Genomic DNA, 138,681 nt, shown 5'->3' on the forward strand with positions numbered 1-138,681 from the left:
ATATGTGACCTTGGGCCTCAGTTTCTTCATCAGGGAGACAGAGATAAGCACCCTACAGTCCTGTGGCTGATGGTCCTATGATGCTGCCAGAGGTTCTCAGAAGGCCACTGTGATCTGCCCAGGGCCACACAGCCAGGAAGGGCTTCTCATTGTCCTGCACTTGGTGGCCCCTTATCCCATACAAGCATCTACTCTAGAGATTGCCTTTGAGTTAAAATCCAGCAAAACCCACAAGTGGGAATGGATGGCTTGCTTGGTGGCATCTCAGAGGTCTTCCAAATTGGAAAGGCTTAAAACTCTGCCCTCTACCAGGCATGGTGGCTCAAGCCTGTAATCCTAGCACTCTGGGAGGCTGAGGCGGGAGGATCACTTGAGCTCAGGAATTCAAGACCAGCCTGAGCAAGAGAGAGACCCCGTCTGTACTAAAAAATAGAAAAAATTAGCTAGGCTACTAAAAATAGAAAAAAAAAAATAGCCAGGCATGGTGGCACAAGCCTGTAGTCTCAGCTACTCGGGAGGCTGAGGCAGGAGGATCACTTGAGCCCAGGAGTTGGAGGTTGCTGTGAGCTATGATGATGCCACTGTACTCTAGCTGGGGTGACAGAGTGAGACTCTGTCTCAAAAACAAAAACAAACCCCTAAAAGAACCCCCCAGAACTCTGCTCTCTTCCCTTGCTCTGGGACCCAGGGTGGAAAGGGAGGGCCATGGAAAGAGCATGCTTCCCTTTCTGGTCAAGAGCTAAAAGTGTCCTGCTGGACAGGGCAGGGCTGTGGCTGAAAGGATGAGGAGTTTTGGGGTGTGGGAAGGAGACTTTGGACTGGGCTTGGAGCTATGGCTGTGCCTCCTTTATCACTAGACACAGTTCCACACCTGGACAGCCTTCCACATGACACTGTCCTGCTGGCACTGCACTGTCACCCGGTTACAAGGGTCACTGCTGGAGCCCGGTTGTAGCCCTGTGGAGCTCTTAGCTCTGTCCTTGTCTGTTAATCACCTGTCATGCCAGGCCACCCGGGGGAACTTCCCCCATCTGACTTTGCAGGCCTGAGCTCAGCAAGCTGGAAAGAGCAGCAGGCAACTTTCAGAATGAAATCTGTTTTCTTAACCCTCCCGTCACAGCCATTCATACGCAGCACGCTGAAGCATATTTTTAGTCACTTCGCAGAATTTAAAATACACCTCGAAGGCGCCAAGAAACACCAGCTTGGGGATTAACTCTGCTCACAAGAGACAGTGGGGGGGGGGGTGACTCGTGCTGCGTCACCCGTTGGCTATGCCATGACTCACTGTGGCCAACAGCTTCAGGAAATGCACCTGCCTGTGGAGGTGCGGTCTGGAGCAGCCTGCAGCAGGCGGTGAGCTCCCAGCCCTGGGGGGTGTTGTCAGAGCCCCGAGGCAGCCCCAACCCTGCCACTGACTAGCTGCATGTTTGTAATGGGTCATTTCCACGCCCGGGGACCTGAACTCAGAAGCTTCCCAGCCACTCTCTATGGAAGACAGGACTTCCCCACCCCCACCAAGGGGAGGTGACCACTCGCAGACTTCCAGACTGTTTGAACCCCATCCTCCTATCTACCCCCAGATAAAGAAACTGAGACCCAGAAAGAACAGGCGTCTTGTCCAGAATCACGCCACACGCCAGAGCACAGCTGGGCTGGGACCCAGACTCCCGTCTTCCACGGAGGGTCTTCCACTGTACACACCTGAAAGTCTGAATGAAACTTGGTGACGTGGCCCCTCAGGAGAGGAGGCCCCTTCTTAATGTCCTGTTACTGGGTCCCAATCAGAGCCCTGGCTCTCCCTGTGAGGGGCTGCCACTCTGTGGGGCAGGTGCAGGGTCTGGAAGGGCACACGAGATGGGTCCAGGGGTAGGTTGGGGCTGGACGTGGGCTCCCCTGGGTAGGTGGGCGACACAGTCTCCCATGCCTAGTGGAGGTCTGGGTCCTGGGCCAAGCCCTCCCCGAACTGTTTATGTCAGAGCATGTGAGTAGCTGCTGGAGACACGGGCTCTCCAACACGCACACCTGACTTTAACTGTCTGAGACCCCTCTCCCCAGATTGTCCAAATACCGGAGGCGCCAGCCCTCAACCCTCTCCCAGAGTCTCTGCCAGAACCCACTGCCGCGGTAGGGACGGGGTGGAGGGTACTGAGTCGGTGCCGGGAGTCCGGCTTCCAGAACCCTACTCCCCGCCCCGTAGCCCCGCGCAACCCCCCTCCGGCTCCCCGCAAGCTTCCACGGCCATGCGGCTCCAGTGTGACTGCGCCCCAGTCGTGCAGGAGGGGCGCTGCGGCCCGGCCCCCCGCTACCCCAAGGGGCAGCACGTGCGGGGCGGGGCTGTGGCCCGAGCCTGGAGCTGATTGGGCGCGGGCCTGGTGGGCGGGGCCGGGCCGCAGCTGTCAGAGCCGTAGCGGCGACGGCGGCGCATCGGGCCGAACCGTGGCAGCGCCGCAGCCCGGGCCGGAGCGCAGGAGCCGACGGGGCCCGGCCGGGATGGTGCAGCGGCGGCTCCGCGGCGCACGCACGCACTGAGCGGGCCCAAGCTGGGCCCCGCGCCCCCCGCGCCCCCCGCCGCCCCGATCCCGGCCGGCATGATGTGCCTGGAATGCGCCTCGGCGGCGGCGGGCGGCGCGGAGGAGGAGGAGGCGGCGGACGCGGAGCGGCGGCGCCGGCGCCGGGGGGCGCAGCGAGGGGCTGGCGGTGGCGGTTGCTGTGGGGCGCGGGGCGCAGGCGGCGCTGGAGTCTCGGCCGCCGACGATGAGGTGCAGACGCTGTCGGGCAGCGTGAGGCGGGCCCCGTCCGGACCCTCCAGCACCCCCGGCACCCCCGGCTGCGCAGCTGCTGCCAAGGGTCCCGGCGCGCAGCAGCCCAAACCGGCCAGCTTGGGCCGCGGGCGGGGGGCAGCCGCCGCCATCCTTAGCTTGGGCAACGTGCTCAACTACCTGGACAGGTACACCGTGGCAGGTGAGCGAGTGCCCCACCCAGCCCGAGGACAAGGATTCCCCCGACTCCGATCCCCCCCTCCCCGCCCCGAGGTACCCCAGGGAGCTCTTGGTTCCAGGTCCCTTATATTAAAGCCCTACGTGGGGTCCCTAAGGGCCCTGTGCTCAGGCACAACTGGGCAAATGATGCCTCAGTGCTCCACGAGTCCAGTCCAGACATTCCCCACCCCAACACCCAGGGCCAGGGGTTGGAGGAGTGCCCACCCCTGGAGTAGCCCGCGTGTCCTCGCCAGCCCTTGACGTCCCATCCGTTGTCCTCTCCTCTGCGTCTCTGCCTTCTTGTCTCCGCGCCCCCTCCAGCCCCTGCCGCAGGTTCCCGGGCCTCTCCTCCCCTTCCCCCAGCCCAGGCTGTTTGTCCGTCTGTGGCCCGTCAGTTCCTTCCTTTCTCTGCTGCCTCCACCCCCCTGCGTGCGTGCGGCGAGTGCGCGCGCCTCTTGCGGGTGTGCGCTAGGGAGACCGAGTGTGTGCGCGCGTGGCGGCGCGGTTGTGTGTGTGAGCGCGTGGCTGACAAAGGCTCTGGGCTGCGGGGAGCGGAGGGAGGGGCGGGGCGGGTCCGCGGCGCCTGGGGACCCGGGATGCGGTTTGCAGCTGGCCTGAAGACCCCTCCCCCTGCTCTATGGCGCTTGGGGCCTGGGGTAGGGTAGGGCTCGGGCCTCTGGGGTTAGAGAGGGCTGGCCTCATACCCCGTGAGCTCTCTGGGAATCAGCCTAGGGGGTGGGATTGGAGTCGATAGAACAACTGGGTTCTAGTTCCAGATTTGCCCCTAATGTGCTTGGTGTGTGACCTTGGGCCAGTCTCAGCTTGTGTTTGGGTCTGTTTTGTGAGTTGATTGATCCCTGGGCCTTTAGGGGATGAATGTGGTTCTGGAATTCTGTTCTGCTGCCTCCCCTCCCTGGCTTCTTAGGGGTCTAGGGGTAGGGACTTGGCCTCGACTGAGGGGCTAGTGGTCGGGAATGGTGCAGCCTTGAGAGGGAAGGACTCTGGCCAGGCTGGCACAGGTGGGGGTCCCTGGGGGAGGACAGCAGCACTGTGTACCTGGCACTCCGGCCCAGAACCTGCCTAACCACAGCTTAGTAAAATCTGGAGCTACTGAACAAGAGAAAGAGAGAGAAAGAGAGCGCGAGGGAGAGCAGGAGGAATTTTGGATAGAGAACTTGGTGGTGATTGAGAGAAGAGAGCTTGGCATAAACCACATGCCACCTGGGTGCCCTTCTCCAGGCCTCAGTCTCCTCTGTTGAATGGAGGTTCGTGTCTGGTGGAGAGAAGATTCTCATGGGGCAGCAGAGGCCTCCCCTTCCCCCCTCCTGCTTTCAAACCCCTTGGCTCTCCATGCCCCCACTGGAGGGAGTTGGAAGTGGGTACTGGTGCCATCAGTTTCTGGGTCGAGATGTCCCTAAGAGACTCTTACTTTGGTCTGGGGAGAAGGAATATTGAGCACCCCCTCATGCTGCCTGGGACCTGGAAGCTTAAGTGCCACCCTATGGGGAGAAGCCAGAGAATGCCAGGGACCTGTAGTCAGTGCAAAATAGGCTTCTGTACACAGGACAGCCAAGGCCCCTGCACAGCACTTGCCCGAGATGGCCCAGAAAGGAACAGCAACGCTGGTGTTGGATCTACCAGTAAGCCCCAGTAAGCCTCCGACTGGGAAGAGGTCTCCCCACCCTCTCCCAGCTTCGGAATGAATGGTGCCGCTTCTGGCACTGTGACACTTTCCAACTTGTTTTTTCCGGCCCCAGACCACCCCCTCTGATGTTCTCAGGGGAACTGACCCTGCCAGGGGCAGAGCAGGAGAGGGTGGGATCAGGGAGGCCTGGTGTTTATCTGCCCTCATCTCTACCGGGGTCCCAGAGTTAGGCTGTCAGAATGGGGGAACGAGATCGGGAATTTCTGGTGAAGTGGTAAGGGGACGTGGGGACTGCTGGCTAGGACGGGTGTGGGACAGTTGGGGAGGAAGGCCCGGAAAGCCCTGTGCAAACACCCGCCTGGCCTGTGTGTCCCTCCCTGTCCTGGCGCAGGCCAGGAGCTCATGCGCTGCCCTGCCCCCAATGCATAACATACACAGATTTCCTCTCCGGATAAGCCTGGCTACCCCTCTCTCCACGGTAGCTTTCCCCATCCCCCCTTCCCCAACTTTAGTTTTAGGAATATTTACTGTCTCTATGGCAACTACTATGGCTTGATGTGTTTTGTGCTAGGGCCAGGGGAATGCTCGTTCCAGGCCAGAGCCCACCTGTTGCTGGCTGGCCCAGCGGGGACAGAGGCAGGGAAGTGGACTAGCAGTGGAGTGCTCGGTCACCTTTGATGTTCGTGCCCACCTGGCCCCAGCTCCCCCATTGAGGATGGGGGTAGTTCCCACTCTCCTTTAAATCTGCCCCTTAAATCTGTTTTTTTCATGGTGTAGATCAGCTCTGTCCAAAAGGGCTATAATGCAAGCCACACAGCAAGTTCAAATTTTCTGGTAGGCAGATTAAAATAGTAGAAGAAATAGGTCCAATTAATTAATAATGTATTTTATTTAACTCGACATATCTGACTTATTTCAACATGTAATCAGTATAAAAGATACTAATGGGATATTTTGCATTGATTCTCATATGAAGTCTTTGAAATCCTGTGTACGTTTTACACACGTAGCACATGGCAATGGCACAGCGGCTAGGGGCCACCTGAGTGGACAGTGCAGGTGTAGAGTCTTTGCTGCCAGAGTTCAAGTCCAGTCTCTTCAGCTTACCAGCTGTGTGACCTTGAACACATCACCTGTGCCTTCTGTGTGATCATTTCCCCCGCTCCGCCTCCACGTTGTGCGGGATAAATGAAAATGTATCTAAAGCACCTGGGACACGGCCAGACTCCTAGGAGGGCTTCACAAATGTCAGCTGCCTTCTCTTTCATGCCCTTGCTCACGCTGTGCCCCCAGCCACAATGCCCTTCCTGTTTTTTTTTTTTTTTTTCTGTTTATGACAGTCCCTTTCAGGACTCCTTCTCCACCAGGGCTGGTCTCCATCCTGGGAATTCTAGCAGCTTCTGCCCCTGCCCTAGCATTCCTAGTGCCACCCCGGTGATCCAGCTAATTATGGCCTCTCCTCCTCCCCGTGAGAACCCCCTGAGGGCAGCAGGCCTCAGAACCAGGTGAGGAGGGCCAGGCTCTTGTGCTTGCAATTGGATGAAATTGAGGTAGCCTAGAAACCCTTCCCTCACCTCCTTCTGCAGATGGGGATGCTGCTGCCCAGAACAAAGGCACTTACCCAAGGTCACACGGCAGGGCGGAGCAGGGCCACAACACCCCAGTGCAGCATTCTTTCCAGCCCCAGCAGCCTCGGGTGGTGGTGGGGACATGCCCCCCACTTCTGGCCTGGAAACTCGGACACTCTGCTGGGCAGGGCAAGAGCCCTCTGGGCAGATGAATCTCAGTTTAATTTAGCCCAGGCAGTCTGAGCTCCCCTAGGGCACGTGGCTCCTGCTCCTGTGGCCCTACCAGCCTAGTGGCCACCTACTCTGCATTCTGAGCCCACTCCTGGCTGCCAGGTCAGGAGAAGAAGGGAGCCCCTCAGGTGGAGTCTCAGGCACCCCTCCCCAGCTGTGCTTCTAGTGCCAGGGCTGGGCTGCCTCTGCCCTGGGCTCCATTCCTCCCTCTGCAACAGGGAAGCAGAGCTGAGGGTGTAGGTGGCAGCATTTTGCTCCTGGAATGGGGCCCGGCAAGAGGGAGCTGGCATGGGCCTAGTTGGGGAATGACTATTTGAGAACCGAGTCCTTCCCTAACTTCTCTGGGGCACCTGTTCCCTGCCTGAGACCCAATTTCTTTCCCTCTGCTCCGGCCTCCCGCAGACTGGGCACTGGGAGTTGGGCAGGGTGGGGGCTGGGGAGGAGAGGCAGAGCTCTGCCCTGGGGGAGTCCTTTGCTGCCAGAGAAGCTGAGACCGGTATCCATGGCAACTGCTCACTAACATAAACCCAGAAGAGATGAGCACAGGGACCCAGCCCTGGGGACTCAAGCCTGGTGGGACTTGGGGGCTTCCCGGAGCAGCTGAGCTGGGTGCAGAAGGAGGGGCTGCTGGGTCGGGGCTCACCCTCCTCTTGGCACGTCTTTTGTCTGCCCAGTTGAGTCTGCGCAGAGACAACAGGGGGGGAAACTGAGGTCCAGTTTTTTACGTCTTATACGGGGTTACCTGGGTGGGTAGGGGCCAAGCCAGGCCCTGGCCCAGTGGCTCTGTGGTTATCTCTCTGAATAAGAATAGCCACTTTAAAGGATAAACACCAGCCCTGCCCTGCCCCATTGGTGACCCTGTCCCAGCAGGTGTCTGTCCTGGCCACTGCTGTGTGTGTACTGTGGGGAAACCTCAGCTAAGGCCTGAGGGGTGGGGCATCCCCAGTGCCTGTCTGGCAGGGTCAGCACCCAGGTGAACTGCAGGGTGACCTGGAATGCCAGCGCCCTCATGACTAACTGCCAGCTGCCCATTTCCTGGCTTCTGCTTCCTCCTCAAGTCACCTTCCGGCTGGTTCTGCCAGCACCTCCACTGTGCTGTTGACCTGTCAGAGGAAGTGCTTTGAAGCTCACTACCTTAGTCTGGGACAGCCCTGGCCCGTGCCTCAGTTTCCCATTTTGTGAAGGGGGCAGGACGGCTGCAGGGCTGTAGGGTATGCAGCATGGTCTGAGAGTGAGGCTGCCCCGGTCAGAGCCGCTTAGAGAGGCTGAGCCTCTCGTCCCTTCCCCAGGCCCTTCTGCAAAAGGAAGTGGCTTTTGTGTCTGCCTGGATGTGGGTCCTGACATCTTGCAGGCGGGAGGGGGATGAGAGTGAGGGAGGTCAAGAGAACGCTGCCGGCCTGATTCCTGGGCTTCCGGGGCTGGGCTCCCTACCGGGCCTGCAATGTCTCCTGGGCTGAGCTTCTGGCTCCTGGCTTTGCCACACTTTGCTGCTTTGCTGTGTGACCCGAGGCAGATTCTGATCCCTGAATCCACGATAGATGATTTTGTCCCTCTCTGGCTGTGGTCAGGGTCTTGCTCTCAAGGGCAGCACTGGAACTTGGTCTCAGGAACTCTGGTCTTCTGGCCACTGGCTCTGCCTCACCTCCCTTCCTCAGGATGACCAGGAGCTGCAGCAGTCAACCTCAGTTTCCCCTGGTGGGTCTCAGCAGTGCTCTGCCCTCTCTCTAGGAAGTCTTGCCCGGTTCTCTGGGCTGAGCCAGTCGCCTAAATCCTGGCTTCTAACTGCACTCTGTTCTGCCTCCATCACCTCACCCATCCCTGTGTAGGGTCACCACCTCCCTCCAGACTCGAGGGGCCGAGCCTGGTCACATCTGTGGCCCCAGCATGCACGGGAGGCTGGCACAGGCTTGGGCCTTGTTGGCTGAGTGGCAGAGTCGGGTTTCCTCAGCCCTGCCTGACCCCAAAGCACATCCTTCTAGTCCGAAAGGGCGTTGGTAAGTTTGGGCAGCCCAGGTTGCTGGGGCCAGGGCTCCTCTGATGGTGGCCAGTGCTGTCCTTTTGTCCTGGCCAGGGCTCACAACGAGCCTCGGGGCCTCCAGTCTCCGGGAAGGAAATGGGAGGAAGTGGTCCCTGGCGGTCCTTGTCTGCCCAGTCCTCAGCCCTGACAATGGGGCCGCCCCACCCCCAAGCCCAGCCGAGTGGCTTCTACACACTCGGGAGGGCACAGTGGCAGCTTTGCCCTGTCTCTTCTGCAGATAGGGCACTTGAGGCAAAGGGCAGGTCCCAGGCCACACGGGGAGGCCCGTGAAGCAGAGTGCTGGCCTGCTCTGGGCCTCGTCCTCTCCTGGTGGCGGGGAGAGTGGTGAATGGCGGGGCGCGTTGGCTGAGGACAGAGCGTTTACAGCGTAGCAGGAAATAAGCAGGAAGGCTCGTGGCCTCCCACCTACCTCTCAGTCCTCGGACCCCTTGCCAGGGTTTCCCTCCCATAGCAGTTCTGTGGGGTCTTTGTGGTCCCTTCACTGTCCTGTGGATCAGCTGAATGGGGTTCTGGGAGGCAAGGAGCGCGATGAGGCTGTGTTCCTCGGTCACGTGACTGTTCCTAGCACCCCAGTGAGGACAGCTGCTGTGGATTTTTGAGAGGGGACTGGTTGCAGGCTCTTTTTGGAGAATTGTCGGGGTGACGGCGGGGGTCTGGACTTGGAGGTCGGCTCAGCCTGGCTCTTGCCTGGTCCCGCAGCCTCTGTCCCTTCACCTTCTGAATGTCAGTTTCCATCTGAGAGGGGGAGCGAGCGCCCCCGCCTTGGTTCCTGAAGCAGTGGGAGAGGCTGAGGGCTTGTGGGCCTGAGCCGGGCTCTTCTGAGGCCTCTTATCTCTCCCCCCCCACCCCTGTACCCGGTGTCTCTGCCTCATCCTTTGTCTGTGGCCATTGTGGCTGTGATAAGGCTGCGGCCACCTTGTCCCTGGCCCCTGGTGGTCTTGGGAGTCCCTGGGCCAGGGCGGGGCTGGGGAGGCTGAGCTGGGGAAGGAGGGGCTGTGCAAAGCCCCCAAATTGCTAAGGCAAGGTCTGGTTCCAGGAAAGCTGGCCCCAAATGATAGGCTAGAACCACAGGACGGAGGCCGGCCGCCTGGCCCCGCCCACGCTGGGCACGGAGACGGGGCGGGGAGGAGGGAGGGCTCGCTGGGCTCCGGGGGTGGTGCCTCGCCAAGGCTGGCGGGGTCTGCGGGCAGGGCTCTCGGGTGGGGAGGGGCATTTTTCTAAGGGGCAGCCTCATCCTCATGACCCCTGTAGAGACGATCGCTAGTGATCGCCTGACATTGGTGATTGGTAGGGTGGCGTAGGGGCTGGGGGACTGGCACGTGTCGAACGAGTTTGACTGAGATTCAGGAATGGACCCAGCAAAGATGCCTTGGGATCCTGGGTCACTTCTCGCATGGGCAGCCTGAGACTCAGAGTAGGAACCAGGTGGTCCTGAAGGTGACTTAGCTTAACCCCGGCAGACGGGGGTGGGATCTTGCCCTGTGGAAGCTCAGGGGCAACTGTGAGTGTGTTTGCTTGAGAGCCCAGGTCCTGGCTCAGGGACTGCCTTGGCCGCGTCCCTAGGCTGCTGTGGGTGCCGGCGGGGCCGGGCTGTGGTTTCCCAGCCTTGGCTGTCCGGGGCCAGGTCAGCAGAGCCGGGCTCTCAGGCCTCTGTAATTACCAGGGTGGGGGCTGCGGCCGAGCGCAGGAGCAGGGGCTGGACTCCCAGAGTGAGCCGGCTCTGTGGCCTCCACACAGTGGCCAGCGACCCTCTGAGAGGGGCTGGCCAGTGGCAGCGTGCCCAACCCCTTCCCATCCTGGGCCCCGTCTTTCCAGGCATCCGCTCCCATTTTAGAGAGAAGAAAGCTGAGGTAGCAGTTCCCTATTGTTCTTGGGTCCTGGCTGGGGCTGTGACCTGCCCCACTACTTAATGATCGATAACATTTGTGACATTATATACTATGTGCCAGGCACTGTTCTAAACGCTTTTCGTGGATGAACCTACTTAAGCCTCATAAGAACCATACGAAATGAAGCAGGTCTTAAAATTAAGCCATATTTCATGTGAGGAAACTGACACAGAGAGGTTAGGTAACTTGCCGAAGGTCACACAGCAGAGAGGGTGGAAAAGCCAGGCTTTAAAGCCAGATGGTCTGGTCCTGGAGCCCATGCTCTTGAGAATTGAGCAGCAGTTGCCTGCTGCTGCTCTGAGAGGCAGTGAACATGGGGTGATAATGACTGTGCTTGGGGGAACATTTGGGGAACAAGCTCGAGCACCAGGTGGCCTGTCCCGGCTGACTGAGGAAGAGACCTCAGGATCACACTGTTGGGGCCTGGCGTCTGAGGCTGGCCTGAGCCGAGGCTCTCGGGTCAGTGTGGGATTTCCACCTTCCACTTTGGCCTTCTGAGGACTCTGTGACGTCAGCAGGCCGTGTCTGCTGCAGGAGGGAGGAAAGGCTCAGGGGTCCCGGGCTCTGGCCCTGGCTCCTCTGGGGGCCACCGGGGAGCCAGCAGTGACAGGGCATCGCCATGAGCATCTGGGACCAACTGCTGGGGCGTGTCAGGGGCAGAGTCGTCCAGCTCTGGGGCTGCCCTGGACGTTACAGGCACCACTTCACCGGGAGCCTCAGAGGAGGGAGGGCGGGCTTCCAAGGTCGCTGTGACCTTGGGTCTGGGTGCTGGAGGGTGAGGCCGATCTTAACAGGTGGAGTGAAGGCTTGGGGGCCCGCAGCCTGGGGTGTGCGAGTCACCGGGGCTCGGATCAGCCGGGCCAGTGGTTCCCAGTCACCCGGGCAGTGTGTTCACAGATCCGTGGGGCTCACTTCCAGAGAGGGTGATGCTGCAGATCTGGGGAGGGCCCACGAGCACCCGCCCTAAAAGTGATTGGGACTCTCAGGCAGGTTTGGGGATCGCTGATCGTCCCAGTGTCTGCATTTACATAGGAAGATATGGGGGTACAGGGAGGTGAAAGGTCACTGCTAGGGCCATTGCCCTTTGCCTGGATTAGGGGCTGTGTGTGTGTGTGTGTGTGTGTGTGTGTGTGTGTGTGTGTGCGCAGGGGGCACTGTGGTTGGGAGAAGAGCTGGGCTAGGGCAATGCTAGAAGTCTGGGCTATTTCAGGTGGCAATGGGGAGCTGCCAGGTGCTACCAGGTGGGCAGCTATGCTCAATGAGCTAACACTGTCAGAACAGCGTCTGGGGTGTCATAAGCACCCCTACATGTTAATATGTGCATTATTACTGTTGTCCTTAGCTCTACTGAACCAGGGCCTGGGACAGTGGATTTTGAAGGACTCATGGGTGATTCCGAGGCCCAGCCAGAGTGGACGGCCACTGGGCCGCAGCATGAGCTCCTTGAGTCCAGAAACTGTCCTGTGGTCTCTAGAGCCCCAGTCCGGGCCCTGGAGCCCAGCGGGAGGTCGGTGAGTGCCATCGAGGCCAGGCTGCAGGGGGATGAGGAGGGCCGGCAGAGGCTGGAGGCAGGGAGCCCGGGGAGGAGGCTGGGTGGCAGAGAGGATGGAGGACCACCAGGGTGTCTGGCTGGGGTCCTGCAGTGGTGCCGCTCAGGGTTCGGGAACTGAGTGGGGAGCCATGGAGTCAGTGCCAGGAGCTGGGGCACGGAGGGAGGACAGAACCTGTGGGGTTGGTTTCAGGGCAGTGATGGAGGGGTGGACTTGGGGGAGGGGGAGAGGAGAGGACTGTTTTCAAGAACTTCAGCTATGGAGGGAAGACAGGGACGAAGTGGCCCGGAGAGGGGACAAGTCAAGGTTGTCCCCTCCGCCGGGACGAGAGACGTGCGCACGTCTGTGGGTTGGGGTGCAGGGGCCAGGAGCCAGGGAGAAGCTGAGGACACAGGCCCGAGCCAGGGGCTGACCCACACGCCCTGCGAGGTGAGAGAGACAGTTGGCCTGGAGCAGGGACCGCCCTGGACAAGGGGCGAGACGAGGGGGCCTTGGGAGGGGTGCAACTGTTGTCGATGGAGGAGAAAATTCAGGTGCTTCTGCTGTTGTAGAATATTTTCTTGGGGGCTGAGGACCCTGTGGCCAGAGGAAGACTGCGGGTGTGGATTTGGGGGGGCTGTGAGATGACTGAGGGCCCCCACCTTGCACACTGCGGGGCTGGCGGGGTGGGCTTGGCCTGAGCTGTGGGAGGCTGCCCCTGGGCGTGAGGCCCGTCCTGTGACCCACCAAACCTCAGCCTCCAGGAAGAGGCTAAAAATAAGGCTGTGGTAAAGGAGGGAGGGGCAGTGTGGGCCCGAGCCAGGCTGGAGCCCAGAGGAAAATCTGAGGCGACCGGCCGAGCTGCTGTGACAGAGGCTTCCTGTGCCAGCGGGCAGCGGGCTCTCACCCTCCCATGGCCGTGGCCGTGGCCTCCCCCAGGCCCGGAAGAGGGAAAACAAGCCCAGAAAGGCTCAGACAGGGTCTGACCTTGGGCCGCACAGCCTGCAGGAGGCTCTGCTCCCTGGGAAGGTTCTCTCTTGACTTTTTCCTAGAGCTCAGGCCTGGGACCCAAGGCCGGGGGCCAGGGAGTGGTGGGTTGGGAGTATCCAAAACTTCCTGTGTCTTGGGAACTGCCCAGGACTTCCCCGAGACCTTGGATGCCCATCTAGATGTGGAGAAATGCTCCTCCCCCTTCCAGGAGTGCTGTGTGGTAGAGGAAGTCCAGGGAGGCTTCCTGGAGGCCGAGGCAAATGCTGGTGCCTGAAGTCATGGATGGAGAAGGGTCCGGTTGGGTGGCTGGGATGTGCGGCAGGGAGGAAGCCAGAGTGTTTTGATTTGCTGTGGACATGTGACACCTTCATCATGGCCACTTTTGACATGGCCTCCCTCCCAGAAAGTGAGCCTGTGCTTCCTGCAGATCCATGTCCCTCCTCTGAGCTGTGGATGGGGACCCTCCTGCCACCTGCTGACTCCACGCATCCTTTCATCCACCCAGCACCCAAATCGCAGCAGTCCCGGTTCTGGGTCCTGGAGGTGACTCTTCACGGCCCCTGCCTTGCTAGAGGGGGACGAGGTGACACTCACCCATCCGTCTCTGCATCCACCCCACAGCCAGACCCTGTGGGCCGGCGGTGTGCCGGGCGGGGGGCTGGAGGGCCCCGAGGCACGCAGAGCTGCGCAGTGTGGCAGGAGAACACGCTTTGGTTTTCGGCAACAGACGTGGTTTCACAGCTCACCTCCGAAACCTAACGCGCTGTATGGCAGAAGAATTCACGTCTAGAGCTTCAGGTGGTGTCTGGACTAGACTTGGAGGAGTGGCAGGAATTAGCACAGCTGACAAAGTTGTACCAGGACAGAAGAGGAAGTGCAAGGGTCGGGCCGTGCGCGGTTTGGGGTGCCTGGAGCAGGGGGCTGGGGGTGGGGTGCTGAGCAGCCAGGCTGGAGGGTGGGGTTCGCAGGGCTGAACCTGCAGCCTGCCCGCCCTGATGGGGCTCTGAGGCTGGGTCGGGGCACCCCGCATGTGGCACTAGTGGCCTTGCCATCCACAGGCCTGGGACCGGCCCCAGGCTTCTGCCTTCAAGGCAAAGCCGCAGCCCTCCGTGGTTATTAAGTCATTAACTGGGCCTCACACAGCCTCTTCATTATGGGTAATTATGGTGAATCCACTCGGGCGGGCGCTAACAAGGAGGAGCCAGCTTCTCTGGGCTGTCAGGGTGCGAGGACATCAGCCAGTCTGGCCCTGCATCCCGGGACCTCGCTCGGCATCCCAGCCTGGGTCTCTGGAGGGACAGGGACGTTCCATTCTCCTCGCCCTTTTGCGCCCCCGGCCCCAGCTGTGGGACGGGACCCTCATACAGTGCTCAGAGATTCCACTTCCCCTCCACTTCCCTGTTGTGTGACTTTGAGCACATGGCTTGACCTTCTATGCCTCAGTTTCCTCATCTGTCACAGGAATAGCAGTACCAGCCGCCTAAGGCTGTATGAGGATTAAACAAGCATGTAACGCTCAATAATGCAAGCCGTCATTATTTTTAATGCTGTCGTCATCGCCATCATCATGATGAACGTCCCCCATCTGGGCGTCCCCCAAAGGCCTCTGTCACCTGTATGGAGGGCTCCCGGGGCCAAAGCCCTGTCTCCTCTTCCTTTCTACCTGTCCCTTCTCAGTGCAGATGTGCTGTGGGCATAGCGGCTCCGGCCTGTGGCCCTCGGGTCCTGCTGTCCTCAGAGATAAGTTGAGGCGGGGACCCCCGGGTCTCCCTCAGGAGTCCTGGTTGAGCCCCAAGATAGGCGGGAGAGGGCCAGGATCCTGCCGGCCCCACCATGCGGTCGTGGCTCTGTCTGTGTGTTGGCAGCCGTGGGTGGTTTCTAGGTGTTCTAGTTCTCCCCCTTCACACGCGCAGCCCTAATGGGAAAGAAAACAGGGGTAGCTGCGACTGGGAGCAGGTGCGGCCTCAAGGAACCCCCTTCCCCAAGGAGCCGCCTGCCCTCAAGGAAGCAGGCCCGGAGCCTTGCCTGCTTCCCTCTGCGTCCCAGCTCCTGTGCCTGGAAATGGGGGGTCCTGCTTATCATCCCGAGGACAGGAGGGATGAGTGTGTGTGTTTGCACGTGTATGCATGCATTTGTGCGCATGTGCAAGTGAGCCAGTGTGTGCGCTGCTGCGAGCCACCCTGCCCCCTCCCTGGCCAGAGGGCTCCCCGCAGCTTTCAGGCCTGCCCAGTGCTCTCTGGGCTGTGGGCTTGGTGGTCACCCCGAGGGCAGGGCCCAGGTCCGCTGCTCAGGTCCCGGCACCCGATCCAAGGCTGGGTCACGTGGGTGGAGTCACAGCAGGGTGGGAGTTCGGCAGACAGGGCCGGGCTGGCCCAGGGTCGCCAGGGGTGGGGTGGGGCAGTGTGGACACCCCGGCCTCAGACGTGGCCAGTGAGCACCTCTGTCTCCCTGCAGGCGTCCTTCTGGACATCCAGCAGCACTTCGGGGTCAAGGACCGAGGCGCCGGCTTGCTGCAGTCAGGTGAGCCCCCTGCCCAGGTGTTGGCATCTTGGGTCTCGCTCTCATCGACCCCATCTCTACCTGGTCTCTCCTCTCCAGCCCAGACTCCCAGACAGGGCGTGGGCTTTGCTTCCCAAACCCACTATTGCCACTGCTTCCATGAGCCTCTGTCTCTTTTCTTGTAGCAAATGAGTAACACCTGCCCCGCGGGTGGACATGGGAGATAAATGAGAGTATAGGTCAAAAGTCCAAGCCCATGAAAGGGGCCTTTCCTTTGGGTCTTGGGGCCTCACTGGGACCGGCGATCTGGGTTCCATCCCGAGGCTGGTAAAGGGGACTCCTTAAGCCAGTGGGTTGGGCAATAGCAGCAGAGCCTTGTTGACCTTGTTCCCACCCCCTACTCTCCCTGCATTCCTTCTACCACCATCAACCTGGGAATCACCTCCTAGCTGGCAAGGTGAAAGCTCCACTGCTCAGCCCCAAGTGGCACCTGAGAGGCTGGGTCCTGGCCTAGACTTGGGCCTGAGGCTCCCTGCCCCCTTCTCCTCTGGGCCCAGTGTCTGAAGGGTGGCCAGGGCCAGCGCCTGGGTCCCCCAGGCTGTTGTAAGTTGGGCCAGAGCAGTGTGGAAGGCTGTTAGGCGCTTATCCCAGCCTATCAGCACCTGCTCTGGGGACCATGTCTCCCTTGCCCCTGCCCTACCCCGCCACGGCCCCGGGGGAGCCAGGCTGAGGCCATGTGGGCTGTACCCTCAGCAGGACACAGTCCAGTGCTGCGACCCAGGGCTGGGGCAGGAGGCCTGGAACTGACTTGGCCCCAGCCTTGCTGTGTGGCCCTGGCCTGGTCCCTGCCTGTCCCTGGGCCCTTGGCCCTGGAGTCCATCTGGCTGTGAGGCCCAGTCAGACCTGTGACAGAAAGTCCCTGGTCTGCATTCTAGTGGCAAACCCCCTCCCCTGCCCGCCTTCCCAGGAGGGAGGGGTGGATGGAGCTGGCTCTGTCCAGGAACCTGCCTGACCTGTCTAGGTGGCATTCCAGTATGCACAATGCCTCCTGAGCTCACAGTATGCCACAGCCACTCAGCCTGCCAGGCCAGCTGTCCTTATACCCTGGAAGGGGGCTTTGGGGCTCAGAAAATGGGGATATAATGGCTCCAGGGCTCAGTGAAGCCTGACCCTGCTAGGGCGGGCAAAGCTGTGTGGTCCAGTGTCCTCTGGCAGACATCACCTGGCGGATATAAGCCCAAGCCCCTCCCCTGCCCCTTCCTGGGCCTCCCTGGCTGGGACAGAATAAGTCAGCCCACCCTGCGGCCTGAGAAAGGTCCTTCTGGCCTGCTGGGCTCTGCACATGTAAGCTGGGAAGATGGATTTCAAACCAGGTGGGAGTGTGGGAGGGGGATGGGCTGCCAGGCTGGCAAGGAAAGGGCAGGAGAGAGCCTGGCTGCCCAGCCCCCACCCCGTATGGTCCCTGAGTCATTGAGTCTCATCCTCTCCTGGCCTCGGCCTTGCTGACTGATCTGGAGTGAGGCTCCCTCCATTTAACCCCCACTGAGCGAGGTCAGGGCCAGCACAGCCTCCCAGGGAGTAGAGTATGGTGGGGCATTGGCCCCAAGGCAGGTGTGAGGGTCCAAGGACCCTGGTTCCTTGTGTGGTTATGTCCCAGCTGGCCTCTTGGCTCAAGAGAGAAGCCATGCAGTCCCTGCTTCTCACTGGTGACCCGGCTTGAAATGGGCAAGTCACCCACAGGCATCATGTCGCTGATTTTCCCAGTAACCCTGCAGGCTCCTTTTGTGAGCTTCACTTGTCACATGAAGAAACAGTGGTCAAGAGAGGGAAGCAGCTCGCGTAAGGGCTCACGGCAGAGAGGAGAGAGCCCCACTCCGGCCTCTGCACATGCTGCCCGCCCAGTGTCTGGCATCTCATCGTCCCCGGGGTGGGTGCCGCTGGGCCACGCTGGAAATTCCCAGCATTGTCAGAGGCCTGCGGTCCTTACCCCGTGGCCCTCACCCTGCCACCCACCTGGGCGCAGGCGGGATGGATCCCAGGACCATCCTCGCCCCTTCAGCCACCGAGCCAAGAAGCCAGTCAAGCTAGACCGGTGGGCAGCTAGGCAAGTCCCCTAATTGGCCCGTGCCCCAGGCACCTGCGCCTTCCCAAGCCCGATAAGGTCGGAGCCAGGCGGAGGGCGCCAGCCAGGTGCTGGTGCTCGCCCAGATCAAAGGGCCAGGGCTGAGAGCGGGGCTTATTTGTGGGCACCAGGGGCTGCTGGGCCTGGAGGCAGGGTGGCGGGTGACTGAGAGTTAGGCCTGGGCCTGCCCCTGCCCTTTCCTCTCGGGACCAGACGAGCCAGCTTTCAGAAGCCCCCCTGCAGACTGCCAGCTCAGGCCTGGTCCGCGTCACCTGCAGGAGGCACAGCTCAGCCTCTGCGGAAGCCCACGGCAGGGTTGCCGCTCTCGGTCTTGCTGCCGTGGGAGGTGAGGATGCCCGTGGCCTACACCTAAAGGGCCAGCTGTCACTGAGCCTGCTGCTTGGCAGGCCCTGCCCAGGTTCCGTTCCTGCCCTCAGGCTGGTTCCCTCCATCTGTAGGAGCAGAAAAGATATTATCCTGTCACCACTTGGGCACACGGGGACTGTGGGAGCAGTCGATGACCGAGCATGTGCGCCTAGCTCTGGGTGGTGGCAGGTGGAGAAGACATCCCTAGGAAGGGGACATTTGAGTGGGGCTTTGAAGGATGAGTTAGAGTTTATTCAGGGTAAAGGACTTCTGGTCAGTGTGTCAGATTGAGTAGATGCGTGAAACCCTCCTTCCTCCTCGAAGGTAGATAAAATAGCTGGCCTGTGGTCCTAGCACTCTGGGAGGCTGAGGTGGGAGGATGGCTTGAGGTCAGGAGTTCGAGACCAGCCTGAGCAAGAGCGAGAGACCCTATCTCTACTAAACATAGAAAAATTAGCCGGATGTGGTAGTGCATACCTGTAGTCCCAGCTAGTTGGGAGGCTGGGGCAGGAGGATCACTTGAGCCCAGGAGTTTGAGGTTGCAATGGGAGCTACAATGACACCATTGCACTCTACCCAGGGTGATAGAGTGAGAGTCTCAAAAAAAAAAAAAAAAAAAAGCTAGATAAAATATGCCAAGAAAACATGTTTAAATTATATAACTGAACTTGAAAGCTGAAGCTAACAGGGAAATTCCCAGGTGTCAGAAGCAAAGAGCTGAACTCCAAAAACTGGAGTGGGAGCTGGAATTGAAGCTGAGTGATGCAAAGTGTTTAGGGACCAAATACATAGAAGCTTGTTACAGTATTTTTAATATAAATATTTTATCATGAAAAATTTTAAATAGTCGTAAAAAATAGAGAATAATACAACAAACTTCCATATACTCATCAGCCAGATTCATCAAAGTGTCACCAGCCTAGCCCAGTTTCCAGACTTGGGGTTTCCTCATGCCGGGCAATGTAGGGTTGGGGTCCAGTGTCACATGGGTGATTCAGTTTCCACCTAAGCTCCCTGATCCCAAGCTGTGTCCCCAGGCTGGTGGGTGGCTTTTCTGGTGGAGCTCCTTTTCACGGATGGACATTTCCTTCCTGGCTCCGGATTTATGCAGAGAGCCTAGTTCCAGTCCCTGCTCTGTCCAGGCCTGTGGCTTCCACCCCCTCCCCCACGTAGGCCTTTTGTTTCCAGGGACCCCAGCGGCAGTAAATCCCAAATGCTCTGTAGGGAAGCCTTCGTGACCCAGAACCTACATGGAACACAAGTGACGATTCCCACTGGAGCCAAACTCAAATTGAAAATTTAATAGAACACAGAGGAATTTCACCTCTGTGAGAAGGAGTCAGTCAGCCCCCAAAATGGGAAAACAGACTGAAGAAGTGCAAAGAATAGACTCATCTTAAAGGAACTTTAAAATTAGGTATGCTTAATTTTCAAAGCTCTAAAGGAAAGGGTAGGATTTGTAAGACAGGAATAGACTGGCCTGAGCAAGAGTAAGATCCTGTCTCTACAAAAAATAGTAACATTAGCCAGGCGTGGTGGTCCATGCCTGTAGTCCCAGCTACTTGGGAGGCTGAGGCAGGAGGAGCACTGGAGCCCAAGAGTTTGAGGTTGCTGTGAGCTAGGCTGATGCCACTGCACTATAGCCAGGGTGACAGAGAGAGAGAATCTCTCAGAAAAAAAAAAAAAAGAATAGTACATTATGAAAAAAGAACAGGGGAATGTTTAAACTAATATTCAAAAATTCTAGAAGTAAAAAATGTAAGTATTGAAATAAAAAATTTAATAATTAGATGAGTTCATGAGTAGACTAGACCGAGTTGAAGAGAAAATCAGCAAATTAGAAGATGGACCAGAGGAAATCAGCATATATTCAGCACAGGGAGGAGGGAGTGAGAGTGCAGGTTGTTTGTATCACTGCCTGGTTTTAGTGACCGGTGGTTTGTTAGCCATGGGCCCCGGAGTGTGGGGAGAATGGAGGGAGAGAAGCCCGGACAGTGGGCAGGGCCTGACTGTGAAAGGCTTGAAGGCTAGGATAAGCACTGGATTTCGTCTTGGGGCAGTGGGTAGACAGAGAAGGTTTTGGAGCAGATCTGTGTAAGATATTCTTATCAGGATGTTCACTATGGGGCCCCGTGTAGGAATGAATGGGAGAGGAGGCTGGAGGCCCAAGGCTGGGGTTTGTGGGGTCATGCGGAAGTGCCAGGATGGGGGTGGGGAAGAGGAGGAGAGTGGGGTTAGAGGAAGAGCCAGCTCAGACTGAAACCAGACAGTGCCTGTGCTTTGGGGCTGAGTCTCCTTCTGGCCTTTCTTTCTCCTCTCTTGGCCAGCGTGGTGACATCCTCCAGCTTCAGCGGACTTGGTTCTGAAGGCAAAGCTGGCAGCCCCTGTGGCTGTCCCCTAGGGTCCTCCCGTTCAAAGGGAGGTCCAAGAACCTCATTCTCCCTGAGTCCTGAGCGGTAAACACAGGGTTTATATCCTGCGGAGGGGCTACAGGAGGAGGTGGTTCCCATTCTCCCAGCAGGAAGTCTGAGCACGTGGGCTTTCAGGCTCCCATGGGGCAGCTGGTCCTGAGTGCTCTGAGTTGGCTTGGCTGGCAACTCAGCTGTCCCGTGGCTGGCAGAGCCTGACCCCTGCCCCACGCATGCCTGAGCATCCTCCCTGGCCACAGGATGTGCAGGATGGTGGGTCTTCTCCAAATCACAGGTCAGCCAGAATCTGGACTTTGTAACAGTATCCCTGGTTGAGCCCAGGCTGGGGCCAGACGCAGGCTCCAAGGCCACAGAGTGGGTGCCCAGGGCTCCCCAGCTCAGACCTTGCCCTCTCCTGCCCCAACACCACTTCTGGGGTCAAATAGGCCATGTGTACGGTGAGGGTGGCTCCCCCCACTAGGGGCGGGGGTCCCGGGGCTGCCCACCAGGACATAGACTTCCCCATGGGGGCTATTCTGAGCTCTGGGCCACCATGAGAGTGGACAGCACCTTAGGCATTCTGACTTTCTGGTGGTTTCTGGCCAGCCCCGTGAGGAGGAGGGGTGAAGTGGAGGGGGTGGGGGGCCCTGACTCCTCCCACCTGGCTCTCTGGGGCCCTGCCCGCTGGGCCTGGCTCCCTGCCCTGCAGCTCCATTGTCCCAGACCTGTGGGCTCAGCACAGGAGAGCGGAGCGAGGGCTTCCCCACGCCCCGCCACAGGATGCCCTTCTGCGGGAACTGCCGGGAAAGCCGCCCCCACCAAAGGCAGGGGTGGGGCAGGGCAGCCGGTCTGCCCAGAAAGCTCTCCTCGAACAAACAAAGACCACGGGGCTGGGGGGTGGTGGGCAGGGGAAGCTTCTAGCCTGGGGGCCCCGCCTGGGCTGGTCTTTATTTGCAGCAGAGCTGCCTGCTGGCGGGCGAGCCTCTGTGCCCCTGTGCCCCATGGGACATGGCTCACGCGCCCTTTGCCCGGGCTGTTCCTTCTGCCAGGAACGTTCTCCCACATCCCCACCCTGGCTGTGTGCGGGCCCCTCCGCTGGCCTGTGACATCCCAGAGAGCCCAGGGGAGGGGGTCCTCCCTCCTGTCTGCCCCGAGTGGAGGGGAGGGCAGCAAAGAGGGATCCCACCTCCCTCCTGACCCTGGACTCCCTGGTCCCCAGGGGGAAGGCACAGAGGGGCAGGCGGTGGTCCAGACTGCCCTTGCCTGATTCACTGTGTCATCTTGGGCAAGTTCCTCCACCTCTTGGGGCCTCAATGGCCCCAGCTGTAAAATGGGGACAGACATGGGGGAGCTAAGATGGGCTAAGGGCATGTGGGTGCTTGGTTACGTGTGTCCGGCTGGGGCCAGCAGCTGGGGACCAGGTACACCTGCTTCTCCTATGGTCCTGGGTGCTTCTGCCCACCCCAACGAGCAGACAGAAAGCCAGGGGTCCAAAGGGCCTGGAGGGGCTGCCCTTCCTGCTCCACCATGGGTAGTAGGGAGGGGATGGACCAGGATGGCCGGGGTCTGGTTGAGCCCTGGGCCACATCCCTTCAGCACTTCTGCACCCACCCACTGGGGACTTCTTCCAGTGCTCCGCCTTGATGGGGGAGAACGGAACATGCTGTGGGTCTCTGTTGCCCTCTAAAAAGCAAACCCAGTCCTGGTCCCTAGGGCCCAGTTCTCCCTCCACGGCCTCATCTCCCACTGATTCCTCCACAGCCTTCTCATGCTGCAGCCTGGCCCGTCCCCTCGCTGTCCCCAACACACCGTGAACTTTCTCTGACCTTGGGAACATCAGCTGGGACCTTCCCCCTTCCCAGCCTGGCAGTCTGTGATGTGATTTAAAGCAAGGACTCTGGGGTCTGCCAAACTGGGGTTTAAATTCTGGCTCTAGCCACGCACTAGCTGTGTGATATCACTTCTTTCAGCCACTGTTGTCTCCTCTGTAAGATGAAGATAATAGTGAGATTCAAAAGAGATAATCTGTGCATACGTCAAGGGTGCGTCCTGGGCCTTGCCTGTAATAAGTGCTCCATAAATGGTAACTGTAGTTATTATTAACAATAAGCATTATGCATCGTTAACTCTTATACGATATTGCTTAAAAGATTTGGAATTTATATTTTCATATATATTGATTTTAAGTATTATCACGGTAAACTCCTATGCATGCTTCAATGCCTGGCGTTGACATCACCATCTCCAGGAAGCCTCCCTTCCGCTATCCTGGCAGGATCTGGTGCTCTTTGCTGGTTCCTCAGCACTTCAGCCTCTTAAGCTGGACAACCCATGGGCAGGATCTGTCCCCTGGCCACACAGGAGGCAGCCCCTACTGTGATTCTTTCTGTCCATTCCCTACCTAACAGACAGGCACAGAAAGAACAATTCTCTCTCCTCCCCCCAACATGCAACTGGAAATCTCCTTCCTGCCCACATCCTGATCTGATCTCAGGCAGTCCTGAGAGGCAGGCTCAGCAGGAAAAATTCTTTCTCTAGGTGTGAGGAAATAATTTCTGCCTTGGCTAATGCAAACAAAGGCCGAATGTTGACCGAGGCCAGGCCACTCTGGGCAGGGTGTGGCATTGAGCATTTTACCTACGCTATCTCGCCCCACGCTCAGGGCAACCTTAGAGGGCTATTTTTATCTTCATTTTTCAGATGAGGAAGTTGGCGTGCCTGAGCTTGTTTATACTGGCTCCTGGGAGTCGCTTGTCAAATTTTCAGGAATTGTGTGAGCTGACTGTTAAACACAACCATTGTTAAAAACTAAATTATTTAAACTTACGATTAAATAATTTATATTAAAAACAAAGGTAATAAATACTGAAAGGTCATCGCTTCCTAATTATTTTACTATGTTTAATTATTATCTATATTCTTAAGGTTAATGATGTCTATTTTATCTGTGTGGTAGAAACACTGTACAATGGTGTGTTACTACACATCTTCCCAGATCTGATCAGTGACATTATGTTGGTGGCTTGGGATCAGCCATGGTGGAAGTATTTATACTAAGAAAATTAGCAAACACTACATGCCAGGGCTCCCCAGCCGCTTGTTCAGAGAGCCGGTTGTTAAACATTGACCAGCACACCACTGAAGTCGAGACACAGAAAGGTGGTGACCTGTCTAAGGGTACCAGCCGGGAAGGAATAGAGCCGAATTCCAGCCCAAGCAGTGTGTCTCAGGTGCCCACATTTGTGCACCTCCATGCTGATTCTGCCCAAGGCCCCGAATCACACAGAATTGGGATTAACAGGTCTCCTCCCGCCCCCACCACCCACGCACCCTCACCAGCCTGCTCTTGCTGGGGTAGAAGAGGGGCAGTCGCCCCTCCAGCCCAGTCCAGGCACCTCTGCCCAGCCCTCTGACCCCTTGTTCCCCTCCCTCCATCCTTGTCCCCTCCCCTGCCTTTCTCTTCTCCCAGCCCCGCCTCACCAGGGACTCGGAGCAGCCGAGACCACGCACACATTGAGCCTGGCGGTCAGAGGCCAGCCACTGGCTGCCCTGGCTGCCCACCCCGGCCTTTGTCTGGCCATCTGCCCGTCAGCTGTGGGACTTACTCCCAGGGGGGAGGCATGGGGGCTGCCTCTCTGTGTGACCCAGGGTCTGAGCCCCTTCATCTCACCTGGGACCTCCAAGCTCCCTCCCATCACTGACAGTGCCCCCTCCTCAACCCCCCCATGGAGTCCTCTAAAACTCTGCTGCTCTCTTGTTCCAGAAGACCAAAGCCAGGGCCCATCTCTCCTTTGCTCGGCATTCTCTAGTGTTTTCCTTTCTCACCCGTGGAAGCCATGGTCATCATGGTGGGCCACAAGGCTGTACCCTACCTGGCCGGTCAACCTTATCTCCCACCCCTTCCCTCCATCCCTCTGCTCCGGCCACTCTGGCTTCTTTCCTGTTCCTTCAAAGTGCTGAGTACACTCCAGCCCCAGGGCCTTTGCACTTGCTGTTCTTGCCCCTCGATATTTGCATGATTTATTTCCTTACCTCCTCTAGGACTTTGCTGACATGCCACCTTCTCTGATCCCTCTATTGTAAATCGTGGCATCTGCTCTCTTTCTCTCTCTCACACACACTGATGCTTCCCAGCTCCTGTTTTGCCTCTCTCACCCTTTGTAGCACTTGTCACCGTCTGACATCCCGTGTTATTTATTTATTGTCGATTTCTCCTTGCCAGAATGAAGGATCCACAGGGCAGGCCTTTTTGTCTGTTTTATTCATCGCTGTCTCCCAAACACCCAAACAGTGCCATAGGCCAGGTGCATTGCAGATACTAAAAAAAAATCGTTGCACGAATGGATGGTTGGATGGAGGGATGGGTGGATGGATGAATAAATGATAGTGTTTTCTACTGTCAGAAAAGCCTCTGCAGCTCCCTGGGAGAGAGGGTGGCTGTGTGACCTGGCAGGTGTGAGACCTGGGGTTTCTGGTCCAGTTCTGCCCTGATTTGCTGTGTGACTTTGGGTAGATCCCTCTCCTTCTCTGATCCTCTTTCCCAAGTATGATGCCTGCAGTGTGATAAAGTATAAGGGATACAGATTCTGGAGCCAGAGAGATGGGGACAAATCCCCAATGGGACATTCACTGCCTGTGGGGCCTTGGGCATGTCATTTTCCCCTCTGAATCTGTCTCCTGGTCTGTGAGGTGGGAGAGGGTTCGGAAAGATACACAAGATACTATGTGGTGAGCTCCCAGAGCAGGGCCTGGCATATAGAAAGCACCCAACAAATAGATCTTTACTCTTTTAAAAGGTTGGCCGGGCACGGTGGCTCATGCCTGTTATCCCAGCACCCTGGGAGGCCAAGGCTGGAGGATCCCTTGAGCCTGGGAGTTTGAGACCAGCCTGGGCAACATAGTGAGACCCCATCTCTACAAAATAATAATAAATAAAAAGTACCCAAAGAGGGCTCACCCTAAACTGGACAAACTTTGGACTTCACGTTAGAGAGGACCCAGTAAGCCCTTTCCCGCGTCCCCTGGGCAGGAGCCCGGTGGAGGTGGCCCCTGCTGAGCTGCTTCCTGGGTCCCTGGCCCGGGCTCGGCTTTGGTTCACAGGCATGTGGCCTCAAGCCAGGCGGTGTGGGCAGGTGGGCCCAGCCAGGGGGACCCCGTGCCGTCCCTGAAACTCCCCTCTCCCTGCACAGTGTTCATCTGCAGCTTCATGGTGGCTGCCCCCATCTTCGGCTACCTGGGCGACCGCTTCAACAGAAAGGTGATCCTCAGCTGTGGCATTTTCTTCTGGTCGGCAGTGACCTTCTCCAGCTCCTTCATCCCCCAGCAGGTGAGGCCCGCCCTGGCGTCCCACCCGGCGTCCCTGCTCGTCCCATCCCTGTGTCCTGGTCCTTCCAGTGGCTGGCGAGTCTCACTGGCCTACGTTGGCCCGGCCTGGGGCTTGAACCCCAGACAGCGTCTTCCCCGTGCAGAAGGACGAGGGCGTCTTTGGGTACGTCTGTAAACCAGCCCTCCTCCTGGCCTGACCCGAGGGACTCGCAGCCCTGTGTGGTGTTCTGACTTTTTGGGCTGTCCTCTGGTCGGGGACGGATGCTGGGACACCAGGGACAGGGCGAGCAAGTCTGGCCTGGGAGCGAGGACCTTGCTCTACTGCTACCTGGCTGTGTGAACCCAGGTGAGTCACTACCCCTCTTTGGTTCTCGCTCAGTTTGCTCAGCTAATTCCTTGGGTCAAAGTGCCGGGGAGGCGGACATCAATTCAACATAAAGAAGATGTTTCTCACATGGCTCTCATCACCCTGGATTTGAATATTCCAACTCTGTTGCTCACTTAGCTTTGTGACCTGGAAAAACGTACTTAACCTCTCTGAGCCTCAGTTTCCTCATCTTTAAAATGGGGCTAGTACTTCCCAACTTGAAGGTTTCTTGTGAGAAATGACTGAGCTAATGAATGTCCAGACCCTGGAATGTGACAGGTGTTCAACAAGTCATATTTCTGTTCTTTCTTCCAAAGAGGAGCTATGTTGCCTGTGAGGTAGTGAGTTTCCCACCACTAGGGGTATTCAAGCAGAGGGTACATAATCACATGATGGCTGCTTTAGAGAGAGATGGAGGAGGAAGGGGAGAAGATCAGGATCTGTCTTCAGGGAGCCTTCAGTCTGGCCCTGTCCTGGGGAGCACCCAGGCTCAGGGGTAGGAAGATGTCATAGGAGCTCCCATGCTCAGAGCCTTCAAGATGTGCAAAGTGCTGAGAGTCCTCCCTGAAAAGAGGGCGGTCTCTTGAAATCCATGGCATCAGGGAAGGCTTCCTGGAGGAGGTGGCATTTGAGCAGGGTAGGCGGGCCTGGGAGATTAGGCCTATTGCAGAAGATAGCAGGGGCAGAGAGAGCAAACCCACAGAGGGAGAGATGGTGGCGTGTGTTGAAAGAATGAGGAGGATTGTGTTTTGGCTGTGAAGGAAGGCAGCGACAGAGGGACTGGGCTTCCTCCCAGGGCAGTTGGAGCCCTGGAAGAGTTTGAAGAGGGACAGGGGTGGGGTCAGATTGGGGTTGGTGGAGGGGAGATTGGAGGGAGGGCAGAGAGTATCTGCAGGTTTGCAGGGGGCAATTTTGCTTCCTGGGGCAGCTTCATGGAGGAGGGTCAGGCCTGGTGACCTCCAAGCCCAGAGTGGCCAGCAGAGCCTGGCGGCCACAGTCAAAAATAAGACCTGGGCTAGGTGTGTAGCTCACGTCTGTGATCCTAGTGCTTTGGGAGGTCGAGGTGGGAGGATTGCTTGAGGCCAGAAGTTCGAGATCAGCCTGGGCAACATAGTGAGACCCTGTGTCTGCAAAAAATAGAAAAATTAGTTGAGTAACAGAATTCAACTTGTACTCCCTAAATCTACTTTAAAAAAATGTAAAGAAAAAAATTAGTAGGACGTGGTGGTGCATGCCTGTAGTCCCAGCCACTTGGGAGGCTGAGGCAGGAGGATCTCTTGAGCCCAGGAGTTTGAGGCTACAGTGAGCTATGATCACACCAGTGCACTCCAGCCTGGGCGACAGAGACCCTGTCTCTTAAAATAAAAAAACAAAAATGAAAACACAGGAACTGGACCAGAAGCCTCTAGGACCCCTGTGGGCCTCATCCTGTGCCTGGCCAGGCCCCTGGTTACTGACCTCTGGGGCTGCTTCTGGGCCTGACCAGTGAGTCCAGGACCAGGATGCCAGGGCTGAGCCCCCTCTTCATGTGCAGTGGGAGAGGGCGGGTGGGGAGAGAAGATGAGCAGAGGCAGAGAGGGAAGCAGACAAACCACCCCGATTAATCTATAAATTCATAGCAGTCACAGTTTGAGTCTCATGGGGGTTTTGATGGACCTTGGCAATGTGATTCTGAGAAAATGCCTAGGAACGGCCAAGAACATTGTGAAAAATAACAATGAAAGGGGACTTGCCCTATCAGTTATCAAAATACAGCTATTCCGACTCAAACAGCAGAGGGCCAGACTAAGATCAGTGAAACAGAGCCCTGCAGTTCTACGGGGATTTAGTGTAGGATGAAAGTTGCATCTCAAACAAATGGTTTGTGGAGAACAGACTGTCCACCTGCATGGAAAAAAACAAGTTTGGTCTGCATTTCACACCATACTGCAGAATAAATTCCAGGTAAGCGAAAGTCAAGCACAAAGCTAATTCTGAAATCTACAAATCAACGAGAAAAAGACGACCTAGTAGAAAAACGGGCAAAGGACAGTTCCGGGCAATTCCAGGAGAAGATACCCAAACGACCAATAAATGTAAGAAGAGTCAGTGCTCAGACTCTCTCAGACTCTCGAGCCATCGGGGAGCTGCAAATTGAAGCAACAATGAGATCCCATTTCGCACCCATCAGATTGGCAGCAATTAAAAGGGTTGACAATACCAAGTGTTATTAAAGCTGTGGGGAACCGGGGACTCAGCCCTGCAGGCGGGAGTGTACCTTGGTGGCGCTTCTGGAGAGCAAAATGGCAGGATCTCGTAACACTGTCCCAGCCTTCTGCTTGGAGGTTTAGACCCAAGAGAGAAGCTCCCGCGTGTGCACGGACGTCCACTGCGGTCCTGTAACAGATAAAAAGAGGGAAGCCATCTAAGTGGCCGGCCCTGTGCGTGCACGGCTAAACGGGCTGTATCGTACTGTGAGACCCTTGACAGCGAAAGAATGAGCTAGATCTCTGTTAACCAGCATACGTGGGTTTCAGCAAGATAAGAATGAGAGGGAAGGGAAGTTACGGGTGAGATGCACGGAGCGGTCCTTTGATGTTCGTCTTTGCCCGCGTGTGCAAGCCACGGGCCGAGGTGGCTTTGCAACAGAGGCGCAATAAAGCGGGTCCCCGTGGGCGGCGGTGGTGGTGGGGTGGGGGGTGGTGGTGGTGGTGGGGGAGCAGGAGCCCTCCTGCCGTTAGCGCACTGAGGACGATGACTGGCGGGGTCTCTCCCATCCTCTTTCTCTAAAATCTGCCGAACAGACAGTGTAGGAGAATGTCTTTATGATTTGGGGGTGGAGCAGGCCTTCCTGTACAGGACGTGAAATCCAGAAGCCAGTAAGGAGAAATCAACAGATTTGACAGCATCCAATGAAACAAAACAACCGGAAGCCCCCCCGTGTGCGGAAACTCTCCTCGAAGTTGGAAGAAGGATGACAAAAACATAGATCACACAGGATCGATACCTGGGACGCAGAAAAGCTGATATAAATCAATGCAAACGAGGCAAACGGCCCAGCAGAGAAACAGGCCCAGGCTGGATGGTTTCCCAGGGAGGGAAACGGAGGCTTGGGGCTAAGGGAGGAGAGGGAGATGGGGACAGCGAGAGGGTGAAACAGCCCCAGGTGTCAGAGGCGGTGGGTGGCACCCAAGGGCACAGCAGGCCAGGGGCGAGGTGGGCAGACGGGGGGGGGGGTGGAATCCGAGAGACCCTGGGGAGGGCTGGACGGGAGCGCTGCTGCCGGGTGGGTGGCCAGGGCGGGGCTGGGGAAAGATGACCAGGCTGGGTTCTCAGGCCCTGGGCAGCGGGGGGACGGTGGGGGCAGGTCCACATCAAAGGGGCAGTGCCACCAGCAGCTGGCATGGCCCCACCCTTCCCCGCTCAGCTGGGTTTTGTCCTTTGATGTGTGTAGGGGGCAGCTCTGAGCCCCCTGGGCTGTCCTGCCCCTCCTTGCTCACACTGGGCCCTCCAGTGCTGCCAGGGTTGGCCCAGCCATCCTGCTTAGGCAAGGGACACGGTGCGGGGGAGGAGGGCTGACTTGTGGCTCCTGAGGCGGGGCCAGAGCCAGGGCGGAGGTCTCCCTGTTGGGGGGGTGGTGGAGACGCAGGCTTCCCTCCCCAGTGCTTACGGGGACAGAGGGGCCTGTCCAGTCCCACCCCAGCACTGTGCCAGCCACGCCCCATCAGACCCACTATACAGAGGGGCAAACTGAGGCCCAGAGTGGCCTGGGGGTGTAGTCTTGGCTGCGGCACGGGTGGGCTCCCTCCTCTCCCCAGCTCCTGGACCCCGTGGGGGAGGGGAGCAAAGTGGGAAGCAAGGACAGGCAGGTGGAAGGGAGGACGAGGAGGAGCGGTGGGTCCCCAGCATTTTCTGCCCTTCCCCCACAGTACTTCTGGCTGCTAGTCCTGTCCCGGGGGCTGGTGGGCATCGGCGAGGCCAGCTACTCCACCATCGCGCCCACCATCATCGGCGACCTCTTCACCAAGAACACGCGCACGCTCATGCTGTCCGTCTTCTACTTCGCCATCCCGCTGGGCAGGTGAGAGTGGGAGATGCCGGGGTTTGGGCGAGGGTCGGGCGGGGTCGCTCTGACTTCTGAGCGCTCCCTCCCCCTGGGGTTCCGGCCCAGGCAGGTGCCCTCGGGGAACTGAACATGTGGGCGATCAGCCTTGGGGGAGTGCCTGGACCTGCTCCGTGGCCAGCCGGTGGGGGGGGGGCTGACCTGTAGGCCAGCGAGGGTCCCCGCCCCCAGCCCCGTCCTGCCCAACCTGACATGTGTCCCTCTCTCTGCAGCGGCCTAGGCTACATCACTGGCTCCAGCGTGAAGCAGGCAGCTGGGGACTGGCACTGGGCCTTGAGGGTAAGCCCCAGGTCCCCGCGCAAGAAGGCACCCCCAGTCCAGCTCTTGTCCCTGAGTTGCCCAGAGATTCCAACCTAGTCTAGATCCCAGGCCGAACCCCCCAGTCTTCCTCCCTTGCCTGCCTGGGCTCTGAAGTCCTTGCCCTTCTAGATTAGGCCCTTCTAGATTCCAGCGGGCTGGAATCTTCCACCCTGGGAGTCCCAGGTTGAGAGGACCAAGGATTCTCCCACCACGTCAGGAAATTCCAGGGCCACCGTGGTGCTTCCTGCTCGAGCCCTGGCGCTGTGCTAGTGTAAGGCTGGGACAAGACCTCCGTGTGGGGCCCCCGGGGTCTGGAGCCACTTCCTGTCTCGCCGGAGGGTTCGGGGCAAGTGACCAAGGCCACAGGACAGTGCAATCGGAGGAAACAGAGATCCCCAGTCTCTCGGAGAAGCGGAAGCTTAAGACAAAGTGTTTTTTCCTCAAAAGCAGGAAGGAATCAGCCTCCGTGGAATTTCTTGTCGGGGGGCGAGCGCGGGTGGCTTGGAGAGGAACTCCCCAGTCCATGGCTCCCGGGCCAGGCGGGGTGGGGACAGATTTCTGTGTTCTCAGGGGCTGCTGGAGGTGCTGGTGTGGGCCCCTCCCAAAGGACAGCTGCCAGCTGCTGTTAGCTGGAAGCTTCACGCCCAGCCAGTCCCTTCCCGGTGCCCGGTGCCCGACAGGGTGACGAGCCCACCTGGGGAGCTTCCCTAATCCCAGGGGGATGAGCAGGGCTGGTATCTGGCTCCCTGCCTCCAGGAGCGAACTCTCTTCCTTCAAAGTCATCATTCCACCTGTCTGTCCATCTGTCCGTGCATTGATCCATTCATTGTCCCTTCCTTCTTCATTCGGCCTGCCAGTCTTCCTTTCACCCTCTCCTTCCTGTCCTGCCCCTGGTCTGGACATTCCATTTCGCTCCCCCAAGCCCTTGGCTGACCTCATCCCTGGTGGCCTTGCTCACCCCGCAGTCGGGAGGGCTGGGCAGATACCAGGGCAGCTGGGGCCGGAGAGGGCGTGGCTGCCTGCGCCCCTCCCAGCGCAGCAGAGACAACGCCCACTGGGCCCTGGGCCCCTAACTTCATGCCCCCTTCGCCACCAGGTGTCCCCTGTCCTGGGCATGATTACAGGAACGCTCATCCTTGTCCTGGTCCCGGCCACTAAGAGAGGCCATGCTGACCAGCTGGGGGGGCAGCTCAAGGTCCGGACCTCGTGGCTCCGTGACATGAAGGCCCTGATCCGAAAGTGAGTACCGCTGGGAGAGGTCTGGTGGGGAGAGGGAAGGGTGTCAACATGACAAGCACCCCCCCATCCCCCTGCAGGGCGGCCCACCAGGGCCCTCAGCCGGACTCCCCACCATCTCCACTGCCCATGGTACTAGGAGTGGCATTTTGGCCACTAGAGTTTATTATTCCTGCAACCTGAACCCTCACTCCCAGGCCCTGTAAGGGGAGGCATTGGAGGCCGCCTCTCCCGGCGGCCTCCAATGGTGTGAGGTGTGACAGAGGAGGCAGCCTCCCAGGCCCTGACATCTGGCGCTGCCTGCGGGTGCTGAGGGGTGTCCTGGCCTTGTCCCCAGCCGCAGCTACGTCTTCTCCTCCCTGGCCACGTCTGCTGTGTCCTTCGCCACGGGGGCCCTGGGCATGTGGATCCCGCTGTACCTGCACCGCGCTCAGGTCGTGCAGAAGACGGTGGAGACGTGCAACAGCCCACCCTGTGGGGCCAAGGACAGGTAGGGCCGGGCGGGGTGGACACAGGGTGGTGAGGGACCCCGCATGGGAGAGCTCCTCTGCCTCAGCCTTGGCCACCTCTCAACCTGTGCCGCCTGTCTTCTGTCCCCACAGTCTCATCTTTGGGGCTATCACCTGCTTTACCGGCTTTCTGGGCGTGGTCACGGGTGCAGGGGCCACGCGCTGGTGCCGCCTGCGCACGCAGCGGGCTGACCCACTGGTGTGTGCCGTGGGCATGCTGGGTTCTGCCATCTTCATCTGCCTGATCTTCGTGGCCGCCAAGACCAGCATCGTGGGAGCCTATGTGAGTGCAGGGGGGAGGCGAGGGAGCTGGGGGGAGCTGGGGCCGGGCCTCGGGAGGTCCTGGAACAGAAGTCTGGTCTGACTTGCTGGACCCTCCGTCCCCACAGGGAGGCTCCGTCCTTTGGCTGCCGGCTCCTGCTCTGTCCACGCCTGGTGTCTCAGGGCTGTGGGCACGGCTTGGACCCACTAGTTCGTTTTGAGCCTGACTGTTAGGAGATGGGGGCCGGGGGAGGGAGGCTCTGGGGGCTCCCTGCCAGCAGCCAGTGTGCAGGGGCAGCCCAGGGCTGCTGGTGGGTGGAGGGGGCCCCTGACGACTGCTCTGCTCTCTCCCGGGTAGGTCTGTATCTTTGTCGGGGAGACGCTGCTGTTTTCTAACTGGGCCATCACTGCGGACATCCTCATGGTGAGCCAGGCAGGCCAAGGTCATCTCGTGCTGGGCCAGGCCTCTGGACTTCTCAGGGAGCTGGGGAGGGCAGTGCAGGGGTGGGAGAGCTGGCAGTGCTTGGTGAGGGGAGGGTGAGCCCAGGGGCAAGGAGGGGATCCGAGATTTGGGGGTCTGCATCAGAGCAGGGCAGGAACACAGAGGATGGAGCAGGCGGATGGGGTGAGACATGGGGACTGGGTAGGGAGGCGGTGTCTTGAGGCTCAGGTTAGTGGCTGGGAGGCTGGTAGTGCCAGGCTGGCACCGAGGTGGCGCTGCCTGCCAGTGCTCCTCCCCCAGCGTGTGAGCGTCCATGGGCGCTGCCCCTCCCAGCTCAGCCCGGGTCCCAGGCGTGCCCGCCCGAGTGCCTGTGGCTGGGGCTGGGTGGACAGAGGCTGTCTTCACAGCGCCAACAATGGGCTGCAGACCAGCCGGCCAGGGACAAAGGGCTGTCTGAGCGGCTGGCAGGGGCTTGTTCCCTGGGTGGGGACAGGAGCACTCTGGGAGCAGCCAGGAGGGGCCGTGGCCCAGGAACTTGTGGCAGTCTGGGGGTGGCAGGAATGTGACACTTGGTCCCGTTCTGGGGAGTCCTCCAGGTCAGCATCGGGAGGGGACTGGGAGAAGAGTGTGCAGGGGACAGGAAGTGTGCAGAGTGTCTAGAAGGTGCCAGGGAAGGGCCTGGAGCAGGGGGAGCGAGTCCTCATGGGTAGACCCTCAGGAGGGTTGGGGTTTGGTGCCAAGGCATGGGACAGCCCAGGAGATGAGTCTCCCTGGCATCGGGGCCCCTGCTAGCTCCCTTACTTGAGGAAGCCAGCCTCACTCCACCAGAGCTTCCCAGCAGGCCCACTTGCCCCTGGGCTCTCTCTGTCCCCCACCAGTCCCCTGGCTGGGTGGAGGTGGTGGGAGGTCTGACTCAGCTCTGTGCTCAGCCTGGGGCCAGTGGGGTGGGCAGGGTCACTGCACAGGCCCAGAGTGAAGGGAGCAGCGAGTCCCTGTGACTCAAGTGCCCTGGGTGCCGGGCAGGAGCCCTCCCTGGCCTCCGCCCCCTGGGGTAGCCCCTAGCAGCTGCTGACAGGGTCTGGGTCCCAGGGAAATCATGTCCCAGTTTACTAAGCGTCACTGCCCAGTGACTGTCGCTGGAAATGGGGCCACTCAGTTTCACTAGATCCAGGTCTCTTTCCACCCCCACCTCCCCCACCACGGGGTGCCCAGTGGGCGCTGGCTGCTGGTACATGCTCCCCATGGAGGCTGGTGCTCTCAATAGGAGAGGCAGCGGGGGTGGGGGCGCAGGGGCTGCCCAGGGGCACCTGTGAGCTGGCTGCTGCCTGCCCCGCCCCAGCCCCCCCCCCAACTGTGGCCCACCCAGCTTTGGAGCTGCCACCCCCATGGGTCAGGGCCTACCTGGTCTGATGGGGGGTCTGGGCCCAGTGGTTGCTGGCATTTGGTGGCGGGGGTGCCCCCGGCTACAAGTGGAGGCTCTTCCAGGCAGGGTCCTGCTTCAACACGCCCTGTCCCAGTCACACCTGGGCCTCCCTGGGTCCTCGTGGAAGGGACAAAGGGTCTTTTGCTTGTTGGGAGGTGAGGGCAAGGGGCGGAGAAGCCAGGGTGCTAGGTCAGAGCTGCCTGACGCCACGTGTGGTCCTTCAGGAATGCCTCTCTGGGCCTCGGTGTCCTTGGCCACAGCTCTTGCCTGCCCAGCAGGGCCAAGTGCACACGCTAAGGCAGCCCTGCCAGTCCCGGTGGCTCGGGGACCCCAAGGGCCAGAGAGCTCTGGACTAAAGGCCTCTACCGCCTGGTACCAGGGTGACCCCCACATTTTCTCCCCTTGACTGGATGTAGTTGGGGAGGGAGGTGAAGATTTCTGTCTCTGAGGTGAGGGCCTAGGGGGATGGCAGGTTTGGGGGCTGACAAGGGCAGTCTGGGGCGGGTCTCAGTGGTCTGCGCTGGGGCTGGAGGTTTGAGAACTGAAGCCGTGAATGGGAGGCTCGGGAAGGGGCAGGTGGAGCTGAGGAGCGGCAGTGCTGACGGGAAGGGCCCAGGGGAGAGAGGTGCCAACTGTGGGTCAGGATTGAGCCCGAGGGTGTGGGGGCTTCGGAAGTGCTGTGGCCCGGGCGGTGGGTGGGCCTGGCTCCCCGGCCACTGACCTGCCGGCCTCTCCCGCAGTACGTGGTCATCCCCACCCGACGGGCCACCGCCGTGGCCTTGCAGAGCTTCACCTCCCACCTGCTGGGGGACGCCGGAAGCCCCTACCTCATTGGCTACGTGAGTGGCCCGGGGCGGCTGGCCCGGGGAGGTGGGGGGTCTCCTGGAGGGCGGCCCTGCCCTGACGTCTGCCCCCCCAATGCTCACAGATCTCGGACCTGATCCGCCAGAGCACCAAGGACTCCCCGCTCTGGGAGTTCCTGAGCCTGGGCTACGCCCTCATGCTCTGCCCCTTCGTCGTGGTCCTGGGGGGCATGTTCTTCCTCGCCACTGCTCTCTTCTTCCTCAGTGACCGCGACAAGGCTGAGCAACAGTGAGTGGGGGTGAGGGTGGGCCAAGGGGACGGTCACCTACTGTGCGTGCGGGTGGGCGACCTGGCTGCTGGGGTCCTGGGCCCGGTCGCAGCTGCACCCCAGCCCCTAGGCCCTCCCGGGCCCGGGCTTGAAGCCAGCGTTGGCCTGGCGCTGTGGGAGCCCACAGGGTGGGCCGGCGGGTGCCAGGCCTATGCCTAGTGGTTCTAGACGTGGGTTTTTCTCTGGAGTTAAATGGGTTTCAGAGCTGGGACCCTCGCCTTTTCCTTTTCCTCTCATTTTCTGACTTCTTTCTCCTTTCTTCTTTACTCCTGTGTCTCTCCTCTCCCGACCCCTGGGCTCTCCCACCTCCCCCTGGGGCTGACGAGGTCCCTGCCCAGCACCTCCGGTCAGCCGGCCCCCGCGACGCGATGCGCCAGAGCAGTGCCCGGGCCCGGCCCCCGCTGACGCGCCACCCTGACCCCCGCCCGTCTCTCCCCCAGGGTGAACCAGCTGGCGGTGCTGCCCGCATCCGTGAAAGTCTGAGGCGGTGAGTGCAGGCCAGGGAGACCCTGGGAGGGGCCGAGGGTGGCACTCCTGTGGCAGGGGAAAAGCCAGCGTTAGGGGACGGGGATCACTCCTCCCCCGTCACCTCCTGCCTAAGCACATCCCACGAACTCTGGGTTTGGTCTCCTTCTCTGAAGCTGTTGCGGAGGAATTTACTGCCGGAGCCATGAGTGGGAGGGCAGGCTCGCTCTTCCAGTAAATCGGCTCCCCTTCCTTCCTCAGAAGGGCCGGGGCACGGCAGGGGTCAGGGCCACGGCAGGGGTCAGGGCGTGCTGGCCAGGAACTCCCCGCCTTTTGGATCCTGTCCTCCCAAATCCTAGCCGTACCAGGGCCGACTCCTACTCTGACCTGCCTTGGGGCCCGGCCTGTGGGAGCTGCAGCATCCCAGTAGCGCAATACCTGGGGTCACAGCCCCAAGCCCACAAGGCTTGTTTCTCCATACAGCAAGGGAAACGGAGGGAAGCCTTGGAGTGGGTCCCCCAAAGCTCCACTTCTCACCTGACACCCCTCCCTGCAGGTGCCGCTGGGACAACGAAGAACTCGCACTTCTACCTAGTCTGGGAGGTGCCCTACAGCACCCTGGACCCCCTGGGCTGTCCCAAAGCTTTCTGTGCCATCCACGGCTGGGCACCCACCCTCTCTGGCCCAGGCCCACGGAGTGGCCCTGGTTCCAAGAAGAGGCTGTGTCGTCAGTTAACCTGGAAGGCTGTGTGCACTGGGGCCACGAAGTGCGGCAGATTTCCAGCCCTGAGTTTGGGCTGCAGGGCCCTTGGGGCCAAGGGAGAAGACAGCCTCGACTGGGTATATCGCGACAGCCTGGCCTATCACCAGCTTATATGGTCTTGGGCAAGTCCCTGCCCTCCCTGGACCACAGGGCCAAGGGGCTGGACTTTCCCACACAGCCTGCTGGGCAGGGCACCATCTACAGCTTTGAAGACCCAACAGATCCTGGCCTGTACGGAGAGGAGATGGCCCCGGTCTCAGAGCGCCAGTTCAGGTTCTGAGGCTCACTGAGGGCAGAGGCCTCTCAGCTGGGCCTCTGACCTTGGGGTGTTGGACTCAACCTGACAAATGGAACTGGGCATCCAAGTCGCTGGGCACTTCCTGGCCCAGCTGGCCACTTTGGAGGACACTTATCTCCCTGCCTTGGGTTGGCTCTTAGCCTGGAGGTCTCCTAGCTGGGGACCATCCCCAGAGCTGGCATCACCAGGGGTGAAGGCCCTGGCAGCAGCCGTACACCACACATGCCCCCAGGCTCAAGATCTTTGGGAATTACCCACCAGTCCATCCCTGCAGGCCCCTAGAGTGCTTCTACTGTCCACCCCCTCCCAGCCAGGAACCCACTCCCTCCCCCAGGCTGGGCTAAGACTTTTCCAGGGGCAGGGCCCAGGGGACCATTCCCAGAATCCATGGGGCAGGAGCCAGGACTCTGGCTGCTGGAGGAAACAGCTATCCATGAAGCTTCCTGCTCCAGGGATGAGCTTGGTAGAGGTTGAGGCCCACCCTGCCCCCAACACTGGCTGCCGCTGCTCCACATACACTGAGCCCAAGGGGCCGGGCCCTTCCCCCAGCTTTTGATCACCCCACTACTGTCTGTACACACACCAGGGTGCAGCTGCCAACTCCACACCAGCCCCATCCCCTCTTCGGGGAGCTTATCCCCCCAGCTCCACACCCTTCCTGCACATTTGCTGCAATCAAGGTGGTTCTGGTCTGGGGCCCTTGTGGCCATACATAGGAGACCCCAAGAGCCAGCGGGGACAGCGTTCTTCCCGCCCCTTAGTTACTGGCTGGCTGTGGCTTTAGTGGTGTGTAAGCTAGTGGAATACCCACCCACCGAGCTCTGGGGCACCCTGCGGGCCTAACAAGGGGGTGGGGTGGGGGTGGTACCCCCCAAAGACCAGCCTGGCCTCCACCCCCACCCCAGCCTCGGCCGGGGCCCCAGCAATGTTTTCTTGTTGTACAAGAACCAGGTCCAAGTGTTGCCTCCTCTTCCTTCCGGAAGCCAAACTGCTCCTTTATTTTTTAGAGCTGCTGATTGTGAATCTCAGAGTCTTAAGAGAGAAGCCAAATATATTCCTCTTGTAAATGAAAAAATAAACCTATTTAAATCACTTCCTGGTTGCAAACAGCGTAGGGGTGGGGACAGGAGGAGTGGTCACACCTGTGACCTGGCCAGTGTGCCAACCCACACCAACCCTCCTACACACCAGTGCCTGGCCCAGCCTGCCCCGGGGACCAAGGCCCCAGCTCCGTGTAGGGCGTGTCTTCTGGGGTCTGAGAATCAGGCCAGCTGGGTGGCAGGAGTGGGGGCCCTCTCTGTGCCCTGGGAGGTCAGCTCAGGCTGTGCTTGCCCGTGGGCACTCTGGCGGGCTGACAACAGACCCACCACCCAGTGCCAGAGTGAGGGCCTCTGGCTTTGGCTTGTTTATTAATTAAAATCATGGTGAAAAAATAGTCTCTAGGGCTGGGGAGGCAGGGGCTGGGGGGGAGGCTGCATTCAGGACCTTTTCACCTTCTTCACCTGCACTTTCTTCTTCCTGGCCCCACGCTGCAACAGGCTGGGGCTCCTGCTGGCCAGAGACAGCCTGGCCTTCTTCCGTGGCAGGGCGGACTGCGGTGACTTTCCTGAGACTTCCTTTTTGGGAAGAGCCTTCTGATGCTTCTTTTTGACTGCAGGCTCCGTAGGGGACACGGGAGCGGCTCCATTTACCTGGGATGGCTTCTGCTGTTTCTTCTGTAGCTTTGGGGTCTTGGCAGGGGTGCTGGGGCTCAGGGTGGAGGTGTCCGGGGCTGGACGCTTGACAGCAGGTGTCCCGTTCACCTGGGACTGGGCTGGGGCTTTGGCCTTTGTCCTCTTCCTCTTCTTCTTGCCTGTGCTGGGGGACTGCTCCTCAGCAGTGGCCACAGGCTTGGCAACCTCCTCTTGCGTGACATCCTCTGACTTGCGTTTCTTACGCTTCTTGGTCTCTGGCAAGAACCCCTTTTTCTTCCGCTTCATGCTCACGGGGCTCTGGACGGCACTGGGGACTTCCTTGGTGTCCTTCTTCTCCAACTTGGGGCGCCTGGGGGAAAGTGAGAAAGGTAGTGAGGTGCACAGTGAGGGCAGGAGCCACCCTCACTTCACAGTCCTAGGGGACCCACGCTGCCCAAAGCTCCCACGGCTGAGTGTGCACTTTAGAGCGTGCATGTGTGGCGGTGTGAAGCGCTTCTAGCCCCCTCCCAAGATGCGGGTCCTCCTCCAGAACGTACTGGACTCCCAGGACTTTCATGGCCTGCCAGTAAAGGTCGTAGAGGCGGTTGGACCCGGTGGAGTGCGCCCCCTGCCGCAGGCTCTGCTGTAGGCTCTGCTGTTGGCCCTGCAGCACGCCCAGGAGTCCCGTCAGGTCCAAGGTCAGCTTCTGCAGGGTGGGAAGGCGACAGCTGCTGTGGGAAGGCAGGGGGCAGGGCCTCTCCCGGGCTCTTGGCCCTGGTCCTCTCACCCTGGCCTGGCTGCTACTTTGCTAGTGACCCCCACCCTCCCAGGCCTCAGCCACTCCTGCCTGTAAATCACTGCTCTCACCCCCGGGAAGACACAAGAGCCCCTGGGTGTCCTTCCTTCCTGCCCTACCCTGCCCACCTCTGAGGGCGTCCTTCAGTCACCTCCAGTCTGCCAAACCCTTTCTCCCACCCTGCCGGCACAGAAGGGGTTATTTTTGAAACCCACCAGCTCCCAGACCCCGCTCTCCTGGCTCCCTCACGTCTACCCTGTTTTGCAGGCCCCTGTCCCAAGTCTGCCTCCTCCCGCCAGCCAGCGTGCTCTTGGCAAGCTCGCCCTCCACCTGGGCTCTGGCCAGCATCTGTGCCGAGGACTCCCAGACCTTCCCTCCAGGCCAGACTGGGGGAGCCACACGCCCACCTGCAGCTGCCTCCCAGGCTCACGCCCTGCCTGTTCCTGGAAAGCTGCCTCCCCCCAACTGCCGCCCACCCGGAATCCCCTCCAGCTCCCTCTCTGCTTTCTCGCCGGACCTGACAACAACACACCCTGTCACCCCCACCCCACAGGGACAGTGTGGCTGCCCTTCCCAAGTCACTCCTTCCATCCACGGCTTCTCCACTCTCCTGATGAAGACAGCCTGGTGCCGGCACCCCACCCCGCACCCAGGACCTCTCCCACACGGCCCCCTCCCAGGGATCCCCGCACGACGCCTGTTCAGTCCGAGCCTGCGCCCCACCTCGTGGTTGATGCTCCTGAAGAGAGTGTTGAGCAGCTCCAGGGAGGACAGCTCCTTCTGGTGCTCCGACTTGGTCTGCGCCTGCCCCAGCGCCCGCAGGTTCTAGGGAGGAGGGGCCCGCTGAGGCTGCAGTGCCCTTCCACTTCCCAGGGAGGAAACATCTCCCGGCCAACACCAAATCCCACAGCCGCCCGAGGCTCAGGTTCCAAGTGGTCCTTGCTCCTTGGTTCCCAGAGAGCCGTTCCCGCTGGGGTTGTTACCTCAGTGACCTTTGCCAGGACCTGGCCAACCAGCTGCTTCCACTCAGGGTCCTCAAAGCACGCCCTCAGCTCCCGCATGGTCAGGGTCTTCTGGAGCAGCAGGCAGGCCTGGGCCTGGGTCACGAGAATGCGGTTACCAGGAGCCTGGCCTCAGGGATCCATGGGCGCTCAGCAGCCACTGGGCTCCTGGAAGGCCCCTCCCGCTCCAGGCTGTGCGGGAGGGGCGCTTGCTGCTCTGAGCTCTGCGGTCATGGCTCCCGTGCCTTCTTGGGCAGGTGGGGGACACAGAGGCCTGGAGGCAGGCAGGGCTCCCAGCTGGATGGAGGTGGGGCCTCAGGTTGGGACAGCTCCTGCTTGTAGCTAGCTTAGTGCCACATTCCTCCAGCCTGTCTGTCCTCGATTGCCCCTGAGCAGACACTGCCAGGGCGCCCCCTGTGCAGGCCAGAGCACAAGCTCTCGGGAGCCGGAGGGCTCAGGCCAGATAGGCACAGGTGGCCCTGCCCCCCTGCCCCTGTTGCCACCACCTCCTTCAGAGAGCATGTGCCGCAGCCAAGGCCAGTGGGCAGGGACAGCCGTGCCCTCATTCACCAGGGCAGCGCTCTGGGGCCTCACAAATACCCAATAAAAAGTAGGTTAAGTGGGTAATTCAGACAGGCCCCGGGCTAGGATCTGGGAAGCTGCTTACCTGGTGGCGAGGTCGCGTCGGGCCTGCTATGTGCTGGACCAGGACGGGCAGCAGGCTCTTACAGAGCACCTGGCGGTGAATGACAGGAGCAGTGAGGTGGGGAGGCGGTGAATGACAGGAGCAGTGAGGTGGGGACTGGGCTGGGCAGGGCCCTGAGAGGACAGGGCAGGCCCAAACACTCACTGGGTGCCGTGAGAAGAGGCTGAGAAACATGGGAGCCGTGAGTGGGCTGTTGCGCTTGCTCAGGAAGGAGCTCAGTGCTGATGAGTAGACCGGGGTCACAAAGTTCAAGTCCAGGCAGCTGGCGGTCTGGACAGGTGAGAGAGCTGGGTGAGGCCAGGAGAGGGGTCCCAGGGCTGCCTTCAGGGCCGAGGGTTGGGTCACAAGAAGTCATGGCCTCCCCTCCCTGCTGTGAAATGCCTGTGGCTCTTCCTGCAGCCCTCTTGGGCCAGGCCCTGCTCACCTGCGGGCCCTTAGGCTTGGGGATAGTGTTAGTGCCGGCTCTTGGCTTCTTCTGGGTCTCAGGAGCACACCCCTCACCACTGTTGCCCTTCAAGACCCGGAGCAGGTAGAGAGAGGCGTTGAAGTGGTAGAGGGCCACGGAGGAGTCGGCCTGGCGGCTGGCCTGCTGCACCAGCTGCTCCACCTGGGCATGCAGAGTCTCCACGAGGTCCCCCAGGTCGTGGCAGTAGCGCCGGGCACGGCACAGGTGGTGCCTGTGGGGCAGTGGGGGCAGAGCTGGTCACAACTTTCTCTCTCCACCCTGCTCCCTGCCAGGCAGAGCCAACCTGAGTCCCATTCCACAGGTGGTGACACAGACCCAGAAAAGAAAAGGGACTGACCAAGGCCGCAGAAGGCGGCCCAGGGCCACCTGCAGATTGCTCTGAGGATGTGTGGGCAGAGGGCTGGGCAGACGGTGCACTTGGGGGAGAAGCTCCCAGGGCAGAGGCTGCACCCTAGGCCCCACACCCTACATCTTGTGGGACAGTACAAGCCTTTAAAAAGTAAGACCAGGGTTTTTGTGCTCAGAAACCCATGTGTCCCTGCAAGGCTAGGGACAGACTAGGGTGACAGGCAGGAGACTCAACAAATTAGACATTATCCAAGTAGGTGGCAAAACAACTACTGAGAAAGCGTGGCCTGGGGCTGGCACGGGATATGTTTGGGGTGCAGTGGCAGCTGTGCTCCCTACCCCCCTCATTGTGCACCTGGGGTCCTAGGTCCCTAGTCTTTCTGAGCTCTGGAAGGCAGGTCTGTGTCTCCCACACCTGTAATCACCTCCCTGCCACAAGCCCGGCCCCTCCCAAACCGTTCTCCACCCTTTCCCAACCAATGCTCTTGCTAAAACACCTGTGGCACCAGCTTGCTAGGGTCAGCCTGTGCACGGCACCCCCCCCACCATAGCTCCCAGAACGGGGTTGGGTGTCCCTACCGTGTGTTCCCACCATCTCCCAGCCACCCCCACCACAGCCCCACTAAGGACTGTCCCTGCCCGGTGCCTAGTGGGGCTTCCCATCTACCCTGAGGGCAGGGATGAGTCAGGGGCCTGAGGACCCTGGCTCTAGGGCAAGTGTGGGGAGAATAGGTGGATGTCACAGGGGCCTGGGTTCAAATCCTGACTCTACCCTCCCTGCTCATCTAGACGGGCAGCTGCGAAGGCCCAGCCTTCCTGCGCCCGGGGCCTGCGGAGGACGCTCACGTGAAGATGCGGGCCGTCTTGTGCAGCAGCTCCTGCTCCTGCTGGGAGCTGCTGGTGCGCATGCTGCGCCGGATGATGCGCAGCAACGGCTGGAGCAGCTCCAGGACCAGGCGGTTCTCGGGCTGCTTGATTGCCAGCACCTCGATCAGGTCCAGCACCTGCGGCGGGGAGGGACGGTCAGCCCACAGGTGCGTGCAGGGGAGTGGGGAGGGACGGTCAGCCCACGGGTGCGTGCAGGGGAGTGGGGAGGGACGGTCAGCCCACGGGTGCGTGCAGGGGAGTGGGGAGGGACGGTCAGCCCACGGGTGCGTGCAGGGGAGTGGGGAGGGACGGTCAGCCCACGGGTGCGTGCAGGGGAGTGGGGAGGGACGGTCAGCCCACAGGTGCGTGCAGGGGAGTGGGGAGGGACGGTCAGCCCACGGGTGCGTGCAGGGGAGTGGGGAGGGACGGTCAGCCCACAGGTGCGCGTAGGGGAGTGGGGAGGGGCGGGCCCCTGGCTCACTCGGATCTGGAAGTCCCGCCGCAGCGTCTTCTCCTTTTGCAGCTTGTTCTTCTCGTCGCGCCGGGCCTGGATGCGCAGCTTCTGCTCCGCGAAGAGGCTGGCGAGGCTCTGGTCCAGGGCCATCATGGCCTCGTCCCCCAGCTCCTCCTCGTCCTCACTGTCTGCGCCACCCTGGGGACAGAGCCCGGCTGTCAGCCTGGCCTCGGGCAGGCACACGAGCCACCCCCAGGCGCCTGCTCACCAGCGCCTTCCCGGCCTGCAGCACGGCCATCAGCTGCTCCCGGAAGCCCTGGTCCACGTCCCCGTCGCGATCTTCCTCCTCGCTCTCCTCCTCCTCCTCACTCTCGTCCTCGCTCTCCGCATTTTTGTTGTCTTCGCTGTCATCGCTCTCGTCCTGTGGGGGTGGGTGCATCACACTGCCCCGTGGCCACCACACATCTGCCCACGCTGCCGCCCGCCCTGGCCCTTGCTGGCAGGTACCTCTGTGTTCTCCAGCTGCTGCTTATCAGAATCATCGGTGACCACCACGTTTTCATCCTCGTCCTGGCTTGTCTCGGGGTTCAGCACCTAGGACGGATGCCCAGCCACTGTCCCTTCTGCTGCCCTGGCCCCCGGCACTCCTCCAATCACAGGGCACTCCCAACAACCACCTCTGACCAGTCGGGCCTTTGGCCCCCCTTTCAGGGACGAAAATGGACCCAGGAAAGACGGCTGCCCCCACTAGCACCTCCATGACAGACTTGTCCCCTGACTGCAGGATCGCTGAGAGGTGGCCTGGAGGAGGATGGGCACCCCTGGGGCAGCGTGGTACTCAGTGGGCCCCAGCCTAGAGCTCCCAACTCACATCCAGGATTAGCTGCAGGGCACGCGGGGTCAGGTGGGGGCAGATGTGGCCAAACACGCTCCGGGCCACCTGGCGCATCAGGTGGCTGGGCTGGGCCAGCAAGGACAGCAGGATCTCCACCAGCACTTCCACCCACGCCGGCTCCTGGGAGTCTGAGACGGCGGGGAGGGCTGAGCGTGGGCAAAGCACCACTAACTTGGTCACCCACTCCAGCCCCTCTTGTGTCCAAGGACACGCCCTGCCTGTCCCACCCCAGGAGCAATGACCCACTGGTGGCCTTGGTGCGGCTCCGGCGGCTCTTTTCCCCCAGGCTCTTCTTGATGCAGGTCTGGATGTCGTTGAGCAGGTCACAGCACTCTGCAGGGGACTATGGACAGGGCAGGACAGAATCAGGGCCTGGCCAAGCGGGAGCAGCTGGTGAACACTTGGCCACACCCCGCCCTGGCCAGTCACCCTTACAATCCTGAATGGAAGACCCCAGCCAGACCCAGGAGACAGCCCAAGAGCTACGCAGCTTTTCACACCCAACACGCAGTCACAGGATCTGAAAGCCTACCGGAACACAGAGCCCAACTGACACCCAGACACAGAGCCTGACGATGACAGTCAGGGTCACAGAGAAGTCAGCAAGTCCCCGCTTCCCGGTTTGTAATTCCAGATTATTCCTCCTACATCTCACTTGGTATCAGAGATAGACTTGAAAGCCGTTGGTTTTGAGGGGGTCGAGCCCAGACTCTAGCCAGTGGCGGGCCGGGGGACGACTCTTGAAAACACCCTATGTGACCTGCAGCACCCCAGTGGCAGACTCCCCTCACAGCACAGTAGGCAGCTTCAATGTTTAGGCCAGGGTGGCAGCAAGAAGGCCAGAACAGGAGCCCAAGGCCCTGGCCATTGCCCTCCAGCTCCCGGGCCATGTGACCAGGCAGGTCCCTGTCGTCCTCTGGGCTGCATCTTTTATCCAAGGGTTTGATACACTCTGTTTTTTTTGAAACAGAGTCTCGCTTTGTTGCCCGGGCTAGAGTACCATGGCGGCAGCCTAGCTCACAGCAACCTCAAACTCCTGGGCTCAAGCAATCCTTCTGCCTCAGTCTCCTGAGTAGCTGGGACTACAGGCATGCGCCACCATGCCCAGCTAATTTTTTCTTTATATTTTTAGCTGTCTAGCTAATTTCTTTCTTTCTTTTTTTTTTTTTTTAAGTAGAGACGGGGTCTTGCACTTGCTCAGACTGGTCGCAAACTCCAGAGATCAAAGGATCCGCCTGCCTTGGCCTCCCAGAGTGCTAGGATTACAGGCGTGAGCCACCGCACCCGGCCGGTTTGACACACTCTGAACTGCAGCCTCCTCTGTCCAAGTCAAGCTCAGAGATCCCAGGTTAGGGGCAGGCTCTGCACATGTCCTACAATCACCAGGGTCCTGCTGCTATCAAAGCACTGATGCCAAGGACCCAAGGGGCACATGGCACCCTTCACGCACATAGCTTGTCACAGGCTGGGCTCGGAGCACCCAAGGCTGGGAAGAAAACACCACAGCCAAGTGGCCAGAAGGGAGAAAATGAGAGACCCGCTGACTCAGGCTACTAGGGACCTGAAGCAGTGTTGGTAAGAAAGGGCCTCACACAACGTCAGAGAACTTTTAAAGAAATTGGTGTTCAAAGAGCCAAGAAGAAACCACAGAGGTTGAATGTGCTGCTGGCATGGAGCTTCAAATGCGGTCATGGCTTCTCGTTGGGGAGAACAGAGAGGGAGACAGGAAGGTTCTAGAGTGCCCATTATTAGAAAGCATACAAGTGACAGAACGTGACATAGACTGAAACGCCGTGATGGGGCAGAGGCCTGCACTATAGATCCAGAGGGAGAAACGCTAACCGCAACCATGACCACCGCTTCTGGGTGGGCGGGGGCTAAACACAAGATCTGGGACCCCGTTTCTAATTGACTGCCGAGCCACAGAGGCGGCGCCACCGCAGTGCTGGGTCACCTCCCTGCGAGGGTAGCAGAGCCCTCTGCCTGGGAAAGGCACTGTTTCCTTCACAGCCATCACTTCCCCGTGGCTAAGCTCGTCTCGGGAGGTCCTATGGGATCCTTCGAATGCCGTCAGTAGCTGTGTGACACAGCGCATGTTACCCTGCCTGAGTCTCAGTTTCCCCACGTGTCAAACACAAAGAAGTGCCTCCCTCGAATTGTGAGACTACATGAAATCTCACACAGAAAGCTCAGATGCCAGCTGGTGCCCAGTAAGTGAAATAATTTTTCCTTGGGTTATAATCCACCCATGACAGGGCTGGCTTAGGAAACCTTCCACCTTCAACTCCTCAGACCTTCCCGAGCCACCCACGCAGCCCTCCCTCCCAGGCCCCGTACCTTGAAGAGGTGGATGCCCACCAGGAGCAGCAGGTGCTGGAAGGCGGCAGCTCTGGCCTCGGTGGAGTGGGCCTCCAGGTCCCTCAGTGTCTGCAGCATCCTGGGGTGCGATGGGCGTGTTCTCAGACCCCCATTGCCAGTCAGACTGCCGAGTGCCCCCCTCCCCCTGGGAAATGCCACCTGCTCACCGGTCCCAGGCCTGGTGCTGCTGCGTCGTGAAGGGCAGCACGGTGGTCACGCCGCGGCTGTGGTTCAACAGCTTGTCTGCCCACTGCACCAGGCGGTAGGCCCAGGACTGCCCGCCCCGGGTCTGGTCTGGCGCCTGCTTGAAGTGCGTGCTGAGGGTCTGCAGCAGACTGGGCAAGGGGTGGGGGTCACAGGACTGGACAAGCGAACGTGGCCACCTCCTCCCACCCTTCCCTGGACATTCTGGAACTCTGTGGGCCTCTGCCGTGGTTCCCAGCTTAGCGGGACAGGAGGGAGCAGGCGTCCTCAAGGCCACCTTCCCGCCCGCAGACGTCCCTCGCCCAAGCTGTGCAGGGCTCACCTGAAGAAGGCATTGCCGACCACCTCTCGGGACTGGCCCTCCAAAGGGAAGGAGAACTTCTGCTTAGTCTCTGGGATCTGGGACGTGGGCTTCTTTGTTACAAAGAACGCGTGGAACAAACAAAACCTGGGGAGGTGGGGGAGCAACCAGTGTTGCCTCAGAGCTGCTTGTTTTCACAGGCTCTCCTCCTCGGATAGTGCCAAGGGTGCGACACCAGGAGGAGGGGGAGCCGTTTTGCTCTAGGCACAGCCCTCAGGGGCTCGACAGGCAATGCTGGGGACAAAACCAGAGCCCCTTCCTTGGAAACAAGATAGATGACAGGCTATGTGCTCGAGGCCAAGTCACGTCACTGCTTCTGCAGACATGGAGCTAGTGAAAACCCCTCTTGCGACTGTGGTGAGGGTGACATGAGCCCCTGGCTCTGTCTGGCACAGATGAGGCCGGTGCTGGGCACACGGCTTCCCTGACACCACCAATGTGCACAGTCTGCCGGCGGGGCATGGAGTAAGCCCAAACTGTTCAGGTACCTGCAGCTCCAGACCTCCTGGGCAGCTGAGGAATTCCCGGGTTCCCTGGTGCCTACTCCCTACTGACGCAACCCCAAGGCTCCTGACTCCATGGGGACCCAGACTAGGACCAGGCAAGGGGCCCAATTCCTTGGCCACAACACCCAAGGGAGCCGGGGCTGCAGCACATCTCACACCTGGCCACCTGCTCGACCAAAGCATCCTCCTTTTCCAGGTGCATGTTGTCCACGATGCTGACCAGTCGGTGGATGAGCCACTTCCGCAGTCGGAACACAGCTCGCTCAGGCCTGGGGGGGGAGCAGAAGCCAAGGTCACAGAAGCCACATTTAGAGATAGCAAGAATAGTGCAGAGTGGTGGTTAGACCAGACCGACCAGGGTTCAAATCCCACTCTGCCAGTTCCTCACTGTGTCATCTTGGGGCTCAAAAACCACACCTATCCTGATCTTGGAGACAGGAAACCAAGATCTCCCTGCCCTTATCACCAGCATGGGACCACATGAGGAAAATGCGGCCTTCTCTGAGAGTTAAGGATCTTCTCCTCCCTCCCTTCCTCTGGTCTGGAGCCATGACACCATGGGATGGAGGGTCCAGGTCACTGGGTTCCACAGGCTCAGGATCCCAACTCCTGATTCCCCGGCCCTCTCCCTGGGCCACTCACACGTGGAGCGATGCATCCTGGGCTTTCTTCTGGTTGGCGGTGCTGAAGTCAACCAAGGAGTCCAGGTTGGGCTGCAGAAACATGTTCTGCAACCAGGCCACATAGCCCTGCAGGGCGGGGGGACTCAGGAACTGCACGACCCGCCAGACAGTAGGCACGACAGGGAGGCCTTGGTTGGTGACAGATGAGAAGGCCACCAGCACAGCCAACTGCTGCTCAGGGTCATCCTTGCAGCCCTCCAGGAAGGTGCCCACGTACTCGTCCATCTCCGGGCCAAATCTGAACTGGCTTGGGGGCTGCAAGAATCAGGCATGGCGCTGGGTTCACCAGCCCGGGGGGTGGGGCGCCCGCAGCACCATCAGCCTCGCCACTACAGGTTGAACTGAGGCCCAGCCGCCCCCCTCCCTTGTATACAGGCAGGCTGAGCCTGAACTCACAACAGCCCCGTCACTCCAACACTTCTGTCTGGTGACAAGGCCTCCCTACATCTGACTGCTCTGGCTTTCATACCTCCAGTCCCAGAACACCCCTCCTTTGGCCTCAATGGATGGGGTAAGGCTGCTTTCCCAGCTCAACACAGGGCAGAGTGGCGGTTAGGAGCCCAGACCGACTTGGGTTCAAATCCTATTCTGCCAGTTCCTAGCTGTGTCATCTTGGGGCTCAAAAGCCACCACTTCTCATGTGCTTACTACGTGCCAGGCACTGCACTACACGTTTCCTTGTGGCTGCTTATTTAATCTTCATAAGGACTCTTTACATCGGACCACTACTGTCATTTTATAGACGAAGAAAGTGAGGCACAAAAAAGCAAATTCTTAGGATCACAGGGCTCCCCCAATGGAACAACTGAGATCTGGACCCAGTCAGTCTGGCCTTACAAGCCAACTTTTTTTTTTTTTTTTTTTTTGACACAAGGTCTTACTCTGTTGCCCTGCTAGAGTGCAGTGGTGTCATCATAGCTCACTGCAACCTCAAACTCCTGGGCTCAAGTAATCGTCCTGCCTCAGCCTGCCAGGTAACTGGGACTATAGGCACACGCTACTGCACCTGGCTAATTTTTTCTATTATTAGTAGAGACAGGGTCTTGCTCTTGGTCAGGATGGTCTCAAACTCCTGAGCTCAAGCAATCCTGCCTTGGCTTCCCAGAGTGCTAGGATTATAAGGTGTGAGCTACCATGCTTAAGCCCAACCCAAGCTCTTAACCACGGCTCTATACTTTCTGAACCTGTCCCCTTGTCCAGAAAATGAGAACCACAACTCTCTTACACTAGTTCCAAACACGAAATGAGCTGGTGAGAACAGCAAACCCAGCAGCTGTCTGGGCACCAGGCATGATAGTCCTCAAACAGCGGAAGAGACCGTCAACTGCTGTCGTTACTTTGCGACTGGCCAGGGGTGGAGGGAGGTCTGGATAGGCCTCTGCCATCCATGCCCGAGTCAGGTAGCCCACCTTACCCAGAAGGAAGGGACGCACAGGGCCCTGGTCCCTGAGGTGCCCCACCCCCCTTCTTGGCATGAAGAGCCTTTCTGAGCGGTGTGGGGTGGTGCCCACCTTGGCAGTGACCATGTGCTCCCCATAATGGCGGATCAAGTCTCCCCGCAACACCATCTGCAGCTGCTCCTTGGACAGTAGGGGCAGGGCCGTGCCCAGCAGGCGGAAACACAGGTAGCTAAGAGGTGTAGGACAGAGCCTTGTCAGAGCCCTCAGTCCCCCTGGCCTCAGAACTGGTGGCCCACCCCCACGTAACAGACAGGGTGGAGGGTGGAGAGAAAACAAGTGCCACATGTACCTGGCTGGCCAGGACTGTTTCTTCAGTAGCCCTTGTTCCACAACCTCCTTCCAGAACCGTGGGAACTTGTCCTCCTTAAGTGCCAGGTGGAGCAGGTCCAAAGCCATTCGCGGCAGCTTGCGCTCCTTCTTCACAGCGGTGGCAGCCGTCCTCAGAACATTCACCAGCCTGTGGAGGAGGGCAGAAGGCAGAGGGCACTCAGGGAACACTCGCCTAACAGATGAGCAGGGATAATTCCAGACCGAGCGGCAAACCTGGGCCTGGCCAGAGGCAGGCTGGTGGCCCCAGGGACAGCTGATCCACCCACCTCCCTCACACCTGGGCACATTCTCATCTGAGAATAGGTTGACTGATCCCATCATGCTCTCGAGCTTTTCGGGCACCTTCTTCTGGGCCAAGAGGAAGAGCTCCAGGAGCTCAGGGGAGCCGAGTACCATGTTCAAGTCGCCCCTGAGGACCTTGGGCAGGATTTCCTGCAACATGGCCTCTGGGACCTAGGGATAGGGAGACAGGTTAGAGGATGGTAGCTCCCTCCCAGCATCCCCTAGTCTCTCCCTCTGTGGGGTAAGCCCTGTTCTACCCATCAGTCTCCTGGCACTGTGCCAGGCTGAGGTGGGATAGGCATAATCCACCTGGCCAGGCACCAGAATCGTCAGAGGACATCTGTTAAAAAAAAATCAACTTCCCAGGCAGCTGAGTTTTTAATATATCCCACTGATACCAACTGGCCTGAGGCTATCCTTTTAATTATTCCTCTCTCTGGTTCCTCAGAGGACTAGCCTATTTTTTCTACAAGGAGCCCTAAGTGGACAGCTGGGTCTTAGTAGCCTACCTCAGTTTCCCAAGCCAGGCAGTGGAGGCTGAGGGGCCAGTCCTGACCAAGGTAACAACGGCAAACATGTTGTCATGGGCCAGGCCCAGTTCTAGAGCTGCACTGCCTAATACACTAGCCACCAGCCACACAGGGCCACTGAGCACCTGAAACGGGTCTGATCTGAATGGAGATGTGCTTTACACGTAAATCACACACTGGATTTCAGAGACTTACTATGACAAAACAAGAGCAAAACGTCTCTACAATTTTTTGTGCTGACTGTATGCTGAAATACTACTTTAGATATACTACTAGATTAAGTAAAATTTTACTGAACTACATCTCTTTCTTTTCACCGAAGCGACTAGCACTCATATATAAACTCAAGTTTTCTCAATGTCCCTGTAACAGAAGTGCTGCCCGAGCCCCCTTAGCCGGTGAGCCCGTACCTCAGAGAGGATGTCCACCAGGGCCTTCTGCGGCTGCTCCTGTAAGTGGTTGTGGTGCAGGGACAGGGCTTGCAGCAGCTTCACCGACTTCATCAGTGCCTCCCGGTCCTGGTTCCCACAGAGATACGATCAGCGCATTGCTAGTGTCACCCACCACTCCCAAGCATGTCCACATACCCTCTGTACCCCCAAACCTCTCACCTTCACCAGCCGGCCCGACTGAAAGAGGGCTAGCACTCCAAAAAGGTTTCCAAAGAGAGCAGGTCTCATCATTGCCTAGAAAAGGATTCCAGGCACAGGTGAGAAAGGACCAAGTACTCCCCGCATCCACCCAACTCTCCCACCCCAGGGGCTGCCCGGGGCCACTCTCACCTTCTTCATTTGATGCAGGTCATATTTTTCTTGTATCTGCTGCAGGATGCTGCACAAGGAGATGTCTTCAAAAGACTGCAACAGCTGGCAGGAGTTGTGGCAGGAGGAAGAGAGAGACTCAGAGGAGCTACCCAGCTGTATCCCAACAGAACTCAAGCTCCTGTTTCTCTTTCACTTTTCCCAGGAAGCCTCAGATCCCAGCCCAAAGATGCCTCTGAAGCTGCTCATGCCACTCTTGAGCAGCTCTGAGTTTACAACACTGCTGCTCAGATGGAGACTGAACTTTACCTCCCTGTGCCATCAGAAAGGAACTTCTATAGCACCTAGATTGTTCGACTGAGATTCCCAGACACCATGCCCTGAGCCCCACTCAGGCTGATCCTAAAGACTGGGTCTTAATTGCTTTTCCAGTTGTCCAAGTTCCTCAGAGGGTAGCCCATGATCAGCTGAATGCCCTTGCCACAGGCATAAGGAAACCCAACCCAAAGCTCAGTACTCCCAGTAAGTGTTCCTAGGAAGCTGGTCAACTTAGGTATCAAAAAGAAAACTTGCTCAACTTCCCATTCCACCTGCCTGGACTTCTTTGTAGGCAGGCCTTGCTCACACACTTTCTTTACCTCCATGTGAGGAGACCTCCCTACAGCTCAGTGCCACCCCTAGACTTCTCCCTCAGACTGTCCCTGCCCCACACCTGAGACATCGCCCTCCCACACCACACCATTTTGACCCGCACGGCTGGGCCCCTGCCAGGAGCACCACCTCACCTGTGCCAAGGCCAGACTGTAGCAGGGCCGGGCAGTTTCTCGCCCGACCCCAAGCCCAGTGATTAAGCGCTTCAGGGCGTATTTCATCTCGGACCCCTGCGGAACCAAGCACACCCTCGTATTGAACAGTGACGAGAATCGGCCCTCCCTCGCCCATCTTGGCATCCAAGTTCACGACCAGGTGCCCACAGTCCCAAATCTTGGGGCCCGCCGCCACTTCCTAGTCCGGGTCTACGCAGTTCCCGGCCCTATACCTGCGGCCTTGTGCGCAGATACTCCAGCAGCTTCTCCGTAGCCTCCAGCCGCGTCTCCTGTTGCGGCTTCGCAATGTCCCAGAAGAAGTCCAAGAACTCGCGGCTGTGCTGCAGCAGGCCATGGCGGTCGGCAGGCAGGGCGCCGCTCTGCGTCGCCTCTCCGGGAGATGTAGGCTCAGCTACGTCCTGACCATCTATCTCCGCCATGCTGCTCGAAACACGTGGGTACAAGATGCCGCGGCGCATGCGCGCTGCGTTGGAACGACTAGGGGCGGAGCTAGGGAAGGGGCGGAGCCAGGGCGGGGCCAGAGAATGCTCGGCCCTTCCGCCCTCACTCCGGGCGGAAAGCTCTATTCGGTCGGTTCCAACGTTCCGCCCAAGCTGCCTCTGCCCGGGTGGCTGTGGCTTCTGTCACTTGGCACACCGCTGGGGGCATCCCTGAGGACCCATCTCGGAAAACAAACCCAAGCGAAGCAAATGGATCTATCTAATCCCAGAGCGGCCCCTGAGCTCCCAACACTTAGTACTGGGCAGTAACTGAGCTCCTACTGTGTGCGGGCCACTGCCGCGCTAGGTGGTGGGAACTTTCCTGGACTTCCTTTCAGTGGGAGGAGGCAGCCGATGAAAAAGTAGCCAAATACATTTAAAAATACTGTGGTTATGAAGACAATAAAGAAGGAATGCAGGGGTCAGGGGGAGCCTTTTAAATTTTGAAACCCGTGTCTACATCACCTGTTAAAAACATTGCTAATTAAAAATAAAATCCAATCGGTTCTACCAAAACTGATTTCAGGAGGTGGTCAGGGAAGGCCTCTATGAGGATGTGACATTTGGGCTGAGAGCTGAGTGACAAGGACTCTTCCCTCGCCTGCAAAGATCTAAGGATGGACAAGATCCCAGGCATTGCACCTGGGAGGCTCCACGGCTGGAGGGGATGAGGTTGAGGAGGAGGGTCAGAGAAGCAAGGTTGTGCAGGACCCCAGGCCAGGATGGGAAGTGTGGATTTCATTCCGAGAGTGATAGGAAGTCATTTGAGGGTTTTTAAAAAATCATGCTGGCTGCTGTGTGGGGGATGGATTGCAGGTGTCTGCTGGTGGAAGCGGAAGACCGGTTAAAGACAATGGTGGATTGGGCCAAGACAAAATGAGGACAGGTCCTATTTACACCGATTTGGAGCTGGTGGGGTGGGTGATGGATCGGATATTGGAGGGGTATAAAAGAGGGGGATGCCAGGTTTGAGGCTAAAAGAACTGGGTACATTGTGGTGCCATGACTGAGCTGGGGAAGAATTTTCTTTGGAGGGGGAGGTAGATGTGGTGGGATCGAGAGTTTTATTAAATCAGAGAAGCCTTTTACAATGGTGGGGGAGGGGAAGTGCTGCTGGCCACCCCTGTTTCTTGGTTGAGAAGCTGTTTCTCTTAGAGGGTTGTGGTCCAGGGAGACCCCAGCCATAGCGGGGAGGTCAGGGCCAACCTAAGCCTTTAGATTCCACACATCCAGCTCCAGTCTTTTTGTACCCAAGCTGCGGGGGCACCTTCTACTCACCCACTCAACCCTTTTTCTAAGGTGAGTGGAGCAGGGGAAGCTGAAGGACACCAGCCCAGGCTCTCCCCTGTCTGGGTGTTGGTCACCTCTGTTGCCCATTGGGGAGGCCCTGAAACTAGGTGCCTCAAAGGCTGATGGGAAATTTACCAAGAAGCAGGAATGGCACCTGGCCACCAGGAGACTTGATCTTTATTTTGTGTCCAGCCCAGTTGAGGGAGATCAGCAGGGGGTGGCCCGAGGAGAGGACGGAGATGCCAGCAGTACCCTGGGCTCTGCTTGCCCTGCCCCATGGGGCCCAGAGCCTAGGGAGGGGCTCAGCATTCTTCCATCTGTCCTTCCCAGAGCTGGTTATGGACTCAGGGCTAACTAGCCACAGGACCTGTTGCTCTTTGCTCATTATCCTCAATTTTCTCAGCTGGTAAAAGAGCCAGAGATTCCATCCAGTGGAGGTGATTTGAAGAATGATTGAGCTAGTCCTGTATGCTAGAACTCAAGTTCTGGTAACTGACCAGGCCCAAGGTTGGGGCCCGAGCCAGCAGTGAGTGCATAATAGATGCACACTCTTCATGCACACCATTGTTGCTAGGTCTGGTCCACTCCTGCCCTTAGGCTTGAGACAACTATACTCCCTGCCAGGCCCCACTCTCCCTGTTAGAACCCCTGTAAGGGGCAGCAGTCACTGGGGACACTGGAGACATGGGCATGCTCTGCATGGGCTGCCACCTGGAGCAGGGTCCCTTGGCCACAAGCACTGGCACTCTCCATTTGTCCTTCCTGAGCCTGTTGCTGGTGCTGGGCCTGGGTTTGGGGCCCTGCCAGATGGCTGAGTAAGGCCTGAGTCATGGCTCTGGCCACATCAGGGGTTCCTGAAGCCACCAGCCCCAACACATCGGCCTCAGTGTCATCTGGGCTGCTGTGGAGGATGAGGGGGCAGGCCCAGGTGCTAGTTGCAGACCTGGCCACCAGGTTGCTCAGCAGAACCCCAGTGTTTGGAGACAGGTGTCCAGAGCCAAAGGAGCTGTTGAGGGAGGAGGTGAGAAGGAGCACAGAGCCGCTGCTGTCCACGGTGGCCAGAATGCTGCTGGCAGGGGTCACAACAGTTTGCGGGAGTGGGGGGCAGGGTTCAGGGTTGGGCGTCCCAGAGGGTAAAGCTGCCTCCAGCTGTGCCAGCAGTTCTGGGCCAGCAGAGGGGCCAGGGGTGGTGAACAGGATGCCCTGGGGCATAGGTAGCTGCAGTGCTGGCTCCAAGGTAGGCCTGGGCCCAGCAGAGGGTGCCTCCACCCCCGGGTCTCTGGCCAGCAGACTCAGTAGGGCATCCCCGGCAAGGTCTGCAGTGGGGGCCAGTGCTGCCCTGTGTAGCACAGCTGCCAGTTTGGGGTTGGTAGCTCGGGCCCCAGGGCCCAGGGGTGTCCCATCGGCGTGGCAAAGCAGTGGACAGAGGCCATCTGTGCCCCGAGCTGCCAGAGCCCTTGCCAGGGGCGCGTCTACCAGGAAGCCCTTTTGAGCCAGCGTGGCGGGGCCCACCAGCAGGTGTTGCCAGGGCAGGCGGCCGAAGCGTGCATGCAGCAAGTGCAGGGTAGGTAGAGCTGCAGGCAGCGCCAGGCCGGGGGCCAGGGTCTGTACTGGGCCTGGCATTAGGGCAGTTGCATTGCCTGAGGAGCTGTTGTGGAAGAGGCCCCAGAACATGGCACCTGCAGGAAGACAAAGGGGTCACACAGGGGTCAGGTGCACTGGCCAGGACTGGGGTCAGGGTCACTCAGCAGCCTCAGAGGAAGTGTCATGGACTTGTTGGAGGTCAATGTTACTGAAGGAGCCTGGGCTCAGGAGTTACTGACCAGGCCTGGGCTCAAGGATCACAGCCTACGGTTGGGGCCATTGTTTAATCCTTGGTCCAGCCTTGAGGTCTCTGAGCAGGACCTTGGTTGGGGTCACTGTCTGGGGTCATGGGTCACTGACCTAGCCCTGTGGCATGAGGATGCACCACCGCCAGGCACAAAGCAGCTCCAACTCCTGCGTCCACGACATTGCCCCCAGCAACAAGCAGCTCTCGGCCCAGGTGGGAGCACGTGGCTGCAGCAAGGAAGGGACTGTCATGAGGAGGGGCCTGGGAGCAGTGACCCCTGACCCCCCCTCCCCTGAGCTGCCCCCAGTACTGACCTGCAGGGCTGATGATAGCGCCATGGTGGTATACACCTGGGGGGTGTGCGTGTCCTCTGGGTGGAGGGGCCACAGGGCCCAAGCTTCCTGTCGAGCCACCATTAGTCTGGATCTGCCACACAGCCAGGGAGCAGCCAACGGCCAGCAGCAGCAGGGCTGCCGCGAGTCCGGCCCAGGCTGTGGGCAGCCTACCGGCCTTGTTCCTGCAGAGAGGGGGGTTCTGAGCCAGGGTTAGGACAGACCCCCGAGAGAACCCAGGGAATGTTTCCCAAAATGGTTTGATTTTATAAGAGGAGTACTCATTTGCCAAGGAGAACAGGGCACAGCATGGGTGAAGACATGGAGGTGGGAAAGAGCTTGGGGCAACTGCAGGTAGCCAGGGCAGGGCATCTCTGGAGAGGGGGCTGGAGAGGAAGAGTCCAGCAGGGGGGCGGGAGGCCTGACAGGGGCTTGGCAGAAAGGGAGAAAGGGCTGGGAGCTGGGCCCAGCCAGGGGTAGCCAGGTCCCCACCTGCCTAGCAGGTGCCTCCTGCACCGGGGGCTGGTGGCTGGGGACGGGACCTTTGACATGGCAGCAGACAGGACAGGGGATGGTTTGGTACAAATGTCCCTTCAGACCCACAGCCCTCTGACTGGCTGCTCGGCCAGGTCTGACGCTGTAGCCTAGGTGTCCTCCCACTCAACCAGAGAGTTCCTGGAGCTGAGCCAGGCACAGACTTGCCTGTCTGTCCTTAGGGGCTCCAGAGAGAGGGTCTTGCCAGCCTCAAGCCTGAGAGACCGGGTGCCCAGACCACTCCCTGACTCACCCAGAGGAGTCCTGGGGCCTCCAGGGGTCGGGAACCAGCGGCTCCAATGTCTCCCCCTCGTCTTCCTCCTCCCCGGACTCCAAGCTCGGCTCCCAGAGCAGCAGCTTCTGATAGAGCACAGGCCCTGCTGCGGGGTCCATGGCCCCGGTGCCCGCCCGGCCCTCCTGCCTGCCAGCCCTCCCGGCTGCGTCTCAGAGGCCCTACCAGGGCTGGGCGGGTAGGAGGCGGCAGTGGCGTTGGGGAAGGGTGGTGGTGGAATCTAGAACAGGTCTGGGCAGGGCACGGGGCCAAGGAGACTGTGCGTGAGCCGGCCCCATTAGGACACAAGGCCCGAGGGGCTCTCACACAGGCCTCCCGTGGCGTGGCTGTCTGTCAGGGGCCACAGCTCAGTGAGGTCAAGGAGGAGTGCGGCCCCAAGGTCGCAGTTCTTGGGGTCCAGGACACCTGCCGGGCCCCTCCCCTTGGGGGATGCAGCCCGTGGCTCTCTGGCCTGAGCAGGACTCTAGTCTAGGGACTGTGGGCTTGAATTAGAGCCACGGCTACACGGTGGCCTGTGTCAGGGCTCAGCATGTGACTAGGTCCTGGTGTGGGGGTGTCTGGTCTCCGGCTGGGGTCAAGGCTCAACCGGAGGCTTCTCTGAGGTCTGGGTTTCTCCGGGGAACAACTTGGGTGGCTGGCGGAGGCAACTCCCTGGGCATGTTGTGCGACTCTTGTCCAGCAGGTGGCGCCACAGACCTCCGCGGGGAGCCACAGCCCGGAAACGGAGTCCCCCTAGTTCCCTCATCCCGCCAGGATCTGTCTGTTCCGCAGCAAAACAGCGCCGTCTGTAAGCGCCCCAGGATGGAAGACTGCCCAGACCCCCATTATCAGTAGAATGAGTGATGTAAGTCACACAGTGGGCTACTCGGCAGCAATGACAGTGAGCGAGCCACAATCACGTGCAGGGAAATCCATGGATCTTACAAGCACGAGCATGAGTGAGAGAAGCCAGGCCCGAAAGAGCACGTGCTATCTGCTCTCATTTACATAAAGCGCAAAAACAGGCAAAGCCAGTCAGTCCCTGCCGAGAAGTCAGACGGTGACTGGAAGGCTTCTGGGATCCTGGTGATGTTATTTCTTCATCTGGGTGTGGGTTACGTGGGGTGCTGATTGTGAAAATGTACCAAGCCGTACATTCGTGATGGGTGCACTTTTCTGTGTGCATATTGTATTTCAATAAAAAAGTTTTTAAAAAACGCGCTCAATTATTTATTTTTTTTTTGCATTAAAACAAAAATCATCCTTTAATCCTGTGTTGTTCTCCAGCCGCTTCCCTTTCTCCTGGCCTCTTCTCCAGCAAGGACGGGGCTTCTTTAGCTTTGGTGTGCATCAGAATCACCCAGGGAGCTTGTTAAATGAGGCCGCTGGGCTCTCCTCCCGGAGATTCTGACCCGAGGTCTGGGGTGGGGACCAGGAATTTGCTTTCCTAACTCCCAGGTGATGCTGATGCCATGATCCTGGAACCACACTCTGAACAGCACCAGTCTACAAAAAGGCGTGTCCACACGCTGTCTCTGCGTCCTTGCCTCCTGTTCATTCCCTGAGCCTGCTACAAGTCGGTTTCTGTCTCCAAACCCCTAGGGATAGAAATAAGGTTTTTGGATTTCTTGGACCGATAAAAAAGAAACAAAGCAACCCAATGGAGAGAGTGGCATAGGGTTGCCACCTCCTTATTTTGCCAAGGGTGAGGGGGGATCACAATTACCATCTGCTCTCATTCCATAAAGTAATTTTTTTTTTTTTTTTTTTGAGACAGAGTCTTGCTTTGTTGCCTAGGCTAGAGTGAGTGCCGTGGCGTCAGCCTAGCTCACAGCAACCTCAAACTCCTGGGCTCAAGCGATCCTTCTGTCTCAGCCTCCCAAGTAGCTGGGACTACAGGCATGAGCCACCATGCCCGGCTAATTTTTTTCTATATAAGTTGGCCAATTAGTTTCTTTCTATTTATAGTAGAGACGGGGTCTCGCTCTTACTCAGGCTGGTTTCGAACTCCCGACCTCGAGCAATCCGCCCGCCTCGGCCTCCCAGAGAGCTAGGATTACAGGCGTGAGCCACCACGCCCGGCCCATAAAGTAATTTGATTTTGCTTACTGATAACACCAAGTACGAAGCTTAGAATCTCAGCGTGAAGGTCGGCTCTTCCCTCCTAAGAATGCCATCTGGAGACCTTAGGTGTCTGCTGCCCCATCCTCAGCCTGGCCTCTGGATTCCTGGCACTCACTCCCTGTGTCCAGCAGACAGATTCTCAGCACCTGCCCTGCCCTGCCCAGCCAACATTCCCCTGATCATAGAGCTATGCCCTGGCGAGCTCTTTGGGACCAAGACCTGCACTGGTTGGGTCCCTGGGACCTTTCCCTGTGTGGTCTTTCTCATTCCTGCAGCTTTGGGCCTGAACAGTGCTAACCCCCATCCCCATGTAACCCAGACATGCTGGTTAGCTAAGATCCAATTAGATGCCAGACGGGCCCTGGGGGTGAATGGTGCTCAGGCCAAAGCAGCTCCAGGGGCAGATGGAGCCAGTCATTTGGGGGCTGGGGGTGGGGGTTGCCACTGGCTTCAGGAGCCCTGGGTCCAGCCCAGTGTCTGCTACTGACCCACCATGTGACTGCAGGCAACACATGTAACCCTGACTCCACGTCTGTAAAATGGGGGTACCACTACCTAGCCTCCCAGGCTTGCTGTGAGGATTAAGCAAGAGAATAAATTTAAAGCACCTAGGCCAGTGGTTAGCGCAGAGCAGAGCCTCCGAAACCTGAGTCCCTTCCCTTCTGCTCTACCAGCCTCAGTCTCCCCAGTGAGGATTATGGGTAGACACAGCCCTGCCACTACACACACATGCACACTCACAAGTGGCTCTAGCTCTAAAGTGGAAGACTGTAGATTTCATTCATTTCTTCATTTCCTCATTCATTCATTGTCTTATCCTAATGGTTCTCAACCTTAGCTACACATTAGAATCCCCTGACAAACTTCAAAAAATCCTAACACCTAGGCAGACCTGTTCAACAACTAAATAGGAATCTCCGGGTTGGAGAATCACCAGTTTTTAAAGCTTCCCAGGTGTTTTTGACGTGCAGGCAAGGTTGAGAACCTCTGCCTTATCGAGCCCCCCAGTCCAGTGGTTTCTAAAACTGGAATCACCTGTAGAAATTTTTAAAAAAATACCCACATTCTGGCCCATCTCTCTCCCCCGGTCTCACACCAGTTGAATCAGTATCTCAGGCAGTGAGCCCTAGTCATTAGGATATTTTGTAAAGCTCCCCAGATGATTCTTAGGGGTAGTCGGGCTTGGGAATTGTTGCTAATCATGATATTGTCACAGATGCGATTCACAGACATTCACTGAATACCTCGTCTGAGGGGAGGACAGTGAGGAGCCCGGGAAGCCACCAGGTTGGTTGCTGCTTTTCCAAGCAGAGACGAGGAAGGGTACTGGCCCAGCAGTTAGTATTCCTACAATCCCCCAAGCTCCAGAAAGGACTTTCTAGCTCATCATCTCTTTGGCTTTGAGTTTCCATGCATGCGTGTGTGTGTGAGTGTGTGTGTGTGTGTGTGTACATACTTGTGTGGAAGCCTTTCCTCAGGCTGACTTTTAATTGGCTGGGATTTACCTTTAATTACAGAATGTACACAACGAAGTGGGGTGGGGGTAGAAGAATTGGCTTTTCCTTGCAAGGTATCTCTTTCTGTGTGATAGGACCAGAATGTCAGTACAGTTTTTTGTTTTTGTTTTTTCACATTTTTTTAAAATTTTATTTAAGAGACAGGATCTGGCTGTCACCCAGGCTGGAGTGCAGTGGCGTCATCATAGCTCACTGCAGTCTTGAACTCCTGGACTCAAGCCATCCTCCTGCCTCAACCCCCTGAATAGCTGGGACTATAGGTGCACACCACCACACCTGGCTAATTTCTAAAAAATTTTTTGTAGAGATGGGGTCTGTTGTCCAGGCTGGTCTTGAATTCCTGGCATCAAGCGATCCTCCTGCCTTGGCCACCCAAAGTGCTGGGGATTATAGGCATGAGCCACTGTGCCTGGCCATTGGTACAATATTAAAAAAAAAAATTCCAGATGATTCCAATTGTAGAAACCATTAGACAGGATTTTTGAGCAAGTCAGGAACACAATAGACAGGGGAGGTGGTATTAGAATGAGGATATGCCATTTGCTAAGGTAACAGTGCACTCGGGACAGAGAAATACCCACATCTCTCAGGCATTAGTGGATGCTGGCTCTGAGTTAATAATTTCTGAATGCCACTGTGGCCCATTAGCTAGAATGGGACTTTGGTGGTTCTTTGATAAAGGGGAATTTGACCTACACTCCTTCATGGTAGGTTCAGTGGAATTCTTACCTCATCCTGTAGCAATTTCCACACTGAGTGTGCAGTTGGCGTAAACATACTGGGCAATGATCACAATCTTCACACTGTTTCTCAGGCTCACGGAGTAAGAGCCTTTATCACACTGAGAGCCAAGAGGAAGCCTGAATGTTTCCTCTATAGGTGGAATAGTAAACCAAAAGCAATGCTGCATTCTTGGAGGAATGGCAAGGGTTAATGCTACCACCAGGACTTGAAAGATGAAGAGGTACTGATTCCTATCGTATTTCAACTTAATTTAGTAATTCGTATAATGCAGAAAAAAAAGAGGGGCCTTGGAAAATAACAAGTATTAATTGTATTAATAAAAAGAGGTAACTCAAATTGCAGCTGCTGTTCCAGGTGTTTATCTATTGAGGAAAATCAACACAGCTCCTTGAAAATGCTTCGTTCTCTATCCCAATAACCAGAGAATCCAGAAGTCATTTGTTTTTACCTGGTAGGGACAGCAGTGCACCTTCACAATCTTGCCCCAGAGTCGTGGCGACACAGCATCTAGTGTTCAGTATCAGGGGCTGCAAGTTGTGGCAGGTGGCGCTCAGAGTGGGTAAGGACAAGTGGTGCCTTCACCAGATATTTCTGCAGTGTGATTTTGAGCATTGGTCCTGGTAGCATAGTCTCTGAGCTGGTTCTCCAAAAGCTCCCCTTACTCATCCACTTTCTGTGACCAGAATTTTCATAATTCATTTTCTATTTAATTCAGGTCGAAGTGTGTCCTTTGCTTGCAATTAATAAACCTGACTGATGCACATACTTGCAGGAGTCCCTAGAGGAAGGGTAGCAGACGTCACATGCAGCTTGAAGTGGGCGCAGGGAGGTAGGGTAGCACCATAGCACATCGGACACTGGCTCCAAGTCTCTGAAACCCTAAAGAGGGCAAGGAGGACATCTGTGCTTCCTTAACCCTGTTGGCTTCCAGGGAGAGTGTGTCTTAGACCCAGACTTAAGGAGGAAGACCTAGTCTAACGGAGGAAGTTCAATTGCATTCCAGTAAGAGGTAGGTTCAATTGCATTCCAGTAAGAGGTAGGTGCTTTGCCAATTTCTTTTCCTAATACTTCCAAAGCAGAAGGGATGAATCATGAAGCACTTTTGGTGTCTCTTTCCTATTTTTTATTCACTGCTTCTATCTCTTGTCAAAAGTGTTTCAATTGCCTTTGAGCTCCGGCCTTTCCTTTTTCCTGAGAGTCTCGACTTAGACATCACCCACGGTAGGGGACATTTGTCAGGATTTCGGCTGCCTGCAGTCTGTTCTCTTCCCTAACAGCATTCGGATTTTCCGGCGGGGGATTAGTCCTTTCCTATTGTGTCCTGGTGAGAAGTTGGGCTGAGTTCATCAAAGGGAAAATGACCACAAGATGGCAGTAGCGCGTGATGGGCTTTAGCTGGGTGGCACTTCAACAGGTTGCTGTGAGGGGACGTCCCTCACAGCAGGAGCCCTTCTAGGGCCACCACCAGAAACGGAAGAAGGCAGGGGAACTCCCCGGGGAGAGGGGATTTACATGTCTAGATGAGAAGGGTGTCTCTGGGTCAAAGAACCACCAAGGGCAGCAGTGGCTTGGGCTTGGGCTTGGGCTACAGTGCCGGGGTTTGTCCTATCTCTGGCCAGCAGATGTCGGGTACAGTTTGGCAGGGTATGCAAAGCAGGCAGGCTCTAAGTGACTAAAAAAATATGCTTACCTGGACTATTTAATTGGAAGCAATTGGATGTGTAAAAATCTGAGTTTGGCTCCTGTGGGTTTTTGAGCTAGCTGTCCCGTTGTGAAGAAGTAAACAATATAGGGGCCAACATACAGGGTCATCTTTGGCTCAGTTACATGATAGAGGTGAATATACCCAGTGCCTCCCTCCTCTGCCTCCCATTACAGTTGCCAGGGAGCAGATCCAGCCTCCGCCCACGCTGCTGGTATGCAAACATGTGGCCTACGCTCAGCCAGGTAGGTAACTGTCCTGGGTCTTCTAATACGCATGTGTGACTTCAGTATTGGAGGTGAGAATCATTGACCATTCTGGCCCTAGCAAGCGACATTGCCATGCTTCTCACTTATTGATCCTGTAGAGCAGGTTTTGTCACCAAGTCACTCTTCTGACCCACAGAACATAGGAAATGACTGGAGCAATCATTTCCCCAATGCTCCCCAAAGCCTTTGCTGTTTCCCTTTCTTCCTGCCCCCAGCTCAGACTCTGTACCTTGGCCTGGGGGACGGTGGGGCTGTGTCAAGGTTGGTGTGGCAGGAAGCTGCAGGGACCCTGGGCTTTGATGACCTCTCAGCCGTTGTGTCAGCTGCAACTCTATACCTTTTTTGAGATTTCTTGTCACATGGGTAAAATAAACCCCTTATTTGGGGTAGCTGTGAGATTGAACAAATAGGACCCACAGGCTGCCATCTTCAGGCAACTTTATTTTGATTTCCCATTCTCCATTCGAATTTGTTCTGTGGGGACCCTTTTGCATTGAATACAGGGCAGGCTCATGCCTTTTCTGGACACTCTTTGTTGGTACAAATTTCCTGGGTCCCTTCAAATGATAAAAGTCTCATTTCAGTAATTGCAATTTTAAAAAAGCGCGGCCACGTTCCTGGAGATGGAAGGTAGACTAGTGGCTGCAAGGGGCTGAAGGGAGGGGTGAGCGGGAGGTATTATTTAGTGTGTGTGGGGTTCCGTAGGGGGCGATGAGAAGCTTCTGCAGATGTGTGCGCAACTGCGTGAGCACATCTGGTGCCGCTGAAATGGCTGAAATGGTAGATTTCGTGTTATGTATATTGTACCACAATGCAACAATGCAAAAAACAAACCAACGAAAACTCAAACCAAATCCAACCCAATCTAACCCCACAACACCCCCATCCAAAAACTTATAAAGTTTATTTAAAGTTAAAAACTTCTTCCTTCCACCTACTTGGTCTGTTCTGGGCAAGCAGCCTGCAACAGGAAAAGGTGTGTGTGTGTGTGTGTGTGTGTGTGTGTGTGTGTGTGTATGTGTGTGTGTGAGAGAGAGAGAGAAAGAGAGAGAGAGAGAGAGAGAATCTAATTACTTTTTCAATTTCCCCTCCTCCCACCTGCTCATATACCCTGGGGTCCTCCCCCCCTCCCCCCTCTCTCTTTCCCTCCTCGCCCTTCTCCTCCTTCTCCCTGGGCTGCTTTTGGCCCCCCCAGGCAAGGGGCAGGAAAGGTCTCATCTTGACCAGCACTGTGTGCGAGCTGTCACAGAAGCTTCTTGGGCTTTGCACGCGCATGTAGCCAACTCTTTGTCTAGTGGTGCACTTTTGTAAGCCCTTGCAAGCCCCTCCAGCCCACACCACGATTGGGGTCTCTCACCCACCCTGCAGTCGGTGCAGCTCTCGCCTCCTCCTAGGCTCGCTGGCAGCCCCGGCTTCGGCTTCTTGCTGCTGAGGCCTCGCCCTCCCTCCAGGTGGCGCTCGCGGGCAGGTTTTTGACCTGCCGGATGCCGGTTCGCGCGCCCCCTGGCGCACATCCGGTCCGTGGGCGACAATCGCACGTCCCTTTCCCCCCAACAGCCTCCAGAGGTCCCGCCTTCCAATGCGGCCAATGCACTATGTTCACTTTACTACCAACGCCACTCTTAGACCCCGCAAGTCTCTCGCGCACTGGATTTTTAAAATTAGATTTATCGAGGTAGAGGTGACGTAAAGTAAAATCCACCGATTTTCACGCTTGGAGCCAGCAACACCACCACAGTCAAGACAAAGGACATTTCCAGCATCCAGAAAGTTTCCCTGTGCCCTTTGCTGCTCCCTGCCTCTGGCCCTTGGCATCCGCTGATCTGATTTCTATCCCTCTGTGTTTGCCTTTACCTAAGAAACCGTGTTTTGAGGATTTACGTATTATAAATGGAATACAATATGCACTTGCTCATATCCGGCTCCTGTCACTTGGCCTAAAGACTTTGAGAAGCTTCCGTGTTGTTGCCTGTATCAGTAGTTTCTTCTTTCTGTTGCACAGGAGTGTTCACTGTATCTGTGTACCACAGTTTATCTATTCACCTATTGCTGTATTCATACACTGGATTGTTTTCAATTTTTGACTATTATGAACATAGGCATTATGAGTATTTGTGTACAAGTGTTTGTGTGGACGTATGTTTTCTTTTTTATTTATTTATTTTTTTCGGGAGACAGAGTCTCACTCTTGTTGCCCTGGCTAGAGTGCCGTGGCATCAGCCTAGCTCACCGCAATCTCAAACTCCTGGGCTCAAGCGATCCTCCTGCCTCGGCCTCTCGAGTAGCTGTGACTACAGACATGCGCCACCATGCCCGGCTAATTTTTTCTATATATTTTTAGTTGGCCAATTAATTTCTTTCTATTTATACTAGACACTGGGTCTTGCTCTTGCTCAGGCTGGTCTCGAACTCCTGAGCTCAAACGATCCACCCGCCTCAGCCCCCCAGAGTGCTAGGATTACAGGCGTGAGCCACCACGCCCGGCCTGGATATGTTTTCATTCCTCTTAGAAAAACATCTAAGAGTGGGACTTCTGGGTCATATAAGTGTGTGATTAATTCCGTAGAAACCACCAAACTATTTTTCAAAGTAACTGTACCATTGTTCCTTCCCACCAGCAATGTATGAATTCTCCACTTGCTCTATATTCTTGGCAACACTTAAGTATTGTCAGTTTTTAAGATTTTAGCTGTATTTTTTTTTAATTTTTTTTTTTTTTTTGAGACAGAGTCTCACTCTGTTGCTTGGGCTAGAGTGCCGTGGAGTCAGCCTAGCTCACAGCAACCTCAAACTCCTGAGCTCAAGCAATCCTTCTGCCTCAGCCTCCCAAGTAGCTGGGACTACAGGCATGTGCCACCATGCCTCTAATTTTTTTTCTATACATATATTTTTAGTTGTCCAGCTAATTTCTTTCTATTTTTTTTTTTAGTAGAAACTGGAGTCTCACTCTTACTCAGGATGGTCTTGAACTCCTGAGCTCAAATGATCCACCTGCCTCGGTCTTTCAGAGTGCTAGGATTACAGGTGTAAGCCACCACACCTGGCCAAGACAGATCATCCTGTTAGGGATGAGAGAGGCCGGTGGTTGATCTATGAGAGAGGCTGGTGTTTGACCTCATTTTTATAAATTTTATAAATGAGGCAACTGAAGCTTAATTTCCCCAAGGTTACTCGGTGTGAAAGTAGCAGAGCTGGACCTCAAACCCAGGGCTTTCAACCAAGTCCTGGTACTCAGCATGCGTGCAGGTCGAATGTGTGGCTCTAGCACCCGGGTACTTGGTTAAAGTCTCCTCCCTAAGTACTGACTTGCGGACATTAGGTAAGTCACTAAACTTAGTTTGTTTCCTCTTTTGTAAAGTGGGATTTACCAACCACACAGGATTGTTGTGATGCTTAAATGAGTTAAGTCTCATATCCTTGCAAGAGTGCCTGGAACATAGCAAACACCCAATAGGTGTTAGCTATCACTATTTGTTCTGGACCACTGCTACCCAACAGAAACATAATGTAGACCAAATAGTAATTTTAAGTTTTCTAGCAGCCACATTTTAAAAGTCAAAAGAAACATGCAATTATTCCCTTTTTCTATATATATATATATATATATTGTTAGAGGCAAGATCTCACTCTGTTGTCCAGGCTGGAGCACAGTGGTCATATCTTAGCTCACTGTAACCTCCAACTCCTGGGCTCAAGCCATCCTCCTGTTTCAGCCTTCTGAGTAGCTGAGACTACAGGCATGCGCCGCCACACCAAGCTAATTAAAAAAAATTTTTTTGTAGAGATGGGGTCTCACTATGTTGCCCAGGCTGGTCTCAAGCTCCTGGCCCTCAAGCAGTCTTCTGGAATCGGCCTCTCAAAGTGTTGGGATTATAGGTGTGAGCCATTGCTCCCGGCCTATTTTAGAAACATTTTATATATATATATATTTTTATGTCATGAAATATTTATTTCAGTTATCAGAAACATTATATTTTATTTAACCAAATATACCCAAAACTGTAATCAATTTTGTAATCCGTTGTCCCACTTATAATCAGTAAAAAATATTATGAACGAGATATTTTGTTTGTTTGTTTTTGTATTAAGTCTTGAACATCTGGTGTCTATTCTAACTTAGAGCATATCTCAACTTGGACCAGCCACATTTCGAGAGCTCAGAAGTCACATGTGGTTCGAGGAAGCAGAGCCCTGGAGGGCCCCCCCAACCCAAGTTGCTTCCTATAGTAGTCCTTCCATGGGTTCCTCCCAGAGATCATGGCCCGTGCCCTAGTCCCTGCCCCACACACCTCCCAGGTAACATCACGGAGCCCATAAACCCGCTGGCTGGAGAGATCTGGCCCTGGCTGCGTGGGCCTCGAATCTCTGCATCCTCCCTGTTCTAGCCATGCAAGCTGTGAAAGGAAGCCTCAGTCATCGCGGGACAGGAGAGGAGGAGGCGGTCTGTTGGCCTCCTCTTCAGCATGAGGAGTCTGAAGGCCCCATGTGTACCCTGGCCCCAACCACCTGCTAAGATGGTAAATTTCATGTTGTGTATTTTTTACTACAATTAAAAACAAGAACATGACTGATACATTCGTGATTAAGAATCTTATAGGTGCAGTGTTCATTTTAAAAAAATTTACTCTGCCACGCAATGGAATATAACTCAGCCATAGCAAGTTACAGATACATGCTACAACATGGATGTTGTATGTGAAAGATGTTATGGTATGTGAAAGACACCAGTCACATGAGAACACATGATCAGTCCTCCCTTGGAATTTACAGATTGATGGCAGGACCTCCCTTGGATACCAAAATCAGCAGATGCTCAAATGCCTGATATAAAATGGTGCAATATGACCTATGCACACCCCCTCTCTGCTTTAAAACACTCTAGATTACTGATAATATCTAATACAATGCAAACTCTGTATAGTGTTATCCTATATTGTTAAAAATTTGTAATATTTTTTTTTTTTTTTTTTGAGACAGAGTCTCGCTTTGTTGTCCAGGCTAGAGTGAGTGCCATGGCGTCAGCCTAGCTCACAGCAACCTCAAACTCCTGGGCTCGAGCGATCCTTCTGCCTCAGCCTCCCGAGTAGCTGGGACTACAGGCATGTGCCACCATGCCCGGCTAATTTTTTATATATATATCAGTTGGCCAATTAATTTCTTTCTATTTATAGTAGAGACGGGGTCTCGCTCTTGCTCAGGCTGGTTTTGAACTCCTGACCTCGAGCAATCCGCCTGCCTCGGCCTCCCAAGAGCTAGGATTACAGGCGTGAGCCACCCCGCCCGGCCTATTTGTAATATTTTTTATTGCCATATTTTCCACCCAAATATTTTCTATCCAGGTTGGTTGAATCCATGGATACAGAACTGCAGATATGGAAGGCCAACTGTATACGATTCCATTTATATGAAATGTCCGGAGTAGGCAAACCCAGAGAGACAGAAAGTAGATTAGTGGTTGCCGAGGCTGGAGAGGGGGGTGGTGGTGGCATTGGAAAGTGACTGGTAACTCGTACAGGGTTTCAATTTGGAGGGAGGGATGAAAATGTTCTGGAATGAGGTGGTGGTGAGGGTTGCACTTTGTGGATATATTAGAAACCTCTGGATTACATAATCACATCAAATTCATTTAATGGGTGTAAATTATATCTCAATTTTTTTTAAAAAAGCTTATGTCTTTATGATCCTCCCAAAGAGGACAGGAGTCTTAGGGTCTTATCTCGGAGTCCTCTTGAAAGCAAAGTGTGAGTAAGGTTTTGTGTGTAGAAAGGTTACCTGGGACCAGGCGTGGTGGCTCACACCTGTAATCCTAGCACTCTGGGAGGCTGAGGCAGGCAGATTGCTCGAGGTCAGGAGTTCAAAACCAGCCTGAGCAAGAGCAAGACCCTGTCTCTACTATAAATAGAAAGACATTAATTGGCCAACTAATATATATAGAAAAAATTAGCCGGGCATGGTGGCGCATGCCTGTAGTCTCAGCTACTCGGGAGGCTGAGGCAGCAGGATTGCTTGAGCCCAGGAGTTTGAGGTTGCTGTGAGCTAGGCTGACGCCACAGCACTCACTCTAGCCTGGGCAACAAAGCGAGACTCTGTCTCAAAAAAAAAAAAAAAAGAAGAAGAAGAAAGGTTATCTGGGAGAGAGTGGTGGGAAGCTGGGGACAGGGACCAGAGAGCGAGGGCTGGGGAAAAAGCCAGTGGGAGTGTGCTGTTGAGTCTCTAGCGTGGGCAGGTGGGGCTCAGGCCCACCAGGGACTTTTCCTGAAGTGCATGGAAGCCTTCTCAGGATTGTTCATGGAAGAACCAGGAAGAGAAGCATTTTCCCATCGGCTCCCATCCCCCACTGGTTTTGGGCAGCCTCTGGAGGAATTAACTCCAGCAGTCCTGGAGCAGAAAGTGAAACACACTGACAGTCAGAGCCGGTGGTCAGAGCCCTGCAGGAATTGGTGGCTGCCACTTTGGCTGAGATCAGAGGTGAAGCCGTGAGGACTCGAGTCGTGACACTCACAGCACCGTACCCTTCCCTCCCAGCCAGCACCTGCATTCTGAAATATTCATGCCAGCAACTAAGCGATAAAATTAATGATGAGGCTGGTGATGTTTAGGTTTGCCAATGTGCTTAACTGGTTCATTTGTGCATTATTGCTTCTTGCAACTCACTGCTCCTTCTCAGGTAGATTTTTTTTCCCACCGCCACCCGCTCTCCAGCCTTGGCAACCACTAATCTACTTGTGTCTTTATGGGTTTGCCTATTCTGGACACTTCATATAAATGGAATCATATTCAAGTGATTCAGATGTCTAAAAATGTATTTTATTTGCCATTACTTTTGAAGGATAGTATAGCTGTATACACAACTCTAGGTTCAAGGGTATTTTCTTTTATCTCTTGGAAATAGTTATTTTATTTTTTCTGGCTTCCATTGTTACTGAAGAGGATTCTGATCTCAGATTCTTGTTCCTTGTTTATAGATAATCTGCTTTTTCTCTGGTTCTAGGATTTTTTTCTTGATCCCCAATGTTCTTAAGTTTTACTAAAATATGAGACTAGGAATGGATTTTTTTTTTTTTTGAGACAGGGTCTTGCTCTGTCACTCAGACTGGAGTGCAGTTGCTTCATTGTAGCTCACGGCAACCTCAAACTCCTGGGCTCTAGTGATCCTCCTGCCTCAGCCTCCTGAGCAACTGGGACTACAGGCATGAACCACCACGCCTGGCTAAGTTTTCTAATTTTTTTGTAGAGACAGGATCTGACTATGTTGTTCAGGCTGGTCTCAAACTCCTGGTCTCAAATGCTCCTCCTGCTTCAGTCTCCCAAAGTGCTAGGATTACAGGTGTGAGCCACCATGCCTGGCCTGTTTATTTGTCATGCTTAGCATATAATTAGATTTTTTTTCCCAGTCTAAGAATTTAGGGGTCTTTTCATTTCTGGAAAGTCCTCAGCCATTCTTTCCACCTATCTATTCTAGATAGATCTATTTCTATTCCTCTAGTGTCTAATTTTTTTCTTTCATATTTTTTTTATCTCTTCTTGATCTTTTTGTGTTGAGTTCTTGGAGATTTTCTAAATTCAGTCTTCACATATATTATGTTTCATTCTGGCTGTATTCAGTCAGATACTCAGCCCACCTTTTGAGGTTTTATTTTTTACTGTAACTTTAATTCCCCAAATTTCTAATGGAATCTTTGTCATTTGTCCTATTCTTATTTCATGACTTCCTTGTCTTGTTTCATGTTTCTCCTTTTTTATTTCTGTGAAGACTTTAAAGATGACCTATTCTTATTTCATGACCTCCTTGTCTTGTTTCATGTTTCTCCTTTTTATTTCTGTGAAGACTTTAAAGACACTATCTATAAAGTGCTTTCAAATTGCTTGCTCTAAAACTATTTTCTCAGCTATCAGTTCTTCTGCTGGCTTTCATGGGCATGGTCTTCCCTAGTGTTCCAGGATTCCTGGTTTTGAGGTTATCTGGAGATTCTGCAAAAACCAAGGCCATCTGTTAGTGGCCTCAGCTTGGTCTGCATTGGGCCGGGCTCCAGACTAGGGTTTTCTCAGCAGTGTTCATGGTCCGTCTGCACCTCTTGGGAGTGATGCATTTCTGGGACAGTCCTTGTGAGCCTGGTGGCTCTGCTGAGAGCCCAACCACAGGCATGTGACTTGGTCTTTGCAGCGACCTTGAAGGGTAGCTGTAGCTGTTCTGGTTTATGTTCACTGACTGGCAGTGCATGCCCCAGTGCCAGCTGTGTTCGGGTCTCAGTCCTGCTTAGCATCTGCACCGTGGCCCACAGCCTACGTGGCCCAGCTCCCTGAGGTCGCCAACACCAAATCCTTCTCTTTTCTGCAGGCTCCTGTCTCCGTGCGTTTAAGGAGAAGTCTCCATTTCTTGTCTACGAACATGTCCCTCTTTTGTTACTATTAATTTTTACAAAATCTCATATCTATGTTTGAAGCAGAAGGAAATGGTTTCAACCATTGTAACCTGAGCAATGTGACTTCTCTATATGTATGTACAGCTGCTAACTCAATTTCATTCCACAAGCAGATCCGTAGAATGCCCATCCCCTGGAGCTGTGTGTTATTCCTCCACTTGCATAACAGCTATCCACATCGCGCCTGTTCAGACCTGTGGGTGCCCAGGGTCCAGCTCAGCCTGGGGCAATAGGATAAAGGTGAAAGCGACCTCCAGTTTTTATTAAGGCCAAGTTTTAAGCACATATGCATATTTATTAATTTTTGTTAACTGATGTGTGCATGTTTGTGTATATAAAATCACTACGTGCCAGACATAAGGGCCTCTGTTTGTAATGGACTTGCAACCATGAGCTAATTTAACCCTCAAGACAATCCTAGGCTACAGATACTGTTATGATACCCACTTTACAGATAAGAAAACTGAGGCAAAAAGCGTTGTGAGGCATGACCAGGCTTCAGAGCCCGTGGTCCTTACCACGCCTCTCTGCAGTGTGTGTGAGTGTGCACCCTCCTCGTGGGCTGGCTTGCATGTGGGCACGGGGCAGGGCGTGAAGCCTGTGCCACCTCTGACTGCGGTGTGCCTTTTCACACCAGGAGTGGAATGAGGGACAGGAGAGTGGCAGACTCAGGGACCTGGCCCAGGGACACCCACCTCCTGCCCCAAACCAGCTCTGCCCACTTTCTCCCTGCCTGGGCACGCAGCTTGCAGCTCAGTTGCTAGAGCCCTCGGGTGCCAGGGAGACCTGGCTGCAGCAGGGGCAGTGGGTCTGTCCTCACTCACCCTCTCCCATCCCCATCCCACCATCGGAAAAAATATGTTGCCCGCAGACTGTAGGGACCAGGGGTGGAGAGGAGGTACCTGGAGGGTGTCTGAGACCGAGGCTGCTGGGAGTGGGCTGGCAGTGCAAGGAGCCAATCTCCCGGGGCCCTGGAGGGGCTTGGAGTCCTGTGTGGGGGGGGTGTCCGATTCAGAAGGGCCTAGAGCTAGGTATGCCCCCATGCCCCCCACCAGTGTGGCCCTTTACAGGGTGGGGTCAGGCCTGGGGCAGAGTAGGTGTGTGTGTCCAGTCCCTCCCTGGGCTGCTGGCCTGGTGTCCCTGGAGCTGGGGACAGGTGCCCGGCCTCTTGGTGCCCTCCCCCTGCACGGGGCCGCCCCTCCTCCAAGCCAGTGTCAGGTTCCGAGCTGTTCCCTGGGGGAACTTTGATCTGGAAAGAATGAGAGTGACCGATCTGGCTGCTGCCCAGGGCTGAGCCGTGTCCCTGAGACCTGGCCTGGGCTGCCCCTGTCGCCTTCCCGCCCACTGGGACACCAGATAGTTATCCTGGGTACCCCAGGTTTCAGGAGACATGGGGGGCATCTTTTCTGCTTTCCTTCCCTCCCTTGTTCTCAGTCATCCATTGTTCATTCATTCACTCATTCATTCATTCAACACGCATCAGTTGATGGGGATGGGGCTTTGCGATGGGGACAGAGGGACAGTGAGACATGGTCCTGCGCCTTAGGGGGTCCCTCACCTGCAGAATGTGGGCAGCCACACACACACACACACACACACACACACACACACACACACACACCAAACAAAGAGCCCTGCTTTGGAGGGGGAGGCCGGGAAGGAGAGCGAGGGTGTGTTCCAGTGGGCACCAAGTGGCTTCATGGAGGCTTTACCAGGGGAGGCTTCCTGGAGGAGGTGGCAGTTAAGCTGGACTCTGAAGGTCTCAGGAATGAGCAGGAATGTGCCAGACAATTTGGCACGTGGAAGGGATGCGTCAGGCAGGGAGACCAGGGCAAGAGGAGATTGGTGAGGTAGGTAGGGCCTGGCGAGAAAGGGCTTTGAACGGCCCCTAAGGAGGGGGTCCTAGCTGGGACATGTTTATCAAGGCAAGGTGCCTCTGGGGCCTTGCAGGGGAGGTGCCAGCCTGGTGGCAGGCACCTTGGGGCTGTCCCAAGGAGGGGCTGGTGCCCCCCTGAGACCTCCCTTGCAAGCCCCGGGCCCCATTTAGCCTCCAGGAAGCCCAGCTTGTCCGTGGGCTGCGGATGCCTGCATGGCCCTGGCCCAGGCCTCAGCCCAGCCGCCTGCCTTGGCCTGGCCTCCCCACCCCCACCGCCCACTGACTGACACAGCCTTTTGCTGGGCTGAAAGCAGACACTGCCCGGCCTGCGGGGCCCCTGGGGAAGGCCCGGAGAGCTGTAGCCCTGGTGTCCTGGAGGCCGCTGAGCCAGGCCCTATAAATACTCCCTCCCCCTGGCCCTTTCGTTGGAAAGGGGGAGGGGAGGCAGGCCCAGGCTGGGCAGGAGGGTCCAGGCCTTTGGTGGGAAATTGTGGAGGGGGTAGGGAGAAGGGACAAGGAACCCAGAGTTTGAGCCCGGTTCTGGGCCCAAACAATGACTGCTTGCTTGGGTCTCAGGGTCCTCTGGGCTGGGGCGGCCAGGCTGGGCAGGGCAGGGCAGATGGCGTGCATGAAGGAATGCTGATGTAAGAGGAGGGGCCAATCCTCATTCCTCCCTTCTTTGGGTGGGTTTCCGGAGGCCTGAGAGTCCGGATGTGAGCTGTGAGAGCCCCTCAGGCTGGGCCTGGTCTGCCCCAGATCCCCTGTCCCCTATCCCCCGGGGTCTGGGACGGTTGTGGCAGGGTGCTTGCCACCACTGTTTGTCCTCCTGGACCTCAGTCTTCCCTCCCAACTCTGCGGTTCTCAGTGCGTGGGCCTCGCCAGGCCACGGGGCCAGGTCGCAGGGGCTGGGACCCAGGGGCGGATCCTGGAAGTGGAAAATGTGAGCCCAGCACTTATCTGGGCTGGAAGCAGCTGTCTCCAACTCACACCCTCTGCAGCCCCCACCTCTGGGGGAGGACAGTGGGTCCTCGATGCAGGAGTAGGTGTTTGTTCTCTGGGTAGCTTGGGCCTCAGCAGAGGCCTGCGGGAATTCCTCCCGCACTGGGGTCCAGGGCCCAAGGTGGGTCTGGGAGGGCCAGAAGCTCTGCTGTCTCTTACCCTCTCTCCACATCAGGCCACCCTTGAAATTTCATATGCAAGAGTCTCTGCAAAGCAGACCTCACAGCAGCCAGGATCTCTGTACCTTCCAGAGACCTACTCCTAGACTCTTAGCCTAAAATGGAGCATGTGATATCTATGTTCAGACTCACACACAATGAATTAGTATGTATACAGAAGCATATGCACACGTACAAGCATGTGGGAAGCATTGGCTGCATAGGACACATTCTGATGTCTATGCTGACACATGTACTACATACATATGTGTGCATATAAACGCACATTCCCCACCTATAATCAAATGCATCAAAAAACCCCTCCTATAAGCATGAGTGCTTACAAATGTGCACATACCCCCCACCACACGTCTGTGCAGGGATGTGTCAGACATATCCTCAGATACACGGGGAAAAGGTGAACGTTAACAATGTACTTGTGTGGGCCAGGCGTGGTGTCTCAGGCCTGTAATCCCTGTACTTTGGGAGGCCACGGTGGGAGGATGGATTGAGGCCAGGTGCTCGAGACCAGCCTGGGCAACAGAGTGAGACCCTGTCTCTACCAAAAAATAAAAAATAAAAAGCACACACGTGTCTGGCGGAGTGTCCACTGGGAAGGAGGAGTGAGTTTAGAGGTTTGGTGGAGGGGAGGTGCAGTCACCCAGGGGCTGGATTCTTTTCCCAACCTCCTGAGGGTCCCATGAGGGCCCTGCTTCGGACAGGCAGAGCTGGGGGCACAGGGGAGAGACCCGTGTGTCCCTCTCCTGGCGCTGCCCTGGGTCCCTGCTGGAGGTGAGACTTGGGGGCTCCGACACTTGCCCACTGGGGGCCTCTGTTCCTGCGCAGCCTGCACCACGTCTTCCACTTCCCTCCTTATCCTCCTCTTGGCTCCCGAACCCAGCAACCTGGCAGGAAAAGATAAATGTAAGCCCTGCGTCTCCACCCCTGTGCACCTCACAACAAGGCAACGGTTTCCAGGGGCAGGGGCTGGAGCTCGGGATTTGGGAGGAGCGCCAGGGGCGGTGGGGGTCAGTCCTGGAGTGGGTTTCTCCTCGGGGGCCTTGCTCGCTTTGGGTGCCTGCAGCTGCACACCGGGAGGAGGGGAGTCGGCTGGCTGCATGCACCTTCCTGCTGGGAAGCTGATGGCCGGGCCTGCTAGCTGCCCCAGCCGTGGGGGCCAGTGTGGGGCCGTGGCGGGGCCAATCATGGCCTGACCCTCCAACCTGCGTCCTTCCCAGTAGAGGGGCTTGGAGGGATCTCCAGTGAGATGGACAGCTGCCTTTGACCCAGTGCAAAGGCTGATGTGACTTGGAAACAGGCCTGGAATCCCTTCTTCCCCCACCACAAGCTCACAGTCCCACAATTCCTGTGACGCACCTTCTCTGTGATCTACCTTAGTGAATGGGACTCCACACCCCCAAGTCAAAATTTGGGAGCTACCTTTGCCCCTTCCCCTCCCTCACCCCCATTGTCCATCCAGCCGCCGGCCCGTTGGTCCCAGCGACTCCCCAGCCCTCTCTTCCCAGATATCCAACCCAGCGTGTATTGGGCGTTCACTAAAGCCAGTTGCCGCACCAGCTGTGGGGACAGATGAACAGCTGAGACAGATGGCCCCACTCTCCGTGGGGGGGTCCTGTGTGTGCACACAGCGTGCACGTGAGTGCCCGAGCATGTGGCCCCGGGGCACAGAGGGTGGGGCGGTGGTACCTGGCAGGTGGGCAGGGCCCACTCCTGCCTGAGTGCAGGACTGAACCATCCACTTCTCGTGTCCTGTAAGCCCCTCTCGTGTCTCCTCAGGGCCCCAGGAGTCCGGGGAGTGTGTGGGCCCTGCAGGGGCGGGTAGCGGGGCTCAGGAGAGAGGCTGGGCTGCAGGAGGAAAGGTGGGAGTCCTCAGCATGCAGGAGGCAAGCGCCCGAGGGTGTGGGGGGCAGTGACACCACCCAGGGAGGGTGTGGGGGGGTAGAGAGGGAGGGGCCTGGCTCAAAGCCACCCAGGAAGGTCACTGGGGAGGACAAGGCAAAAAGGAGAGTTGGGTGAGGGAGGGGGGGAGGGAGTGGTCCTCTGGGGCTGTGGCCAGAGGGCCAGGGGGCACTCGAGACCTCTGAGGAGCAATTGCAGGGGAAAGGGAGCCTCCAGCCAATCTGGGGAGCAGGGAGGAGCTGCTCAGAATGGGTTGAATCTGTGGCTGGGGGGTGAGCTAGGACTAGCACCCAGAAAAAGGAGTACTGTACCTCCAACGTGGGGGCAGGGCCCTGAGTTGCACTCCTGTGTGGTCTTGGTGTGTGGTCCTGGGCAAGTCCCTGCTCCTCTCAGGGCCTCAGTTTCCCCATATTAGGTCTGTGTCTCCAAGCTCCCTAACTTTGTAGTTTTGGCCCAGCAAGGGTTTGATTTTGTGAGCCACTGGCAGGGAGCCCAGGGAAGGCTTGTCCCACATCCTGCTCCGTGCCTGCAATCAGAGCAGAGCAAGTGCCCGGCAGGTCAGAGCCAGGTGAGGGGGAGCTGGAAGGGCAGGCGCCAGAGGCCCCAGGACTCAGTGGGAGGTTGGCCTCCACTTGCTTGTGACATCAGGGCTGGTGAATGTGGAGGGAGTGCAGCCAGGTCATCAGCCCTCACCTCCCTCGAGGCCTGGTACCGGTAGGAGCCCAGCTGGAGGAGGGGGAGGGGCCCCTGGGCCTGGGAGCAGAGATGTGGTCTCCCCTGCCTGTCACAGAGCTGGCTCATAGCATGGTGCTGGCCCTGGTCCCGCCCCCTTCCCACCCCAGAATCACCTTCTCCCTCCCTTCCTCACTCCCTCCACCCCTCTCTGACCCTCCTGGACCCTCCTCCCCCTGCTCCTGGTCCACCTCTCCTTCTCTCCCAGGCTCCTCTCCAGCTACTGACTCAGTGGTCTGACTACTGAGGGAAAGGGGCCAAGGAGGATGGTTTGAATTTTATACCATCTGCCTCCCTGGAACTTACAACGAGCCTCCATCTCTGTCCTTGACAGAGTTCCTACTTCAGCCCCAGAGGGAGCCCTGCCCTGTCCCCAAGCAGCTCTTCCTAGATATTCCCACGGTGGCTCAGGAGGGTCCTGATAACTAACCTGAATTTGGAGACTGTGGAAGGACCCGGGGCAGCCGGTACCTACAGTCCATCACCTCCTCCCCTCTGCTGGGCCCCTGTGCCCTGGCTGAGCCAGCCTTCCTTCTTCCTTCCAGACCGTGTCTGCCCTCCCCCCTCGCCTGCCTATGGTCCAGGTACACAACCGTGAGGCTAGGGACCAACCTGTCCAGTCCCCCCTAAGACTTCCCCACATGGTCCTTCCTTGGGTCAGGGAAAGGGCCAGGATTTCTCTGGCTGAGACCAGGGCTTTGGAACTCCAGGCTCCTGTGCTGGGACCTGGAGGGGATTCGAGTGCTGTCTGGGGTAAGAGCTGCTGCAGCAGCGGCTCTCGAGGTCTCTATCAAAGATTCCACCTGGGGAAAGAATTGGAGGAGTGGTTTGGCTCAGCCTGTCCAGACGGCTACTTGGAACACGCGCATGCACACACACAGACACACACAACATGCGTGCCTTTTGGCATTTGACTTTCTCATGAAATAATTGCTGGCAGGCTCCTTGGATTAGGTAACCCAGCGTCCCCTTGGGGCGGGGGGAGAGAAGCAGCAGTCAGCATCTGTTAGGCTGACCCGGCTCCTTCAGGGCAGTGGGGTGCAGCCCAGGAGGGCTTATGGGCTCCAAACATCCTTGGAAGCTGAGCACAACAGGAACAAGCCTTCCAGACTTCTCCTTCTGCATGGGGTGGGGGGGGGTCATCTGGCTGTGCCTGCCCAGCCTCTGGGCCTCCTTCAGGCAGGCCAGGCCTGGGAAAGAGAAGGCTAATCAGGAAAGGTTTTTTGCATAAAGAAGGATGAGATATGTTCCCATTTTTATTTATTTATTTATTTGAGACAGAGCCTCTGTGTTGCCCGAGCTAGAGTGTGGTGGCGTCACCTTAGCTCACAGCAACCTCAAACTCCTGGGCTCAAGCAATCCTTCTGCCTCAGCCTCCCGAGTAGCTGGGACTACAGGCATGCACCACCATGCCTGGCTAATTTTTCTATATATATTTAGTTGGCCAATGAATTTCTTTGTATTTTTAGTAGAGATGAGTTCTTGCTCTTGCTCAGGCTGGTCTTGAACTCCTGACCTTGAGTGATCCACCTGCCTCGGATTCCCAGAGTGCTAGGATTACAAGCGTGAGCCACCGCGCCCGGCCCCATTTTTATTTTAAATCAGGTTTACTATATACATGGAAACTTAGTTTCCACCATTCTATCATCCTAAAGCAACACCTGTCTCCACTCTTCCCCATTCTTGTGATGGTTGGGGGGAGGGGCTTGGTCTGGAAGGGGAACGATCTGGGTTCAGGCATGAGGAGGGGAGAGAGGGAGCCCTGGCCTGTGCGCAGAGGCCAGTGACTGAGACTCATGGAGGTGGTGGGCGACTGTCCCAAAGCCACCCATCCCAGGATTTCTTCCCTGTCTGCCCTCAGCCTCTCCAGGGCCCCCTAGCAGGGGTCCCTTGGTAGGCGTGGAGCCCCTACTGGCCGCTGGTGGGAAGGGCACAAAGATCTTGCTACTCAGAGTAGGGCTGGGAGGGGACAGCGCATAATTGCAGAGACAGGGAGAGGACCTCACCACCTGTCTCCTCCCTGAGTTCTTATGACAGGTGCAAGAAATTCTAGGCGAAGGTCCCACAGGTGAGTGTGTGCATGTGAGAGCCGTGGGGAGGGCACAGTGGGTCAGGCCGGCAGTGCTGGGCGCTGCTGCAGCTGTTCTCAGGTCTCTCCGAGCAGGGGGGAGGCTCTGCCCCCAGCAGAACCTGGCCCCCTCAGGCGAAAGCCCCGAGGGAATGCTTAACCCTTGGCTGTGGTCTCCACAGTAAAGGCCACTTGAGGGCCAGAGCCTTCTTGCAGTGGGCCCGCAGTCCCTCCCCCAGGCCGCACGCAGCTCCTCCGCTGTTAGGGGGGTGCTCCGACTCGGCGCGTCCCCCGCGGCTCCGCACCCCGGGGAGAGGAGAGACCTGGCAAGCTCTATCCTCCGGGCCTCCATCCCTCACTGTCCCTCCTGTCTCCCAGCAGCTGGGGTGTCGCCGAGCCGGCCCCGCCCCCAGACCCCGCCCCCCGCGGCCGTCCAGTCCCTAGACTCGCGGGGCCCGCCCCGCCCCGAGCCCGCCCCTCCGGCCGCCCCTCGGGCGAAGCCAACCCTGGCGGCCAGTCGCGGCACCGAGCTGCAGAGCTCGGATCCTCTGCCCTCCCCGGCCGCTCTCAGACCTGTGCGCCCCGCTCGGCCATGGAGCCAGCCCCCGACGCCGAGGAGGCGCGCTCGGTGCGCGAGGCGCTGGGCCGCTACGAGGCGGCGCTGGAGGGCGCCGTGCGCGCGCTGCACGAGGACATGCAGGGGCTGCAGCGCGGCGTGGAGCGGCGCGTGGCCGAGGCGCTGCGTCTGGCCGGCCCGTTGGCGCGCACCGTGGCCGAGCTGCAGCGCGACAACCAGCGGCTGCAAGCGCAGCTCGAGCGCTTGACGCGCCAGGTGGAAGCGCTGGGCTTGGCGAGCGGGCTGTCCCCGGCGCCCGGCACGCCCAGCCCCCCGCCTGCGCCCGGGGTTCCGGACCGCGCGCCCCGCCTGGGCACCGCACGCTTCGCCAGCCACGCCACCTTCTCACTGTCGGGCCGCGGCCAGGTGAGCAGGGGGGAGCGCGGTGCACCGGCGTGGGTGCATGTGCGCGTGCGCCGGGGAGTGGGGCCCCGCGCCTTGGTGCCGCCCCTTTGCCCTGACTGCGTGCGCCCGCGCGCGTCTGCTGGGTAGGGGGCTGTGCCTTCGCCGGCCGCTGGGACTAGGTGACCAGAGTCTCGCCACCACTCCAGAGTTGGAGAGGGCAGGAGAAGAAGAAGCACTCCTTAGCCTGCTGGCTGCACCTGTCGCAGCCCCCTACCTTTTTTTGGAGCCCGGTCCTGCTTGCCCAGAGTTCTGTCTGCCTCTCCCTTCTGTCCCATGACACCTAGGGCTTGGGCGCCCAGGTGTGGGTCGTGTGGGGCCCTGACTGTTCACTGCCTGGGGCCACGCTGGACGTGTTGGAATGGTCAGCACCCCCTACCTGCACCCCTCCACCTCCGTTCACGCGCCCCTGCCTTGCTGCTTCACTGAGGCCTGACTGCTCCAGTTATTGATTAACCCAGATGGAGAACTCAAGCCCCTGGGGGGTAGGGGGTGGAAGGGGACACAATCTGGTCGGGTCGCAGCGGAGCAGCCGCGTTTGGGAGCCCTGCTTTGCAGGGGGCAAATCCTTCACCGTGAAGGGAGAGATGGCTTTGAGCGGTGTCTGGATTCCTGGGGTCAGTGAATGGCCAGAGGCACACACCATGTGGGGGTGGGGTGGAGGCCTGCGTGGACCAGTCACTACCTTGACCCTGGGCCTCCTGGGGTGGCAGGTCTGGGTTAGAATGTTTCCATGTGTGTGCAGTGGCCCTTGGGTGGGATTTTCCATCCCTATGAGGCATGTGCTCTGGGTTGGGTTTCCAGGGTCTGGATCTGAGTAGTGTGCACCCGATGCCCGTCTTTGGTTCAATCCATTGGGCACTCAGATCTCCTGCTGCAGGCTGGGCTGCACCTCGGGGGGGCCAGGAGGAGAGGATCTTATTAGGCCTTGTCCCTGGAGGTCCCAGCCAGGGTGGGAGATGGCCACAGACCAAGCAGTACCAGCAGTGCAGATGTCCCAGAGGTGTCCTGCTGCAAACACAGGAGTCCCTTCCCAGGGTGTATCTTAGGAAGGTTTTGTCTTGGAGGCCTAAGGCTTGCTGCTCCTTGTGCGAATGGGGGTGGGTAGGGGCCAAGTACTCACTGGCCAGATGAGTGGCACCTTGAGTATGAGAGTGGAGGGGTGAGTTGTGAAAGCCCCCAGCATGCTGGGCAGAGGAGTTGGGCTTTGAGCAGCTGGGGAGAGGTGCTTAAACCGTTCCTGTTGGCAGAACCCACGGGTGTCCCAGTGCTCTGTTTAGAAATATGGATACACTTAAGTCTGTCCTGTGAGCATGACACTCTACATTTCCCTGGTATAAAGTCACCACTGTGAGCTCACATGTGCCTGATAAACCGTATCATCAGTTCTTCTGAGGTTTTAACATGTCTTGCTATTTGTCTGCTCATGGGAGCAGCTGTCCAAGTTTTAAGAAGAAAAAAAAAATCTCAACATCATATATGCATGTAGATGTGTACATATACATATGAGAGGATTCTCTCCAGTCATGACTTTTTTTTCCAGCAGGAATCGGCCATTATTCACCAGTGAGTGCCAAGCTAGTCCTCTCAGTTGTGGGAGTGGTGGGTGCCAAGCTCTCTTAGGGATGGATGGCAGGTTGGAGGGTGGCTGGGAGACGGATAACTTCATTGTGATGGTCCAAGGAGAAAGAAGAGGTCAAAGCTAGGCAGAGGTGTGTGGATGGGGCTGCTTTGGACAGGAATTTTGAAGGGGAACCAGCAGGCAGCGTAGTCTCTGGCTCCGAGGAGGGAGGCAGAGAGGGAGCCCTGCCTTGGGGGACTACTGGGTCACAGATCTGGACGGACATTCTGTTAGAGTGGCGCTGAATGTGAGGGGCTGTGGGACATGCAGGGGCAGCTGTTCCAGAAAGAGGTAGAGATTCTTGGATCTGGTGCTCCAGAGAGTGGTGGGGGCTGGGGGTTAGGGAGCTCTCTGGGCAGAGGAAACCAGACCAAAGGAAACAAAAACCAGGCCCAGGAACTGCCAGGGGGCGGGGAGGACCTGGAGAGCCCACTCTTAGAAGTCCAGAGAGGGGAGCCCTTCTCCAAGAGGGCAGGGTCGGCAAGATGCTTCAGCCTGTTGGGGACCGAGGGTGGACATCCTGTTGGGGAGCAGGCTGTGAACTCCAGAGAGGCTTGAGGGGGGTGGTGAGCAGCAAGCGTAGCCGAGCACTGTGGGTGTCCCCCGCTGGGTCACTGGGTCCACACCTCTTAAGCCCTGGCTCCTTGGGCCTGAGGCAGCTGCTCCCACCTAACCCCAGTCCCCACTTCTTTTGCCCTTCCTCCTACCCCCAGCAGCACTGACACAGGCTCCAGGCCAGTTTCTGGGAGTGGGGGGCTGTGAGGAGCCATCCCCACATTCGGCTCATATCCTGTGACCAGCAGTGTGTGATTGGGTTCTTGGTCACCAACAAGGAACCAGGGCTCTGGGCCAAGACTGTAGTGTGGACAGAGAGTAACAGCTAGACGCTGGGCTGCAGAGTCATCTGGCCTGTCACTCTCTGTGTCTATGTGGTGGGAGTCTGGGGGTGAGGGTCTCATTCTGCTTGCAGAGCTAGCTGGTGGTGGCTGGGCACCGGCGTGGTGTGTGGTCAGGCATTGCAGCGGCTGGTGTCCTGCCACCCCTCTGCAAACAAGCAGTGAGGTTTGGAGACCCATTTGCTTTCAAACTGGGGACCGAAGGGGTTGGAGGTGAATTGTCCTCAGCATATAAATGTGCCTTGGACTCAAGGCAGAAAGGGTTGATCATGTAATCAGCTTCCAAGTGCACAAACCTTGGCCTTGCTGCAGCATGCAATGTGGACGGGGGACGACAGGGGAATGTTTAGGGAAGCTCAGGGAGGAGGAAGGGGACAGGGCAGCCAAGGGCAGTAATCAGGGAGGACTTCCTGCAGGAGGCCCCAGGCTGCTGGAGCAGACAGGATGTGCTTTTGGAGCTTTTGCTGTGAGGCCCTGGAGGCATCTCCTCCCTATCTAATCCGAGGGGGATTGGTGGAGTGGGCTGTGGGGGTTGGGGGGAACCTGGCTAACAAAAGTGTCCCGGAAGCCTCTGCTATTGTCTGGCTGGGAGGAGGAAGCCAGAGCCAGCTGGGGCCCTGGGTGAATGGCGGCAGCCTGTGGCCAGGCCCAGGCCCCAGCAGGCTGGGCCAGAGTTGTTCCCTGGAAATGTCATCGTCAGCTAAGCCGGAGCCACTGGGTCCCCATGGCCGAGGCGGTGGAGTCTCTCAGGAGCAGCTGCCAGGAGCCGGGTGTCGAAGGCCTGACCGTGAAAGAAACCAGACTTGCCTTATCTGCTTTCCTTTCCCAGACTCACTGTGTGATAAGAGACGCGAATGCTTTAGGGAGAGGTTTGGATCCAGTCCTTTAAAACGGTGGTGTGAGAGCAGAGGAGGCCCGGCCCTCTCAGGATGGGGGTGCGGGCCCTGCGTGGGTTGCCTCCACGTGTGAGCTGCCGGGGTCGGGCAGCGCCAAGAAAGCCTGAAATGTTCAGTGCCCAACCCCCCCCCCCCACAAATGTTTAAAAACTTCCCAGTAAGAGAGTCTCCTTTACAGGAGTCCCTGAAATCAGACTTATCCCATCACACCCGGACCCTCATCCATCCGCCAACCCTGCCACCTGGCTCCCTCATGGGGCACCTCCCCCTTTTTAAAGCCAAGGCCCAGGTGGGGAATTTCAGGGGTATCAGGCCAGCTCAGCAGGACCTGTCCCCAGTCCCAGGACTCTCCAGTGATTTCTGCCCCAGCCTCAGCACACAGAGGCCCCTCCCTGGTTCCCTTCGCCATGGCTGGGGCAGTCTGCACCCACCGACAGAAGACAGCAGCCCGCCGGGGAGCGTGCCAGAGGCCTCCACGGGTGGGCTTGGGCCCTGCGAGAACAGCTTGCTCTGGCCCGGCCCAGCCCAGCCCGTTGGTTCAGGAGCTCTCTGTTCTCTGATGGTCCTGCTGCGGGGGTTACCCCAGGCTCACCCCTTTTCCTCAGCCTTATCTAGCTGGGACAGGCCCAGTGGGGCCAGGGCTCACCCTGACCCAGGTCCCAGGAGACAGGTTTGTCTTGGGTTATCCTCTGCACCCTCTGGAAGGTGAAGTGCTTTATGGGCAGAGCCCTGGGTTGGGTAGGAGACCTGCATCCCAAACCTTGACTACCTTTTGGCATGGTGTAGGCTTAGGGGCAGCCCCACCCCACCCTGGGCTTGGTTTCCCCATCTGTGTGGTGGTGGGTTGGAGAGCGGTCTCAGAATATAGCCCCTTACTCCTTCAGCTGAGGCACGTGGGCAGAGCGCTCTCCCCAGGTGGGGAGTGACTGGGAGAGGAGGGGCGGGGACCCTGGGTCCAGCCTGACTCAGTGCAGCCCCTTCCCTTGTCCCTTTGCCGAGACCCCTCAGCAGGAATCCGGCAGGTGCAGAACCTGCTTCCTGTCTGGTGCTGGTTGTAGTGTCTGGTCCCCTGGGGCATCACAGGGGGTGGGGGCCCTGCGACATGCAGGGACAGGCATCTGGGGTCCCCCCCTCCCCACAGAGACACACATTCCTGGGAAAATGGTTTCGCCATCAGCCTGTCCCTCCAGGCCCCTGCCTAGACCTGTGGAACCTGTCAGACCAGTGTGGGGTGGGTGGGGGGACAAGGAGACCCCCAAGCCCAGTGCCCTGGTGACAGTGGGGGCTGGGGTTCCAGCTGGCCTGGCTGGTTCTCCTGCCCCTGGTGGTTCTGCACACCCTTCTGCAGCGTCTCTGCGAGTGGGCCTGGCCACTCCTGCTCTTTCCTCCTAAATCAGAAGTGGAGTCCAAGGCCAGACTCTCCTCGTGCTCTGGGTCCTGTCCTCTCACTCCCCAGGGACCCCACCCTGCAGATGGCCTCCTGCGACATTTCTCCCAGCCTATAAATGTCCTTCCTCTTCCATCTGGGCAAACCCCTCAGGCCCCTTTCCCCAGCCCCCCTGTGGCTAAGGTTACTGTGTTGTCTTCATTTCTTTCTGACTGCTCCCCCAGCGCGTCCCCCGAGCTTCTGATCACTGGTGACCTCTTTTTCGTGAAACCAGATGGACGCCTGTTCCATCTCATCCTGACCTCCTTTTCCTCGGCCTCAGGCCGCCGTGGGGCGCACCTGCCTTCTTCCTGGCCTTCCCCATGCTCTCCTGGGTTTCTTCCCACCTCTCTGGCTGCTGCTTCTCACTCTCCTCCTCGCTCCTCTGCTTCCTGAGACGGTCACCTCATCCCAGGCCCCTGCGGGCCCCAGGCTGGCTTTTCGTCTGGGGCTTCTAGGGGCCCTCTGGGCGCCACAACTCCTGTTTTCCATCACTTGCCCTTCCTTTCTCTTAAACTGCAGACCTAAACATCCAGCCACCCCCTCAGCTCCCTGATGTCCCAGGGCCTTGTACTCAGCGTCCACGATGGAAATCCTTGTTTCCTCCCAGACCTGCCTCGGACCCACCAATGCCACTCCGCCCCCCAGTCGCTCAGGCCCCAAGCCTGGGCTTGGGGGAGGCCTGGCATCCTCCTTCCCTGCATGTCCACTCTCTCCCTGCTGGATCCCTTTCTTCCAAAAGCTCCAAGTCCCTCTGCCCTTGGTCCGCCTGCTGCCCCGTCTCCCAGGGACTAGTGGGGGGGGGGGCTTGCCTTCTGGTCTCCCCTTCTGTGCTGCTCCCTCACTGGCTTCGGAGGATTTCCTGAAAGACAGAGCTGACACCTTTGGGCTCCCCGGCTAAGGTGTCGAGTCCAAGTGCTTGGGGCAGGCAGCTTGGGCTGCAGGGCGCTTCTCTGGCTGCCCACGTCCTGGTCGAGTGTGATCAGAATATACCTGTGCCTTGATGTGTCTCTGCTTTTGCAGATATGAATCACGCGTCTGCGCACAGACTCCCCTCTTAGCCCAACTGGCTCACTCTGGACTTGGCTCGGGCACCCCTGGCTCTGGGAGCCCTCCCTGCCCCGTTGGGCTGCATGACATCCGTCTATCCTAGGCCTCTCCATGGTGGCTCAGCTCCCTCTGACCATGAGCCTGTCTCCCCTGCCAGACCCACTCCCCAAAGGCAGGGTGGGTACCTCCTGCACTGGTCGCAAGAGGAGCTGAGCCATCTGGGGCCAGGGACGCGATCTTTTTCATCTGGGAACCTTGTAGACCTGGGCGCCAACCTGCAGGCATCTGGGGAGTGGCACGGCCACCCATCATGGGCTCTTAGGGGAGCCCCCACCAGCCCCACGGACACTCTCAGCCTGCACAGCCCCTCGCTGGGAGGAGGGCAGGGCCAAGGCTGAGCTTCCCTCCTGCCACACATCCCAGCCGATTTCCTCGAATGACCTTAGGCAGTGCACATCCCCTCAGCCTACCTGTCACATGGGGCTGGCTGCGCACACCTGGGAGGACAGAAGCAAGTTCCAGGTGTGCCTGGAAAAAGGGCCCGACGTCCAGCAGGTGCCAGGTGGTACTGCACAGCCTGCTCCTGTTTCTCAGACAGGGCGACTGAGACCCTGAGGGGCTTGCCGTGGCCCAGGTCATGCAGTGGGGTGGCAGCACAGCCCGGCTCCCAGGCCCCCCACTGGCTCTCTGCCCCACCCACTGCTGCTGCCCAGTGGGGACGGGGAGGTCGCATGGAGCCAGTCAGGCCCTTGCGTTCTGCACAGCCGGGTCAGTCTTGTGTCCCTGCAGCCAGGGAAAAGGCCCAGCGTGAGGGGGCTCCGCTGCCCGTCTTGGCCCAGAAGGACCTTGTGTCTCCTCCACAGACAGCCTCGCTGGCCTGGCCCAGCTGGGAGGGGCAGGGGGCCAGGCTCTCCCAACCCCTGTCACCTGGTCCAGCCTAGAGCAAGGGGTGGGGCAGCTGGACCCACTTCCAAATTCTCGGTCTTGACCTTTGTCCTCAACTTTTTTGTGCCTGGGATGAACCCAGTGGGGGTGTTCACCTCTCGGGGGGCTCGGGGGTTGGGTGGCTCTATCCCCCTTGCTGTGCGGCTTGGCCCATCACTCACTGTACCTGCTGGGGCTGTTTTCTCTCAACGACTGATGTTTGCCACCAAACTCCAGGAGGGGCTTTGGGTGGACAACTGGCCCTAGCTGACGGGGTCTCGGTGATGTTTGTGTCTCTGCAGAGTGTGGATCATGACGAAGCCAGTGAGTTGGAGATGAGAAGGACCTCAAACTCGTGTGTCATCGAGAATGGGCACCAGCCCGGGGCAGGTAGGGGCTGAGGGCACAGGAGGGGTGACTGGTAGGTTTGGGGTCAGGCCTCGGCCGTGTGTCTATGCCAGGCCATCCCTTGGCCGGGGGTGCAGGACTTGAGCCTGAACCCTGGCAGGTGGAGAGGCTGCCAGGAAAGCAGCCTCATTTAGTGTGAAGTAGATCTTTTTACACACAGAGGGAAATGGGCTGTCTCAGAAGGTAGTGAGCCTCTCTGTTTCTGGAGGAAAGTAAGTAGGGGCTGAGGAATTTGTCTAAACACTGAACAGGATAGAGAGTGGACGGACAAGCCAACCAGTATTTACTGGGCTGGCTACGAGGAGAAGTTGGGCAGAGTCAGCTCTGGTTGGAGCAGCAAGACATCCGTGGTAGGGGAGGTCAGGGGAGCCTTCCTGGAGGAGGTGGGAGGAGGGTTCAGGGAGGCTGCAGCCCTCCTGGGAGGTCCGAGGCCCCTGTGGCTGCCGCAGCTCACCCCTAACCCTGCTGCTCATATGTTCCAGGTCCAGGCGACGGACCCCCCGAGGCTGCCCCGACCTTCCCGGCCCCGGAGCCCCCCAAGCCTCGCCCTGTGAGCCTCTCCTTGCGGCTCCCCCACCAGCCGGTCACAGCCGTCACCCGAGTCTCCGAGAGGTTCTCTGGGGAGACCTCGGCTGCCGCTCTATCGCCCACGTCTGCTGCCATCCTGGGGGGCCTCACCCCAAGCCCCAGTGAGGCCCCCACACCCTGGACTCCCAGTCCCAGTGGTATGAGCTGGAGAGCGCGGCCCAAGGGCGAGGGAGGGCTGGGGCTGGGGCAGTGGGCAGGGGACTGAAGAACCCCGGGCAAGCCCAGCCCGTCTCTGCCTGTCACCGCAACCCTTTCCCTCCGCCCATCGCTGCCCGACTCCTCTCCAGGGGTCACGAGAAACAGTGTCATTCCGAGAGGGGCAGCTGTGGCTTTTAATACAGGCTGAGGCCGTGGTTGGAAGGTGGCCTCTTGCCCTGCACATTTGGCACAGTCCCCTCCCCGGGACCCCCAGGCCTGGCCTGGGCCTGGGGCGAGCTGCGTGGGCGTCCATAGGAGGGTGTGGGAACGGCGTTTGCTGGGCACGCAGAGTGGAGGGCCCCGGGCTCTGCTCTGAGAGCAGGTGGGGACAGTTGAAAAGCCCTCTCCATGTCGTTGCTCTGCTCCGGTCCTCCTCTCTCCCAGTGGCTTGCTGGGGCAGGGCCGGCTCAGCCCAGGGCCCTCGCTTGCCTGGGGAGTGATGCCGGGTGAAGGGCTGGGCCGGAGGGAGGGAGGGAGGGAGGCCGGGCTGGCCCCTTCCTGCGACCAGGGCTTGTTATTTCCCTCCCTGCCTTCGTCCTGCAGAGAAGAATCCCCCTTTCCCACGGTCCTTGTCGAGCTCTGGCTTTGGGGCGGTGGCGGCAAGCAAACGCAGTGACAGGTGAGTCAGGGCCACTTTCCCATGGGGATCGTGGCTCCCCAGGGGCCTCTCAACTTTGGACCCAGGCCACCCAGGCCACCTGCGGGCACTGCCTGTGCTGACCAGGGTGGGCGCCCTCCTTGGTTTCTCTGTGGGCCCTTCAGAGCTAGTCAGTGGAAAGATTGGAGGGGCTGTCTCAGCCCCCCCGGGAGGAAGGGGGACAGGAGGATCTTCCACGCTGTCTTCCTCCATCCCTGCCGAGGGGTGATTATGTCCAGGGAGGGGGCTCGCTGTCCCTCAAGATGGGCCTGCTTCCAGGACAGCTCAGTTCAGAAACTTAGAAAGCCTGCCAAGCAAGTTGGGGACTGGAGCAAGCAGGGCGGCTTCTTTGCCGGCCACCCAGCACCACCGTGGTGGGTGCGGACGGCCTGCTCGTTCACGCCCAGTGTGCGGGGGGACCCTGGGGCCCGGTGAGCGGGTGATGGCGGGCTCCGTGCTCCTGAGTGGGTGCTTCTCTCCTCAGCCCACCGCTGGTGACGCCACCCCAGTCGCCCGCGTCCCCGCAGCCGCCAGCCACGACTCAGGTCCATCGCCCCGGGGAGCGTCGCAGGGAGCTGGTGAGGTCGCAGACGCTGCCCCGCACCTCGGGGGCGCAGGCCCGGAAGGCGCTGTTTGAGAAGTGGGAGCAGGATACGGGGGGCAAGTACGGACGCTCGCACAACCCAAGCTGGGGGCCCCAGGGCAGGCCCAGACCCAGCCGGGCGAGGTGGCACAGCAGAGCAAGGCTGGGTCCCGTCCTGTTCCCCAGGGCACCGTTCCCAAGATGAGACGTCTCGGGCAAGGGGCAGGGCAGGCCGGGGGCCCCTCTCCTCTCCTGCATTCGGAGGCAGCCAGTCTTCTGCACCCCCAGCGCCCCCAGGCCGCCCTCACACCCGCATTCTCCTAGGTTGTGGCACAGTTTAGCTTCTGGGCATGACGGGGACCGGGAGGGGATTGGGATTCCTGGCCCAGCCGTGGAGTTGGACTGGCCCAAGGAAGAGGTGACACAGCGGGACGCATGTGCCCACCAGCCCACTACCACGCCCCACAGCTCAGAGATGGGATCCTTGGCTACGGCCTGCCCTGGCATATTTATCCAGTCCTTTTGTCAGTGCATGGCATTGACGCCTGCTGTGTGCAGGGTGCGGCCCAAGCCCACTCCCCTATCCCCACCCCCAATCACAGCCAGTCCCTGCTCAATGCTAGTGAAAGAGGCAGACGCAGGAAATGTCCCCACTGACCCCACACAACCTGGTCTCAGCTTTTAGAGAGTGTCCTTCGGGCCCTGAGGAGGACATTGTCCCTCCCAGCTAGGAAGGAGCCACCGGGGAAGGAAGGCCTCTGTGAAGAGGGGGCTCGGGAGGAGGGTGGGCGGAAAGGAAGCGGAAGGTGCCGCAGGCGGAGGGCAGGGCACAGGGTCCTGCGGCTCATGCTGTCTCAGGATCGCCAAGGGACCCTTGCCTGCTGGGGTGGGACATAAGCAGGGCACCTGGAGGGTCCTGCCAGATGCCATCAGAGGTGGCTGTGTAGCTGCCCTCTGGGGCACTGGGGTTGCATGCTGACAAGCATCTCTACTGGGTGAGCAGAGCAGGTGGGGCGTCTTCCCTGGGGGTGCAGGGACACCTGGCTGGGAGATGGCGGCAGGCGGGGCGGCCCCCATAGCAGGCCTGCGCTCTCTCCGCAGGGGGCGAGGGGAGGCCCGGGCCAAGCTGAAGCGGTCGCAGAGCTTTGGCGTGGCCAGTGCCAGCAGCATCAAGCAGATCCTGCTCGAGTGGTGCCGCAGCAAGACCCTGGGCTACCAGGTGAGGCCCAAGGGCCCACCCCCGGCTACCGAGATCCCCGGCTACCGAGACCCCTGGTTAGAGGCATGACCGAGCATCGCCCCGACCAGGGCGAGAGGCTACCCGGGCTGGGGGGGGAGAGGGAGGAGCTGGGGAAATTCTGCCTCCTGAGTGGCTGCCTGTGGAGTGTGCGTAGACATTCCAGGGATCCCGTATGTAGGCCCCCACACTGACACCCCTCGCTGTGCTTGCAGCACGTGGACCTGCAGAACTTCTCCTCCAGCTGGAGCGACGGCATGGCATTCTGCGCCCTGGTGCACTCCTTCTTCCCCGACGCGTTCGACTACAACAGCCTGAGCCCCACGCAGCGGCAGAAGAACTTTGAGCTGGCCTTCACCATGGCCGAGTGAGTATGGCAGGTCCCGCCGGCTGCCCACCCCAGCCCAGTCCTGGAGCCCAATTTCTGCCCCAGGTGGGGGATGGGGACGAGTTGGGGATGGGGCGGCTCTCTGCAAGGCTGAAGGAGCTGAGGCCCTCCAGTCTGCCTACCTCTTGTACAGATGGGAAGACTGAGGCCCGGAGAGGGATTTGCCAGGGTCACACAGCACTCAGTGGCAGAGCAGGGCTCTGTTGCTGGGGGACCTGTCCTCTTTGCTGCGTGTCCATCTCTGGGGTACAGTCTGGGAGACTGGCCACAGACCAGATGTGGGGGGCAGTGGGACAGGGTCCCCCAGAGCACTGCGTCTGTCCTCTCTGGGCTGGTGCAGAGAGGCACTTGCTTGGATGAGCCACAGCTGCCCATCAGCAAGAAACTGGACAATATCTGGGACATTTAAAAGTAGATTTTTGCTTCCAATAAGATTTTGCATCCCTAAATATTGTTCTAGCATTTACTATGAAATTGCCTGCCTTCTTAAGTCCCGCCCTAGGGAGAAGATTTGGGGGTGAGGGAGTGGCTCTGGGGTCAGGAGGCATTTGGGAAGCCGGCTTGGGATTTGGTTACTGGCCAAAGGCAACGCCCGGAGCATCGGGAGAGCTGGCAGAGCGGGGGGTGGGTGGCAGGGTTCAGGCTGGGGACAGGAGAGTTTAATAAAGGGACTCTTTTATAAAGCCGTGGGTAGGAATGGGGTACACGAGCCAGGCCCTTGGGATGATGGCAGCACAGGGTTGTCACAGCGCTCGGCTGGGGTTACGGGAACTGGGGAGAACAGCTGTGTGCGGGGGACCGTCTGATGGGGCTGTGCTTTGGGCAGTGGCTGCGGCCAGCTCGCAGTGACCTGGCAGGGCCAGGGCTGCGGGCTAAGTATCTGCCCTCACTCCCCTCCTGCACTCACGCCAGGGCCTCTTGTTGGCCGAACCCCATCGGCAGACAGAGGACCGGGGAGCCATCACCATGATCCGTCACGGCCCCGGGGCAGGGAGCAGGGCACGGACTAGGGGTGCATGGGGCTGCCCGACGCTAAGCGCTCTGACGGTCAGAGAGAAGGAAGGCGGCTGCCAGAGCTGACTTTCCTGGAGGGCTTGTCTGTCGTCCTCTTTCTGCCTCTGTGCCTTGCGCTGTCTGCTCAGCCTTCGCTTTTGTCTGGGTCGTCAGGGCCCACGTCCAGGGGGTGGTCCTCATTGACCACCCAGCCCCAGCCTCCGCCCTGGGCCTGCCAGGGAAGGAGTCAGAGCTAGGGGGGGCGCAGAACCCTCTCTTGGTATCGTAAGTCTCGCCCTGAGCTGGGGCAGCCGCCCCTCTCCGGAGCAGCGACGCCCGCTCTGGGGGCAGAACTGAGACTGGCCCTGAGCTCCTCGGACTGCACTTCTGGAATGTCCGTATCAGCCCCGTTGTGTTGTCTCGGGCGGCGCGCTGGACTCTCAGCCCCCGGGGGTCACAAGAACTCCTTGTATACTTTAAAAGCCTCCTCTTTCTTGGCTGCCTGGGATTAGTTGTCATCCTAATTGCAGAAACAGCTTTGGACGAGCGTATTGTGCAACTGGATCCAGACGCTGGTGAAACGGAGCCAAGTGTGAGGGCACGTGGGGGGGGGGGGGTGGCTCCCGGGGAGGAGGCCCAGCTGCGTGCAGCCCAGACTCGGTGACGGTCAGAACCAGGCTGTGGACGTGTGCGGGGTCAGGGCTCTGCTGTGGGCACCCCAACACCCAGCCCAGAGGTGTGGCCACGCTCGGCTTGCCAGCTTGTGCCCTGGCCACCTTGGTCACCCTCAGCCCTGGACCGAGCTGGGTCGTGGCAGGGAGCGGGATGCCGTGAGCCGTGGGGCAGTGGCCCTCACCCCAGCTCTCAGGGAACACGGCTCCCCCTGGCAGCCGGAGCCAGAGCCATTCCAGGCCATGCTTTCCCAGCGCGAGGTTTGAGTTCACGGAGACTCTAGACTCCAAACAGATGTTTCTTCTATTCCTGCCCTGGGGGGCAGCGGGAGAGGCTGGTCCAGGCCTTGCCTCCCTCCTCCCCGGAGCAAACAGCAGGGTGGAAACCTTGGCCCTGTGTCCCTGTGGCCTGGGCCTGCTGCTGGCAGGGGAGGGGAGGATGGTTTGATGTGGCCGCTGAGATAAGTTCTTGGTTTTCTGCTGACTCGAGGGGGCAGGGAGGGGCGTCCACAGCAGGCCTGTGCCGAGAGCTTGCTCAGAGCCCGGGAAGGCACCTCCCCTCGTGAGTCATCCATGAGATTCTCTCCCAGGTACGTGGGGCCCGCTGGGAGGAGGACGGCAGCTTGGATCACCTCGTTTCTTGGACAATGGGCTGGTTAGCAAAGCTGGCAAAAAAGGCACAGAGGCACCTGCTGAGGATACGGCTGTCAGTGTCGAACGCAGACACTCCCTATGTTCGCTAGTAAAAGCCAGGCAGACATGTGGGGCCATCGAGCACCATCCAGGCCCCGCAGGCAGTAGGACAGAGCTAAGAAAGGCTGGCTTGGGAGCAGGCAGTGTGGGATGACAAGAGCCCGGGGTTTGATGAAGGCAGGATCTTTGGAAGGGAAAGGAGGACACAGGGTCCCCAGACCATGTGTCCACCTTGAATCAGGAAGGAGACGTTTCCAGACCCTTCCGTGAGCAAGTGCCTTAAAGGCACCAGGACACACAGCAGAGATCTTTGGAGTAAAAGTGGCGTGTACTGCCCCTCCTCCAACCCCCCTCCCCCATAATTTATGGTACCAGAGATTCCCGGTGGCCTAATCTGTGTGAGTGATTCGGTGTTGACAGCACAGCGAGCTTCCTTGGCCTGACAGGTGTTCAGTGCCTGGAACGAGGGCGGACCAGCCCCTTTTATGGAAGGGGCCGAGTCGGGCGGGCGCCTGCTGACCCTCCTGCACCCTTCCTCCCCTCGCTGCAGAGTGCGGGACGTGCAGCCCGAGGCTCCCCCTTGCCCTGCGGGGAATGTGTCCTGCTCTCGGGTTACGCCGGAGCAGAAGGGGCTTCCAGGCTATTTGTAGTGCCCATGTGTCTCTGTCTAAAACCAGACGGGAGGTAGCAGTCCGAGCCCTGGCATCCCGATCTGCATTTAGAGCAGGCTTAGAAAAATAAAAATAACACCCCCATCCCCTCCTCCACCTCGCTTGTAGGCCAGCCCCGGGGTAGCTGAAGATCACAACAGATGGGAGCAGGAGAAAACCTTTCCCCTATCCCAACGAGGTTGGCTCAAGCAAATCCACTTTACAAATGGTAGTCGGCCCATGTCTACCCTGGTTCTTGCTGTGTGGTGGTGTTTGAAGTGATTTGCACTTTCTCCTTTGGACTTTTTCATGTTTTTTTTTTTTTGAATTATTTAAAACAAACATATCATTTTTACTAAAGCAGTTTGTTGTTTTAAGTTTAAAAGGCAATTGGGGCCTCTAATATTTTGAGACTTAAATCTCGTTCATAAGAGTCAGTGCTGGTCATCACTTTCCCTTCTCGTATCCCATGTCCCGAGTTTTGTTCAACTTGTGCCTGCAGCTTCTAGGACTGTTGCCATTGCGGGTTGAGTGTCCCATATCTGATATGCCTGGGACCAGGAGTGTTTTGGATTTCACATTTTTTTTTTGCTTTTGGGATATTTGCATTATATCTACTGGTTGAGCATCCCAGTTCCAAAATCCTGAAATCCGAAATGCTCCAAAATCTGAAGCTTTTTGAGCACTGACATGATGCACAAAGGAAATGCTTGTTGGAGCATTTCAGATCTTGGGTTTGGGATGCTGAACCCAGACTGCCGTAGCTGGCACCAGGGTGTCTCTGAGGGAGGGTGCTCGCTTCGCAGGGACAAGCTGGGGTGTGGAAGGCAAGTGCTCTTGAGGGTCTGGTGTGGGCTGTGCATGGCTTCAAAGCCAGGGATGCTCTCGCCTGTGAGAGGGAGAATTTGGAGCCTGTTGCATATTGTGACCCCCTCGTTGGGAACCCCCACACTGTTGAGTGGGGACCAGCCAGGTTGTGGCCCAGGCCCCTGGTTGTCTGTTGCGGAGGCCAGCGCCTTGCCATGGCTTGCTTTCTGGGCACTGGAGGGTGACACCGGGGCAAGCATCCTGACTGCCACCCTGCTCTCAAAGAAACCTGCCTGGGCAGTGCAGCCTCTGGAACAAAGAGAAAAGGGGGTTAGCTTCTCTCCTCCACGCAGGCTGGACGGCACCTGGAAAATGCCAGCAATCCTGAGTGCCTCCCCGGGAAGTGGGCTGGAGAGAAGCTAGAACCGGTTCAGAGGAGGAGCAGGTCTTAGGTCCCCTTTGCAGGGATGGTTGAGGAAGAACCAGAGATATTTAAAGACATAGATAGGAAGGTTCTCTTCCAACATGGAAAGGGCTCTTTGGTTGGGGACAAGATTAGGCTGAGGATAATCAGCCTTATGGGACCAATAGGTAGAAATTAGAAAGAGGCCAAATAGCATAAGAAACACCAGGAAGAACCTTCTCATGGCCAGAGCCATCTGGAGAGGGGTCCCCTTTCCCTGGGCTCTGAGGTGAGTAAGCTGCAGCAGGGCCTTTAGAGAGATGACTGGTGCTTTTGGTGGGGACGCTTGGACAGGGGGAATTTTGGGTTCTTTCCCAAGGCGGGGGTCCTGGAGTTCTGCCGCTGTCCTCATTTAACACGCGGGACCCCTGAGGCCACTTGGTGTCAGTGCTGATAACCTGGGCATGTGTGGAGCCTGTTCACACACACCTGGGATTCTCCCAATAGCAGGCCTGGGAGGGAGGAAGGCAGGGAGGACAGGTGCCCTCCCTGAGCTGCAGGTGAGGAGGAGGGTACTAGATGCCACGCAACAGCTCAGGAAGGTGAATTCAGGTCCTTGGCGTCTCCAAAGTGCTCAGATTTTCCATCCTGCCCTGTCGACAAAGCACCTTTGCACGCCTGCCCTAACACCGAACCCTGCCCTGGCCTGTCCTGGGGAGACAGGGTGTCTGCTCCTTGGCCCAAACCCAGTTGTCACCCCACGAAGCCACTGGATTCCCTTACAGGACACCCGCTCCAGCCCCGAGCGGGAGGCGTGGATGGGATCCAGGACAGATGTCTCCATTTCGCCTTGACATTTGGTTTTTGATAGGAGGCCTGGCACCCAGCCAGCACGGCAGAGCAGGCCCGGTGGTAATGTTACAGTCTTTGTCTCTGGAGCATGCAGCCCGGCGAGCTGTCCCTGTGCCACGTCCTGGGGGAAAGTGCTGAGTGAGTCGTGCTGAACTGGCTCACAGGCTCTGGGGTGGGTCAGAGCCCCCCTCCCCCGCTCTCTGGGGTCTCCCCTCTGGCTGAGCTCTCTGGAGAACAAGGTACATAAAGACACATGGTGGAGTCACAACCTCCCAGCAAGCCCACTGGGAGGGAGATCAAAAGTGCGATTCTGATTTTTTGCAGAAGAAACGGGCACAGAAAGATGAAGCTGTCAGGGAGGAATCTGAACCCAGCTATTTAGAGTTCACGTTCAGGCCTCCTGTCTCCGGGATCCACTCTGCTTCATAAAGCAATGGCGTGGTCACTGCAATAGCAGCAGTGGTAACCTGTAACTCTGATCGCGCTCTTTTGACATGCCGGTGCTGTTCCAACTGATTGGCATAAATTAGCTCATAGTCCTCACACCACTCTGCAGTGGAGGTCATTCCAGATGGGGAAACTGAGGCCCGGAGAAGTTAAGTGTGTTGCCCAGTCATATAGCTAGTAAGAGATGGAGCTGGGATTTGAACTGTGATAGTCATGCATTTATTTACTCATGGAAAAAGGTCACACACACAAAACTGGGGATCCCTGAAATGAGAAAAATACACTCAGCGGCTGAAGGAAGAGTGCCGACAATCAGACTGAGTGCAATCGTTTTTTGCCCTTTTGGTTCTGCCCGATCACGTCAGGCCGGCCACTTCTGGTGTCCAGGGGACCCAGGCATGCTGTGATCTAAGAGTCAGAGGCCCGGGGGGGTGCGTCCCGCGGCATCCTGGGGCCACCTGCTGTTATTTCAGGACTCAGTGCTGAGAGGCACCTTCAGCCTCCTTCTAAGCCCCGGTGATCGGCCACAGCGGACACTCGTCTACCCCAGTGGGCCACCGTTAAGCCAGCACTTCCCTGTGTGGGATGCCACGTGATTTCAAGCAATTTTCTGAACCGCCAGTTACGACCCATGAGTAGATTGTAAAATCTATTTAGTGCTTCCCAAGCAGCATTTAAAAAGTAGGAGGAGAAGAGAAATAGACATGAACCATCATAGAGAAAATATCAGTCGTGGTGAAGGCATTTCTGTGAAGCTTTATTTCCACACACACGTGTGTGCATGTGTGTGCGTGTGCCGAATCATGATGAAAAATACCTCACTGTGGGTCATGGTAAAAAAAAAAAATGAGTTTCAAAACTCTTTTAGGAGGCAAATGGGTACATTTAATTTTTTGCTTCATTTTTATGGTTCATGGTGGTTTTCCATATCCTACTGACATATGTTTCTTTTACTTTAATATAATTTCACCTAAAATGTAAATAAGCGAAGTCTATTTAAATGAAAATGTGAATTGCGCAGTGGCTCCTGGATACCGGCGTTTGGGAGACACCGCCTTGCACTTGGGGGCTCCGAAGCTTCTCCCTGGGCTATTTGAAGTCCCTGCTGGTGGGCACTTGGAGATGCCAGTGCCAGGCTGGGTTCTGTGCTGGGGACAGGGGTGACAGCCCTGCTGGGGCCATCGTTCTGACGGGGCTTCTGTGTTCCAGGAATCTGGCGAACTGCGAGCGTCTGATCGAAGTGGAGGATATGATGGTGATGGGCCGCAGGCCGGACCCCATGTGCGTCTTCACCTACGTGCAGTCGCTGTACAACCACCTGCGTCGCTTTGAGTGAGGCCCCTGGCTGGGAGAGCCCAAGAGCAACCCCAGGGAGAGACTGCGGGGCCGTCGCCGGGCCACTCCGGGGCTGCCCGTGTTCCCCAGTCCGGATGACGCGGAGCAGAGCTGCCTTTGGTGGGAGCGAGCTGTTTGTTCTGCAGAGTGAGACTGCTGAGCTGTGCTCTGACAGCGCTGATCACAGCCAAAGGCCCAAAGGAAAAGGGAAAAATACCAGAGAGAGAGAGAGAGATTGGTGCTAAGTAATGATCTTCCTAAAGAAATGCCTGTCTCTGGTAGATCCCGGAGCGCTAAATTACGATTTTCCCTCTGGTGAATTCGATACGTCTCGGCTTTACAGGGTCACATTGATTACCAAATGTTTTTTATCAAAATACCCAGAGTTTTTTTACTTCCTCGCACTATTGTAGGTCCCTTTCCTCCCTCCCCCTGGGCGGCTGCCAGGAAACAGAGAGACTGCTTAATCAGCAGCTTGACAAAGAAGGCCAGAGTCTTGGGAAGAAACAGTTTAATCACTCCCAAGACCTGGGCAACAGACGACCTTCGAATCACCTCCGCTCTCTGGGGAGCTGGGAGGGCTCTCGCCTTGGTCCCAAAGTGCTCCTGCTCTTCCCCCGGAGGCCCCACGAGTGTTTGGCTAAGAATAGGGTCTCGGGAAGTTAACACTTTTGGGGAAGGTTAGGCCTTTTGTGCTGAGAGTTTTTATTCCCATCTTTTTAGGGGATTTGCTTGCAGATATTTATAAAAATTTAACTCCGTCTGTACTGTTGACTCATTTGTACATAAAAAGGATGTGTTGAGCCTTGCTTGGGATCTGTTATTTCTGTTTGGGAAGATGCGGTTTCTACGAATAAGAGAGCTTGCACACACTACAAATGCTCTAACTCAATTCCCACCCTCACTGCCCTCTGTACCTAAATCACTTGCCCGAAAAGTTGCAAATGACATCTGCAGTCTCGGAACGTGCCCGTCCGTCACCCATCTCCACGTTGTGGAAGGAGCGTGAGCAGCAAGTTTCCCCTGGAGATCTGTCCCCTTGATGGTGACTAACGTGTCTGTGATAAACAGTGGGCCAGGGTGTGGGGTGGTCCTGCACTTGGAGGAAACCCATCCAGGAACGCTGGTTTATTTTCACAGCTGTTTGGTGGTAGGTTTTTATTATAATAGAAGAATCTCGAGATTCTATAAAGCTCCAGCCACTAGCTTATTCTTAGTCGAGGATCATTTGATAACCTGGTTGGATTTTGGCCATGAACTTCTAAAACTTCCCTCTAAGGGAGCTAGTATGTGTCTTCATCTTATGCAACAGGCTCTCGACACCAAAGCCCGTGTGCCCTCGTGGATTCATATCTGTGTCCCTTGTGCTGGGGGGTGGAAGATCCTTGGGGGTGTCGGGAGGCGAGTGGCAGAGCTGGCGGGTGGGTGAGCAGTAGTCCCCGTGGATCGGTTGGTTGAGGCTGCCTCTCTGGGATTCTCCCATGGTGGGAACCGTCCCCTTGCAAGGTCTCTGATCTCTTGCAGGCTCAAGAAGTTGAGCCTATTATTAGCAGAGACACATAACTGAAGCTTAGGGTTTCAAACCTAAAGCCAATTTGGGAACACAAGGGCTCCGTAAAAAGCCTGCCTATATGTTCCGAGTACTCGCACACGTGAAACAGAGCTCTCCTGAGCTGCAGACAAGGCCTTGCAACTCTGCAGGTAAAATAGAGCCGATCCTGCTGGAATAAGGAACAAATTCTCTTAAACTTTAGGAATGGTGTCCCTCATGTCTTACTTTCAGAATAATACAGACTTAGATTTTTTTTTTTTTTTCTTTTTGAGACAGACTCTTGCTTGGTTGCCCAGGCTAGAGTGAGTGCCGTGGCGTCAGCCTAGCTCACAGCAACCTCAATCTCCTGGGCTCAAGCGATCCTGCTGCCTCAGCCTCCCGAGTAGCTGGGACTACAGGCATGTACCACCATGCCCGGCTAATTTTTTCTCTATATATTAGTTGGCCAATTAATTTCTTTCAATTTATAGTAGAGACGGGGTCTCGCTCTTGCTCAGGCTGGTTTCGAACTCCTGACCTCGAGCAATCTGCCCGCCTCGGCCTCCCAGTAGACTTAGATATTTTTAAAGTCCGTTCTGTGACGTTCATGTCTGTGGTCTTTGGAGGTGGGGAATAAGAGATCCTGAGAGTTAATGAGTTTTAGATTTGATTATTTCTAGGACAAAGCATGAAGGTTCCAAGTCAAGGGGGGTCCAGGGGCGGGGGGAGGATGGGAAATGCAAGAAGGTTTCACAATCCCGAGACATTTGGGAACCACATTGTAGGCCAGGGTTACACGAAAGTCCCTGTTAGTGAAATCCAGTTTTATGTTGCCTTCTACAACGGTATGGAGGATTTCACATCTTTTTTCCCCTCTGCTGAGAGAATTCTTTCTTGGAGCTGCTCGTAAGATTCTTCTGTTTTTCCAGATAGATTCCTTCACCTGGATTTTGTTAAAACTTATTAAGTCTGACCAAATTGGCTTGTGTGCGTTTCCCCGAAGTGAACGTTTCCCCAGAGCCGAGATGGGTTTTGGCTTTTCTGACAGCTGATGCATATTTCTCAAGGCCGGCGAGAGCCTATAAGCACTGGCTGAATATGATATAGCACTCGCCGGTTAGAGGAGAACGCACAGGCCAGGTGTTTGGGGAACAGTTTGTTAAAGCCAATGAATTTCGCAAATGTGTGAGATGACGAAAAGTTCTCAGCTTTCCCGGTTGCAGTGGTCAGGACTCTGTAACTGGAGACCCGGCGTGAGAGAATATTTTATTCCCTGCCATTCTGAGCAGGTCTATACGACTCAGGCAGTTGGAGAGAAGACTCAAAATGCTGATTCAGTGGGTCCATTTGGGCTGGGACATTCTACCCATCTAGCAGAACCAGCTCTGGTTTCGGGTTCTCCAGTTGGTGACAGAGGACCAGGTCATTCTGATGAATTGGTTATGCCCCTGGACGTGGCCATCTTCATTTATTCTTTCCCTGTCCTAGTTAAGCTCTTGGATTTGGTGTGATTATTTCTGAGCCATCTTAGGTCTCTCATTTTTAAGGGTTTTTTTTTTCTTTTTTAATAAATTAAGACAGAGTTTTGCTCAGTTGCCTTGGTTAGAGTGCAGTGGCATGATCATAGCTCACTGCAACCTCCAACTCCTGGGCTTGAGCAATCCTCCTGCCTCCGCCTCCTGAGTAGCTGGGACTATAGGCACCTGTGCACCATGCCTATCTCATTTTTCATATAGAGATGGCGTCTCACTCTTGCTCAGGCTGGTCTTGAACTCCTGGTCTCAAGTGATCCTCCCACCTCAGGCTCCCAAAGTGCTGGGATTACAGGTGTGAGCCACCGTGCCCGGCCACTTTTAAGGTTTTGTTTGGGCTTGCTTCTAGAGCCTTTGACCTCTTACCTCTTGGTGTTTGGGCTTGCCAAACACCAAACAGCCTTCACAGTCCTTTGAAAGAGCACATTAAAAATCCCTAAGACCCGCCTTCTCCTTAGAAAGCACCAATCAAGAAAAAGCACCCAGGAAGAATGGAACCAGGGAGGCTGTGCTGTCCCAGGGATCCGGTGGCCTCAGCTGGAGGGAGAAGGGCCACCCGGTGGCCTCAGCTGGAGGGAGAAGGGCCACTCAGCGGAGTAAGCTGGGAGGAGCCCTGAATCAGCAGGGCAGGGGCTGTGGTTGACAGCACCATGTTGACTCTCCGTCTCCGTTTCTTAAATTGATCCCTTAAGTTTTTTACTGTCCCATAGGTAGGGGAAAATATCTTTTCTTTTTTTTTTTTTTTTGAGTCAAAGTCTTACTCTGTTGCCCAGGCTAGAGTGTGGTGGCATCAGCCTAGCTCACAGCAACCTCAAACTCCTGGGCTCAAGCGATCCTCCTGCCTCAGCCTCCCGAGTAGCTGGGACTACAGGCATGCGCCACCATGCCCGACTTATTTTTTCTACATATTTTTAGTTGGCCAATCAATTTCTTTCTATTTTTAGTAGAGACGGGGGTCTCGCTCTTGCTCAGGCTGGATTCGAACTCCTGACCTTGAGCGATCCTCCTGCCTCGGCCTCCCAGAAGAGTGCTAGGATTACAAGCGTGAGCCACCACGCCCAGCCCGGAAAAATATCTTTTTTACAAACCCAATTTTTAATCACTCCCAGTAACAAGTGTCCTCATCTTGTTTGTCGTCTCGGTGGCATTTGTGCTGTTGGACCCCTCTTCCTGGCTTGCCCACCTCTGTGATTGTTCTCTCTCTTTTCCATTCCTTCACCATCGCCTCCTCTGCCCTGCCTCTCTGTGCTATGCCTCTGCCGTGAGCCCCGTGTTCCTTGTTCCACGGCGGGAGCTTGTAACCCAGGGCCTGCCTGCGCTGGCTTCGGGGAGTCTGTAGATTGAATGTTTGACCTCTCCGTTCCCTTCCAAAACTGGCGCCTTCTCCAGCGTCTGCTACTTTTGCAAATGGCAGCATGGTCACCACCGGTTGTCCACGCTAGAAAGGGAGGTCGCCCTCGCACCTGGGCCTTGCGGGCCTCCGCTTGCTTCCTGCCACATGTCGTGAGTGAAGCCAGGAAGGGCTCCAGCTTTCTGCCAGTGTCCCGGGGCATGGGAGCTATTCGTTTCCCTCAAGGTTTTATTTTGACATTTTTTTTCAAATTGACAGAGAAGTTGGAAGAACAGTTCAATGAACATCTATATTCCTTTGCTTTGATTGTTAACATTCTGCCGTGTTTGTGTTCTCTCTGTCTCTCTACATATAGTTATCTTTGTCTTTTTTTTTCTGAGCCATCTGGAAGTAAGGCACGGAGATCATGAAACTCACCCCTGGATACTCCAGCAAATATCTTCCAAGAGTAAGAACATTCTCCTCCGTAAGCACGGCGTGTTGGCAAAACTAAGAAATCGAACATTTATTCATCTAATGTATGATCCATACTCAAATTTCTGCAGTTGTTCGTTCCCACACGCCTTTTATAGCTATTAAAAAAAAAGGTCAGATCCAATCAAAGTCCACACAGTGCGCTTGGTTGTGCTGTCTCTTTATTTCTTTTAATCTAGAGCCTACCCTCCCTCCTTTTTTCATTTACTGTCTATTTTTCACTGGATTCTTTTAAAGAGCCCAGGCCAGTTGCCTCATAGATCCTGCTGTTGTGGCAATGTGTACAGCTAGTGTCATAGCTCTCCTTTCGTCTCCAGATCTTCTGACCCTTCCGCTGCTTCTGCTCTGGTCTCCTCCTGCTTTTATATGCTTGGTAGGGCTCAAAAAGCGTCCAATCAACTATAAGCTTTAACATCCAATCAACATCAAGCTTTAACATCCAATCAAAAACAGTGGGATTCAAAAATTACCCAATCAGGATCACGCAAGCAGTGTGGCCAGAAACAGGCAGTGGCACTCCGGCCTGGGGGCATTTTGGCACACGGGGCCCTGGGCGGCCCCAGCAGCGCCCCCTCCAACTGGCTACCTGCAGCACTGGCCCATGGAGATGTGGAGTGACAGGGAGGTGGCAAGCGGCCGTGTCCCAGCGCCCGACATTTTCTGTATCAGTGCCACAGACTGTGTCTGTCTGTTTCTTCCTGATTAGATTCAGGTGGACCACACTGGGCACAAACACCACCCAGGACCTGGGTGTTTCCGTGGCATCAGATCAGGAGCACACACAGGTGGGTTTGCCTGTCCTTGGCCGTTCCAGGCTTGGTTGCATGGTCAAGGCCAGACACCCCTTCCCACTGTGATGGAAGAGAAATCCGTGGGGCAATAACTATTGAGACCATGTGAGTATCCTGGTCTCCCACAACCCAGTTCCGTTAGGATTACCAGTGGGCGATTTTTGCCTGAAACTGTAATTATATTGGGGGTTGATAAAACAGTGACTTAAAAATGCTGTCATTTCTTCTATATTTAGCAGCTGGCATTCTCCTGTAAAGAAGATCTTTCCCTTTCCCGACCTCAGTGTTTGAAGATTACTATGGACTCACGGGTGATTCTTCTTTTTAAAAAAATACATTGTGTTATATAATCTTTTACTGTCATTCTTTTTGACGCTCAGATTGTCCAGAGTTTGTCCACTGGGGGAAGCCGGCCCTCATGTCCTCTTGCCACAGCCCCATGATTTTTTGAGCACTTCTTGGTACAAGATGTTCCAGACTAACCTATTATTTTTTTTTCACCCAACTCTGGAATCAGCCATTTCTTCAAATCCTGGACACTTATAAGCAGGGAATCATGTTTCTCAGCCAAGATCCAGGAACTAGGTGTGCTCACAGCTGCTGGGCATCACGCTCCTGGGCCCTTTCGGTGAACACAGCTAGAAATTTTGTATAGAGGAGCCTCCGATTACCTCCTGATACCTCCGATTTAAATTCAACGCCACAGGCCTCATCTGTCCTTTGTTCCATACTTATTTTTCCTTTTGTCCAACAATCCTGATTTCCAACAATTTCAAAATATTCACGAGTTTCTTCTGTACCGCAGCACATAGCCAATAGTTTCAAATTTTTAAACTGATGGCACTGCCACTCTCTACGTAAGATTTGGGATTTCTTTGCAGCCTCTTTCCCCTCCTTAGAATATATGCCCTAAGGGTGCAGAAAGTAGTGAATTCAAAAGTTACTTGAATTATTTTTTTTTCTCTTGGAAGCCACGTTTTACAAATTTGCTGGGCAGCGAGGTTCATTTGTTTCTGTTTATACTCAACTGAAGGTTTGTTTCCATCATTTTAATTTTCTAATTTTCTTTCTTGAATATGTAAAATCTTTACCTAGTTCAAAAATCAAAGCGTGATATAAATAGCTATGTTCTCATACATATTCCTCCATCTGTTCCCACCTTCTCCTTTAGTCTCTGGTTTATCCTCCCTGTGTGTCTGTCTGTATCTTTCCCTCCCTCCTCCCTCCCTCCTTTCCTTCCTTCCTTCCTCAACAATAAGCAAATACATACCTATGTTTTCCTTTTCCTTTCTTCCTTACACAAAAGGTAGCTTAGCATATACTCTCTTGTGTACCCTGCTTTTTATTTTCCTTAACAAGTAAAATCATTTCATAGACACCCTCCTGATATTTACAACATGCCTGCATAGTACTCCACTGTGTGACAGTTGGGTTTGCTCCGCCAGTCTCCTAGGTAACAACAGCTGGGCTGGAGCCAGCACTTTCAGTACTTTGCCAAGACCAGCAGTACAGTGGGGGCAGCCCTGTGCACCTGCTGTTTGCAGTTGTGGGGATGGATCTTCAGGGTTATGGCCCAGGAATGAGATTGGTGGGTTAAAGGGGAAACATGAATTTTGTGAAACATGGTCAAATTCCTCTCTGTAAGGGTTGTACTATTTTGTACTCTCACCAGTGACATGAGAATGCCTGTTTTTTCCCCCATGGTGAGTGTTGTCAGACTTTTGAATTTTTGTCTGTATGATAGGTGATAGATGGTACCAGTGTAGTTTTTGGTTTGTATTTCTGTTTTTTTTTTTTTTTTCTTTTTTTCTTTTTTGAGATAGGGTCTCACTCTGTCACCTAGGCTAGAATGCAGTAGCATCATCATAGCTCACTGCGACCTCAAACTCCTGGATTCAAGCTATCCTCCTGCCTCAGCCTCTTGAGTAGCTGGGACTATAGGCATGTGCCACTGTGTCCATCTAATTTTACAAGATTTTTTGTAGAGATGGTGTCTTGCTATGTTGCTAGGCTGGTCTCCAATTGAACTCTTGGCCTCAAGTGATCCTCCCATCTCAGCCTCCCAAAGTGCTAGTATTACAGGCATGAGCCACCACGGCCCGAGTGATCCTCCCATCTCAGCCTCCCAAAGTGCTAGTATTACAGGCATGAGCCACCACGGCCCGCCTGTATTTCTCTCATGAATGAAGATGAGCATATTTTCACATTTATGGAAGATTTGTATATCTTTTCTGTGCGCCCTTTTGTCTTTTGGCCATTTTTCTATCTTTTTTCCCTTGATTTTTTGTTTTTTTTTTTTTTGAGACAGAGTCTTGGTCTGTTGCCCGGGATAGAGTGAGTGCCGTGGCGTCAGCCTAGCTCACAGCAACCTCAAACTCCTGGGCTTAAGCAATCCTCCTGCCTCAGCCTCCCGAGTAGCTGGGACTACAGGCATGCGCCACCATGCCCGGCTAATTTTTTCTATATATATTAGTTGGCCAATTAATTTCTTTCTGTTTATAGTAGAGACGGGGCCTCACTCTTGCTCAGGCTGGTCTCGAACTCCTGAGCTCAAGCGATCTGCCTGCCTCGGCCTCCCAGAGTGCTAGGATTTTCCCTTGATTTTTAAGAGCTTTTTATTAGGAAGATTTCTGTCTTGCTCTATCCCAGTGCTCCACGCCCCCTGCCTGTAAGGCGGTCTAGCCAATCTCCCTTCTAACTTGGGTTGGAGCCACCACCTCCTGAAACTGGCTGCCAGCCCTTCACTCTTGTCCTTCTCTAATCCACTGTCTATGCTGGGACTAGAGTGGTCTTAAGATGCAGATCTGGTCGTGTCACCGTCTCCATTGTCCTTGGGATAAGCCACTCCTTAGCTGGGCGTTGGAGACCACCTTTTCCAGTTACATGTCTCTGGCCCCAACTCTCACCTGTTCCCTCTGCCTGTTCACCTGGGTCCCTCGTGCTGCATGCTCAGAGCTCAGTCTCAACGTCACTGCCGCAGGGAAGCCTTCATGAACACCCCTCCATCATGTGGGTTCCCAGGGCACCGTGAGCTTTGTACTGTCACCCCCAGCTCCTGTCGTGTCACTAGACTATGAGCTCCCCGCGGGCAGAGCCCCGGCCTGTCTGCTGTGTCTGGCAGGTGCTCCGTCACTTCTTTTCGAATGGGTGGCCACAGCTGCCTAGTCAACGGGCTGCTCGGCGCCAGAGCCCTGAATGAAAGAACGAGTTGTTCTGGGCCGGTGGACCCCGCCCGAGTTTCTGAAGGTTAGGGGCCTTACTTTCAGAATTAATCAGGTGCCACTGAATTTCTTTCCAAAGGGACCTTCTTGTCCAAGGTTGCTTCGATTCCAGTCGGCAGAATTCTGGGCACCGGCGGGCAGAGGCTGCTGGGGCGCAGGGCTCTGCCCCAGTGGGGATGTGTTTATTCAGCAGATGTTGATGGTCCAAGCTGACCGTGGACAAGCTGCCACTTAGCTTCTCCAGGTTGGACCGGAGCTGCCGCTGGTTGGAAGTTTCAGATTTCAGCCCCAAAGTGCAGCGTCACTGCCTGGGATGAAGGATATTAATTAGTGTCACAAGGGAAGCCACTCATCTCATTCCCTCCAGTCGTTAGCATGAGACTGGGGGGAAACCCAATTCGGTTTAGAACAGGGCAGTGCGGAGAAGCCCGGCCGGACACCGTGCGGGGGATCTACTGGGGTCTGTCCACACACAAGGCCAGCTCCCCTGGCTTCGGGACCACGGCGTGTTCAGGGGGGCGGTGCTTTCCGGTTCATAAAACTCGGCCCTGGCAGAGCAGGCAGATCCTATCCTAGCACGGTTAAGTGAATTGGATCGACCACACCACACATGGCAGAATCAGAATAAACAGGCGATGCCACTGCTGAAGAGGGTGGGCCGTGCCTCATCCCCGCAGGACGTTGAGAGTCTACTGCGAGGGGCAGGGACGGGTGCTGTTCCTGTCTGTCCCCACTGCCATCCCCGCCTCGGGCAGGGTTTGCACAGAGGCCTCCGTTGACCTGGCTGTGGCAGGGTCGTTTGCCCACCTGGGAAAACTGCTCCGCTCTCGCGATTTGCCACCCAACGCCTCAAGTCGCTTTAGTAAGGGCTTTGACACAACAATAGGGTTATAATGGTAACGGGGTTCGTTAACGCGTTGGCAGTTCCTGGTCTGTAGAGGGTTAACAGCGGTGACAGTAATCTTGCCTGACATGGGTCAGGTTTCCCTTCTGCTCTGCCAGGCTCACCCCCTAATAGGGACTGATCCTCCACACCCCAGGTTCTGTCCCCTCAGAGCAAGAGAGAAACTCAAGGCTTGGCCGAGAGCCTTGTCCCCTTGCCCCCTGCCCCGTGGCTGCAATGTTCTTCCTTAGTCAAGGGATTTCGTTCCACAGATCTGTTTCTTTTTGTCACGTTATAGCCGGCAGGCTACCCTGCCCCGAGGAGGGTGACTAAGGGAAATGGGGTATTTTCAGCCAGGGACCAGCACAGTTGTATCAAGTATCTTTTTGAGGCAGTGTGTGTCATGACAGGTGTGTGTTTATTCAGGAAAATTAATGCACTTAATTTACAGGGATGGACTTCCCTTCCAGGAAAACACCTTCCTCCTCCCCCCACCATGCCAGCCGCTGGTATCATCTACCGTGACGGCAACCACCATTTTTATCCGGGAGATGCCATGAAACCCCAAGCCAGGTGCCTTCTGGTCTGCACTGTCTTTCAGGGAACAGGTGCACGCTCCTCATTGCCAGGGGCAGCCCGGGAGGCCGGGGAGGGGATTGGTGGGCTGCGTCTGGGCCTTGGGAAGCTGCCGTGGGGTCTCGCTGGGAGAACCCAAGGGGAATTGTGTCCCTGGATTGTGCCTGGCAGCCCCTCCTTGGGTCTGGCACTCTTTCAGGCCAGAGACATGACGGAGAGGACGCAGGGTAGGAAGGGGTATTTCTTAAACTTGCCCTTGCCATACTGATGGGGCATTTTTTTCCTGTGCATTTTTAATATCCATTTTGTGGAAACAAAATTTACATCCTTTGAAAATGAATTATTTTATTGGAGTAATACATGTACATAAATTAAAAAGTCAGTACCGCCTGTAATCCTAGTACTCTGGGAGGCCGAGTCGGGTGGATCGCTCAAGGTCAGGAGTTCGAAACCAGTGTAAGCAAGATCGCGACACCATCTCTACTAAAAAAAAAAAAAGAAAGAAATTAATTGGCCAACTAATATATATAGAAAAAATTAGCCGGGCATGGTGGCGCATGCCAGCTACTTGGGAGGCTGAGGCAGAAGGATCGCTTGAGCCCAGGAGTTTGAGGTTGCTGTGAGCAAGGCACTCTAGCCTGGGCAACAGAGTGAGACTCTGTCTCAAAAAAAAAAGTCAGTGACAAAAGACATTGCAAACCACCACACCCCCCCCATGCCATCCTTCCCTCATCTTGCTCCTTAGAAGGAACCATTCTTACCTCATCTTCATAATTCCCTTTGGGTTTGTCCCCTTATTTGCAATTGACATGGTTTTACTCTTCTTCTGTGATTTGTCCTCTGTGTGTGCCCATAGATTTCCCACAAGGGGGACGAGCACTTGACTGTCCCTCACAGTGACCCCATCACTTCCTTCCACTCAGTCCCTCCACCGTGTGGTCACATCACAACTTTGGTTAAATCAGTAGTCACAGTTTATTATGACTATGAAAATAATGTTCAACTCAAAACATCCCCCAGCTGAACTCCTGTCTTCTCCCCAAAGCCTGCTGAGGTGGTTTAAAACATGTCTATAAATTCTTTGACCACCCCTTTCTCATTGAGAGGGGTCTGATCCCCTTCCCCCTTGAACATGGGACTCAGTGCTGAGGGTTAGAATGCAGATGAAGTGACGGTGCGTTGCTTCTGACCTAGGTCCCAAAAGGCAACGCAGCGTCCCTCTTCCTTGGGACCCATCTCTTTGGAGCCCCGGGCCATTATGTGAGAAGTCTGGCTCTTCTGAAGCCACCGTGCTGGAGAGATCATGTGGACAGGGAGAGACCACCTAGAGACAGAGACAGAGATGCCCAAGGAGCCCTAGCTGGTCCGTCCCCTAGTTCTAAGAATCTTCCAGTAGAGGCTCCAGACATTGAGTGAGAAAGCCTTTGGGATGACTCTAGTCCCAGCAACCAAGTGAGACCTGCCTGGCTGAGCCCAGTCAATTGCCAGGGTTACACGAGTCAATAATAATAAACAATGGTTGTTTTATGCAAGTAAGTTTGGGTTGGTTCCGCAACAGGTGATAGGAACATTGTTCCAACCGTGGTCTCCTCATCTCATTTGACTGCAACTCCATCCTTCCAGTTGCCCAGACCAGTTTTGATTTTTCTCTTTCTTTCATACCTCACATCCCATATATCAAGAAATATCTGGCTGTGTCTTCAAAGTATACCCAGGATCCAATCGCTTCTCACCACCTCCAGTGCTGGCACCTTGGTCCAAGCCACTGTCGTCCAATCAGGCTGCCATTACTGTCTTTCACCTGGATCACTGCAGTGGCCTTCTAACTGCAAGAGTGTCCTACTTCTGCCTATTCCGTCCTACAGCTCCTTCTCAACACATCGGGCAGAATGACCCTGCTAACACACAGGTCAGACCCTGTCACACCTCTGCACAATACCCTGAGGCAGCTCCCATCTCACTTGGGGTGAATGGCCTACAAGACCTTCCTGTCCTGACCCCTCTTATCTCTCTACCTCATCCTCTAATCTTCTCTTCCCAGTTCTGCTCCAGCCGCAATTTCCTTGCTAGTCCCTGAATGCATTAGGCTCATTGCTACCTCAGGCCCTTTGCATGAGTCATTCTCTTTGTTTATTTCTTGGAATTAATGATTGTTTTTTTCTTTTTTCTTTGCCTACTATTCTATGTACAAATTACTAATTTTTCCCCCCAAGAGCGTCAATGTTTCTAGATACTACTTTCTGTATCCTCCAATGAGTCATTTTCTTTGATTTCTCAGGCACCTCCCTCCTGGTCCCTGCCATCTCCTGCTCCCCTCTGGACAGGTTGTTACCTATCTGCTATCATCCTGGCATTTCCCTTCACTGCTCTCCTGCGTTGAATCCCATAACTCCTAGCTCCACATCACCTCTCTTAGTTTGCGCCCTCATTTTGTTGGTGTACATCCTGCAGTAGCTATTTAAGAAGGGATATGTATACATGTGAGGTAACCTTTGAGTCCTTGAATGTCTGAAATGCTTTTATTCCACCTTCATGTTTCATTGATCCTCTGGTCACAAATATTCTAGGCTACTGGTCATTTTCTAATTCCAGTGTGGCTATTTAGAAATCCAATGCCATCTGATACCTGATCTTTTGCATGTTTTTTTTTTTCTCTCTGGAAGCTTTAGAAGTATTCATTCTGGGTATTCTGAAATTTGTGATGATGCATCTTGGTGTGGGGCTTTATTCCTTGTGTTTGGTACCTAGAAGGGCCTTTCTATCTACAAACTCATATTCTTCAGTTCTGGGAAATGATATTTTTTATCATTTTCTTCCTTCCATTTCTCTTTTTCACTATTCTCTCCTTACAGAATTCCTGTTAGTTGGAAACTGGACTTCCTAGAGTGGCGCTCACTTTTACTTAATATCTTTCCTCAATTATTATTATTTTAAAATCTCTTTGTCTTTTTGTTCTACTCTGTTTTCCAAACTTGCTTTTAAATATTTTATTCCTATTCTCTTTTTGAATAATTTCCCAAATCTCCTTTTTGTTTTCTCATCAATCCCTTTAAAAATAACATCCAAGAAAAGGGTGAAAAAAAAAGAAAAACTCACACCCAACTTTTATTTAATGGTCATAACATCTTATGTTACTTCTCTGAAGACATTGTCTATCCGATTTTTATTGTTGGATTTTTTTTCCTGCTCCTTGCACCATCTCTGCTTTCTCTAGCTTCTTTTGTCCTGTTTGTTTGGATCTCTCTAAGTTGGAGGCAGTCCTTCAGTGTTTGGTGATCCTGGGAGCCTGTTCTTGTCTAAGTGTGACTCATTAAACAGATGGACGGGGGCTCTGAGGGAGTGGGCAAGGCTTGTCCACGGGAAAGACGTGCAAGAAGGTCATTGGCAGCAAACTGGCTTTTTCACCGGGGCTGGACTCCAGAATGTTAGGATTTTCTCTGGAGCCATCCAGTTGTCCAGGGAGAACCTCTGGCCGGGGAGGGGGCACTGGTGGGGGGAGGGGGCTGGGTACGCCTGCTGGGATGCCTACTCACTTTCTAAGGTAGCATGAGGAAGGGACGCCGACCACCCCCTGTAAGGCCACTTAGCCTCCCGTTTTTAGTCCCACCTGCTGTAGGTCTTGTATCTCCCGGCCCCCGAACCTAGATGCTGCAAGGCCGAGCCCCTCCGCTGGCCGGGTGGGGGTCCCCCTCTCTGCAACGTCAGTTCCCGCTCTTCTCCCTCTTCCACATATTTGTGGGACGCTCTCATTCCATGTTTGTCTCGTCCCTCATTTTTTCCCCTTATGAGTTTATGTAGTCTTTGTTCCTTTCTTGCCATTTTAGAGGAGTTCTGGAAGACAGAAATGAGCCATCTGCCATGCTTACTCAGAAGTCGGATGCATTTTGAAAACAAAATTGGCTGTATTGCTTGAGGCGGGGGTGGGGTGGGGAGTGGGGATGGGTGTCCGGAAAAGCCAATTTGTGTGCAAGACGTCCATTCTCGCTCACGTCTCCGCACATGGCTTACGCAAGGAAGCCCCGTGACAGGGACTGGCCCACGACATTCCCAGATGGTGGATGCAGTACCCACTTCATAGAATTGTGAGGATTAAATGAGCTTATATGAGCAAAATGCTTAGCACAGGGCCTGGCATTTGAGTACTCAAGTGGCAGCAATTATAATTATTATTATAGTTTGGGGGAGAACTTGACTAAGGGTTCTGGGAATTCATGTGAACTTCTGTCTATCCTAGTCTGTGCCTGAAGCCAGAAGCAGTCCTCTGCAGGCTTCGCCCCTGGGAAGTCCGCCAGTCCCTGGATCTCGGGGTACTTTGGATTTTGAGGAGGCAATTGTGGAAACCGCCCCCTCCATCTTGGCCATTCTGGTGCTGTGCATAATTGGCATAAAGGGGGCACCCCCACCCAGCCTGGAATGTTCTCGTTTCTTGACATGAAGCAGTCTCTTTGCAAACACAGTTACTTCGTGTCTTTGCCCTCAGTCCTCTTCTAAAGTTTTCTTCTACCGTGTTTCCCCGAAAATAAGACAGGGTCTTATATTTATTTTTCCTCAAGAAGACACCCTAGGGCTTATTTTCAGAGGATGTGTTATTTTTTTTTAAAGTACGGTACAACAATCTACATTTATTCAAATATAGTTAAGTCGTCTTCTTCTGGAATATCATCATAACTCTCCAAACCCCGAATTCCATCCTGAATTTCTTGCGACTCTATTTCCTTTAGGACCATTGGCCCCAGTCTCTCATGTCGAGCAATAGAGCTCTCATGGGGCAGAAGAGAAGGGCTGCTCATCTTCTTTACCGCTCTGGGACAAAATGCATGGGTCGTGCAGATGCGCTGCGTAGCCACGCCCATCACTAGGCCTTATTTTCGGGGTAGGGCTTATATTGCGCACATGCTTAGAAATCCTGCTAGGGCTTATTTTATGGGTAGGTCTTATTTTCGGGGAAACACGATACCCATTGCTGCCCATATCCATCTTCTAAAATATTAAAGTCATTATTTAACTTGTAGCAAAGAGACACAGGTTCTAGTTCTCTCTTTGCCACTGGTTGCCTAGAAATAGCTCAAACTTGGGATCTATGTTCCATCTGCCAAGTTTAAATCCCAGCTCTGCCGTGCATGAGCTGTGTCCCGTGGGCAAGCACTCAATCTGTGGGCCTTAGTTTCCTCACCTGTCAAGTGAAGATAATAATAGTACCTCACTCACAGCGCTAGCCTGGGTATTAAAGACAGAATCCATGTGAAGCGCCCAGCCTGGTACTCAAGAGTTCAAAAAAAGCTGACTGTAACCATTATTATCCTTCCCAATCTAAACCCTCCAGCAAACTTTAGCTCCAGGCACAACTAGAGGTGAGGACTTTTAGGCGTATGGAGATTTTCCAAGGGCTGAAGCAGAGGAAATGTGATCTCCTTGATTTTGTTTGTGGCTTCTACTAGACCACATAGCAACAGAACAACATAGCAACCAATTGAAAGCAATTCCATTTTGTTCCAAGTCAGTCAACTTGATTTAAAAAAAAAAAATACATCATTCAGACTTCAAAAAAAAAACAACCTTCTTGAGTAGTTTTCTTGTCATATAGGCAAAGAAAGCTATATGTCATATATGCCTTTATAGTAAAAATGGCATTTGGTTTTTGTATCTGCTCAAAGTAGTTAGCATAAATTTAGAAACTCATCCCGATTTTCTTCCTCTGTGCTGCGGAGCCTGTTTTATAAACTTGTTACTATGCTGCCCTCTAGTGGAAAAGAATGATTTCCTGGAGTTTTTTTTAGGTCCTTGCGTGGATTTTAAATGGGACCCCATTTATTATCATATTTATTATTCATAGTATTGGGCTCATTTGAAGATATGGTTTGTCAACATATTTTATACAACTTCAAAGAGTTATTATTTCATTTTCAGTCGTTTGAACTAGGGGCTTGGTTTTCACTAAGATTCTGTCTTCTGGTAGAGCTATTTTACTTGGTGGGCACATAAATCCTGCTCCTGTAGTTTCCTCTGGGTTTGGAAGGCCACTCACACATGAGGCCATAGAAATTCATCCACAGAAGGGAGAGCAGGCCTCACCAGGGCACAGGCCAGCTGTTCTGCACTGCGGATGCTATTAGGATGCAAAGAAACTTCTCGAAGTCATCCTTTTGTGCCATTCCCTGTCCAGCTTCTCCCCGGCTGGATGAGCCAAAGATCCTGCAGAGAATCAGAATATGCCACCCCAAAATATGCTACCTTGGCAGAAGAATTAATTTGAGCTATTGGCAGTAAAGAAACAACAGATTCGGGAAAAGTTCTCTGCCCTCCCCTTATCTGCCTAAACTCAGGGCCTAAATTTTCCTTTGAAGAAGAAGCCCCTTCTATACCAGGAAGAGGGAGACCCACTCCTAGCACTGGTGATGGCGAGTCACATTGAGATGAGTCTATAACAACTCTTATTTTCCATTAGTTTCTTCCGTATGTATTCCTAGGCACTTTCCCACAATTTATCACTCCAGAAGGCCAAACATCCTTTCCTTGGTCCATTCACTTCTTTATAATTTATCAGCCTTTGTTAAAATGCTATGTAAGTCCTCAACTCTAACCACTTTGAGTTTTCTCTTCTTTTCTGTGAAGCTCTCATGCATGTGAAAATATTGACGTCAATAAAGATTGCATGCTTTTTTCCCACGTTAATCTTTTATCAGTTTAATTCGCAGGTCCCAGGAATAGAACCTAAGAGGCTGGGAATACATTTTTCCTCCCCTACAATCCCAGGGGTAGAGTTGATCATTAGAGGGGCAGGAGGTGGGGCAGCAGCCTGCAGTCCCCGCTCCAAGGGTGCATCTAGCAGTTGGTTCCACTCCTGAACGTTACTGCCTCCTCAGATTCACCAGCTTCAGCTGCTGCACCGGGCAAATACTAAAACACAAGAAACCAACCACACAAAGAGCCCAGTGCGCGCTTTGCCCTGCCTCATCTTGACTTTCAAGTGGCTTTATGTGCCTGTGAAATGCTAATCCTCAAGGGTGAAATCAAGCTGGTTTATGCTCGGAGCTGCCAGGGCCAGTGGTGATGGTGAGCAGCGAGGCACCGAATTTCTTCTCCTGAAACACAAGGGACTATTCAGCACACTGGCAGTCACAGCACAAAAAGCTATTCTTGCGGTAGCCCGGCAAAGGAAATGGGTCCAAGTGCAGAGACCATTTCAGATTTACGTTCTGTTTCCTGGGGAAAAGCGAAACCCGAGGGAAGACCACCGGGTAGGACAGGGCAAGCACCCCGAAGGTGCAGCGTTTCTTAGACGTCGGTTCTGATGCAGCAGGTTGCGCGGTAGGGCTTGAGAATCTGTCCTGCAACAAGCACCCCCGGGTGGGAGGGTGGGATCCGATGCAGATAGCTGGAGGGCTGCCTACCTTCTGAGAAAGCCTGGACGGTGTCTGCCAAGATTCGATAGCAGACATCATTAAAATTATCAGGGGACAGAGGCCACGCCAAATAGTAAAAGAAGAATGAATATGTTTACATTTTCTAGGGTTTGGCCCAATCAGACTTTGCTTGGCTCATGACAATGCCAGCAGACAGGTATTTACAAACAATAAACATATGTTTAGCATCCTAAACTGTACTTTTAAATAAAGCATTAAGACATAGTCCTGGCTGATGCGGTTAGGAAGCCTTTAATTAACATTGGAGACAATTAACAATTAATAATTAACACATAAATTTTACTATGCAATACTAATTTAAAAATGCCTTTCACAACTCAAGGGGTAAGGCAGTTTGTTCAAACTTTTGTAGAAGGCCTGGCTTATACCAATAACCATTACCATCTTCCTTTCTTGGAAACTGGACTTTTAGATCTTTTTGATGTGTCTGATTATTTACTTATTGAGGCAGAATCTGGCTCCATCACCCTGGGTAGAGTGCAGTGGCATCATCATAGCTCAATGCAACCTCAAACTCCCCAGCTCAAGCCATCCTCCTGCCTCAGCCTCCCCAGCAGCTGGGACTACAGCCGTGCACCACAACACCTGGTGAATTTTTCTGTTATTAGTAGAGATAGGGTCTCATTCTTGCTCAGGCTGGTCTTGAACTCCTGAGCTCAAGCAATTCTCCCACCTTGGCTTCCCAGAGTGGTAGGATTACAGGTGTGAACCATCATACCTGGCTGTGTTTGATAATTTAAAGAACAAAGGCAACTGCTATGCCCAGACATACTCTGCCATAGTGGGGAATTGTTCTTTGCAAAATATGTCCAATACAAACTTTATATATATATAAAAAATGCCCTTTGAGAATTAAAAAAAAAACCCGCAAAATGTAGTTTTCTTGGAAGATTCTGGTATTTGTGTTGGGAAATACAATCTAGTTTAACCATATATTTTTAAATTTTTGGCTCATTAATAAAAATAAGGATACTGAGCATCTCTTTTGTGCTAGGTACTCTTCTCAGTATTGACCTAACTCCATCTTTAAAGCAATTTTGAGTGAAAATTGGTAGTCCTACTTCCCTGTGACTAATATAAGAGGGACTAGTTAATTTCAAAAGAAATTATTTTCCTGGGTATCATTTTAGCAGAAGTTCTGTTCCCTTTTCCCTCATGCGGAGGGAATATGTTTTCCCCTAATGCAGAGAAATGTGTTCTCTGCCACAGTGAGCCGCCAGGAGAGAATTGCTTTCTCTTTGTTTCTGGACTCAGGGCCCAACAGTATTTAGCAACTACAGGCCAGGTGGCAAAGTGTTTGAGTGTCCCAGTTGCTGCCGCTGAAAGTTCAGGGCCTGAGATGATGCCCTGCAAGTTAGATGCCTTACATAATGAGGCACTGCAGAGAGATCCAAAAAATTCCAATGAAAAAATATGCAAAAGTCAGTGGGTTTTGATGTCTTCCTTCAAATCACTTAACAGAATATATGCTGTTTTCATTTATATTAGATGCACAAGAGAGTTTTAAAGTAAAACCTATTTTGTTTTTTAGTAAGGACTGAAATTAAAAATTGCTTGCAAGGTGGATTTTATGGAATTGTATTATATATATATTTTTTCTTTTCTTTTCTTTTTTTGTTTTTTTTTAGATACAGTCTCTCTCTGTCACCCTGGGTAGAGTGCAGTGATGTTATCATAGCTCACAGCCACCTCAAACTCCTGGGCTCAAGTGATCCTCCTGCCTCAGCCTCCCAAATAGCTGGGACTACAGGCATGCAGCACCATGCCTGGCTAATTTTTTCTGTTTTTAGTAGAGATGGGGTCTCGCTCTTGCTCGAGCTGGTCTCAAATTCCTGGCCTCAAGCAATCCTCCCACCTCAGCCTCCCAAAGTGCTAGGATTACAGATGTGAGCCACTGCACCTGGCCTTAAGGGATTGTAATAATCTTATTTTGGTGAAGATCATTGAGTCTAATTCTTTTTTTGGGGGGGGGGATCTGGAGATGGGGTTCTCCCTATGCTGCCCAGGCTGGTCTTGAACTTTTGGGCTCAAGGGATCCTCCCCCATAGCTGGGTTTACAGGTGCACACCACTATGCCTGGCTAATTCTTCATTCCCTAGACAAGGAATCCATCTGAGAATTAAATAGAAGTGGAAAAATTATTATTATTTTTTTTTGGTCTGTGGTTAAGGGAAAATATATCATGGAATAAGAACTGTATATAAAGGAAAATAATGTACATAATGAATTAACAAATACAAAATTTCAACAGAGAAATAGAAACTATTAAAAAATCCAGTGGTTACATTCTAGAACTAAAAGAAATATAATGTCTGAAATAGAAAATTCACTGGATAGGCTTATAGAGGAATGGAAATGACCAAAAAATGTTAGTGAACTTGAAGATCGAACAATAGAAATTATCCAATTTGAAGAACACGGAGAAAAAAGATCGGAAAAGATTATTTTCCAAAATATCTTTAGAAAAAAATGATTGTTCCTTGGGCAGGCAAAAGGAGCCAGAGGGATAGCATTGGGAGGGAGATTTATTTCTCATTGGATAGCCCCTTATGTTATTTAAAATTTTAAACGTTTGCTATTACCTATTTAAATAGGAAATAACTACATAGTGAATTCATATGCCCTAGCCCCCACCCTTGCTGATTCTGATTGAGGATCTAAGAACTTTGTAAAAATGTTTTCAGTTGATGTTGCTGAATTGCTGGTTGGGAATTCCTGTCCTGTGATATATGCTGTTTGTATCGCTTATTTGTTACAATATGCTGCCTTGGAAATGAATGTTCCCGATTGTGTCTAGATGGCCAAGCACCTTAAAGAGAAACAAAGGACATGAAATACTTACCGAGCATCTGCAGCAGCATACATTATGTCGTTTAATCTTTATAGCACTCTCTGGAGTAGATATTATTGTGTCCATTTTGTCCAAATAAGGAAACTGAGTTGCAGAGAGACAAGTAATTTGTCCAAGATCCTGCAGCTGATGTGAATCTGAACTGGACTTGAAGTCAGTCTCATGCCAGAGGCTGATCCTGTGCTACCCATCCTGAAGCGCTCAGCACCAAGCTACGCAGCAAGTGGAGCTCAAAAAGGGGTGTGTTAAATGCATGCCCGACTAATGTAAAAACGTTCTGAAATGCAGGCACTTAACTATTGATTAGATATTTGGGAAAACTACAAAATTTCTATTCATTATTGTGTCTGGACTACTTCGAGGCTGTGCCTTACTATAAGAAACAATGGTTGGGAACTGGAATTAATCATAGAAATGTAGTTTCTGTTATGTCTTCACCAAAGCAGAAATTTGACTTGAGCTTTCTTTACAGTAAGTGACCAAATATGGTCATTCTTTTTTTTTTTTTTTTAACTGGTTGGTCCTAATTGATAGCTGATCATTGTAGCTGAAATATTCTAGCCCCTTGTCTTATTTGGTGCAATATTATCTATCTTGTGCCTATTTATCAGTGCTGGTCTAGAGTCGATTATATTTAAGAATTGAATGATTTTTGCAAAGGAAATACATGGATATGGTTCAAAATGTAAAAGATACAGAAGGGTATTCAGTGAAAAGTCTCCTTCTACCACTGTCCTGGCCACCTAGTTTGCTTCAGAGTGAGCCAATGTTACCAGTTTCTTGTGTATGTTTCCAGATATATATATCCATATGTGTATATATATATCCATATATGTATATACACACACACACAAAAGCAAATATATATATATATTTTTTTCTTTCCCTCCTCTTATTTACAAAAATATTTTTTTGAGGACATAATAGACAATACCAACCATTCTGTGAATTGGTTTTTGTTGTTGTTGTTTTTCACTTAACATTATCCTTTGGAGATCATTTTATTTGGCACATAAGGTCCTTCCTTGTCCTTTTGTGACTTCATAGTGTGAAATCGTAAGGACGCATCATAGCAAGCCACCTGTCGATGGACATGTAAGTTGCCCCTAGTCTTACACCATTATCAACAATGCTGGAACGAATAACGTTGTGTCAGGGTGGAAACTTACTAGGTGCTCATGGAGGGTTGGAAAAAGAATTCTCCCGCAGAGTTTAGAATAGAAAGAAGTACAAAGTTTATTTATTTTCCCGAGAAAGAAAGAAAGAAATAGAGATACACACACACACACACACACATACACACACACACACACACACACACACACACGGGGGGGAGGGAGAGAGAGAGAGAAATAGAGAGAGAGAGAGAATGAGAGAGAGAGAGAATGAGAGAGAGAGAATGAGAGAGAGAGAGAATGAGAGAGAGAGAGAGAATGAGAGAGAGAGAGAGAATGAGAGAGAGAGAATGAGAGAGAGAGAGAGAGAGAGAGAGAGAGAGAGAGAATGAGAGAGAGGGAGACCAAGGCACTGAGGAAAAGGTAGAGGGTAGTCGGAGAGAGAGAGAGAGAGAGAGAGAGAGAGAGAGAGAGAGAGAGAATGAGAGAGAGGGAGACCAAGGCACTGAGGAAAAGGTAGAGGGTAGTCGGAGAGAGAGAGAGAGAGAGAGAGAGAGAGAGAGAGAGAGAGAGAGAGAATGAGAGAGAGAGAGAGACCAAGGCACTGAGGAAAAGGTAGAGGGTAGTCCTGGGCAGCTGAGGGAGAGTTTCTTGCTGTTTTAAAGGGAAAAAACTGGCTTTTCCCCTCCTCCGCTTCAGCAGACTAATAACAGAAGCGGCTGTGAGATGTCAGGTAGTTCTTTCTTTCTTTTTCTTTCTCTGTGAGGCTGGGTTATCTGAGTCCTTGAAATCTGGTTTTGGGGCAGTAACTGAGACCCAGAGCTGGAGCAGGGAGTTCACACTCCTGCTGTCCGCTTAGGGATCTTCGAGGCTGAGAAAACGAAACTTTTAGAGAAAAGGAGTTAGTTAGGTCACAGGTGTTTTAATTAAACAAAGCGTAGTTGTGCCGTGAGTTTATTTCCCTTACTTTCTGTTAGATAGGTTATTTTCCTCTGTGAGGTTATTAGTGAGGCCACCTTTCACACTGTGCATGCAGGCCTCATTTTAAAGCCAGCTCGCAATTTCTTTCTTGCTTACTTTGGATTCCATTTGGCCTTATTTCTGGAGTATCTGGTGGAGCCCTGGATATTTTAACATGTTTGCCATTTGGTTTGGTTGCCTAGAAAGCAGCCAAGAGCAAGCCTTCTAAGTCTGATCAAACAGATACACATTCCCTGAGCACCTCCAAAGCAACAAGACTTAAAGCAAAAGAAGTTTCACTGAAGTTACTTCAGCAATCTTGGAGCTCAGGGGCTGTTTATCACCCCCAAAGTGAAATTGACGAAGCCCTGCCAAGACTGTGTTGTGGATTCCAGGAATCCAGACTTGCAGCCAGAGACAGCCTGGAAGCAGGGCCCCTGCATCCTATCGGCTGGGTGAGGACGCCTACAGGACAGCACATGGGGGCACACAGGGGCACTCAAAGGGTCACCTGCTTTTCCTTAAGGAGAACCATACAGCACATGAGGAAGGCCAGTCACGAGGGCAAATGCAGGCCAGATTTAGGAAAGGACTAGTCAAGCCTCTGGCACTACGTATCGAGCAGGTCACTCTGGACTACTTTAAGAATGACTAACCTGTCTCCCAGGAGCCAGTGAGTCAGGGCAGCGCTCAGACAAGGGGCACCGTGGTTGACATGACAGGCTCTAGGGCCGGGCAGTTAACATCCTGGTTCTACCAGTCAGTAGCTGTACGAGTGGAACGAAGTAACTTCTTCGTGCCTTCTCTCTTCTTCTGAAAAATGGGGTCAGTAATCATAGCTACCTCAAAGGCTTGCTGTGTAAATTAAATGGGGTAATAGATACAGAGTATTTAGCAGAGTGCCAGGCACAGGATACATGCTTGATACATGGTGGTGGTTATTATTATTATCTAAGGAGAAACAGGAAATGTTTCACAACTTCATTCCACACCACAAGCGTGCTACTTTAACATCTAGTGAAGACTTGTGGAAATAAATACATGGTGCACTTATTCTTGATGATCGTGTTTCTAGCTGTAGGGCTTTGCCTTATTTTATACCATGGTGCCAATTGTGGAGGGAAGTTACATCCTAGAAATGAGAAACCATGAATAGGACCTTGCTGAGAACTGTGGCTGGGAGGCCCTGGTGTGCACCATATATTCTTGTAGTTGATCAGTTTCTTATGAATCTTTCCCTTTTTTTTTTCTTTTTTCCTTCATTATCTGTGGAATTTATGAGTAAAAAAGATTCCTGCTCCAGAGAGTGTTCAGGAGAGATGGCTGTAGCTCTGTACTCCACTTCTCAGAAAACACCAGAAAAGTCCATTATTAGAGTGATGGGCTATGACTTTTCTGAGTTTTTTTTTTTTTTTTTTTCGAGACAGGGTCTTGCTCTATTGCCCTGTCTAGAGTGCAGTGGCATCATCATAGCTCATGGCAACCTCAAACTCCTGGGCTCAAGCAATTCTCCTGCCTCAGCCTCCTGAGTAGCTGGGATTACAGGTGCTCACTACCATGCTGGCTAATTTAAAAAAATTTTTGTAGAGACAAGACCTCGCTATGTTGCTCAGGCTGGTCTTGAACTCCTGGCCTCAAGTGATCCTCCCACCTAGGCCTCCCAAAGCACTGGGATTACAGGCATGAACCACCATGCCCAGCCTCTGAGATTTTTTTTTTTTTTTTAATAAAAGGGTAAGCAGCACTTTTTCAGTGCAGTTTAAGAACACAGTGACTTATCATGCTTCCTCCTGACTTCATGACTACTGATCTATGAAAAGGGAACATCAATGTCTTTTAAATTCATGGGTAGTTAAAAATATTAGGTTTTGTTTTTATGCTACCTGAGATAATCAGGTATCAGTGTCTAGAAAGGAAATGTTAATGTTAAGCAAAACGTGAAGTTGAATGCCATAGCTATACGTACTTTGTTTCCATACAATTTCATGCACACCATGGAGAAACTCTTGGCATTTGGGATTTCCAGAGGTCTGATTATGGACAAATTTTGCCTGAAAAATTGATTTTCTTTTATGCTATAAAAGAAGCTCTTCCCTTAGATAAATTATGAAGTGATTTAGAGCAACAAAGATATATTTATAAAATAAAGAATTTTCATTTCAAAAGAAATTTGGCAGTTTTGCTAGTGCCTCACTCCATCGCTGCTTTAACACTGGGAACCCAGGAAAGCAGGACACTGTTAATTTTGCAACTAAAAACAGGAAAAGGAATCATTTAGAGTTGCTCTGGCTGAGCACCTAGGATCCAAACTGCTACCACCAACCTTTCACCTTTCTGCTCTTGGGGACCGATGGGCAAGCTTGTTGGGAACACAGGAACCCTACCCAATTCCTCAGCTTTCAAAGTCTTCACAAAGTCTAGTGGATGTGACTTTACTTTCTTTCAAAACATGAGAAAATTTGCATACTTTAGGAAAAAACTGGCCTGATTCGTTAATTCTGGTTCTGGAGAATGAACGAAATAATCTCCAGGGTAAAGAAAAGGGAGAAAGAAACCCTTTCCAGATCTACAGAAAAAATTAAACAATTGGTTTAAAAAATTAAACAATTAAACAATTGGTTTCCTTATCGTGTGTGTACATGAATACCTTGGTCTGATTGTGTGTGTCCCCCCACATTCATATGTTGACATTCTAACCCCCAAGGTGATAGTATTAGGAGGTGAGGCCTTTGAGGGGTGATTAGGTCATGAGGGTGGGGGCCTCACGATTGCGATTAGTGCCCTCATAAAAGAAGCCCCAGGAAGCTGCCTTGCCCCTTCTACCATGTGAGGACCCAGCAGGAAGGCACCATCTATGAGAAAGAAGGCCTCACCACACACTGAATTGGCAGGTGCCTTGATCTTGGACTCCACAGCCTCCAGAACTGTGAGAAATAAACTCCTGTTGTTTGTAAGCTTCCCAGTTTGTGGTATTTTGTTATAGTAGCCTAAATGGACCAAAACAATAACTGCTATTATTATTATTATTATTATTGAGACAGAGTCTCGCTTTGTTGTTGTCCAGTGAGTGCAGTGGCGTCAGCCTAGCTGACAGCAACCTCAGTCTCCTGGGCTCAAGGGATCTTCCTGCCTCAGCCTCCCGAGTAGCTGGGACTACAGGCATGCGCCACCATGCCTGCCTAATTTTTTCTACATATATTAGTTGGCCAATTAATTTCTTTCTATTTTTATAGTAGAGATGGGGGGGGGGTCCTCGCTTTTGCTCAGGCTGGTTTCGAACTCCTGACCTCAAGCAATCCGCCCGCCTCAGCCTCCCAGAGTGCTAGGATTATAGGTGTGAGCCACCTCGCCTGGCTGCTATTATTTTTTAATTACAATGTTAACCACAGTCAGGCACAGTGGCTCACGCCTATAATCTCAGCCCTTTGGGAGGCCGGGACAGGAGAATTGCTTCAGGCCAGGAGTTAGAGACCAACCTGGGCAACACAATGAAACCCCATTCCTATAGAAAATAACAAAAATTAGCTGGGTGTGGTGGCACATGCCTGTAGTCCCAGCTACTTGAGAGGCTGAGGTAGGAGGATCACTTGAGCCCAGGAGTTTGAGGCTGCAGTGAGCTATGATCATGACACTGCACTCCAGCCTGGGTGACAAGGTGAGACTCTGTCTCTAAAAAAAAATATTGTTAACCACTTGTGTTCAAGTGATTGATGGTTAAGTCAAGTGTTGGTCTTGTTGGGTGAGGAAGCTTGAAAGCAAAAGGCTATATTCACTTCCTATATTTCTAATTTAGAGAAGCAATTTACAAAGAATAAAAAGTTGAGAATATTTAGTTGAGCATTTTGGCGAGCAAGATTTTCATTCCTTACGGTTTCCACTGGACAATTACAATTGCCTCAGCTATCCCAGTTCTGGATCACAAAGAAAATGATTCCAGTTTCTTATTTTCTCTTTTGAGTTTTTTTTTAGAAATTCAAGTGTGCCAAACCTACAGACTGAAGGGAAAGGGAAAATGGGATTATTTCTTAATCTTTTGAAGTCTACAAGATGCTGCGCTGCACAATGCAAAAATAACCGAATGAAACATGAAAGACCCAGTCATTCGATGGAGTTATATTATTTATGTGATGCTCAGTAACCATTCCCAATATTTTTCCCAAAGTGGATCTAATCAACCCAACTGGTTTTAACCCTAACTTGAACCTTGGGAGACTGGAAGTCTAGATCTGTTTTCTTGCTCCTGTGACCTTAGACACAGCCCTTCCTTGCTCTAGGGCTCTGTCTCCTCTGCACCTTGAGAGGGTTAAACTACATGATTTCTGAGACTTGTTTTCCTTCCTCACTTTCATTTCTTAACAGCATTTAATGTGGACACTCTTACAGCAGACAGGAATTTCTTCTAACAGAAATAGTAATAACTTCTACATTGTTTATTAACTATATTAATTACGAAAATCACCCTAGGATTTTTGGAAGCCCAGCATTCTGAACCATGGGGATTTTCTCCTAGAGCAGCAGTTCTCAAACTTGAACCAGCATCACAAACACCTGCGAGGCCTTTCTTCAGCCCCAGAGTTTTTGTTCAGCGTCTGGGTGGGGCCCAAGAACGTGCATTCCTAACAAGTTCCCAGGTGATGCTAAGCTGCTAGCTGGGGCAGGGCTTTGACACCCACAGGTGCAAATGCCTCTTGGGATCGTGTGTGTCCTCCCACTCCTCAGTGCTTAGAATCTACGATTACTCTCACCTGGACAGAATTGTGGTGGTCCCTGGTATTAAAGCTGGCAGGACATTTGAAGGTCAAATCAAATGCATTTGATACCTGTTTTTTTTTTTTTTTGGTTGTTATTGTAGCAGAGGAAAGTTTTTAGTTGTTTTATTTTTCCAGTTGAAATCCTGTGCAGAACCTCAACATATAAAGAGAGGAAGGTGGTATTTTATGAGTTCATTTTATACAAACTCCAATTTATAACATGTAAGAACAATGAAGCTATTTGTCAAAAATAGACTTCAAATTATACATAATGGTAGCTTTTATTACCTTTGTATTATGTCTTAGGCAAGTCTTAAGTATGTCTTAAGCTTTTGTACTCATATTAATTCATTAATATTCACTGCTATTCTGTAAGTTACCTATAAGGAAATTGAGGCCCAGATAGGCTAAATAATTGCCCCAAGATGACTCAACTAACAAGAAATAGAGCTGGGATTGTAGTTACAGTAACATAGCAGCTTTAGAATCTATTATTTTTCTTTATCAAAAAAATTTAGCTGTACAATAATGAGAAAAACCTGCAGATAAATAAATAGTAACAAATGGTAATAGTTTAATTTTTCAGACTTGCAAACCCAATGCATTCTTCAGCCAATAAATGATTCGAAGGCCTGGGAGAGGAATTAGTGGGAGATTTTTGGTTTCAAAGTAGGCATGCTTACAATATTGAACCATGGTCTCCATTTCTTGTCATAATTATAAATGTCAGACAGATAACATCCTCAACTTAATAAGCAACAAAGCTAGTAATAGCTGCTTTGTGACTGACTGCACAGCTGACAGTAGCATTACAATGGGAGAATGAAACCCAGTGGGTGGCCTGAGCCTTGGCTGTCCTTGGGGGTGGAGGGGTAGGGGGGTGGCATATATATCCTCACTGGGATAACAGTGTATGTTTAGACACACACGGGCCTGGATTTTTTTAAAAAACTCTGTTGAAAAAGCCCTTACCAATCAGAGACACTTTTAGATATAGTTCAAAAAAATATTTAAAAATATAAATATATCAAATATTTAAAAAAATATGACAAAGCCTGCTTTAGTCCAAAGTCTGCAAAATGTCGGTTGGCCTCATCAACCTAAATGGGCACAGAACATTTTAATATATGAGGCGTTTGATTGTACATATTTTTATTACAGCTTATTAAAAAGAGTTATTGATTATTACATATTGTATACAGGTATCAAAGCATCAAATGTACCCCCCCAAAATCATATAAATGTACCCCCCAAATCAAATATATAAAATATTTCTTATATATCAATAAGAAATTTTTTTTTTTTTGAGACAGAGTCTCGCTTTGTTGCCTAGGCTAGAGTGAGTGCCGTGGCGTCAGCCTAGCTCACAGCAACCTCAAACTCCTGGGCTCAAGTGATCCTTCTGTCTCAGCCTCCCAAGTAGCTGGGACTACAGGCATGCGCCACCATGCCCGGCGAATTTTTTCTATATATATTAGTTGTCCAATTAATTTCTTTCTATTTATAGTAGAGATGGGGTCTCGCTCTTGCTCAGGCTGGTTTCCTTGAGCAATCCGCCCGCCTCGGCTTCCCAGAGAGCTAGGATTACAGGCGTGAGCCACTGCGCCTGGCCTATCAATAAGAAATTTAAAAATAATAAATAGAGAGCCTTTTTTTTAGATAGTGTCTCATTCTGTTGCCCTTGCTGAAGTGTAGTGGTGTGATCATGGCTCACTACAGCCTCCAACTCCTGGGCTCAAGCAATCCTTCTGCCTCAGCCTCCCAAGTAGCTAGGATGACAGGAACATGCCACCATGTCTATCTAATTTTTCTTATTTATTTATTTATTTTTTTGTAGAGATGAGTCTCCCTATGTTGCCTAGGCTGGTCTCGAACTCCTGGCCTCAAGTGATCCTCCTGCCTCAGCCTCCCAAAGTGCTGAGATTAGAGACATGAGCCACCTCACCTGCCCTAGAAACAAATGGAGTTGAAAAATAAAAATAAAATAAAATATAATCAAACATTTGTGAAGCCACTGAAACATCTGTGCAGAACCCTGAAATTCTGTGGGGAAATAATAATGTCTTCCTTCATATTTTACAAACAAGGAAAGCGAGGGCCGGAGAGAGGAAATGACTTATTCAGGAAGCCATTTGTACAACTAGGATTAGGACCCCATACCCCGCTGCTGACCCAGGGCTGCTGCCCCTAAGCCTCTCCTAGTCTATTCATGGAACGCTCTGCCAAAGGCCATGATAAATCAATTGTGCTGCAATCTAAAGCTCTCATTCTGGGTATTTTGATGCTAAAATGTCATCCTATGAAACCTACTTCCACTAAAATAATTGAGTAGTACGCACAATTTTGGACTTTAGGTAAACGAGGCAAATCCAGAGGAGAGATGGTAAGATGGAAGGCTAGAAATACCATCATAGGAAGAAGGGTTGAAGAAACTGCAAATATTTAGCCAGGAGAAAGGAATCCTTAGAAGAGCAGGGTGAGTGTTTTAAAATATCTAAAGGAGCTCACGTAGAGGAGAAAACATATTTATTCTGTACGGCCCAAGATGTAAACCAGTACCCATGGACAGAAGCCACAGGAAGGCCTTACTAGCACAACAGCCCAAAACTTACCTTGGGAGGTGGCGATTTCCCTCCCTCTGGACACCCATTTGGCAGGACTGTTCTAGAGGGGATTTCAACATCAGATTGGACCAGGTAACCTTTCAAGTTTTTTGCAATTCCAAGAATTAGATTCTCTGAAAAGGTATTTCAAAAATTCAAAAGTAAATATTTGCTTAAAAACTACCAGAATTGCTTTCTGAAGTTCTTTTGTGCAAAAATGAAGTAAAGGTGAGTAGAAATTCTAGCAGCATACACACTAAATGCTTAAACATTTTTTAAGAAATAGAACTATAAGCTATCAGAAATGTACGTTGAAATAAGAGGAGTGTTAGGATGAAAGAACAACTTGATACCGTAGTTTACTGATTTTCTATAAGGCCCCCCAAATGGTAACCATGAGAAACAATTTTTTTTAAAAAGTACTCGTATGCTTTCAAAAATCTTGGAGTATTTTAATTTTTTTTGACAATTGCAATGCATACATATGTAACAATCTTTAAAAGCCTTTCATAATTAAATCAACTTTTGGTAGAAGAGCAATTGTAAGCATAAAAAGAAAATCTGTTTCTCACGGCCTTTTCTGTGTAGGGTATTTGACAAAAAAGAAAGTAAACAGTTTCCTTGTGGTGGCTCACACCTATAATCCCAGAGCTTTGGGAGGCCCAGAAGGGAGGATTGCTTGAGGCCAGGGGTTGGAGACCAGCCTGGGCAACAGAGTGAGACCCTGTCTCTTAAAAAAAAAAAAAAAAAAAAGGAAAGGAAAAGAAAGTAAACAGTGATTGGGTAACATAAGTCAAATATGGCCAGTATGTTGATTTCTTTTTTTTTTTTTTGAGACAGAGTCTCGCTTTGTTGCCCAGGCTAGAGTGAGTGCCGTGGCGTCAGCCTAGCTCACAGCAACCTCAAACTCCTGGGCTTGAGTGATCCTTCTGCCTCAGCCTCCCGGGTAGCTGGGACTACAGGCATGCGCCACCATGCCCGGCTAATTTTTTATATATATATCAGTTGGCCAATTAATTTCTTTCTATTTATAGTAGAGACGGGGTCTCACTCTTGCTCAGGCTGGTTTCGAACTCCTGACCTTGAGCAATCCGCCCGCCTCGGCCTCCCAAGAGCTAGGATTACAGGCGTGAGCCACAGCGCCCGGCCCAGTATGTTGATTTCTTTTACTGAGTAGTTTGTTTCCTGATATGAACACTAATTTAGGCAATAGGACCATTGTCTCGTGTCTTCCCTGCCACTTAGGGAAACTGGGTTCTTCTGTCAATGTAGCTCATTTGCATTACGGCTGGGTGGCTCACTATATGTGCAGTGAGGCTGGGCACTGTGGGTATAAACTTTAGTCGTAGCCCTCGAATGATTTATACTATAGTGTAGAGAAGGTGGGGGCTGAGGTTCCACCGCTGTGAAGTCCAGTGTGCTCCGGGGACTGCCATTCCCAGATGCATGCTGTGAGCGACAAAGAGACTGTGGAGTCCACGATGCGCAGCAGACATCGGTGAAGCCCTACTGGGGAAATGCCGGACTTGTCGATTTGCTTTCACCATGCAAGAGAAAGAGGACCAAGAACATCCCTTAGTCCTTATAGGCAGTGGAAATCTGTTATTTTCAAAAGAGAAGCATATGCTTTCCATCCTCTTTATCCTCTAAGGCCTTCTTAAAAGCACGTGACAATTATCGGGTAAGTTGGTGGAAGTTTAAAATTCCAACGAAAAGCTTTTAAGTTATCATGTTTCTCAACTGCTGACTGTGGAATAGAGCCACACAACAGGCCACTGAGTTCCTGGTGCAGACCTGGAACACTGGGGACTTGAGTGGTCAGCTTCACACGGTGGCCTATGCCACTGAGACTCATATAAAGAACATGGAGACTAAAAGGCGGGTGGTTTCTTATCAATGAGCTCACTGTTCCACAGTGAGACCCAAGAGGAAAAATATTCACATCTTACCAACACCCTTATATGGAAGAAGATTCCACCCCCCTCAGCCAGGTGCATTTCAGTAAGCTGATGTCCCTGTATGAAAGTTAAACAAGAAGCTAAACAAGAAGTTAATAATATCTGATGTTTTGGGTAGCATTTCTACATCCACAAAATGCTCTCCCATGACTATCATAAGGCTAGATGGCCGATATTACAGTGGATAAGAAAACGTGGTACGTGGTAGGCTCTAGGCCGGAAGCCAGTCTTCAGGCCCCTGGCTAAGTGTGCCATCCACTGCACCCCGCTACCTCCCTTCACTTCCACCAGAACCTCTTTGGTTTCAAAATGACAATTTAGCTCTGCCGCAACTCTTTCCAGACCTTCTGCTCTTCTCTTGGCTGTCCTATTTGTGTCATGCATTTACTTAAATAATTTATTACTGTAAAGAGTATTTGCATTCTCAAATTGTATTTTTGAACAGAGATAATATATTCTACAACTCTCAAAAGGTAGAGAAGTGTTCAGTGAAGTCTCCTTTCCCATCCACCTGGATCTCTTCCCAAGGCAAACTGTGTTACCAGTTTCTTAGGTATTTTTCCAGAGAGATTCAATGGGTATGCAAACAATTACATTTTACCTTTTCTTATCACAACAATGGTGGAATACTGTATATATTCCTCCGAGCCTTACTTTTTTTCATTTAATATATCTTGGTGATCACTCCATAGCAAAGAGATATAAAAAGATTCCTAATTATATATTTTGCAGCTGAAAAATATTCTCTATGACCGTTTCATAAATTATTCAGTCTCCTCTTGGTGAACATTTGGGTTATTTTAAATCTTTTTCTATTATGAACAATTTTACAAGGAATAATCTTTTACATAATCTTTGCCCAGGTGCAGATGTATCTGTATGATAGATCCCTTGATGTGGAATCGAGTTGCTATGTCAAATAGCATGTGTATTTGCAAACCCCACCGAAGGCAAAGACTCTGTCTTATCATCTATCCTCAGTGTCCAGCACAGGCCCTGGTACTTAATAGATGTTCACTAAATATTTGGACAAATTATAGATGAGTGAATTCAGAGAATGAGTTCAGAGAATGGTTCATGAATCTTTGTTGAATGAATCAATGAATGAGCTCAGCTGAGATGATCAGTGATGCTTTCATGAACGGGGTGATGTCATTTGGCACCATCTCTTATATTCCTTATATTACTCTAAAAATGACACCAAAATTTAAAATTCTTCATACTTAAAACTTTCTTGTGCAACGTTTTAATGTTGTCAGAATTTCTATTTGTCTTTTTATTGCTTGGAAGAGGCATATAATTTCATCTCACCATGCAGTGATACTTCTGGGTTATGAATAATAATAGCTTGTGTAATTCTTCTTAAAGATATCCTTCAAGAATTCCACTGACTTTCAGTTGTAATTTGGACTGATTGCTTTGCAATTGTATAGATATTATACTGAGGTTTCTTTCTTTTTTTTTGAGACAGATTCTTGCTCCGTTGCCATGGGTAGAGTACAGTGGTGCCCTCATAGCTTACTGCAACCTCAGACTCTTGGGCTCCAGTCATCCTCCTGCCTCAGCCTCCTGAGTAGCTGGGACTATAAGCACAGTGCTACAGGCACTGCACCTGGCTAATTCTTCTATTTTTTTTTTTTTTTAGTAGGGTCTCACTCTTGCTCAGGCTGGTCTTGAACTCCTGAGCTAAAATGATCCTCCCAGAGTGCTAGGATTACAGGCGTGAGCCACCACGCCTAGCCTGAGGTTTCTTTTCATCACACAGCTGTGGTAGTTCTACTGTTTCTTATATCCAATGTCGCCTCTTTCTGGATTTTTCACTTTTGCTTTAGTAATTTTTTTTCCAAAAAGAGTGTATGCTCAACTTTTGAGTACCAGCATGTCCAAAAAATAAAATCTTCTCATACATGAGATGTTCTGACTGGTTCTAGAATTCCAGATTTAAAATAAGTTTTCTCTGGAGTTTTGAAGACATTATTCTAGTATCATTTCTAGCAACCTGTATTATGGATGAAGAGCTTGATACTTATTCATTCCCCTTATGTTTTCAATTAAGAAATTCCACCAGGCCGGGCGCGGTGGCTCACGCCTGTAATCCTAGCTCTCTGGGAGGCCGAGGCGGGCGGATTGCTCGAGGTCAGGAGTTCGAAACCAGCCTGAGCAAGAGCGAGACCCCGTCTCTACTATAAATAGAAAGAAATTAATTGGCCAACTAATATATATAGAAAAAATTAGCCGGGCATGGTGGCGAATGCCTGTAGTCCCAGCTACTTGGGAGGCTGAGGCAGGAGGATCGCTTGAGCCCAGGAGTTTGAGGTTGCTGTGAGCTAGGCTGACGCCATGGCACTCACTCTAGCCTGGGCAACAAAGCGAGATTCTGTCTCAAAAAAAAAAAAAAAAAAAAGAAATTCCACCAGAATAGGTATAGATGTGTAAGTTGCCCATCCATATCTGGGAGTTCCACATCTGGGAATTCAATCAAATGAAGATTGAAAATATTTGGAAAAAAATTCCACAAAGTTCCAATATGCCAAAAGTTGAATCTTTTGCACACCAAGTACTATATTGAATCCATACAAATAAAGTGAATGTAGGCATTATATTAGGTATTTATAAGTCATCCAGAGATGATTTAAAGTATACAGGAGAATATGTATAGGTTATATGCAAATACTATGCCATTTTATACCAGGCACTTGAGCATCTGCATATTTTGGTGTCTGTGGGGACCCCTGGAACCAATCCCCTGTGGATATTGATGGATGACGACATGTAAGGGGTGTGTATGTGTTAATTTCAGGTAGGTCTTTCAATCTAAAGACTTGAGTCTTCAGTTCAAGTTCTCTCTCTTTCCTTCCTTCATTATTGTTTTGCCATTCTCTATTTTTTTCTTTCCTTCTGGAAGTCCTACTTGACAATTATTAAATCTCTGAGAGCCATCCTCTCTAACTTAATTTTTTACCTATTATTTTCCACCTTTTAGTGGATGCAGAGTGACTTTTGAAGTATTTGCCTGAAGGCCTACTCCCCATACCTACCTTCAGAGTTTCCCATCCATTCCCGTTTTAGGAAAGAGACCTATACAAACTCTGGAGGAAACTCATTGCAGTTTAAATAAATGATCAGCTTGGTTCCCTGATTTTGACATTCAATTCCAGGGTGGAAGTGTCAACAGGTGAGGCCAGATAATGAAAGGACTTTGTTCTAGAGACTGCTGGGGTTCACCTTATCTGGTTCTCTCCTTTCTGGGTCCACAGGAGGATTGTACTTCCCTGTTCCCCACTGGACAAAAGCCATCAGTTTTGGGGAGTAGCTATATCTTTTAATCTTTCTAAATATGTTTACTGGTGGGTTGAGAGTTCTGTCAATGATAAACACCAAAACTAAAAAACAAATGGTCTTGAACAATGTCAAGCCAAATATCTATTTATTATAAACAGGTTCATTTTTTCTTACTGAAGAACTTGCTTTCAGATGTGATTATTTTAAAATAATAGGTTAGGCTGGATGCAGTGGCTCACATCTGTAAAGCCAGCACTTTGGGAGGCAAAAGCGGGAGGATCACTTGAGCCTAGGGGTTTGAGACCAGCCTGGGAAACATTTAGTGAGATCCTGTGGGATCCTGTCTCCACAAAAAATTAAAAAATTAGCCAAGTGTGGTAGTGTGTGTCTATAGTCCCAGTTACTTGGGAGGCTGAGGCAGGAGGGTCACTTGAGCTCAGGAATTGCAGGCTGCAGCGAGCTGTGATCATGCCATTGTACTCCAGCCTGGGCAACAGGGCAAGATCCTGTCTCTTAAAAATAAATAAATACATAAAATAAGATAGGTTAGATTTATCATTACATTTATCTCATTGTTTTCAATCAACATTAAATTTTATATTGTTTTGTTTCACTTTATTTTTATGGCTGCTCTCTCACAGGTGATACTAGTTTTCCATTTATGGTAGTGGTGTAAGGTCTCCTTTAAAAATAAATATGCCTATGTGTAATATGAGTGCATTTGAAGGAAAACATCAAAATAATTTTACAGGTGATGCAAGGCTATGTCAAAAATCAAGAAGTTGGTGTAGAACGGCAGAAGTTTGGTAATATAACTTTATTTCAAACAACAAAAATCTCAAAATCAGTTAAAACTGAAATATACTTTGATTATTTTTACTTTGAATAAAAGCTTTGGCTGTATGTTCATTTATTTAGTAAATTATAAGCCTTGTGCTGGATATCTGCTTGAAATTTCATTATTTCCCACCCATATACTGGTGCCAGATATACTCTGAGTAAATTACTGATAATAAGTTCCACATTCCCCCCCTACTGGCCCCTTTGCTGGCCTGTATATGTTGTATATGCAAAATAAGATTTTTCTTTTAAACATATTTTCAGTTACTTGCAATTACACTTAAACTCCGTAATGAATAGCGAAATAGCTGGAGGAGATGTTTTTGTTTTTTTAAAAGCACATCAAGAAATGCAACGCTATGCAAGTACAGGCCTTTCAAAGGGCAGAATGCCATCAGAGGAGGCATGGCGAGAGACCAAAGTCCCAGGGTCAGTTGTTGGGAGAGGGGCTCGTGTTTTTCCATTCCCTTCCACCCAGTGGAGGTGGGGAGAGGAGTAAATTTGTATACTGATGCAAAATACAATGGTGACCTATGACCATTATACATATTTGTGTGTGTGTATATATATAGCAAATTGAATGTACTTTTGCCTTTTCTACCATGTTTCCAACCGTTCCAAGAAACTCCCCCTTCTGCGCACTGGAGAGCAACCTCCCGGTCTGGCTCTCCAAAATTTCCTGAGGAAACCGCAGAGGTGGCTACGCAGTGTTGGCTGGCTCCATCAGGAATGCGGCTTCCACAGACCCAGCACGCCGCCTTCTTTCCGCCCAATGTGAGACGACGCCTGGCCAGCGCGCATCTCCCCCGAACCCCCACTGCGTTCTGCCCACCCAGCGCTCCCGCCGCCCGCGCTGGTGGGGACCAGACATCCTCCTTTGCGGGCCCGCCAAGCGCGGGCGGACAGGGGCCGGGATTGCCTTTGTGAGGCAGTGCGAAGGCTGGGACGCGGCCGGGAACTCGGGGCTCGTCAGCTCACGGTGGGAAACCCGGACCCCGCGCGGGGAACACCAACCGGGAACCAGGAGCTGAGCCTCTTCCGGGGCGGGGCCGGCCAACGCCTCTCCTTAACCAGCTCTCCTCCGAGGGGTGGAAAATATGAATATGCAAAAGAGCCCCCCGCCTCCCCCTGGCCATGTTTAATATTCATAACGCCTCGAAATTCTCCGGGGGCCCGCAAAGACTCGCGATACGTGGGGGGCGGGAAACGAGGTGGGACCTCCTTTGATTGGTTGCTCTCGTAGGAAAGCTTGCCTTCGATTGGCTTGTGTAAAGAGGAACGTGAGCGTGTGTACCATATGGGCGGGAGATTTGGATACCTATTTTCTGTGTTTCGGACTATGTAGACGAGGACTCAATTCAATTTTTCCAATTCGTATTTACCTCCCCGTCCCCCCGTGTAATTTCTTTACTCCATACATACTGGTGCTTTACCAGACTACAACCATAAAGAGCACATTCCAAGCACGGTATTCGTTTGAAAGTTCCAAGCCGCGCATTTTATAGACAGAGAAACTGAGGCCAGAGTGGGAGGACTTGACGTCCGTGTCCTGACTCCCAGCTCCGGGCTGTCCGTCGAGGGCCGGCCCGGCCACGGCCTGCAGCGCACTCCCCTGGGATCCTAGACCTGCAGCTGCGCTCACGCCAAGCGCGCCCCGGCCTCGCGTCTCCCGGCGTTTCTTACCCTTCCGCGCCACATCGCTGTATCTCTGGCGCATGGATCCGCAGATTCGCGCCTGCGCGGAGACTTGGGCAACGCTGCTAGCGCCGGAACCCGCCCCCTTTGCCCCGGCGACGCGTCACCGGTTGCCACGGAGACCGCTCTGTTTACCTCACAGTCCTGCGGGAGCCGGGAGCTCCCAGTTGGGGTAAGGAGGCTCCCATCCCGAGCTTGTGTAGACTTCTTTGAGGCGCTGAGGTAAGTAAACCCTGGCCCTACCCCACTGACTCATAGCCGCAGCCCTTGGCCCTACCCACAGCTTTCTGCCGGTTGGGATCAGCTCTAATTTAGGTCCTCACCTCTCTGGGGTTACATTTTGGGACTCATCCTTGGACAAACATGAGAGAGTCTGTAGGAGGGACGGGACTAGGAAGAAATGGGGCACTGGGTGGGCTGAGGAGCTCCGTGCAGTCACGCTCTGCCGCTGCCTCTATCCTTGCGTGTGTGAAGGCTTCAGAGATCCAGAGGCCCCTAAGGGCAGGGGCGCAGATTTTTGGGTAGGGATAACCCATATGAGGAATGCAGTTCTGGAAGTCGTTCAAAGATGTGTGCAGATGAAGGGCGTAAACTTTAGTCTTTCTGTTGCTGCCTGCCCGTGCCAGCTACATGTGTTCTTTCTGTTCTTTTAGTCCTGGGAAGTTTTTAGATTCCTTTATATGTTGAATAGGCTCAATACTCAGTTGTCAATTTACACATGTCACATTTGTTCATTTGTTTTAAGAAAACATGTCTGGGTTCAGCTGTTCACCTTTATGACCTAACAATTCTAATGAATCATAAGAGTGCATACATGTTTTTACCAAAAGACATGTGTGAGAATAGTCATAGTATTCGCATTATAGCCCTAAAGTGGAAACAACCCAAATACTAATAAATGTTAGCAAAGACAGCTAAATTTTGGTGTATTTATATAAGGCGCACTATACAGCAATGAGAAATGAACAAACTACAAATATATGAACAATATGGGTGAATCTTACAATGTTGAGCGAAGTATATCAGATACAAAAGAATACATGCTGGATAGTTTCATGTATTTTAAGTTCAAAAACAGCAAAACTAATTTGTAGTGTTAAAAGTCAAGATAGTGATTACCCTGTAGGGCTTGAAGTGGAGACTAGTGACTGGGAAGAGGTTTGAGATGCTGGTAATGTTTGTTTTGTGATATGGGTGCTGGCTACACAGATGTGTTCATTTTGTGTACAGATTATGATTTATACGCTTTTTGGTATGTATATCACATTAATAAAAATTGACATGAAAAAAGGACAAACTGCTTTCACTTAATCTAAAAAAAGTCTGCATTTGATCAGGACTTTGGAAACCTCAAATGGCTAAACTACTACAATCTCCATCCAAGTTCCTGCCGTTGGAATGGCAGATTGCTAACAAGAGCCAGTACCACAGAGCAGACGCCCAGAGGTCCCAATCTGAACGCCTGGTGGCAGAAAGCCAGAGGCTTGTGGATGAAATTGAAAAGACCACAAGAAAATCTCAAAGTGATGTGAACAAGAAACTAGGTAAGGCAATGTGCTTGGAATGTTTGTGAGCATGTTTGGATGAGGCTGCTGAGGTTTAGCTATAGTGTCATGTTCAGGCGTGACAATGTATTATTCTCAAAATATTACTGAAAATCCATGTGTGTTTTCCAGGTTCTATGTTTAAGTTCACTGCCAAGATAGACATACCTAGTCTGATTTTCAGCCATCCATCATTCATTAATTCTTTGATTTGATACACATTTATAGAGCATCTAAGAGCATTTATGGACTATGCACTGGGAATATTCCAGGGAATGATCAGAGTCTGCATTATAGGGGCTTCTGGCTTAAAGAGGAAATAGATATAAAAATTAATAATCAGAATGCAGTCGGTCCTACATATCCACAGATTTGACCAACCACAGATTGAAAATATTTGGGGGAAACCCCTGCAAAATAATACAAGTAAAAAATATAGTATGACAATTATTTATGTAACATTTATATTGTATTAGGTATTATAAGTAATCTAGAGATGATTTAAAGTATACAGGAGGATAAGTATAGATTATATGCAAATATTAAGCCATTTTATATAAGGGACTTGAGCATTTGCAGATTTTGATACAAAGGGGACCCTGGAACTAATCTCCTGCAAAATACCAAGGGACAACTGCATACACAGATAGGTGCTGGGGTAAGAGAAACAAAGGCAGGGGTGGGGTAGGCACAGGAGAATTGGGAAAGTTTTCCTAGAGAGGAACATTTGAGCTGGGTCTTAAAGGAAGAGTTATTATTCTCTTGACAACCTCATACTTAAAAACAGCATTTAAAGGATGGTGCCCTTAAATAAGCAAAAACAAAAATAAACATAAACCAAACCAAACAAACAACATCTCTCAAACACCAAACAGTGATAAAGCAGAAACCACAAGCTCAACTGTCTATCAG

General features: G+C 53.8%; 5 protein-coding genes across 9 annotated transcripts in view; 3 read left to right on the plus strand and 2 right to left on the minus strand.

Moving 5' to 3' along the window:
* Window positions 1-2,424: 2,424 nt before the first annotated feature.
* Window positions 2,425-37,981, plus strand: SPNS2 (SPNS lysolipid transporter 2, sphingosine-1-phosphate). Its single transcript, XM_012779185.3, has 13 exons — window positions 2,425-2,964; window positions 15,326-15,391; window positions 25,456-25,592; window positions 29,867-30,018; window positions 30,273-30,339; window positions 31,457-31,599; window positions 31,934-32,086; window positions 32,199-32,388; window positions 32,725-32,790; window positions 34,972-35,070; window positions 35,160-35,323; window positions 35,804-35,850; window positions 36,385-37,981. Exons 1-12 carry the CDS (start codon window positions 2,592-2,594, stop codon window positions 35,844-35,846), a joined length of 1,653 nt encoding a protein of 550 aa, XP_012634639.1. The 5' UTR covers window positions 2,425-2,591; the 3' UTR covers window positions 35,847-35,850; window positions 36,385-37,981.
* On the minus strand, window positions 37,850-52,835 carry MYBBP1A (MYB binding protein 1a). 4 transcript variants are annotated; one of them, XM_012779184.3, is made up of 26 exons: window positions 52,610-52,835; window positions 52,356-52,451; window positions 51,592-51,675; window positions 51,421-51,495; window positions 51,220-51,327; window positions 50,275-50,450; window positions 49,957-50,124; window positions 49,719-49,836; window positions 48,167-48,462; window positions 47,683-47,793; window positions 46,980-47,105; window positions 46,621-46,788; window positions 46,433-46,532; window positions 44,342-44,438; window positions 44,072-44,223; window positions 43,708-43,794; window positions 43,469-43,621; window positions 43,228-43,398; window positions 42,726-42,883; window positions 41,490-41,742; window positions 41,210-41,335; window positions 41,027-41,095; window positions 40,342-40,455; window positions 40,082-40,183; window positions 39,120-39,268; window positions 37,850-38,932 (listed from the first exon to the last, which is right to left on the minus strand). In XM_012779184.3, the coding sequence occupies exons 1-26, from the start codon at window positions 52,814-52,816 to the stop codon at window positions 38,368-38,370; spliced, it is 4,029 nt and encodes a 1,342-aa protein (XP_012634638.2). In that variant the 5' UTR covers window positions 52,817-52,835; the 3' UTR covers window positions 37,850-38,367. The 4 variants fall into 4 exon arrangements, with proteins under 4 accessions (XP_012634638.2, XP_075850350.1, XP_075850349.1 ...); XM_075994235.1 differs by having other exon boundaries at window positions 49,719-50,124; XM_075994234.1 differs by having other exon boundaries at window positions 49,957-50,450.
* Window positions 52,836-54,332: 1,497 nt separating this feature from the next.
* On the minus strand, window positions 54,333-57,325 carry GGT6 (gamma-glutamyltransferase 6). Of its 2 annotated transcripts, none has more exons than XM_012779149.2 (4): window positions 57,117-57,325; window positions 56,312-56,514; window positions 56,111-56,224; window positions 54,333-55,845 (listed from the first exon to the last, which is right to left on the minus strand). In XM_012779149.2, the coding sequence occupies exons 1-4, from the start codon at window positions 57,254-57,256 to the stop codon at window positions 54,806-54,808; spliced, it is 1,497 nt and encodes a 498-aa protein (XP_012634603.2). In that variant the 5' UTR covers window positions 57,257-57,325; the 3' UTR covers window positions 54,333-54,805. The 2 variants fall into 2 exon arrangements, with proteins under 2 accessions (XP_012634603.2, XP_075850053.1); XM_075993938.1 differs by having other exon boundaries at window positions 55,003-55,255.
* A 22,867-nt stretch (window positions 57,326-80,192) lies between these two features.
* SMTNL2 (smoothelin like 2) lies at window positions 80,193-99,196 on the plus strand. Its single transcript, XM_012779182.3, has 8 exons — window positions 80,193-80,648; window positions 87,800-87,887; window positions 88,388-88,630; window positions 89,235-89,310; window positions 89,813-89,992; window positions 91,013-91,130; window positions 91,364-91,515; window positions 98,262-99,196. Exons 1-8 carry the CDS (start codon window positions 80,259-80,261, stop codon window positions 98,386-98,388), a joined length of 1,374 nt encoding a protein of 457 aa, XP_012634636.1. The 5' UTR covers window positions 80,193-80,258; the 3' UTR covers window positions 98,389-99,196.
* A 36,521-nt stretch (window positions 99,197-135,717) lies between these two features.
* TEKT1 (tektin 1) overlaps window positions 135,718-138,681 on the plus strand; it is a 22,848-nt gene continuing 19,884 nt past the window's right edge. The window contains exons 1-2 of the mRNA XM_012779180.2: window positions 135,718-136,447; window positions 137,563-137,769. Of these exons, the coding sequence (XP_012634634.2) occupies window positions 137,580-137,769 (190 nt within the window). The 5' untranslated portion in view covers window positions 135,718-136,447; window positions 137,563-137,579. The remainder of the gene's footprint in view (window positions 136,448-137,562; window positions 137,770-138,681) is intronic.

The sequence above is a fragment of the Microcebus murinus genome, chromosome 18, assembly GCF_040939455.1.
Source record: "Microcebus murinus isolate Inina chromosome 18, M.murinus_Inina_mat1.0, whole genome shotgun sequence".
In the NCBI taxonomy this organism is placed as follows: Eukaryota; Metazoa; Chordata; class Mammalia; order Primates; family Cheirogaleidae; genus Microcebus; species Microcebus murinus.

Coding starts and splice junctions, on each gene's coding strand:
- GGT6 (XM_012779149.2), bottom strand. CDS start 57,256: ATGGACCCCGCAGCAGGGCCTGTGCTCTATCAGAAGCTGCTGCTCTGG. Junction 56,225..56,311: donor CGCTATCATCAGCCCTGCAG/GTCAGTACTGGG, acceptor TCCTTGCTGCAG/CCACGTGCTCCCACCTGGGC. Junction 55,846..56,110: donor TCCTCATGCCACAGGGCTAG/GTCAGTGACCCA, acceptor GTCTTCCTGCAG/GTGCCATGTTCTGGGGCCTC.
- MYBBP1A (XM_075994233.1), bottom strand. CDS start 52,816: ATGGCGGAGATAGATGGTCAGGACGTAGCTGAGCCTACATCTCCCGGA. Junction 50,451..51,219: donor TGGTGGACATCCTCTCTGAG/GTACGGGCTCAC, acceptor CCCTATCCCTAG/GTCCCAGAGGCCATGTTGCA. Junction 42,884..43,227: donor GGCGGGACTTCCAGATCCGA/GTGAGCCAGGGG, acceptor TCCCCGCCGCAG/GTGCTGGACCTGATCGAGGT.
- SPNS2 (XM_012779185.3), top strand. CDS start 2,592: ATGATGTGCCTGGAATGCGCCTCGGCGGCGGCGGGCGGCGCGGAGGAG. Junction 15,392..25,455: donor CGCCGGCTTGCTGCAGTCAG/GTGAGCCCCCTG, acceptor CTCCCTGCACAG/TGTTCATCTGCAGCTTCATG. Junction 30,340..31,456: donor ACTGGCACTGGGCCTTGAGG/GTAAGCCCCAGG, acceptor CTTCGCCACCAG/GTGTCCCCTGTCCTGGGCAT.
- SMTNL2 (XM_012779182.3), top strand. CDS start 80,259: ATGGAGCCAGCCCCCGACGCCGAGGAGGCGCGCTCGGTGCGCGAGGCG. Junction 89,311..89,812: donor GCAAGCAAACGCAGTGACAG/GTGAGTCAGGGC, acceptor TTCTCTCCTCAG/CCCACCGCTGGTGACGCCAC. Junction 91,131..91,363: donor GCAAGACCCTGGGCTACCAG/GTGAGGCCCAAG, acceptor CTGTGCTTGCAG/CACGTGGACCTGCAGAACTT.